Source organism: Anoplopoma fimbria, chromosome 17, assembly GCF_027596085.1.
Source record: "Anoplopoma fimbria isolate UVic2021 breed Golden Eagle Sablefish chromosome 17, Afim_UVic_2022, whole genome shotgun sequence".
Lineage (NCBI taxonomy): Eukaryota > Metazoa > Chordata > Actinopteri > Perciformes > Anoplopomatidae > Anoplopoma > Anoplopoma fimbria.
In genome coordinates, this window is record NC_072465.1 from 20,529,282 (window position 1) to 20,673,460 (window position 144,179).

The 144,179-nt window shown below is 39.2% G+C and overlaps 4 protein-coding genes across 6 annotated transcripts in view; 2 read left to right on the forward strand and 2 right to left on the reverse strand.

Annotated features, from left to right (window-relative positions):
* Positions 1-9,231: 9,231 nt before the first annotated feature.
* Positions 9,232-21,659, reverse strand: inka2 (inka box actin regulator 2). The gene is made up of 2 exons (XM_054617892.1): positions 21,588-21,659; positions 9,232-10,476 (listed from the first exon to the last, which is right to left on the reverse strand). Exons 1-2 carry the CDS (start codon positions 21,657-21,659, stop codon positions 9,232-9,234), a joined length of 1,317 nt encoding a protein of 438 aa, XP_054473867.1.
* Positions 21,660-30,510: 8,851 nt separating this feature from the next.
* On the reverse strand, positions 30,511-98,149 carry LOC129106218 (potassium voltage-gated channel subfamily D member 3-like). Of its 2 annotated transcripts, XM_054617576.1 has the most exons (7): positions 97,047-98,149; positions 45,642-45,804; positions 37,796-37,897; positions 33,384-33,476; positions 31,704-31,948; positions 30,594-30,748; positions 30,511-30,545 (listed from the first exon to the last, which is right to left on the reverse strand). In XM_054617576.1, the coding sequence occupies exons 1-7, from the start codon at positions 98,147-98,149 to the stop codon at positions 30,511-30,513; spliced, it is 1,896 nt and encodes a 631-aa protein (XP_054473551.1). The 2 variants fall into 2 exon arrangements, with proteins under 2 accessions (XP_054473551.1, XP_054473550.1); XM_054617575.1 differs by having other exon boundaries at positions 30,511-30,748.
* Positions 98,150-115,335: 17,186 nt separating this feature from the next.
* Positions 115,336-128,949, forward strand: LOC129105883 (CTTNBP2 N-terminal-like protein). 2 transcript variants are annotated; one of them, XM_054617150.1, is made up of 7 exons: positions 115,336-115,425; positions 119,036-119,140; positions 125,024-125,257; positions 126,271-126,378; positions 126,572-126,760; positions 126,871-127,041; positions 127,213-128,949. In XM_054617150.1, the coding sequence occupies exons 1-7, from the start codon at positions 115,387-115,389 to the stop codon at positions 128,131-128,133; spliced, it is 1,767 nt and encodes a 588-aa protein (XP_054473125.1). In that variant the 5' UTR covers positions 115,336-115,386; the 3' UTR covers positions 128,134-128,949. The 2 variants fall into 2 exon arrangements, with proteins under 2 accessions (XP_054473125.1, XP_054473126.1); XM_054617151.1 differs by lacking the exon at positions 115,336-115,425 and adding an exon at positions 116,138-116,174.
* A 7,916-nt stretch (positions 128,950-136,865) lies between these two features.
* The window catches only part of LOC129105346 (protein Wnt-2b-A-like), an 11,152-nt gene continuing 3,838 nt past the window's right edge, over positions 136,866-144,179 (forward strand). Inside the window, exons 1-4 of the mRNA XM_054616303.1 lie at positions 136,866-137,284; positions 139,938-140,158; positions 141,035-141,312; positions 143,023-143,287. Of these exons, the coding sequence (XP_054472278.1) occupies positions 137,121-137,284; positions 139,938-140,158; positions 141,035-141,312; positions 143,023-143,287 (928 nt within the window). The 5' untranslated portion in view covers positions 136,866-137,120. The remainder of the gene's footprint in view (positions 137,285-139,937; positions 140,159-141,034; positions 141,313-143,022; positions 143,288-144,179) is intronic.

Consider the following 144,179-nt stretch of genomic DNA (forward strand, 5'->3'; position numbering starts at 1 on the left):
CCTGTGAAAAGTAAACTCCAACCATACAACCTATTTGTTGATGCACTGAGAGAGACCTAGCAGCACTCTGCTTCAGCTTGGAAATACATTAACTTTCCTCCCACAGTATACATTTCTCATAATTTAAAAAAAAAAAAAGTATCTTGGCATCGAGACAGGCATGGAGGAAAATGTGGGGAAACAGCCGGGACAGATTGGTTAGCCAGGTTTAGAGAGACGGCTTCAAATGTCAGTGGATCAGTTTTTTGATTGTTGCTTTTATGATTCTGCTTTTTAGTGTGTGTAACGTTTTGTTACAACTTCTCTTTAATCTCTGTAACCTGCGCAGCACTTTTGGCCTCTGGCCAGGGCCTACAGTTGTAAATTAGCTTCTAGCTACATCTGGTAAAATGTATGTATTGTCCCTGCTAAATAAACAATAAATAAATAAATGAATACATTTATGAGATAACAGTTGAAAAGAGCAAACTCTGAAAACCTTCATATTTGAAAGAAATTGTCCCAATAATAGACGTATAAAATGTCAGTTGATGATGCCTTATGTTGAGTAACACTACACAGCGTTAAATAACTATCTGTGGGTGTGAGTCAGAACTGGAGATTTGTGTTAAATCTGGATTAATGATGACGAAGGGCCCCCATTGGCCCGCAGTTTATGATTTAATGAAAGTGGGGAAGAGGCCGACCCCCTGGGGCGATGTGAGTGTGTGTGCTATCCGTGTGTGTGTGTGTGTGTGTGTGAGTGTGCAGGAATGACAGAAATAGAGAGAGAGGAAGAAATGAAAAAAGCAAGGGGTGGAGGATGGAGGGTGTGTGTGTGTGTATGTGCGTGTTTGTATGTGTGTGTGTGTAGTCTGTCCTCTGGTTTTTAAGACAGTGTGAGTGCAAACAGCTACTTCATGAGGGCAACACCCTGCAGAGATAAGACCGGCTGAGTACAAGGCTCAATTATTTACTGTTTGAAAGGTTTAAGAGAATTGGTGGGGGATTAGTGGGGCTTCGTGAAAATTGATGCTGTGGTTGTTGAGAGGGTGACAAGTTTAAGCAACTGTTGGTGAGCCATTAGCAGAGGGTCACCTCTAATCTGAATGCATGTTGGTCACGTCGGTGGTGGCTCAGTCTTCCTCTCTGACTGGGGCGGCCGCCTAGGCAGCAGGAAACCAGCTCCTGTTTAATGATGACAAACTATCTGACGCTGATGAAGAGGGGAAATAAAAGCCCCATGCTGCGGCACTGCAGGCACTCCGATCTGAAGCATGCTCCGATGAGATGATCTCCTAAATTATCGCAGCGAAGCAGGCAGCGAATGGAACCATCACTTAACGATGTGTTGTGATGTTGTCAGTGTGGGTGGCAGCAGGCTTCAAGCTTCTTCTGTTGACAGAAATGGAATAAACAAAATCAAATTAATCGCAGTCTTTTCCAGAGTTGTCACTGCAGCGAATATGAATTAGATGGTTGCTGTGTTTTCTACTTATATAAGCATAATAAATAGGTTGTTAAGTGAAATCAACAGACAAAAACCTAAATTTATTCAATTTACAAATTAAATCCTTACAGTTTTTGAAACATATGCCAGTTAATATACTTATCATTTTAACTCTAGAATTGTATCTCTGAAGAGATGTTTAATCCTTTTTCTTTTTTAGCCCTGAATCCATCACTGATCATGATGAATTGTTGCTGAACTATCAGGATGAAACCCCACTTTTTATTTTTCTGCTGGAGAAGTGATTGAAATTATCAAAAATAGCTGCTTTTTTTTTTCTGTTGACCGCTCTACTCTACATGGTTTAAAATGTGGAAACAACACACTGTTACATTGCAGTAGATGATTGCATGTTCTCATGTGTCAGCGTTCCTCCCTCAGTCCAAAAATATGCAGATTAGGTTAATTGTCGACTCTAAATTGCCCGTAGGTGTGAATGTGAATGATTGTCTTTGTGTGGCAGCCCTGTGACAGTCCAGGGTGTACGTCTTGCCACTATAAGCTGGGATCATGACCCTCTAAGGACGGCGGTTACAAATAATAGATGGATGGATACATGGATGTTTGTAACGGTTTAGCCCGGCAGAGTTTTTTTAAACCATTCCCAGCGATCATGCCCTTGCAAAATAGATCGAAGGAGGGGAGGAGAATGGTGGCTGAAAAGGACGGCCAATGGCAGGTTTGTAGCCACAGTCTGCATCTGGTGAGTCAGACTAGACGTACTGTAATTGGGGCTGTCATTGTCCAAAGAAATCCTGTATGTTTCTGTAAACTAAACATTTTTTTGATTAAATCGACAGCTCTGTAAAACTTAGTTTCACCACAAAGAATCACAAGAAATCCCCACTTTAAATAGTATGTCTAGCAGAGGTGTGCTTATATATTTCTTGGAAATATGTAATTCACAATGACAATAGCATAAAAAAACAACTAATCAACAAAGATATCTTAGTCGATTCAGACCAAAATGACCGACTGATCGACTAAGGGAGCAGCCCAAAATGCAATAATTACGGCTCATGTAAGAGTTGTACAAATTTTTATGGTGGTTATAAAGGTGGAACAAATTAGAATGAAGAAGCTGACCCTGTGATTTTACTATTAACCTACCACCTGACATTACCTTTTAATGTGCAAACTAGTTCACCTTTAACCAGCATTACAGTACAGCTGCAACAAATTATTATTTTATGTTTGATTACTTTCTTAGTAATTTTTTTGATTAATCACATTTAGTCATTGTTTGAAATAGAAAGTGTGAAAAGTGTAGGTCAAAATAGAAAGTGATGTCTTTGGATTTTTTGTTTTGTCCGACCAACAATCCAAAGTGCTAACACACAATGAAACAGAGAAAAGCAGGAAATCCTCACATTTGACAAGCTGTAATCAGTGATTGTCATTATATCATTATGATTAGTAGATCATCGACATTTTACCAATTCATTTACTGTTTATCCACTAAACAACAAATTTAGTAACTGTTCCAGCTCTAGGATGAACCTCAACTCCAATCCATCAGTGTTTCTGACTTCACCCCCCAAGAAGATTACATGGTTGGGACACAGCAGGAGTCAGACAGCCGACAGCCCTGAAACAACAGCACTTCTTCCAATTTGTGGTAGAGTTGGAGCAACGTCAGACTGCATTTGTACAAATACACGTTGAATTCCTCGAATTCACAAAAGACTGGCAGGCAGGAGGGAGATCAAAGCGTGGAAACATTCCTGTGTATTAGGTTCACCTGTCAGAGCGACTACAGACATCAGTCATAGCTTCAGAGGAGGGTGGTCTGCAGGGAGCTTCATGTTGCAGTCTGACCAAAAAAATATATGGTGCTGCTTTCTGTCAGGTTGAAACATTCAGCTTGGCTGGGATCTATCTTTAAACACAAATGATATGTTCAGATACTTTTCCCACACATGTAGAACATTTAGAGAATAGTTTCAATGCATTTCATTATTGTTTTGATTGAGGGTCAACGGGTGCATTTCATCACAAACGGCAGTCCAGCAAGACAAACTGTAGAGCTTTTGTTAAACTACTCACATTAGTGCCTGTGCAATGTGCTGGTTTATCTGGCAACAACAGTGCCTGAGCACATTATAATATTAGAATATCAATACGTTAGCACTGTTATTCAATATAGTCCTTTTATTAACCTGCAGCCAAAAGTGATGTATTTATATTGCTTGTGTTATCCAACCAACAGTCCAAAATATGATATTTAACAGTCACACTGTAAGGCAAAGACAATCATCAAATTAACACATTTGAGAAGCTGGAACCAGGAAATGTTTGATATTTATGCTTGAGAAATGACTTAATGCATAGCAGGATGTAATGCATAACAGCGGTTCACAGTTCATTGCATTATACATCATTTTATCATCTTATTTTTATTATTTTTAATTGCATAATGCTGCATACATTTGCCTTAAATTGATCCCAGAATAATAGTCTTTATTATTTAGTGATATTGATTCCAGAGATATTTCCAAGTTCTAATGATGATATCTTTCAGTTTTATATAGTAGAGCATACCACAGTGTAAATGTACACACTACTTGTGTAGTATGTAGCCTACCTCTTAAAATCAGTGTTGAACACAATAGTGTGCAGTTCAGTTATATGTGCCATTAACACCTCAACAAGTTCATATGTGTACCAAGCGAGAAGAAGTTCAAAATCAACATCTGCACGAACAGCTGATGTTATCTCTTTTGTTGTTGTTGTTGTTGCATATCCTTATTAATCTACAAATTCAAATACATCATGTGCATATACTCCCTTATATCTTACATTCTTCCTCATTCATTTTACAGGTGTGCACATTGAACATGTTAAACTTCACATGTAAAAATGACTAAGAGCATATGTTCATGCGACGAACCTTTTTTGAAGCGTTATTAATGCATCTCTGGTGTAAAGCCGTCCCCCTTTCACTTTATTACAAGCCCGGGTTAATGATGTTTAATGCAACATGGTTTCATGTCTGTGAAGTTCCACTTCGCATGCATTAGTCGAACATGAGAGTGTGAGACTTATCGTGTGCGATACGCATTTCACCGCAAAGAGGCCAGATGTTAAATCCCAAATAATTCGTCCTAGATTTAACTCTTGCATTTATCTCTCTGCCAAATCTGTGTCTGCCTTGTGGCTTTAAGATGTAGTCTCTCATTTCCAAATAGTGAGGGTGTTTATGTGCTACTACAAATGACCTATGGTTTTTCTAGCTTTAGCATGTGTGAGTGTGTGTGTGTGTGTGTGTGAGTGTGTGTAGAGGTCTCATGTTTCCTGTGGGAACTCTTTGCAGAAAGCCGCACTGGGTGACGATTCTGGACTTTTAGATGCTGACGATAAGAAAAAGTGAAACGTGAGCGCATTCCTGAGGTCCAAGGTAGAGCTGTGTGGCTACACAGCTGAGGGCTTATTGAAAGATGAGCGCTTAGCAGGAAATTAGCCTACAGTGGGATCCAAAGGGGTCACAAAGGCATACATGCACAGACATAAATGCATACACTGCATTCCGTATTCACCTCCCCCAACTAAAGATAATCCCTTTTTTATATGATCATCACACGTCCCGTTATTATGTCCAGGCAATAAGTCACAGTTGACTGCTGAAACGTAACATGACCCCGTCTTTGTGTTGAGTCTTCGTTTGAATCTGAGCTCTGCAGAGTAAAGTTGTACAACTGTGCTGCACTCAGGCATTGCGTGCCCCAGATTTGGGGTGGGAGGGTTGTGAGGCTGTGAGAGAGCGACAGCTGACTAGCTGGGACCAGAGGAGGAGGAGGAGGAGGAGGAGGAGGGGAGGGAGGGAGGGAGGAAGGAGGGAGGAAAAAGGAGGGGGAGGAGGTGGTGGCGGTCAGACAGCAGTCAGCGTCCACTGCTGGGATCCCCAGGGAAACTGAGCCAGAAGAGAAGGGACCACAGTTGCAGCTGTTGTCCACACACACACACACACACACACACACACACACACACACACACACACACACACACACACACACACACACACACACACACACACACACACACACACACACACACACACACACACACACACACACACACACACACACACACAGATTATTCTTAGCTCTTTTTTTAATCTTGAATGCTCACTGACCTGTTCATGGAGTGTTATGTAAAGTTATAATGTGTTCCTGTGAGATGGTGTTAAAGCTGAGAGAGAAATGATCTGAACACAACTGGCAGCAGATAAACAATATTTTTATTGTTGGGAAAATGTTCACTTCACTTAATGTAGGATTCGGAATATGAATTTATAGTTATGGCTTTTCATTTGTGCATTTGGGCTGCTGTTACTTCCCATATTTAATATTGTTGTTTTGTGTAACAGGTGAATTATGTATTCTGTTAAATATCAGAAAATAATAAAACATTCTCTAATTGCTTGTTTACTTGGATCTTGTGAAAGTTTTTGCAATCTTTGCTTAATGATTGACTAATTTAATAGAAGAATCAGCATTAATCCACTTGTGATGTAGCTCAGTTAAAAATAGTGATGTTACAGTAACACCAGTTTCTACAAACCCTGCAAACTGCAACAGGGAAGCCATTGATTTGAACAAATCTTTGTTTTCGGCCTCCATATTTCAAGTTCAAGTTCATTTATTTATCTTTGACAGAGTTCGTCTCAAATGACTTTGCGCATAGAAAGAGAAGCCTACTTCTGTCCAATTAACAACCGCACAATACAATTAAGTTATATAGCATGCCAACTAGTCATGGGTGAAGAGAGATATTTAGTTTACGATTATGTAAAGCAGATAAAAGCAGAATAGAGAAAGATGTCACTTAAACGATTTAGTTATGATAAAAAAGATGTTGATTTTCCTATTGGTTGACTAATCAATTGATGGGTTAATTGTTTCAGCTCTAAAAGAGCCACAGGATATCATGCTATGGAGTTATCTCTACATTGAGGATCAGATATGTTTGAAAACAGGATCTCTGCAGTAGGTATTGCTTGCTTTTCTTGGACGAAGTGCTCAGGGACAGAGAGATGAACTGATTGATGTGGTTGGATGTGTATCTCATAAAAAGCATCTCAGGGATTGAGAGTCACGAAGAGCCCGGGATAAATAGTAAGGCTGCAGAGTTCATGTTGCTGTTGTTTATTTATTGAAGACCCTGATGGAGTTGTTGTACAGATTTAGAATCAATTTGCACAGGCAGTGAGTGACTTGCCGGCATTGGCCTCAGTGAACCTGTTAGTCATGCAGCCGCACTTTACTGTAAAAAAAAAAAAATCAGGCTGAGAGCTACGGCTGAAAGCAAAGCTGGCTGCTAGAGTCTGATATTTTACTTTATTTATTTCTTTTTTTTAATTGTTTTAATCAATTTTTCTTCTTTTGAATGCTATTTTGGATGCTAGATAATAAATATACAAGAGTAAATGTGGTAAAATGTTTTGGAATTTAAGAATATTTCAAAATGTATTTGCTGAAAAATGCTTTGTACGGTCAAAATATGTGATATTTGTGATTTCCATAAAACAATATGTTTAAAAAAATCCCAAATAATAATTAATAATATTGTGGTATTGATTTCAACCTTGCCGTTTGTCTAATGCTTGCTGTAAAGTATCAGCTCCACACTAATACAACTAACAGCAATAACAGACTCACCATTTGATACAGAAAAGTCAAGACACGGAAACATTTCTTCCTGAAAACAGATTTAATTTACAAAGAGTCACTGATGGTTTTACAGTGCACATGACACAGAATCACTACTGAAGGTTCGCAGAACCCTGATGAAAAATATCAACAACAATGCTGAAAATTACACTCAGACAACTGTAAATAGGAAGAAATAAATGTACATTTACATCCACATACTGTATGATAAGACATCTCAGACTGTGCCTCTTCTTAGCACAACTTTCTCAATAGAAACGTCTGTTTGTGTGTGTGTTGGACCATCCGAATGTACAGTATGTATTGACCTGAATACTGAGACAACACCATATGGATCGACTCGCCAAGACACTCAAAAGACCTAAGGCCTAATCCCTGCTGGCTAAATTGATTGGTCTGGGATCCCATTTAAAACTGAGTGAAATTAACAGTTGTTTTTTCATAATAGTAATAAGTTAGACTATTAGATTGTCCTTGCATAACAGTGGTCCTCTATAAAAACAAAGTATTTTAGGTCAGAGCGGGCAGTGTCATCTATTATCCTGAGGGAATCCTGATATTTATGTTAATTTGTGAAGGAAGCTGTAGTTTGTTTATCATCGTTATGATGCTGCTTAAAGTAAAAAAACCTACATTGAAACCGTTTATCATGATACAAGAGAGTAAATATTGCAAGATGAACTTATCAGTTTGTTGTTTAAATACATGCGTAGTGTTGTTGATAATGTAATGTTTCGGTGACTGATTTATTTGTGCAGAATTATGAAAACCATGCGATATGATTTTACAGTTAATGTTAGTTATTGCTGCAGATTAGTTGATGATGAATATGTACAATGTTCTGTACATTGATCCTGTATTATAGAGATTACGGGTCTTTACCTCCACTTTTAACTGTCTCATCAGTATTACAGCCCTGTGATGTATTCATCGCATATATATATATATATATGCACAGTATGTAACATATTCGTCATAATCCATTTCATGCTCAATGCTTCGGGATTAAACAAGTCGGTTTTGGATCTTCTTCGAGGCTGTGGCGAACAGGCTTTACATAACGGCCGGGTACCAGATGGCAGTCAGTCAGCCAGAACTCGTGGTTGGCTCTGCCATCTTTACCCCCTTGTCTCTCTGTGGACTGACAGTTGACCCAACATGTGCCATGTCTGCATGGCAGAGAAGAAAAACAGGCATTTCTAACATGACTACAAGCAAAACGTTGCTGTTAACTAGGGAGAAATCTCAAAGTTTAATGTGCAAGCTTTTGAACTAGACATGCACTGTATTGCTGTTACATCTTTATAGGAAACAAGACATGAGGCAAGACTTCTCTAAACTGTGTTTGAAACCCATTTAAATGTGGAAGTGTCTCATAGTTGACTCTTGTGTAATAATCATTCCCTGAGCAAGGTGAATGAGACGGGTTCAGTTAAACCTGAGTTTCCAAGGCGTCAAGGCCTGTTGGAAACAAAAGTGAGCTTATGAATGTATTTAGTGGCAGTGCGTTCAGTAACAGCTGTTTGTAGCATTGCTTATAAAAACGGCAACCATGCAATCCAACAGTTGGTGTTGCTATTCGTAGATGCAAAGAAGTGAGAGATGGAGTCTTGTCGCATAGCAGTGGAAAAGACTGTGGATTATTTAGTAAAGATCTGTAATGATGGAGACATTCTGAGAAAGATGTTTCAAAGTACCGTGTTTTAGGACCTCTAGAGAACCCAGTCATACATGCACACACACACACATAAGATGAAAGTTGAATAATACAAAACTTGCAGCATAAGTCTTCAAAAAATGTGTCAGTCGTACTCTGTTTTAGACACTCTGCAGCACACACTTACGCACACAGACACACACAACAAACAAGGTTTAGGCTTTTAGGATTGTCAGACAAAGTGTTGCCCTGATAATCTCGTTGTGGGTGTGAAGTTCATTTTTGGAAGATAACTGTATCCAAGCCTCTCGTTCAGTCATCCATTCAATCCCCCTCCAGCGAAGCCCAAATCCCTCCAGCACCTGTCATTCACTCAGTTTGGCATCACTGGCAGTCTGTTGGCCCGAGACTCACTGTCAGACCCACACAGCTGTGTTGTAGTCAAACAAGGGCTGCATTTTCTCCAGACCAGTCTCTGGCTGTCTCCTGTCTAAATAAATCCCAGCAAATGGCTGCTGGTGGACCAGGGGGAAGTGGTGTTGGTGGTTCCTCTCTGCTTCAGCTAGATGAGAACACGGCCGGCCTTTTCCCTGCTGTCCATTTGCCCAGAAGGGCAGGTAGAAGCTGCCTTTTGAACTTTTGGGAGCCACTTTCTTTGGCCTTTTGAAGAGGTCTCCCTCTTGCAGCTCGGGAGCCATCCAGCCGGGCCTCTCCTTGAGCAGCTTGTCCCGGTCGGGTCGGACGCTGCGCAGGAACTTCTTGAAGATGTTTGTGGTTAACGAGAACTTCCTGCAGATCTCCTGCGAGCGGCTGAGGCGGAGAGGGTGAGCCGGGGTGTCCGGTCTGTCCGCCCCTCCGTCCGCTATCCTCTCCTCTCTCCTCTTCCTCATCTCCTCTTCTTCCCCCTCTTCCCTCTCCACCTCGGGCAGGTCCAGCCAGTTGCCCACGAGGTCGGCAAAGACGTTGTCGCCCAGCACTAAGGGCTGACGGTTGCGGCTGCGACTCATGAGCGAAGAAGTCCAGTCGCTGGCATCATCTGCGCTGTCCTGGGAGTAGTCGCTGTCCAATGAAGGGCCTTCTCTGGAGAGGCTGTACAGGATCCCAGGCAGGTCCACCGCCTTAGCATGACGGGGAGCCTGTGGCTGAGTGTAGGGCTCCGGTGGAGGGTTTCCCACCATTGGTCCGTAGAAATCCACCTGCGGGGCACAGTATCCTGACCACCTCTTGGGTATAGACTCGAGGTCATTCTCGCTTCTTGCGCTTCGTGCGCTTCTTTCACTTTCCTCGCTCTCACTCTCGAGGCTGGACGCTGATGAAGACGAGGTTCCCAGGCTGCTTCTGTTTCGAGACAGGATCCTGTCATCTTGGCTGAAGGTGTTTCTGCTCTCCAGAGACGGCCTTGGACTCGGCCTCGGACTCGGCCTCGGACTCGGCTTTAGGCTCGGCCGGGGCTCCTCGTGCATGGTCTGATTAAAGCAGGAAGCCGCTGTAGATGATGCTTCAGGAGGCGCTGGATTTGGGAGACCTCGGTTAATGGCCCGACCTGAAACGTCAAGGTTTTCTAGCGCTGTCTGAACCTGAAGGAGCTTGAGTTCCTGTAGGGCTCCCATCATTGAATTCATCTGAGCGTGGAGGCCATCTCCGGCTTCTTTCATACAAAGCTGGAGGGTGACAGAGAGATAAAGAGATGATTAGAGACAAAAATATAAATGTCTAGTTCGTTTTAAAAACTAAAGACCTTGTGGAGGTCGTCAATTCATTCCTTTAGCTCCTCAGCCTCCTGCAGGACACATCTCATCCATCAAAGACTGATTTCCTCACTGTACCCCCTTTTGTTCATCATTCATCTCAGCACCAGCAAAAATCCAATTACACACCATCAACTGGCAGTAACAAAGGCATTAAATATATGTATTCATGAATAAATATCACAGTAATAACCCTGCTGTTTTTCTCTGTGTGGGTTAGACTCTTCTCTTGTGTGTTTCAGGCTGTGCACCTTGTTTAATTATGGGTCATGTGACCTAGTTTTGGATAACAGGCCAGGGTCCCATATGGCCTTGGTACAAGACGGGATCCAACCAACGACAGCTGTAAAACAGACTAGCTTTCCATTGTTTCCTCAGACTTATACTCTTTTCTATCTCCATTTTCCATCCATTTACTTTTAATCCATATTTGCTCTTTGCTCCGGGCTCTTTGTCTTCACTCTTACTTCCTTCTGTGCAGCAGTGATACACTCTGCTTTTATCCTCCTCCTCCTCCTCTCTTCTACTGCTCACTTCTGTTTCAGAGCCCATGTCATGTGATCCTAGTCTAATCGTCTTCTCCTAAAGGCAGACAGAACGCCCATCCTGACGTGTGTCTGAACTTGTAATCTTGAATCATTTGACCCAGACCTTTGAATCATTCTCTTGATATTACAACAGGTTTTTTCTTCCTCTAAGAACATGCTCACATTGGCAAATTAAAACCACTGATTAAAGACCTAACCTGCCAGGAGCCTCCTTTCTTTAAGAAAATAAAAAACATCTGAGGGAAGATAAGAGGAGAAATGCAAGGAGTTTTGAAAAACATGCCAGAGTTTGTGGGAAAAGGTTGGTTCGGAACACCTACTGTAGAAAACAGTGATCAACTCTTCTTATCCCTATAAACCAACTTGTTGCTTAAACTGCAACAACATAGATAACCGTCAACTAAACATTTGCAGCTTATTTCACCCAAAACAGTCCTCTCTCATAAGACTGTACAGCTACTTAAATTAGTACTAAAATATGGAATATCTGAAAATAAAAAAACAAGAATTTGCAGGAGTCATTCTATAAAATAAATACTATAAATCTTCAGAAATCAAAACCTACACCTTACCTTCTATAAACTGTCACAAAGCAGGAAGTGTAGATATCCCTGTCTGACTCTGTTGTTGTTAGACTTCACCTCTGCCAGCCTTTCACTGTCTCTCACCTTTCAAACCGATCTGTCTGACGGCCCCTATATGTATCTCTCTCCAATCGGGGGGACACCACTGGGCGTGTAAGCCAATCAGCGTTGCCCGTCTAGACCGTAATCCCCAAACGGTGGGGGGGGGGGGTCACTCAGGCGGAAACTGACTGACAATGAGAGGAGCAGGAGGGGAGGCTGTGAGTGAGAGGGATGGTGAGAGTCAGCAGCATGAGTAGGGATGGGAGGGGGTAGTGTGTGTGATGGGGAGGGATTCATCGCCATATGTTTAGATGTCGAAGGGAAAACTGTTGATGGATTTAATTATGGATGACACCATAAGAACACATGGGGGGGGTGTAATATCACCAGGCTGTGATACTTAATCTTGAGGGAGCAGAGACTGTGTCGACCCCCAGGGTGGGAAAAGTCTCTGCGTTGGACAACTGACAGTACAGCATCATAAACAAAGCAACTTATAAGCACCGTGAGAGAAGGAACTGTTGCAGTATGATACTTTTCTGGGAAAACAGACAAATGTAATTGCTTACAAAAATTATTGGTTTATATTTAGATTCAAGAGAAAAGCGAAAACCCCAAAACTTATTAAACTACAAATATGTATAAAATACATGTATTATAAAATCTAATACATTGAATTTTATAGTGAAATGTTGACTTTTCTTTGGAGATTGTAATGTTAGTTTGTCTGTCGGTTGGCCCGTCCAAGACTTTGGTTCAGACTAAAATATCTCAACAACCATTGTATGGAATGCCATTAAAGGTTGCACAGTCATTCAAGATCTCCAGAGGATGAAGTTTACGGACTTTGGTGATCCCCTGACTTTTCCTTTAGTACCTCTTAGAGGTTGACATTTGTGTTTTTTGGTGAAAAAACATTTATGCCCCTTTTGAAAATGATTGATTACCACTTAAGTAATCAAGCGCCATCTTCAGGTCTGTTTAATTTGTCCAATACTTTGGTTTATGACCAAACCTGCAAAACTAATGGAATGCACATGAGCCTCAGCTGTACTTAGCTGTGTGTTTAGTGCTAATTATAAAATGCTTACACGCTAAACTAAGAAGGACGTACACTGAGTTCTTAATCGCATACTTTTTCTTTTTACTTTTAGTAAATACTGCAGCTGCCCTTGCAATGAACATTGCACTATGCATTCAATCATAACACTGCATCTTGGACTTTGACCCTCTTGCTCATATAGGGTCAAAGTTCAGCTGCACAGAGGATCTTGGGGCAAAAAAGCCAGAAAAGCATGCTGGCTTGCAAACTGAAAAAATCTGTTTTTTCTGGCCCACTAAATGGTATGGTAGTATGGGTATTGGAACGCACAGATAGTTGGACATAGTCAACATTATGCCACTTATATTATATATAAAATATTATTCATTTTATAAATCATTAGACTATTATGCTGATTATTTAATTGACTATTATCATTTAATCTATAAAAGGGAATTGTTTAAAGCCAAAAGAATTATATAACACAGAGAAATATTTAATTTGCAAAGCTCGTACTAGAGAATATTTGTCCTTTGCCCTTGATACATTACTTAATTGTTCATCAGAATTGGTGTCAATTTATTTTCGGTTTATCGATTCTCACATGGTCTGAACCTTGACACTTATCCAATACCCTGCTACATTAACATTAAACCTCTGGGTTAAAACGCTCTGCTCCGCACTAACATATGGCTGAGTAGGTACACGGGGGCGTTAACAGCCTCTGAGATCGGATAATAAGCCTATCAATGCACATGCTGGGAACAAAAGCCTTTGAGCTTCCCGTTGCATCGCTAAATTAGGCAGCGAAGGTTCATGTAATTAGCACAATCAGGTTGTCTCTTGTCTTTGTGCCTTCCACATATGGCTGACTGCAGTAGCTGTAATTGGCTGTGTCCTGGGAGAGGCTGGTGGAGAGCACATAATTACGGTTTACTTTCCTCCACATCAAAGGTCAACAAGTCTGAAGACAAGATGACGTGCGGAATTATGTATTGTCGTTCCATCCTCAGAGGCAGACATGCGGCTTCAATGAAGTTTATGCAGGGATCAGCTGAAGGGATTACGGCACTCTGAGCTGCTGGTGAAATCTGGACCACTTAAATGTATCTGTTTTTGAAATATTATCCGCCGTCGGAAAGGGCCTCACCTGTTTGCACACGCTAACCAAAAACACCTTAATTCAACACTCACATGTGACATTCCCATTATCCCCCAAAAGGCAGACGTTCCCCTGGTTATTTAGTACACACTGAGTTGTTTACTGGCATTTCTATTCTGAGGCTACATTAATAATTCATATTGTGCCCTGCGGAACAAACAAAAGAACAGTAGTAGACAAAACCTTATTATTCCACCTTTACCGTACTAACTAACTCCAGGCACTCCACCTCTGCCATTTCAAGGCTGAACTTTGTGGCCCAAATATGTCAGCCTTTTCAACCTTCATTCTTCCATCTGCTTGGGATGCGAATAGTGACTTTGAAATAACATCCCGCGGCGGTTCCTAGTCTAAATGCGGATGTTGATGTCATGAGATGTGTCACTTCTACAATGTGTGAATCAACTCAGGACCTCATTAGGACAAAGAAGGATTCAGACCTGAAAGGACCTACACGAGCACCTTGAGGTCTTACCCAGAATAAAATGGTAAGACATAAAAAAAAGTCTGTCTAATCTAATTGAATAAGAGAACTGGGATGAAATTAGGGCTGCAGGAAATGTCTGCACTGCCCAGAAACACTGACATCAATTACCCAGTCTTGTTAAGTTTAGTTAAATCTTCTCTTTGAACTTAAGCCTCCAAACTACTTCAGCAATTTCAATTATGTGTCTCTCTGCGTGTGGTTCTAAAGATCATTTTTTTAAAAAGCAAACCAAGTGAAAACCAGCTGAATGGATGAAAGAAAGACAGACTGGATGTCCAGATTCTCCCCCTTCCTCCCCCACTCCTACTTCTTTGGCTGCAGCGATACCAGCCAACCAGACATAATTGGCAATTACAGACTAAATGCTTCAAAGTGTAAGAACAATGGCTGGCATTCTTGAATTAATGTTGAATAGAGGCTTATTATAAAGTTCTGGCTATTTTAATCTAAAAAAGAAAATTGATTGGTGCTTCTTTATTTAATGTTCTCACGTCAAGGGTCCATACCGGGGAGATGCTTTCATAAACCATTCAATATGCATGCAAGTGAATTAAGTACCACAAAGTATAAATAAATCAATGCTCCTCCTCTGCTGAGACAGAGCTCCCTTCCTTCATTGCATCTTTTAATATTACCTCCCTCAGTTATGAAGAGAAAAATACATTCACTGTGCAAACACACTGAGCTCACACATCCACACATGTCCAAACATGCCTGGCTTGAATGAAGTCAGTGTCTTTAATGAGGCATGCATGTGTGTGCTGGCATGTTGCGTTCTCTGGTATACATTAAGTGTATTGTTAGGCTAGAAATAAAAACACAAACCAGAACTCAAAAACAAAGCAGCGCTCTATTCCGGCTGTGAAATACGAGCTATTCACTGTTGTTGTTTATCTGTTATTGGCTGGAGGGGGGAGGAAATAGTGAAGCCAAGGTTATCGGACCGAAAAAGGTCTTCCTGTTTAGAAGGAGCTGGCCAGAAGCAGCAGCAGCTAGTGTACTCCACCCTCCCTCCACCTCCACCCCTAATTAAAAATGAATGGTGGGCTGTGTGGGTGAAGGACAGGAATGGGGTCTCTGTCCTGGGGGATACAGAGAGGGTCTCTGTGACTGAGCCGCTGGACACGCCACAAACCGCTGTGGACAGCCCCGATGTCGCAATCAAGAGGGCAATAAAGCTGTAGAGCATTCACTGAAATAAATAAATTACTGTGCACAGCGCACTGAATGCCTCTTTGACGAAAAAAAAAGGTTTCATGGTGACTCTGTTTGGACCAAATGTCCTCAGGGTCATGTTCAGGGGAGGAAGAAGTGTGAATAATGTTCAACAAAGAGTATGGGGTCACAAATACATTTAGTATGATGGCATGACAAATCGGATGTTAAGTATAGACCTCCACATTTGTTATATTTAATATGGTGATATGCTACGCTATCATGTCTCGCTATACGTATATAAAGAGTCCTCACACAAGCCAAGACTTTGAAGGATTAGTTCACCTAAATAAGAAAAATTTAAAATCTAACCTACTTCAGTGGTATCAAGCCTGGCAAATATTTTTTGAGTTTCATTAGAGCGGATTTTGAGATATTTGTCTCTCAGATTTATGCCCCCTACCAAAGTACAACTGAGGTAAATGGAATTACTTTGGTGGCTCTTATGGTCCTAAAAAATCAATTAACAAATTCAACAGCAACCACTCTTTTCAGAAACAGCTGCTGCAGTTACTCTGGATAATCGGAGACTGTACTCCCAAGAAAAATGACAGCACCTGTTGTCTGTGCAACTGCCTAGCTACAGCGTCTTTGTAAAACATACAAAGCCCCTTTAGTGGCTGCGTGCATCACTGTATGTCACCTAAATGACAAAGACACGGGAGGCCATTTCCAGCCTGTTACAATGTTGAGCCATTTTTGGTTTCTTTTAAACATGACCATAATCTTTAAATGTTATTGAAAGTTTTTTTTAAGATTCCCAAATCTCAATTTTGTGCCTTACGTTGAGTTATTTTAACCAAAAGCGCAATCTTTTACTCACCTTAACTAATTTATTTTTATGCCAAAACCTTCGCCATCATTCTAAACATTCTGGGATTGAGTTGGCTAATTCCTTATCAATGCTTAAATCTAACCAAACTTTAAGGGTCAGGGTCATACGTGTAATTTTTGTCAAGAACGCTTACATCATTACGTCATTTTTAAAAGCAAGGGTTGGATAGTCTTTAGACCTCACTGTGAACAAATTCCCTTTTCTAAACAGAGTTCTGTGGGTTAAACAATGAGAACACTGTTTCTGAAAACAGATGATGCTCATGCATTAGTTTAAAAATGTAACTTCAACTCTGTGAGCAACACAAATAACATTGCATAGCATCAAAAATTGGGAAGACATATATCCTTAAAGCTTGGCAAATAAAACCCAAACAGTTAGCAAAAGGTAAAAGGACATGGAGAATTGGGTGAACTGTCCCTTTTTTAAAAAGGAATCTCTTCAAACCAAATGTATCATTACTTCTCTGACTCCCTGACAGCCTGTTCAGAGACGGGAGGTGGTTTAACAACTTGTTTCCTGCCACAGCCCATTAAGGACATCACAAAAACATTACTGCTGTTGGAGACACAGGATGATTAGGGTCTGTATCATCATCTTTGGCAGTCAGAAGATATTTGGGAAAAGATCTGGGACCCAAATTTGTTGTCTTGGCTGAAAATCCTCAGTGGAACCAATAATTGTTGGATAGATCTTTGATAGCGCAGCCGTTGACGTCAGCACCTTGTATGTGGGCAGTGAAAGTGCACGACCAGCTCTTCAGCCCACAGTTGTATCATCAAGTGTGATGTTAATTTTGGAGAGACTCCAGATCTGGCCCCCTCTTAGTCTAAGATCAAAAGCTTTCATGATGAGTGGCATTATAATAATGCATCATTTAAAGCTCATTAAGTGAAGTGATTTATGGGGGGTGAATAGGCCTTCATAGGCTTTAATGCATTTTGTTATCAAACTCATACATACATTTGTTATGAACTATGGGAGTAAATGGGCCTCTTTAAAAGACTTAAAAGCTGCATGCATTAATATTGTTTTAATAAACAATGGATCAAATGACCATGTGTGATGTATTGATGAACCCACCGAGAATTAACACCCAAATCTGCAGTTTACCTGAGCTCAACAGAGCGATCTAGCATCTTTTCAGCTCATCGTTTACGGCATGCAATGTTACTGTTTGAATCACTACAACTGTGTTATTTAATATTATTATCTGAATGTGTCAATATGCATCTGTATGATCTCATTTCCACCACAACAACTTTATACTGTGATTATTTGTCAATATTTGTTTTAAACTTGTTATGCTGCCCCCAAGTGGCCAGAAAATCAATCATGGCTGCTTTGATACTTTCTACAACACATCTTCCATTTGAGTAGCAGAACAATTCCGAAAAATCCAATTTCTTTTGGCCAGACAAAGCAATAACCTGCGACAAAATGTAATTTGAAGGCCCCAAAGACACAGGAACATGAGAGAGCCCTATATTGACCTAAACATCAGTCAGAGCAATACCCATGAGAAATAATCCGCTTTTATTTCTTCAAAAGCATAGTGATGAAGCAGGTTACGTGCCCACAGTCTCACTTTTCTAAAGGCCATCTCACACACAATGATCACCAATGCAAAACCCCACAGCTGCCACTTAGAGCTAGGCCAATTTTAGCTGAGGGGAAGGAAGGGCCGGTTGGAGAGCAGGAGCCACGAGGGAGCCACCAAACAAACGAGCTTAGAGTTAAACCGCTACACTTCTTTGTTTTGTGTGCAGTTTTCTGATCCCACACCCTAAAGGTAACAAAGAACGTTCAACTTTGAGGCACACATGCTTTCCAGACTACACTATACACACTTTTTTTTCTCAGATTTCATGACCTCATGCTTGCTGGCTTTGGTTTTGAATTCCAAGCTGACAGATATTTTTTGAAAAAGTGCCTTAGGTGTGTGAGGGATAAAGGAGTATGATACATTATGAAATCAGCTTCAGCAGAGATGACACCAAAAGGTTTGACTTATGCTTTAGTGTCTGAAATGCAGGTGTGAGCCCTGCATTTAGACAAGATGACTCAAAGACATGTCAGCATCTGTATCCTCGACTTTAAGTAGGCAGGAAGGGCTTATGTTTTTTTTTGCATGACTCTTTGTCTGTGTTGTGAATAATGAGTCATGCATGAGCTTAAAAATATGTCATTGTTAGCATTATATCCTCAGGATTTTCTTTGGAGCCTTGCAGTGCTTTTTATAGGAACAAACGGGAGCTAACAGCCTGTTGACAAACTCTGTTTTTAGGCTGTACAAAGATGAAAAATGATGAAACACTTGAACTGACTTGAAAACTAATCTGTCAGCTTTGAGTTTTAGCATCACTGGCATGTTGGATGTGGTCAGCAGTAAGGACAAATAGCCCCAGACCTCGTCGGGTCAAGGGTCAAATGTTCAAGCGTGACCTGACACTACCCCACACAGACTGCCCCCCCGACCCCTGACACAGTTTTCACACTTTCGTATGACACTCTTCTTCTTTTAGAGATGTGGGCGCATTGGGTTTCAGGCTGTCTACTATGGAGAACGCTCTTCACAGTTGTTCAAGTTACGTGACTTTTACACGGGCTTTGAATGCCATGCTTACTGTTCAATAATGTTTCAGATACTTCCAACTGAACTACAAGGTGAACCTTCAAAGGACCATACAAGTGTTTTACTTCAAGTTCCAGTTCCCTATTTACATCATGAATACTTCACAAACTTTAAAATGCATGTTGGACAGTTTTCGGTCTTTGGAAGTATTTTTGCACCAGTTCCTGGAAGCCATTACTGTCCAAGCTTTTCCATTTTCATAAATCAATTAGCAGACTCTTGAAACCTGCTTCCAGGCTTTTGAATCTCTGCCCACACTGTTTCAAAGAGGTTTGTTGATGTGCTTATTAATGGCTTCCGGTTTTTAAGATGGGTTTTTAAGAATAAGGACATCATTTTCTTGTGAACTCCGGGAAATATAGAGACAGAAAAATGGCCGTAAAAAGATGACAAGCATGGATGAAATCGACACATTCATTTCTGATTGGGGCAAGGCTAGGGTTAAATATCAATGCCTCTCAAACAGAGATAGCTAACATAAACACAGTCACACAGAATAATAAAATGAAATGAAATGGCAATTCAGTCTGACCATCAGGGTCATTGAAACCTTAATCATGCAGTAAATCCACTGAACAACATGTCTGCATTAATAATTGTCAAACTTATTGTGGCATGAGTTATGTGGTGCAGTCAAATTAATCCTCAATTAAGCTGCATTATCACGATGATATATCTTTGACAAAATGAACTGAGGCTTGATAATAAGTGTGATGGATTACACAACTCAAGGACATCTCAACAGCCTTCTAACTGATTTCATAGAGATGAATGGAACTCAATGGTTTACTGACACTGAAAATGTCTTAAACACCCCAGCTTGGTTTCGAAAAAATGGTTATCTGTGATTAAAGATGTATTTGCTTTGTAGTAAATGAACTACAAAAAAATCTAAACAACTACGTCACAGTCTTTGAAGCGTAGTCCCAAGTGATATTGAAGAACCACTCGACTCTGCAGCAGGTGTTAGTCGCTTGTTAGATGTTTGTGATCTCTGCGTTGCAGATGGAGCTGGTTTACCGCTCTCAAGTCGGCACTGGATGAAGATCCGTCACAGTGGAAAGAAAAGTGACAACCTTGGCATAGACACCCCTCGTTTTTCTGAACAACAGATTGCATCCCACATGGTCCTTTGCAGGGGGATCCTGCCTCGGCTTTTTAACCGGCATCTGCTCTCTGTACTCCTGTTTCAACCCCGGCACGGCGAGACACTTTTCCTATTATGTTACCAAACCGCGATATGGCAGCCATAACACAACATGTCCTCCTGGCATCAACATCTACTCCCATAAAATCTCAAGTGCCACTTCACAGACGTGTGGCTAATTTTGAGAAGCAAACTCAAAGAAGTCACAGAGCGGATCATGTTGCAAAACACGCAGCCATGCGAGGCTTTACTGCGGGCTGGTGGCTGGATTGAAGGAAAAAAAAAAGAAATCTGTGCCTGCTTTGAAGATGATTCCAAATGAAATCTGTGCCAGTTAAGGCTCCTTTGAAAATGGGTCTACAGTGTGTCACTGCCAAATGATTTGGGTGTGAGGGTGCAGCTTACAGATTTTGCTTTCATATTTCAAGGACAGGGGTAAGAGATAGCTCTCTAAATGTGCCACCATCAAACACATTTGTTTATTATGGGACAGGAGATGTGAGCATATTAAATAAGGGAGACTCACAAATTAATTTAGGGCATTATAAAGTGATGGAACTCACTGTGACTGCCAATTTCACTCCCTTCATCACAGTAGGACTGCCAGCAGTTGTTTATTTCGAGATTAATCAATTCTTTGCTGTGTGTTTAAAATGTCTGTTTTCTTCAGTTCAGAGATCTTTAAATATCTTGTTTCGTTCAATCAACATTCCAAAATCCAGAGATATTCAGTTTACAATGATATTAAAAGCAGCAACTCTTGGCATTTCTGCTTTAAAAGCAATTATTATTTTTTATCAAAACAGTTGCTGGATGATGCTGTCGATCGATTAATCGACTATTCACTAATCAACCCAGCTTTCAGTACATTGCAACTCAGAATTAAATATACTACGAATCTTAAAACTATTTATTTTGGGATCCATCTGACTAAGTCCTCTCCTTGAGAGAAGAGGGGAAACTGTCTTGGTCTCATTAAGCTTAACACATCTGTCCCAGATGCGCGGTCAGAGAGCAGGAGGATCTGTACACATGCCTCTGCTGTGCTCAAAGCTTTAAGCCTACACAGATTAACGCGATTTGGAGAAAAAAAGGGAAATACGCATGCACCCCCAACTGAATCTAAAAAAAACTAGAATATAAAAGAGATCTGTCCGGACACATAACATGCGAAGAAAGCTCCTCATCTGATGATATTTTGAATATTTAGTTTTAAGAAAAAGACATTTATATTTCCTGTTGGCGCCAATTTGAACATTTAAAATGCTACATGTGCAATCTAAACATTATAAAGTAGAACCACATCATAACATAGGACGGAACATACCAGTTCTTGCTTCAGTCGCCTCAGACACGAATCCATGTTTTTGCATTCTGGTTTGGAGAGCTGTTGTTCCATTTTTTTTAAATTATTTTTTTTAATACAAAAATGTGACTAGAAACGCTTCGCCAGTCTCCTCTCCAGCATGACTATGAGAGCTTCCTGCTGAGCAAGGAAATTAAAAACAATGTGCAATTGGAGATGCGCTAAAACCCTGCTGAGGAATGCGCGCACGGCTCGTGACTCCAATCCTGTGATATAAAAAAACAAACTACTGATGACGAAAATGCGTTTACTCCAAAAATGTTAATGAGGTCCTCCTTGTGTCTGCATCAAGAGACTCGGTCCGTGTGTGTGCGTCTCAGTGGCCGCTGCTTGGCTTCTGTCAGCCTGTGTGTGTGTGTGTGTGTGTGTGTGTGTGTGTGTGTGTGTGTGTGTGAGTTGCTCAGCACGTTTTTTCCCCTCTGCTATTTTCCCATTCAAGAGGAGCGCCTACGTTGCCCATCCAATTCCTCCAATGAGCGAGCCTCTCAGGACAGACTAAATCTCATTCAAACTAGGATCCGTCCTTTATTAAGGATGAGTAGCCTGGATGTGTCCACTGCAGCCTGTGATGATTGCACAGAAATATGAGACTGAAACATCTGGAAATATTTGAATCAAGGTTAAGAGATTCGATAGTTCGGGCAACTGAAAGAGCATAAAAAGTTAAACATCTCCATACCATAATACTTCCCGACCAGTGGAGTTGATTCTGTAGCCACTGTTTCAGCTCATTGGACTTAAGGAGGACATTTAAGGAGGATGTGTCTAAAAAGAAACCATATGTGTCATGAAAGAGCCACAGGGCCAGTTTCCTGGCCACCTTCACTGTGGTCGGAGAGGAAACACCTAAGCCACAGGCTTTTGTTGCGTGACCCGGATATAATGCTTTGTTAGCAAAGGGAAGGAAGAATTACATAAGCACAGAACCCACCTGGACGTTGTTTGTCAATCCCTCACTCACAATATAGATTTGACATTTATGAAAGCAGCACATGAAGTAAACATTCAATGCATCTCATCCAACCTGAAGTTGTCGAGGAAACGTTATGAGGGCTCTTTTACCTTTTTATGATTGTGCTGCTGAAAAGAAAAGGACAACTACAATGTTTACATTTAGGAAAATGTAATTTATTTTGTTTGGTCCCTAGCATTGGTGAATTCATAGAAAAGCTCATTATGCCAAGCAATGGCTGGATATTGCTTTTTTTTAAATCTTGTTTAGGGTTTTGATAGGATCGCTTCAGATTGGAGTCAAAATGTTGCCAATTTAAGACTATTTTACTCAGGCAAAGTTATTTTATGCCTGACAACTTTAACTCTTTTAGAATATTAATCTAATGCTTGAACAAATTCAAAAGATACCCAGCTCTATAGTCCCAAAATAGATGAGGGAGACACTATAATGTCCAGCCAATAGGGCTTCATATAATGCATCTCTTTCAGGATGAAATCCAAATAAGTCTTGCTGACTGTTCTTCCGTGTCCAGCGAAGATGTTAGCTGACAGTCTGGAAAATTAGTGCCCTCTGACGTTCTTCTGTCATCTGGAAGTTTTCATGTCCTGATGTTTGTGATGCATCAGAGAGAGAGAGATAAACAGCAAGAGGGAGAAATAGATTCAACTCAGATTCCAAAAGCAATGAATAAATCATCCTTTCATAACTTAAACTTCTGATACAGAGGAAGAGACTTGCATGTTTTATTCGATAAGACTTTATTGTCATGTCAGTACTTTGAATATTTAAAGAGTTCTCTGCTGTGTTCATACTGCAGATGTCTAACTCTTTCTGTTTGTTCAGTGTCTTTTATGACTGCAGCTTCTTTCTCTGTTTGTTTTATTAATAAATCAAAGAGAGTGCTACTTCCCACCCTTTGAATTTTTAAACCAACCAACCTACATATTCTCTGAATATTGCTTTTACTAACACAGTCACTCATCTATTGCCTTCACTAACACATTCACTAAAACATTAGTAATCACAGATCCGTGCAGAAATTAAATGTCTTATTTGCAGAAATAAAATCAGAGCATCTGAGTGTGAAGACCCTGTACTCTTATCTTTATCAGTCAGGAGTGAGAGGAAGACTCCTGGGTCTAATTTAACTTTCACCAAGCTGATTTGTGATACTGAACAATTTCATCCCAAATGTGACCTCCAACCTGCAGCTGCTTCTCCTGCATTAGTCCACTTCCTCCCAGCTGTCAGCATGCACACTTACTGGATAAGGAAAGATCACTCATCACTGGAACACACAGTCAGTAAATGCAGCAACAACTGTTTAACTGCATCTGCTGACTTATATATACTATATATATAAATACAGTGCACTGTTGTATTATCATATTATTTACATATATATATATTATGACTTGTGCTGTATTTTTACCATAGATGTCATTCCAACTCACACGCTGCCGTTTTGGTTGTAAACAGTCATTGAAGAGATTAAACCTAAACTATGTTAGTTGAACAATTAATTTACTTGTTTTGTCCAAGAATGTAAGTATCCTCTGCTATGAATCCATTTGGTTGCTTTGTAAATATCCCAAACAAGAGTTTGGGTTGTAAAACTTAAAGAAATGGTTTACTTTGCCACCACTAGTGCAAGTGGGTCCACATGCTGCGTTTTGTAATATGGGATGATTGCCACTCCCATTTATTTTGACAAAATCAAACAACATAAGTTCCAATAGTTAGCTGACGGTTAGAAAGAGCCCTGTAGGGTTTTTAAAGAGTTTATATGCAATTTGCAATTGACAATCTTTTGGGAATAGTGATGCTGCCACCGTTTACGATATGTGCGAAGGCAATGCATGCCAATTGCTTTCGTTAAGCAAGCCTTTGAGCGTTAGATTAAATTCCAAATCCGGAATTTTCACTTAGTTATATGTGAATCCCAAATCAATCAGAAATTTTTTTTAAAGTCTTTTTAGTCACTCCCTCACAATATAGAGGGAGGGACTTAAAAGTATTTGTGACTTCAGGACTAGTCAACCAGTTTAAAGTTTATCTAAATTATGCATCAGGTCTATTAACCCTCTTACTGTATAAGTGAGAGCAGCTATCTCTTGGTTTTATGTCACTTCTCTGTACTGTAGTAGTGAGAATAATTGCATAGAAGTTGACATGCTTTCATGTTTTTAGATTAAAAAGAAACTAGACCAGGCACTGTGATGATGTAATGTTTTTCTATCAATGTAATAACATGCCATTCCCAAACTGTAAAATATGTACTAAACCACATCAGTCTCCTGAACTGTCTTGGTAATGTCTTTATATTATCATGTGACATAAAACAGCAACTGTTGGCATTTCCCACAAGGAGACTGAAAAAAGATAATAATGGGAAGAATAAGATGAATCCAATAACTTGAGTTATGACTTGATTACTCATATTATTATTATTACATCATCACTCAGATATATTAGATTCCCTATGAGGTGGCAGTAGGTCAGGGATAAAGTATGCAATGTAACAGGTTCTTAGAGTTTTACTAATATTAAATGAAATACTAGAGTTGATTAGTTGAATGGCAGAAAGTGAAGAGTCAATATTTTGGTGATTAATTAATTGTCGAGTGTTACGTTTAGGATGAAATGAGAGGAAATGTATTAAGAACATACTTTATATAATTCTCAATTCTTTATTGTTCTTCTCTTTTTCAATTATTTTCTATTCATAATTCAAGTGCACACTGTTTTACTTACAACTGTTGAAACATGATGCATTTGGGGTTAGGAAACCAGTAATGACATAATTAATAGAAGAAAAACAGCTAACAACTGTAACAAGAACTTAATCTTCTTTGCTGTGATTACATACATACATAAGTGGCTCTTATGAAAGGTGCTCTGTGCATATATAGGGCCACTATGTATTGATTATTGACCTTTGGAACAAACATTTTTTTATTTTTTATTTTTTACAGTTTGTCCCTTTTTAAGCAGACTTACTGGTCTGTCAAAGCTGTTAGTACACTGCCATCTAAAGGACAGAATGTGTCACCACAGGACTAATTGGTGTTAAAAGTAACTTTTACAGGGCACCAATGTCTTTTGTTCGAATCCGGCTGTGGGCCATAGTTGAATGTCATTCCAGAACCAACTAACCCCTCATTTCCTATCACATCTCTACAAACAAAGTTGTGTTTGCAATGAGTTACATCATTGTTTGGCAGCAGTTTGGTGAGCAGGGGAACAGGGCTTTTTACGACTGCTTCTTCTGTAATACGTTTTCATATAGTGACAGAAAGACAGTTATGAGTCCAACATCCTCACGTCACATTTCATTAATTATATATTTTTTCCTCTTCCTCTGATCTTATGAAATTTAGGCAATTTATTGGAACAGCAACTAATAAAGGTTATAGAAGTTAAGAGATATATAACAAACAGTATATCCTTTGAGCAGAAATTCAAAACAATCAAGAGAAATTGTATCTGATGCTTGCTTGAATAATGTCTCCCACAATGAAGCAGTTTTCTGAGGGAGGTTGGATGTGTGAGGTTTTATATCCCAACTGAATTAGTCATAGTCTGTTTGAGTCATCCAGTCCTTCTGCGTGAGGACATGAGCCAGACAACCACTAATGATGGTAAAAAGCTGTGAGAGGTCAGAGTTCCTTTTGTGGCAGGCAAAGAGCTGACAGTAACACCTGGTCGAATACATGAAAGTGGTATTTAAGAGGTGCGTCAGAAACATAACTTCCCTTGGACTTTGTACATCATATTATGTCAAGCATTCAGATGTTGTTTTTGCTGGGTGTTCTCCATCATTTATTTTGCTAAGCTTTGTGTTTACCTAACTAGTTTGGTCATAAACTGTTCATTAATCATTTTGTGGCTACAGTTTGGATTATTTTTTTTATATTGAAGATAATAATAAAAAGTTAGTATTGTATAAGTGTGGGGAGAGGTATTATGAATACACTATACATTTTGGATCAATCATTGAAATAAGATAATTGCAGTATATGCAGTGAGAAATTCCTTGCTCAAATTTGTATTTATGATATTAAACAAATAGTGTTATAACAGCTCATTATAAGTTGTCACACAAATCTGTACACATATTTTGTTTTCTGGGAGAGAAAGGGAACTCTGATGTATAACAGAAAGTAAACGTTAAAAATAGTAGTTCCTGAAACTGTTATTTTGTAAAAAAGTACTATTCCACTTTGATAGTGATTTAGACACATTGGTGTTGGATGTATAACTGAATAACTCCCCCATTAACAAAATGTTTGATTATGTAGATCTGTCAAATCCAGTAGTGATAGTAAAATAAATACCAGTGTATATCATTTTTGTTAAGTAAATAGTTCTCTGTAACTTCAACAAAAGATGAATTGTGTATTATGCTGCCATCTAGTGAGACATGTCCACAAGTGCAGATAGGAACATATAGCTGGGCTATGTAAAAGTTTTAATGGTATAATTTTTTATTGACTGGTTGCCTTATGTGCAGTAGTTAATGGAAGTACTAAGATACTATACTAAGGTAAAAGTATAAATACCATACTGTTAAAATACTCAATTACAAGTAAATGTCTTGTGTTGATAATGTAAATTAAGCAAAAGTATGTACGTGACTGTTATACTTTTATATATTGTATTTATTAAATAATTGTTACTTGGGTAATGTTGTAGGCAGGATTTTAAATTTAACAACAGAAGATGTCAGTGTGCAAACCATGTTTTCAACTCAAAGTACAGAGAAATACTGTCAAGTTGATAAACAATCCTCTGAACTCAATGATAATGTTTCACTGTGACACATAGGGAGTTTTTAAGTTTCAAACCTTCTCACATATTCACCATAGACACGCCCTTTAAGCAATCATTTTTTTACTCTGCTGAAATTCAAGTGTGTAAAAAAAGCCTCTCTTATGCTACAAGACTTGGCTAGCCGTGGTCGAAAAAAAGTTTCGACCACAAAAAGTTGATGTTTGAGACAATTCTGAGGTGGCCTCTTACATGTAGAGCTGTGTTAGGTCTATACCACTTTGAGATTCATCCATGTTCTCAGTAGAAGGAGATTCACCTTTTTATAGTTGGCTCTTCCATAGGCTTAATGCCATCAGCCATTTTTAGGTGACTGTGTCGGTATGGCTCAGTTTCTGGCTTGAAGGACCATTTGTTCTGGATTTAAAGTTATAACTGGAGCCACAAACCACCAAGAAATAAGGGTTACATTCACTTTTGCCTTTATTTATTCAGGAAATTATTTCAAGCTGATTTTTGATGATTTCCATGGTTCTAAACAAAGACAGAGGGAGAGATTACAAGATTAGTGTAAAGAATGAACAAAACTATCAAGGGAAAGCTGACTAAAGCTGTAATAGAAACTGGCTAATCTTAGGTTGAAATGGTACCTGCTGGCTGCTGTCCTGCTGTCGTAAAATGTCATAAAAAAGTCACAGTATAGCCTGTTGAAAAAAGTATAAAAAAAAGTTATAGTAGGTCAAAAAATTAATTTAAAATCATAGTGTAGCATTTGAAGAAAGTCATAGTTTAGCATGTCGAAACAAGTCATGAGAGTCATAGTATAGCATGTCAAAAAAGTAAAGTAAATTATGTTGAAAAAAGTCATCAAAAAAGTAATCATAAGTAATCATAGTAAAGTTAGTCGAAAAACGCCATAGTATACTATGTAAAAAAAAGTCATAAAGTCATACTAAAGCAGTCAAAAAAAGTTGTAAAAAAGTTGTGGTAGAGAATGTCTAAAAAAAATGTCATGAATAAAGTCATAGTAAAGAATGTTAAAAAAGGTTTTAAATTCATAATTTTTTTTTTTGCATTTTGGCTTCAAGTGTGCTACTATTTTCCTTGATACAAATATATATCCATTCACATGTTTTCATGATAGTGACAGGATCAGGAAGAAAGACGACACTCGATTGTTGTGGCAGATTTTAATTCTCATCTGACACTTTATAGCTGTTATAACAAATAAACTGACAGAATACTTAAACACAGCAAACAGACAGAAAAGCTCGGTTCAAAATGAATAAAAAGATAAGAAACAACACAAACAGCAATGCCAAGACTTTTAAAAAAGTGACCCACACAATGCCCTTTGAAGTCAAGTCCATCATATAATGACAACAAGTAATCATCATACAGCATGAGAGAAATGCTTTCTGTTATTGAAGCATGTTGGTAATCAATGATAAAAGCCCTACTGTGTAGATACTGTGTCAACCAAGGTCCAACTTGTAAACACAACAATAGAGCAGACGCTCGTTATTTTCAGCATTAACAGTGAGAGGAAAAATTATCTAAAGGGTTTTTAATATTTTTTTTATATAGCAGCATGAGTAGTACTACTACTTTCTTGTTCTCACAAAGGATGGAAAAGTGACCCTTTTGGCACACCTTGGTTATAAAACATGACAAAATACAGGAATGCAACACAAAGTTTACCAATACAGCCAAAACAATTTCACTTGGTGCTTTATGATCGACAAACACATAAAGTTTAATCGTAGCTTCCACTTTAGCAAAACAATAAAGACAAATTGCTTATTTCATACAAATAACAATTGCACACTTGGCAAATAGTCACAAACCATTCCAAACACCAGGCCTCCATCAACTTCAAATGAACAACAATGTGCAACAGGATATAATTGATATCTTAATGAAGGAGTAAGGACATAAACCAGAACAAATCATTTTAATCATATTTCAAAAATGTATTTTCAATGTTAGAATGCATCATTTCTGCCATCCTGTGACAATCTTTGGGATTATCATGATTGAGTTTATCATTTATTGCCTATTGTAAAACTTTTTCTTAAATGACCTTGGAAGTAGTTTGACAGAGCAATCCCAACTCAAGGTCCAAATGCCTTTTGGTGAGGCGTTCAACCTTATCTCATGGATGGAATATAACATTAATAAGGGTTTTCTTCAGTGTGTAATTACTTGAAAATAACAATTGTTGTTTTTTTGTCACCTTAGAATGGATTTACATACAGTACCAGTCAAAAGTTTGGACACACCTTCTCATTCAATGGTTTTTCTTTATTTTTATTTTTTTCTACATTGTAGATTAATATTGATGACATCCAAACTATGAAGGAACACATGTGGAATTATGTGGTAAACAAACAAATGCTCAACAAACCAGAATATGTTTTATATTTTACATTCTTCAAAGATTCTTCAAAGATTCTCACGCCTCAAGTCCATCTTCAGTCTGAAATTTAAACATGAAGCAACTAAAAAGCACAGTTTTGTTTGAGTCTTTGACACCATTAATAGATACAAATTTGAACAAAAAAACCTCACATTTCAGCAATATGATATTAGCAGTATTGTTTTTTTTTTTTCAAAATTCTTAAGACAAACAACACTTAACACAAACAAATCCAATCAAATTCAAGTAAACACAGTCAACACTTTTTTTCATCTGCCTTCAAACAAATTTGAAGTCGACAAAATATCCTCCATCCACTATTTCACTGTGAATTCACTTTAAACGAAGTGTGAATTTGTGGTACATCGAAAAGCCTGTGCTGATGTACGGATTTGCTAATTGCGCAATGTCTTTGTTTCTTTTCCACAATACTGCTGTAAAAACGTCGGTACTGCTGTCAGAAACTATTAGAAATGCAGCGACTCTGTCCGTATCTAGAGTACATACACGACATGACGAGTGTGTGGCTCTCGGTTCACATATCTAAAATCTTCTACCTCAGTATTTGCTCCATATCATCTGTCTTCTCTAAAACTCCTCTGCAATACAGCGCTCCTCCTGTTGACACTGTGACATGGGACACGTTGGGTCCGTAAAGGTAGTGTAACCTGTTTCGCCTCCTCCTCCTCATCCTCCTCCTCCTCCTCCTCCTCCTCATCTTACATCCGTCAGCCAGTGAGTCACAGAGCAGAGACTTTGATGATGTTGGTACCAGCTGAGCTTGTTGTGGTCTGGATGCTTGGAGCTGCAGGGTGACCCGAGCCATGGGGCGGCCTCCTCTGTTGGGGCCTGCGGAGGCTATCGCCATCAGGTGTCAAAGCCGGGGGGCTTGGGAGGCTGATGATCGCTGTGGTGAACCGGCTGCCTTTGCTGTTGAGCCTGCCGCTTTCATCCATTTTGCGGTTGAGGTTTGAACGACTGGAGAAAGAGGAAAAATACAATTTCATAATGTTCATATACGCAGATGATCTGCAAAGTGCATGGAGTAATGTTTAAGATTACGCTGTCTACAAGGTGAAGCATAAAACATAACAGGCAGACTATACCATGAACACATCACATTTGAACCATCAACAAATAATAATAACAAAAGATATTTGCTATTGCTGCATAATATGTAGCCTAGATGTACCTATATGATATTAAAGTAAATCACTTTGCGTGCAATCTTTCATCTATTTATTTATCCGTTTGTTGTAGTTTTGTAGTATATACAGTACCAGTCAAAAGTTTGCACACCTTCTTATTCAATGGTTTTTCTTTATTTTTATTTTTATTTTTTTCTACATTGTAGATTAATATTGAAGACATCCAAACTATGAAGCAACACATATGGAATTATGTGGTAAACAAACAAATGCTCAACAAACCAGAATATGTTTTATTTTTAGATTCTTCAAAGTAGTTGAATTGAAGGTGTGTCCAAACTTTGACTGGTACTGTATGTATATATATATATATATATATATATATATATATATATATATATATATAGATATATATACAAGTTCTTATATTTGAAAAGTAAATAGTTGGTATTTATGGTAGTTCAGGCATTATATCATTCGATAATAAGTCTAATTTAATTAGAAAATTGAAAGGGTATGAGACATTTGTTTTTACCCTTTAAAATTGTAATTTCGTCAAAATTAGTGCAAAATATTTTCTTACTCCACCTGTCTAGTTGTTAAACCCCCATAGTTGTATTTAGTTTTACACCTGAACTGCCCCTTTAAGGGGACATATTATGGGCAGCTTAATGGTAAACTATTTTACTCTCATAAAGTTGGCAGAATTCAGCTAACAGCCTGTATACAAAGCCTCCGTCTCCCCTTTGATGCTGCGGTGTTTTTCTGCTGTACTCTACTTTTACCTGGCGGTGTGTGACGGTGGATCACCACACTGTATGTGGATAGCACTCAGCTCCTGCAGGGGGCCCTGGTGTGTTGGGATGGGATGGCTGGAGGGCAGAGGAGAGTTTCTCTTTACCCTACGGCCACAGCAGGTACCCACAGAGCTGTCGTTGCTGGATATAGAGGCGCTGCGTGACGGGTAGGACTGTGGCGCTGACTCTAAACAGTTCTGCTCGTACATCTGCTCGTCCACAAACATATGAGCCTGGAGAGAAGAAACAGGATGGTGGTTTAAATACACATGGAGGTAGTGGTGCAGGGAGAAGAAAACAGAACGTGAAGTAAATAAAGAACAGACTCATGGGACCTAAGTGATATATGATGTATTTTGATAAATAAATACACACAAAAAAAGATAATTTATACTGATTATAATAATAAACTAGTGGTACATTCACAAACTCACTTAGTATATTTGCAGAATGGATTTGCAGTGGATCCAGGGCCACTGTTCCATACAAAGTTATGTTTTTTGACACCAAAACCTTTTGCAAAGCAGCAAAGTTCTACTCTTTAAAGGGTACAGTGAGTCACAGAACATCCAAATCCTTTCCACAATGTCCAAATCACTGTGTGCAGAAAGGATCAACCACTACTTACACTAAATGTCTAGTGAAAAGTGTCAAACTGGTATTTAAACACTGTGAAGCATTTTTGCCAATAATTTGTTTCTTGCTTCCAACTCATGTTAAAGCACAGATTTGACAAGAGGGAAAACATCACTGTCATGGAAACAGACAACTTTGACAGCAATAAAAGTCCCCGGAGAGTCTTTAAGATGTGCTCTGGGGGATTTAGGAGCTACAGGGTAAGTCTGTGTCAAGTACAAGCTTCTGATAAAGCAACTTTGGGGATTGGTATAAAACCTTACATGACAAGCAAAAATATGATCAAGGATCTTTTAATGACACTGACAAGAGCAACATGTTTTGTGCATTGGGTCTAAGGGTTAAATATACCCCCACACTGTTTGATTAAATATGGCATATGGATGTGTAAAATATGACTACCTCTGACAAACAATACAGGTTCATATGCCAAAAGAATATAACAATGTTATAATTCATTGAGGAAATAATCTGTAGATTAATCCATAATGAAAATAATCCTAAATAGCAGATACAAAATAGTTCAAATTAGCTCCATACAAACCAACTACAAATCAAATATAAAATGCTGCTTCTATATTATTGCACGAGTAATAATACTGATATAATACATGATAGTATAACTGTCACATGAGCCATTTTGTGCATGGAGCACTTTTAATAGTTTAAGTACATTTTCCTGATTATACTCACAACATTTTACCTAAGTAACATTTTCAATGCAGTATTTTTAGTCTGGTATTGGTACTTTTACTTAAATAAAAGGAGCCGAGTACTTCCTTTACAACTAGCAGTTCTATACCACAAACTTATTATAATTTTTTTCTGATTACATGTTTATGTTGCAGTTGCCAGAACCTCTAACCCCAAAGTAACGTACATGTTGTTTGCAGCTTTTATGTCTTTTACACTCTAAACATATTATTTTCATGATTCAATACTAATATGACAAATAACACATCATTTCAACCTTATAAATGTAGGTGGTAGATTTTTGGAGTCAAAGATAGAGAAGTGTTCCAGTGTACCTACAGTGGTTTTCTCCAGACAGTTCAGTAGGTGGTGGTGTTGGCTCTCTAACAGAGAGGTGGACTTAGTCAGCTTCTGCTCATCCTCTTCTGTATCCTTAGTAAGCCACACACACAAACACACACAATTGATGAATGTTGACAAATTACATTGTTGGTGTATTCTTGTCATTGTCACTCATTAAAGCCTCTCCCTCTGTGCATAGAATTAACTTCGTCATCAGTAATGAAAAGTCAGACGTGGCTCTTTCGTTCTGCTTCGTGTCTTCAATTTTATTCTGGACTACTTTGGGTTGTGCTTGTTGATTTCACTCTCATTTCCTTTATCAGCCGTTAGCCAACAATTCCAGTTGTTTGCTTTCAAATAACGTCCTAGCCAATTAGTTACAAAGTGGACCACATTTCTGCTTGGTGTGAATTGATTAAATGATTCTTTGTTTATAATTAATTATCTCTATTTTGCATCTTTTGGCCGTTAACACTGTCATTGCCTCTTGTTTGGTTCCTAGTATAAGTAGGATGCAAATGAACTCCCCCTTTCAACCCGTTTATTGAACAAATAGAAGTCTTAAACTGTGTTGATGCCAGCTCTCTTACTTAATTATCTACCTAGGTACCACTGGAGGCATCATGTGATGCTCCAGGCAGCTGAACAGTTATTGATGTATGAAGCTACAGAAAGTGGAAAAACACAAGAGCTGACAATAACAGACACAAAAACTTCTGGAGAAATGTTTTTGGTATTCCCCCAAACGAGACTTGGTTCCAAAGCTCTGGCTCAAATATAGCTTAGTCTCAAAGTAATCACAATTGCCAAAAAACATGAAAACTGAAAACAAATTAATTCCCTCCCTACTGCGCACATTGTTACTCAAAGGATTTGGGTGGGTGGCGATCCAGCCCAAGGACTCTCATTCAGACTCATCCAGACACATGAACAATACAGTGACGTGGGCACGATGAAACTACGCCTTCTGATGTCTCAATGTGTGGATCTGCCTTGTGGCAGATGCCCTATCAAATATACAGCTAAAGACTGATAACTGCGTCAAGTATCAAGGTTATTTTCATGTAACAAAAGATGCCGACTTGATCCATCCATCTGGAATGTGACTTGGATTGTGTTAATCTCACTGAGGAAGTCTATTAAGGTCTTGTCTTATATCTTAAGTGAAGAGGGGAAGTCAGTTTGCTCAACTACTGATGGAGAATGACTGGCTCTTTAATATCTCCTAATGTTGTGAATAGAAGAAGGTGTTATGGATAACATTTGTTATGGTATAAGTAGTCCTATACCTCATTATAGATATAAATTGAGACACATTTCTGAAAATTAAAGCTTATATTAATCATTATTACCAGATGGGACTGCCTCTTTTTGGTTCAGCCAGCAAATTAAATACTTTACAAATCAAGGTACGTCATCAAATAGCTTGCAGGACTGTATATCATGCATGACCATCTCCCAGAGCTTGGTGATTTCAGTCACATATCAGCTATTTTCTAAATGTTATATGTCTTGTCTTGACGTAAATGGAGGAGAGCTTTCTTCATTGTGATAAATGGTGCTTCTTTTTCCCAGCTTTAAGATGATTTCCTACCGTCCACTGAGTTTGTACTTTCTAAAAGTTAATTTAATTGGCAGATCCTGGACTGAATGTCAGACTGTGATCTGTAGCATGCGTATGTGATTCCTAGATCAGTGTTATTCATCATATAGATCTTGAATAAATGTAAATGTGCAATGCAAAATCCCATATTGGCATGAGTCAGTCCTGCTTATTGATTTGCAGCACTATCTACAATGACACACAATAGAAAACAATTCAAGAGCCATAATTTGGTAAATGAGTTTACAACAATCAATTATTGTTGGGTGATATGAACATATATGCCATGATAATACAAATTTGGTCATACAGTGCCATGTCATACTGTGGTACTGTGGGCACATCTCTGGGTGTATTTAGAACCTTGTGTGACAATGTTGAAAATTCAAAGATTGGATTGTTTTAGTTGTCTTTGAGAACAACACCTTGTGGTTGTATTCCACCAATCAATGAAGTTGCTGTTTACTTCTATGTCTGTCCTAAAATGTCATCACTTCATCATTTTACCCTATTAAACATTTGTGTAAAATTGTCATAATAAGCTTTGAATTCTTGTGTTATGGCCATAAAAGTTTTTTTGTGAGGTCACAGCTGCCTTGGACCATTTTAATCAGTTAATCCTTGAGATCAGGTAGACGTTTGTGCCAAATTTGAAAGAATTCCTTAAAGGCGTTCCTGAGATATCCCTTTCAAGGGAATGGACCAGACATATGCATGTAGAGACTGTTGCTGGTGCGGAGGCATACAAATCTGCCATATGGGCAGTGATTTGGCTTTAACCACTGGGGCATATCGGAACTAATTCTGTCACTCTAAAAAATATGTAAATTAAAAAGCACCTAAAGGGATAAGCTGTACGGTCTTTCCATAGAAGTTATAATAAAATTTGACAGGATTATCAATAAATCACCCTCTATGATAATGAGCCTGTGATTTGGGTAACAAATAAATGGCTTGTCAGAAAATTAAAAAGCCTCTGGGCGAAACTGAAAAAGAACCAGCAGACCAGAACCTCTAATCTAACTATAGGTTGTGAGAGAAGCAGTCATTCTGTCATATATCTGCATTCACTCCCAGCCCAGACCGATGCAGCGATACTGACTGACTGACAGCAGTGACACCACCGTAATTTGATGCGGCAGGACTGTGGCAGCCTCATCACACACATGCAGAGGGATGTGGGTCGCTCAGCACTCACAGATGGCATTTATATGATAATTCTAACCACTTCCAGACACCCATGAGCTTTCACACTGGACTCGATTAGATCCAAATGCATTTTAGTAACCATCTGCAAGGAGGGGAGTGTGTCACTGAAAGCACAGAGTGATGGACTGGATGGGAGGGATATAGGCAATTTGCTCATACATTACTAAACGCATTTTTATAAATAAGAAGGATTGAGTAAAAGTGGAGAAGAACATGGTGGTGAATGCTTACTTTAGAAAGTAGACAGTTGGTTGATGTCTGCAAGTGGAGATAAAGAGAAGTACATGTAAATTAAATCAAATAAAATAGTTGTTTGTTAAACACACTTATTTGCTTGAAAAGAGTTAGAAGAGAAGATCAATACTTCGTGTCTGTGTGTTAAGTTCAGTATGGAGCTAGATACAGGAGATAAATATCATAGTTTGTCCAGAGTTAAAAAAATACCCCAAAATTAATCGAGGCTAGCTGTTTCTACCCGTTTCCAGTCCGTAAACTAAACTTAGTTTAATGCCTGGCTTTGGTCCTGTACAAGGGCTGGGTGATTTGGAAAAAGTATTGAATTGTGATTATTTTTAACTTAGATAGCAAATGCGATTTGATGGACAATTTTGGGGGAAATTGGTCAATTTTTGCTTTAATATAAAAAGATATTATAAAGTGTTTTTTTGTGAGGATGTCTGCCTATCAAAGATATTTTCTGTAAGTCCAAAGAGCCAGATATTACATAATACATTTCATTTGCCAAGTGGTCAGAAACATGACTTTACATAAATTCTAATGTTGCTCTGTGTCTGCTAGAAGTGTATATATGCAGCTGTTTGCTCACAACTTCATCAACAGTTGTGTTTACAACTTGTTTCAACTGACCCTGAGTCGCCACAAAAATTGCAGGCTTAAGGTATGGTGATGACAGAGGACAAGAACATATCAACACTGCAGTAGTCTATACTGTAACCATAGGGGAGGAAAGACAAAAACATTTTGTGCCTTTTGAGGGAACAGGATTTAGGGTGTTTAAGTAATCTGCTGCCTCACTGTTCACTGCTGCATCTTTTGGTATTGCACTAAACATCTAATTGTCACAGAGAGGAAAAAGAAAAACTTAAACAACCTCTGCTGTCTGACTTTGCCTGTCTTACAGACATGGATTCAATAAAGTCTAGGACTGAAAAAACACCAAGAAAAGCACTTTGTGTGATTACACCAATAACGCCCATTGGGAGATTATTGGGATAACTCCTCTGCTATCACCCCTGCCCTGTATAACAACCAGAATGTTATGACTCCAACTTCTGCTGCTCTTTTATAGCCTCTAAATGACTTCTAAATTGTCCTTTGCTTTATTGCAATAGTAATTGTTTATCACTTTGTGTGTGTGTGGATGTTTGTGTACTGCAGATGTGAAGTAGCTGCTCCCAAGCTATTGAGTTCCAGTGAACTAAAATAATTAGTAGAGGGGTGTTTGACAAGGAACAATATGATTAATCTCACATACTGACATATCAGGTCATTTTTTATATTAAATTACTTCACGGTAATCATCGCGCCCACTTGGCTGTTGATGGTTGTCAGTGTTCAGGTCAGAGGTGGTTCTCACCGTCAGCTCCATCAGTTCGTTGAGCAGTCCGTTGCGTTTGCTGTGGAGGAAGGCGTTGGCGCTGCCGGACTTGGATATTCTTATCCTGGCCAGTCTGGCTTTCTGGGCGTGGGAAGAAGAAGAGATCACAGCATCAGACAGGGTGAGTCCCAGAAGATGACTAATGCAGTATTTAATGGTGAAGAACTGCCAACTCATCAACCGAGCTCTGTAGTAATTGAGAACAGTGTAAATGTATGAGAACAGAACTCTATAAATACTACTCCTCAACATACTTTACAGGGTAAAAAGCATGTGGACTGGAATCAGTGGCAACTATTTGAATTATATTATTATATCACAAGTCACATATTGTATATACCATATTAACATTCTCTGGTTCCAACTTTTACAATGTAAATAGTTGCTACTTTTCATTGTCTTATGGTTAAGGAGACTAAATATATTTTGCTGTAAGACTGTCGCACAAATCCCTACGTTTGAAGATGTCACCTTGGGAATTATAAAACAATGGACTATTTCTTATATTGTTTGACGTATCTTAAATTAAACAAATAATTGAGAAATTGTCAAAGAGAAAAGAAATAAAGAAAATAATTGTCAAAAAAAGGTTTTATGTGTTGAACATCAAACGTAGATTTTGCTGAAACCAAAGCGGATGAATTTAAAATAAATATTTAATATTGTTCTTATGGCAGTTGTTTTTTTAATTGAATTGAATTCTAAATTGCGGTTCATTTCTATCCACTCCAGAAAGTCCAACAACCACTTAATGGAAGCTAATGAGGATCCAAACAAACAACAAAGAATCCCCTTTGAAGCTGCAACAGAGAATAACATTTCAGTTTGATCCTTTGAATGTTGGGTAATGAAGATTTAACCTTAACCACAAACCATCAGAAAAAAAAACAATAATTAAAAATCAAAGCAAATTAATCCACCTGCTGATGTAGTCTATCAGCTACTGAGTTACAACTAACGGACGATTTATTGCATTAGCGGTGATTCTGCCCATAAGAGGCTAATGAGTTTACGACAAAGCACCTGTCTGCTGAATATAGAAATTGTGTTAAATTTCATAGCCTGTTTCCCAGTTCCTCTTTGTCTACAATGAGGCACAGCAAAAAGATAACTAGATAACACCTCCAACAGAGAGATGTGATTACTGAACAGAGCGAGGGAAGCAGAGAGAGCCTAACCGGAAATCGGATTGGGGATTTCTTAAAATGAAGAGGATATTAGGACTCGATATATATATATACGATATACGGTTGCCTCAAGTGCTTCTGGACACGTACGGTGAGAGATTTCTTTAACCTTGTCCTGCTGCTCTCTCTCTCTCTCTCCCTGATAAATGCATTTCAGAAACAGGAGACAGGAGGAGCAATATCTGTTTCCCAGACATAAATCAGAAGTAATTCTATTACTTCAGAAATTGTCCGTCAGACTGTAGATACCTGCAAAGGTGTGAGGAATGCCGTAGACTCAGATGTAATGATTATGATTGTGTTGGTACGTGCACAGTATGTGAAATGGAGAGAAAGAGGAGGGAAAAAAAGAGACAGCTGTTAACTTTTCTTTCTACGCAGCTTCAGCTAAAGTGTGAATGAATTTGAAAGGGAAAGCGCTGTTGTTGGCTGCCGGCTTTTCTTATTGATCAAAAGCTCGACTTGACACAAGAAAAGAAAAAAAATATGAAAGAATAACTGTGATTCTATTGATGTGGTGATGAGTAGTTCATCTTCTCTGATGGTCTATGGAGCCCAAATGGTTGTCTAAGGAATCTTTACTCTGAGTTGATGAAATTCAGACTCTTTTGAGAGTCCAGAGATGTGAGAAAGTCAAGTTTTAAGTCTTAAGTCTCATACCAAACAAGTCCAGGTCCATGTCATCGTCAAGTCTCATGTTAAGATTTAAAGGATATGGCTGGTGTTGAATATTTTTATTTTCTGTCAAAACAGTAACAATGGGTTAGTTTTTTGTTCTCAATGCTTAAGCCCTCTCTAGCCTTGCTGTAGCTCTTACCTACAAGTCTATACGTTCCAACTGAAGAGGTCAATTATTTTTAAGGGATATTCAAGTGATTTTGTATTGCATTTCAATAAAATTCAGCAGAATCTAAAATGTTCCTACTTTTATTCTCAAATGTGGGTTTAGCTCCAAATATCCTTTGATCATACATTTCCCATTTTGCAACCAATATCATCTTTAAGATATACAGGCTTTGTATCATAAATGTGAAGTCACCCCGCCCAAACTAAATGACATCAGTGTTTTCTCAGACCTTAAAAAATTCCCCCCATTGCTAAAAGACATGATGCAACTTCAGTGGTTGATTAGGTGAGTAATCTGACATGTATGTGTAAATCTGGTTGAGTCCCCTTTTAAAATAGGGGAAGAAAATGCTAAATCATTTCTTTAAACAGCTGGAAACTATTTTTTATTGTTACTCAAAAAGGAGTAAAGTGCAGCACCTATGGATTAATATACATTTGCTGCGCTAGTGAGTATTAACGGCAGCAGGATGGTGACTAAAATAAACTACAGTGCCCATGATCATAGAAATAAAGGAACATTTCACAAAGTGCAACTATGTGTCCCATTGATGTGTTTCTTGGCAACAATTGAGGTTGATGAGGAAGTTTTTCATGGCTGGAGAACTTCTTAGAGGTAAATTATAGTCTGTTCAGAGACGGGCCTAATGGATCTCCTCGACACTCTGTTCAAAGCCCAGTGATGATGGATTTTTTTGTGATTTTACCCTATTTTTCATCCGTGGTCTTGGTTGACTGAGAAAATCAAGCCTACTTGCTCCAGCATTAACACCCTCAGTCCAACAGTCAGACAGCGAGACTACAGCGGTCCAGGGAAAAAGGCATGAAATGTTCAGCTCGAAGACAAGTGAGCCTTGAAACTGCTGGATAGAGACCGTTTCCTTTTTTTCTTCACTCCTTTACCCCAATCAGCCTCTCTCCCTCAAACGTTCTCCCTTTGTTTTCTCTGACCGTCTCCTTTGTGTTCTCTTCCTGCCTTTTACTTCATGTCCAACCTTCTTCTCCCTTTCCTCATTTGCTCCTGTCATCCTGTTTTGCCCTTACGTCTCCGGTCTTTTTTTATGTTCTTCGACATCCTGCCATCTCTCAGTGCAGCTCCACTTGACTTCTCTTTCCCATTACTGGTGTGACCTCAGTCCATTTACTGCCTCGACGTCCATGACACTCTGATGGCGACTACGCTGCACCACTTTGTTGTGCAGTGATAAAAAAAACCTGTCTTCCACTTCTTCCGGGGAAGTTTTCTTTTTGAAAACCTCTGGGAATTAGGCACATTAGTATCAGGGGTTGTTTCACAGACTAGTCATGCCATCTGTGGGTGACTGAACGTGAAGAGGAGACACTGCACTACACACTGAGGCCCACACTACACAGTAGTTAGTAAGGAACGACTATCATTAAATCCAATTTAGATTCTCTACTTTCTATTTTCTGACTGTGAAGCTACAATGGGTACATGAAAAGACCTTTTCGTAGAGTCAAATCCCCAGATGACTACATAATTGTAATGGGAGCCTGGAGCAGCCTGTTGTAGAGAAAAATGAAGACGAGTGAGATCTAGAGAGGAAGGTAAGACCAGGAGAGATTGAGTAATAGAGGGAGGGAGAGCGAAGAGGGTTAATATAAAAAAAATCCTTTCCTACTATTCCTCCTTCTCTTTCTGTTCACAAACTCATACTATCGGGGAAAACATGTGGCACATGTGGCTATAAAAGCGGTTTTATGTGAATTGGTAAATAAAATTGCTCACAGGTGCACGGTAAATGTGTTGGTGGCTTGCTAACCTTTATGGCCACAGTTATGGGCATAAATACAAGATAAGAACACACAATTACACAAACCAATCCGGCAAAGCAGCTCCTGCAAGCTGATGTCCAGGTTTCCAAAGTAACAACGAAATGTACTTTCCTGAGGTGGTAAATCATTCTCACTGTGTAAGAAGATTACAGAGAATCTAGAGAATAAGATGGGCCTTTCTGTAGTTTTAACTGCTTGTGTATTGTAGATTTAATGTATTTTTATGCATGAAAGAATTCTGTGGCATAGACAAAGTTTACCTCTATTGATGTAAAAAAAAATCTATCCATCTGTCTGGTCTGTCTGTCTGTCTGGTCTGTCTGTCCGTCAGTCAGTCAGTCAGTGTAAATGCTAAGAAATTATAAAAAGCAATTATAGTTCACAGTTATTTAATATACTTTGGAAACGGCAGTTGAGAAAACAATCTTGCAATAAGGTCGATCCTGTAACTGTTCAGTAGCTTTCAATTATATATGTTATAATTTTTACAGTTTTTCTGATCTCTGTCAGAAATTCTTCACCATGTTGGCTTAAAAGCTGTTGCTGCTGTTCAAAGGTCAAAAATGTACTTTGAATTTCAGCATCTAAAAGCAGCTATATCTCTAAAGCGTCTGGCTTATTTATTTTTTACAAGCTGTATTTTTTTACAGCTCGCAACTTTACCATTCTGGTTCACTCTCACCGCTCTTATCTGTGTTTTTTGGGGCATAAACAGGGCTTTTCTTTTACTGAAAGTAAATGCTAGTTTCTAAGTAAATGCTATAGTCTGACCTGCTCATCTGTTCATTTCACCGATTCAAAGAAGAATACCAGGTATTAGTGCTAGTCTATATTAGTTAGTTTGCAAGACATCAGGCCAGAGTCGGTCTTAAACATTCATTTCTGCTCCCCCTTGACTGCAGCAAAGAAACGCTGCATTAAAATGTACTTTCTTTTTAATTTTCGTTTAACATCTAAATAATGTTTTTATGAGTTCATTTCTCATTTAAAGTGGATTATGTATCCCAGTGTTTCTCTTCACTAATGTAATGGGGCAGATAAACTGAGAGGAGACACTAAATCTAAAATAACTTCATTAGGACGAGTTTTACTGAGAAGTTTTACTTTCCCGTCGTGGTTTTAAACATGTTTTACAAACACTGTCAAAAATGAGGGGAATTTAAACATATCCTTCGGGGGAAATCTTAAGGTCCATATAAAACAATAGTGTTTACACAATTTCAGAGTGCTTAATTACCAACAGAAATTCTGCTAGAGTGAATTTTACAACGTTGTTTGTTTCTGTTAAAGTATAAACTCAAGAAATTAATCTATATTTGAATATTAGAACATCTGTGTGGCTGATTGATCAGCAATGAAATAATGTTCTACAAGGTTATGAAATGTTTGGTAGAAAATGAGTCACAAAAAAAACTTTATGAGATATTGTTCAGACAGATGTCTGTCCTCCAAGCACTTTTGGTCTCTCCTGCTGTCAGTAGCTGTTGCTAGGCAACAGTTCATTCATGCCCACATACAAACATCGATATTAAAAAAATATTCAATAGTCAATGTAGAGGTTATAAGTAAACGTTGTAAAAGCCTTATGGAACAATGTATGTAGAAATCTTATTTGCCCACATTTTGTGGTCCTTTCCTATTTTGAAAATGTATTGGAAAAATATTTTTACAGAAACCCTCTATATTTTGAAATATGACCTCAAAATGAATCATTAATTTCATTAGGAAAAAAAATTGGATGCAGAAATCATTGAGCACTATGAAGATAAAGTTTATACAATTGCGCAACCTGCTGGGGGGCGGATGAGGGAGGTCGAGGAGTGATGGAACAAGTGAGAGAAAGAGCTGTGAAGGATATGAACTATATTGTGTACAGTTATGTTGTGGCTAAATGAGACGACTAATCGTAATCACGCAGAACACTAGCCGGCCTTTAGGTTTGTTGTGGTAAAGTGAAGTCTTGCAGCAGTGTAGTTTGTTTACAGCCTAACATGAGCTTTTTGTGAAGGTTATCATGCTGACTTTTTTTCAGTTTATTTTCTTCAATAAGGAAACGCACTCTCTATTAACTCTATTAATTCTTATATAATTAAAATAACCTCTTCAGTGTGTTTTTTGTATTGGTGGTGTCCATTTTAGTTTTTCTCTTTTGTATTTACCTTGGTTGTGTCATAATCATGCCTCACATATTCGAAAATAAAGTAATTGTTAATTATATATAAAGACATTTTATTATATATTATATTATTATTTGCAGTGGGAGTAACAACATTTTGACTTGTTTTTTTGGTGATTACCTAACTTAAATAAAAAAAGTTTCATACCTCAAAAGTGGGACGTTTCATTGGCTTACATTTACGGTTTAGTAAAATGGTTTTAGTGAACTATCCACCATTTCCATACATTACTATCATGGCTATTTTTTCTTGTTTCTTTTTCTTTAACTCAATCTACTTTGCCCTCTTTTATCTTATTTATTTCTATTTTTTGCTGATTCAAAGCAATATATTAATGAGAAAAACAGACACATAGGATTTTCATATCGCTATGGATTCAAACCAGACTTTTCCCTCCTCAATTAGCTATCAGCAGCTGCTCTCTAACTTAATAGCTCTCTTATCTAGCCCCTCAGAAAGGTCAAGTCCACTGGGTGAGTGTAGTGAGTGGATAGCGAACATTTAGTACTTGGATTTAAAGTGTGCATGTGAGAAAGAGAACGATAGGGAGTGTGTGCATGTGTGGAAAGACGTTGAATAATGTAGGTCTGAAGGGCGAAAAAATGTCCTTTGTGTGTACGCGATGGTTTTGAAAAACCTTTTTTTTTTTTTTTTTTTCATAAAATGTGTCATCTGTCCTTCTGTTATTTTAACTGAATATTTGTATAAAAAAAAATAAAAAAATAAAAAAAAAGACCTTCAAAAGGTTTTTCAGGTTAGTATCAAATGACCCAGCACTTTTATTCAACACGTCAACCTGCCATTCATGCTCCCTCCATAACCTGATAATATCTAATAATCCTGTGGCCTTTTGAAAATCAAAAGCTTGATTCCCCAGAGTCTTTGTGCTCGCCTGGCTGGTTTCCATGGATCGTGGTTATATCATTATTATTATAAGTCACATTACTATTCCCTATACTGTTCCTGCTCGTACATTTATTATTATTCAACTATGTCCTTTGCTGTGTTATTATTAGTAGTCTTACTTTTCCCATCATTATTCTGCTTACTACTCTTATTATATGAATCATTTATGTCACATGCATTGAATGTGTTGTAACTCTGTTATGTTGTTCATTCTGTACAGGTGACATACACTCACCGGCCACTTTATTAGGCACGCCTGTTCAATTGCTTGTTAACACAAATAGCTAATCAGCCAATCACATAGCAGCAAATCAATGCATTTAGGCATCTAGACGTGGTGAAGACGACTTGCTGAAGTTCAAACCGAGCATCAGAATGGGGAAGAAAGGGGATTTAAGTGGCTTTGAACGTGGCATGGTTGTTGGTGCCAGACGGGCTGGTCTGAGTATTTCAAAAACTGCTGATCTACTGGGATTTTCACACACAATCATCTCTAGGGTTTACAGAGAATGGTTTACAGAGAATGTTGATGTCAGAGGTCAGAGGAGAATGGGCAGAGTGGTTCGAGATGATAGAAAGGCAACAGTAACTCAAATAACCACTCGTTACAACCAAGGTATGCAGAATACCATCTCTGAACACACAACACGTCATAGGTTTCTTCCTTTTTTTCTCCCTGTTAAAGGTTTTTTTAAGGGAGTTTTTCCTGTGCCGATGTGAGGGTCCCGGGACAGAGGATACCCAAACCCAAAGGTAAATTTGTAATTTGTGATTTTTGGCCATACAAAATAAATTGAATTGAATTGAACTCCCCCTTTTTGTTGATGTGCAAACACATGTATTTAACCCACACATAACCCTCAAATGTGGCTGTTGGAGCAGAGGGGATGATATGAAGACACTGACTTTTACCTTCTGAGCACGGCGTTTGTCTGCTCTCTGGTTCTGGTGGTAGATGCGACTGAAGTTAGAGACAATAACTGGAACGGGCAGAGCGATCACCAGCACGCCGCTCAAGGAGCAGATGGAGCCAAAGATCTTCCCGGCGATCGTCTTTGGCACCATGTCTCCGTACCTAGAAATGAGACGGATGAGGTTAGACAAAGTGCTGAAATATATACAAAGCCTTGACTGGATAGACAAGGTATGTTTCCATCTACATGTTTTTATGGCCATTTTCAATTTCGGCATGGAAATACTTGAGCGGAAATACAAAAGAAAAAGTCGTTGCATGTAAGATTAGGCAGAAAAGCTGGCTTGAATGTGTTTTGACAACAATAGCACTGCACTGTCAGACACTTGAGCTGTCAGTGAGGATGCAAAGTAGTCAATTTCAATGTACTGCTTACTATAAAGTTAAACCTGCATTAAGTGATTTTTTTGGGGCCGTTTGGTGGCACATTTTAAATCCTGTTGTTCTCAGCTTCTTTCGGGCGTCCGATAATTCGATTACACAGGTGACTGGCTGCTCTAACAGGTGGACAGAGCCACAGAGATAGGACCACTGCTATCTTTGCAGCTCAGACTGGGCATAACAAAACCATGCCAGTGGGATCCAGGGCCAGGAAGAAGCCAAGGTTGACACGTTGGCCAAAGCTGTGGGCCATGGTGGTGTTAAGTGGAACAAATTGATTTTTAAATACAGACTTCCAGGATGAGCTTGTAAGCAGGTGGGAAATGACACTGAAATCGTGTCCTGGAGAGGCCGCTGACATCAAGTAGTGTGATGTGAAACAATGGGAAACAATGTTTGCTGGTGCTTGATCTGCACCATCTTGAGGGAAAAGACAGAGTAATTAGATTAGCATTTTACCTAGGTTGAGCGCTTTGGGGCTGGTTCGGCTGTAATTCCGTTATTTCCTCCTTTCAAAAAAGTGGTGAAAAACACCAGGAGCAAATGTCAGGAGTTGAGTTTTCATTAAAACCAAATTATGAATGGTGTGCTAACTGCATGCCGAATTAGTCAGAGCACAGAAGGCAAAATTGCCTCCTAAGTTACCATATCACCAGTTGCTGATGAGCAACTACTTTTGAAAACTGAGTTCAGCTCACTCCACATAAAACACATCGCGGCCATCACTTCCAACAAATTCTACAGACAACAATTAGGGCAAAACAGCATCACCGATGTGTTTTAGCCACATATTATCATGTCCTAGCTTAGCTAAAACCCCAAAAACGAAGAATCTGTCGGCATGTTAGTGAGTTATTTGAAAACAGTAGATTACTGACAATGTTATCTTCTTCATTTCACCTTTCTCTGCTCTGCTCCACTGTGTGTGTGTGTGTGTGTGTGTGTGTGTGTGTGTGTGTGTGTGTGTGTGTGTGTGTGTGTGTGTGTGTGTGTGTGTGTGTGTGTGTGTGTGTGTGAGGAAAGGCTAAGCACCACACTTGGTGAAACACAAGAGCAGAGGATGTTAATGATGATTATTGACTAATGTGTGAAATCTTTGCAGAGGCACTAATAATTCTGCAGCGGCACACCTGAATATCAACCTGAACGACCAGGTGGTTTGTTACACACGACCATCTAAGAAGCCGTCTTTGGGAATAGTTTGGAAAAGGACCGGCACTTTCAGAACACATGGGTAGGCGATTGGATGAAACATTTGTCCATCAACCTTAATTCAAACTGAATTGGGATTAGACCAAAAACATATTTTCCATTGAGAAAAGACTTCAGTGGCATTCTTTGCTCTTCCAATAAAAAAATACTGATGCATCCACGCTAATCTCTTCAGGAGCCGCTACTGTGTTTTGAACAACAGTAACTTCTGTTTCTTCTCGCACACACCTGAACCACGTCTGTAGCTGCCCGAAGCTCCTCACAGGAGGCTGATTGGTCTGTGCGCTGGCTTACGGGACACAACGCATTATTTGAAACCTGAGAAGATGGATTTTCTGTGTGATGTTTGATCTTGCAATTCTGCCATGCAGGGTAGCCTCAAAGACTGAGCAAAATGAGTGAATATTCTGCATAAGACACTGTTCTTGAAACCACAGTCCTCGACAGACCATTTTCCTCAAGGGCCACTTTAAAAAACTGATCGAGCATGGTGGTTTGATTTTGATCCTCAAAGTTTCTGTAAAACACTTGCTCTTGTTCAGAGGGCTCTTTTTTCCTCTTTGTCTCCGGCTGTTTGGCCTCATTGGCTCCTCTGAATTTCCTCTCCACTGCGTTCTCGACACAACGAGTCTCTTGACAGGTAAGCCCCATGCACTGTTGACCACTGTGTCTCCTGAGGGCCGCTCTCTGCCCAGGCGTGGGTGGTTGCTTTTCAGACTGTTGTTTTTTTTTTTTTTTGGGAGGGAGGGGCCCAAAGCTCCCACTCTTCATGCTGAAAAGCACTTTAATCGCTAGACTTACCTCCTGCTTACTACCCACAAACTGAAGAGCTTGGGGATTATCACAAACCCAGCCTTCTGCTCTGCCTGAACAAGTATGTACAAGAGGAAAGAACGTGATATTGCTCAAATCCTTTCTGAAATTTACTTTTTCTTACAAAGTAGAGAGGAACACAAATGATGCAGACCACAATAATGACAAATTGTTGAACAGACTATACATTGAAACTGACATTTTTTTTTCTATCTATGATGGAAAACAATTAAATAATCGAAATAGTCCAACTAAAATTACACTTAAATCTTCAAGTTTGAAACTTCCAAATTCGTTGGATCTCGGAGTTATCAATCATGTTTGCAGTAATAGAAGAATATATCCTTGTTTCTCTTAATACACCAAACACCTTTTTTTCCTTACTAAAACCTTTTCTTATGTTGTTTGAAAACTCATAGCAGGCAGGCTGATTTGAACTGCAAGCACAGAAGGCAGAGTCAGAAATATGACGGATTATTAACAAGCGATGGAAATTTGACCACAGGGCTTGTAGTTATTGTTGCCGAGTCCTGCTCCTGGCTGCCAGACAAACAGACAAATTATTTCACAGTTCTCTCTGCTAACTGTCTGTCAGCCGAGGAGAGATGACATTCCATTGGCTGTTACTTTGACTGCTTTGTTGTAATAATGGGACACTTCATACCTGCTATGATGTGTTAAACATCATTAGAACTGCAATACAGTGGAATATGCAAAACTTTGCTCTTTGCAGTGATTTAGTTCACAACAGGGAGTCATAATTAAATGAAATGGATGGACAGCAAAACACTTAAATGATGAATAGTTAGTTGTTATTGCTTTTATTCAGGCAGAAAAGGAGGTCATTTTGAAGCTGGCCTTTCATTCACAGCAACCAGTATCTCTCATTATAAAATGTGAATTTAAATAGCTGATGATTTGTGTTGATCATCTGCCTCTGCCTGAACATTTACGCCATTCGACAAGATGCTGCATCAAGTATAAAGCAAGGCCACATTCTTGGTAGGTTACTTTGTGTTGTGAACACAGTATTTCTGCTTTTTAGCTGGCAATCATTGGGATGAAAGATAAAATAGCTGCTGCAACGATTACTCTCCAGAGTTGTTCATAGTATTACAAATGTTGTAGTGCATCTGTCAATACTTTCAAGTTAAAACTAACGAGTAGATGTTGTTAAACTGAATTAATATATAAAATATAAAGTACTAAATAATTAGATGAAAATTAATAATGTGTATAAGAGTGAAAATATAACAAAATTATGCAATTGATTACAACAGTGTAAACAGAGTAAGTTTGCAAAAGAAAAGAAAAGCATTAAATAAATGATGCATTTGAATCAACTCCCCAACCCCCTTCTACCCTCCTACTTCCGTCACCCTTACTAGGACCACACCAATATTCTTATTATGGACTCTCTGGTGCCAAAAATGAACACTTGACTCATCTGTTTCTATAGATTTACTCATCTCCTCCATTCTTTTTTATTATTTTTGTGCCATGGCCTTTACGACTGTTCTCTATGTGGTACAGGTAATTGTGAGCCAAGCCAGGCTTCTTACTACACCAATGTGGTTTTTTTTAATCTATTTGTAGCATTCTATAGTGTTCTGTGAGACATTTCGGCTAATCCCATGCCTGTATTTTGCATAAACAGATCTATAAATTTGCATCAATTTCACACAGCAGTGGGCAGCTGCAGTATGAAATGTCAAGAGTACGAAACTTCCGCTTATTCAAATATTGGATTAATTAGGGAGTCAATGAGTTTATGTATAAATAATGCAAAACACTTAAGGTCAGGAAGGTGCTTGTCTCCCAGATAGGCAAATTTAGTGAAAGTATGGTTTGCCTCGATGACAGGATAAGAACTGTTAACATTTCCGAATCAATACACTGATATGTGCTACCATGAGAAACAGGCAAGTGTAGAGTAAATTAAGTAAATAATGAATTATTCAGGAAAAGCCTGAAAGAGTAGTTAAACTATGCAACAAGGCACGAAACACAGCAGTGGGGCTATTTAGGCGGTAAATGGTCTTCTACGGGGATTCATTACTTTGCTTTTCCCATCTGCCACAGTTTCAAAAAGAGACCTAAGCGAGCGGAATAATATCAATTGTGAGAGCATTTATTCAGTCATGTGATTTATCCTTTCCAATCTCTTGCTTTTTATTTTGCTCTTCATTAAAAGAAACTCAGCTGTAGCTTCCGTAACACAGGAAAGGAACAGCGTGCTCTTAAAAAGATCTGTGAGGAGCTGCAAATAAAACACAATTGGGCTCGAGGTGCTGCATCAAGAAGGACCAAAGCAATCATTCTGGCTCAATAATGTTACTTTGTTACAGCTGTGATGAAGAACATTAAAAACTGTTCACGAGAGCAGCTTAAGGACAAAACTATTTTTTTTAATCATAGAGGGGTCAGTGTTATTCTTGCTCTGACAGGTGAAGAGCTCACACTGTATTTTGTCATTTGTATTAATTTCCTGAAGATTGATCACCTATGGGACCTGAAAATGCTCAGAAAAACCTTAATTGATTGATCAGAGGGACTGTTCACATAAGTCATCAATCAACACACAAACACACATAAAAAAAGGGTTTTGGTGTCTATAGCTCATTTTGAAATTTTTAATTATATAAAAGCTCAAAGTTAGGCATTATTGAGTGCAAGCCTGCTATGAGTGACAGATGGTGGCCATCTCAGTTAGCTAGCTGCTAGCTTATTCTTCAGGCCCACCTCTTTGGCCATTCTTAGAGTATCTTCTGTGTCGTCATTGCGATGGTGACATGGTGACAGCCGGAGCCAACAACTTTGAGCTTCACAACCGCTCTTCAGAAACCAATAGGTGAAGTTATGTGGACTACTTCGATTTTTAAACAGTCTTTATGCTCAGTGCTTTATTTACAGCTGTGTGCTCCGAAACTCTAGGGGGCGTACTAATAAAGTATTCTTTGAAAAAGCAAAAAGATAATGAGTGTAAACAAAAGAACTCCTTACACCAAACATCATCTTCTTAATGCAGATGAGGGAGTTTAATGAACTGTAATCTCATTTTCTAAATCAAATATTCATGGACACACTTAATTGCCTTTCCCTAAAGAAAGGAGTCAAGGATTTGGATCAACAAATGTATTATAATGAAACAAAGGTTGAAAGGTTAACTATACTACAAGTCATTTGATTAGGCTGGCAAAATATAGATTGCAGAAATATGGATCATGTAGATTTTTAAGATATAATTGACCGTCAATAAAACAAAGCTTAAATCCAAATGTCCTTTGTCATACTGGTGTTGTGAGAACTAAGATATACGTATTTGCTATAATGAGGTTTAATTAATCTGGAAAAGGTCATTTAATTGTTTTTTTATTCATCAACAGTATAAACATCATATGAAAATTTAGGTGAGATACATGCACATGAAAAATTTAGAAAGTATTGAAAATAGCCATTTGCTCAACAATGAATGATCCATTCATGACTTTAAAGGATTAACTTAAACACATTCATAAAAATCTTCTGAAGATGTTGTAAGCAGCAAAATCCTGATTGCTTTTTTTATTTCATCACTGCAGGTTAAATAGGAGATCTCTTTGCAGGATGTTTACATAATCAGCCTTGAATCTAAATGCCTCTGCTGGTGTTGTACTAGAATCATTGTTGGATAATCCCATCATAAATACAAGCACAGAATTAGTTTGAGTGCTTTGCAAAGTGGATTGGAATTCTTCATTCTCCAAAACAAAGATTCAATGAGCGGACATTTGCAACCGTTTTTACCAAACAGAAACAATCAAAACATTTCAAAAATTATTAATTAAATTTAGGGCTGGGTTTTGTTAATAAAATGATGATAGCATTACCAATATCAGTACCCTTACAGTAATACTGATACCAATACAGAACTTTATTTGATATATTTTTATTCCTCTACTTTATTTGATACCTGTCATGTTAATGGAAGCATTCAGTAAAATGCCATCACCAAAACCTCATTTATAGTACTTTACAGTATAGCCATACTTTTGAGCATTTTGGTATTTGGGCATACACTTCCCTTTCCCTGCAAGTAAAGCAGCGTTCAAAGGTCCCTCACCTCCCTGCAGAACCATTGTGGTCTTGTTTGGTGCTCTTATGACTTTTTTAGAGCCAACACAGAAACCAATCTGCTCTACCAAACCTCAACAAAGGCAACATGGCCTGATCATCTTTCCAGGGGGACTGCAAGGTTACACAACCTACAGAATTGATATTTACACACAATCTCACCCTCTGTTTTCTGAGGTTAACTGATGGCCAAAGGATGATGTATGAGAGAGCAACAGCTGCCTGATAGCAATAAATGAAAACAGTGAATAAACTTAACCTTTATTTACCCCAGGTCAGGTTTTACACAAGCATGCATTGCTTTTTTCAGTGCTTTATATTCATTAGTGAGAATGAAACTTAATGTTGTGAACACAAAGACAAACACCACATTGTTGATTTCACACGGGACATGAACAGCGGTCTTCTGGGTGAAAGCCCAGTGTTTGTTTGTCCTACCCATCCTCCCCTCAGTCCCGTCTTTATACTAAGTCACCTAACTCCCGGAGCATTTGCTCTGAGCGTCTAATATTAACTTGGATGGGTTTACATTTTAGTTACTTGCAAGTCTGGTGCGTCTTCAACTGATGCTTAAAGGCCCCTTGTGCTTGTGTATTAGACGCAGCGGTGCAAGACAAAGTGTCGCTATTTGAAGCCCTGGGAAGCTAAACAGGCTGAGTGTAGTCATGCTGCCCAGTACAGCCACTAGCCTCTTCTCTGTGAGTCTTTTTTTCCTTTAGTTTTTTCTTTGCTGGGTTAAAGATTTAAAACGGTCCTTGTCTGACATAACCTGAAATGCGTTACAGGTATGTGAGCGTAACATAGATCATTGTTTATTTGAATGTGCCGATTGAGATACGGAGAAGACTGAATGTCAGCAAAGTAGACCTACAGATATGGCACTTTGGGGTAAAAGGGGGCCTCATGCAAGTACCAGTCATACAGGAAAACAATGTCCCATGTGTATAATTGTCCTTTTTGTTTGTTCGCCTTCTTTCTGTCTTGTCTTGTCCTGTTATGTCCTGACTGTCATGGCTTACTGTTTTATATGATTAAAGAAAAAAAAATGGAAACATTTGTGTGCATGGATTTGTTCTTTGATTTGATTTAAGAGTACTCGTCATATTCGCCAATTACAAATGTTCTCTTAGGTATGAACGACGTACACACGTGGTCCAGGTGGAGTCATACGTCTGCTAGGGGGAAACACTTGTTTGACTTACTTAATTTGGAGTTAAAAACAGAATGAAAACAGTTTACTGATTCATCAATGTTCTTTTTTATAGATGTTTATGGTAGAAGTATTTTTAGCATGGCAAGGATTCAGAAGTTTGTCACAATCCAACAGCTGCCTCATGGTCTTTGAGCAAGTCTTCACTCCACCGACAGTCATCCTGGAATGTGTTCTGTCGTCTTTCTACCGCCTCCATTTTAGTCGTGGGCCGTTTTGCTTTAGCAAGACATTTTTGGCATCTTATCAAACTATTCTGTCTTAATTCTGTCACCATACAGCTCTGGGGTAACACAGTCTCGACAGCTGTAGAAACATTTTCACAATTTTTTCACAACCTTTAATACATCCACTGACACTGCTAAATTAGTTATGATTTCATCTGGTGACCTCCAGCAAAAGGATTTTTGTTTTTTGTTCTGCTGCAGAATGACATTTTTATATTTGGGTGAAATTTCTATTAATTAATTTTGCCCACAAAAGCATATGAATAGGTAGCCTCACATAGTCATTTTAGGGCTAATATTGCAAATAATCACATATCATGTACAAGTACCTGCTTATAAACAGGAGGTATTTCCAGTTGCTGAAAAAGTGCTTCGATCTTTTATGAGTACAAGTACCAATCAAAGAAAGTAAAAATACTGCACAATGAGAAAAATGTATTGCATTCAAGCTGTTATTTCAGTAAAAGTAGAAGTATAGATAAGTGTTAACAGTAAAAGTACTTATCTTGCAGAAAAATGTCCCTTTGACTTTAATCTAATTCCCAAACGGATCGGGCCCGTACAAAAGGTCATAAATACATTTTGAGAGGGTTATGAGATGATTGATAGGAGGAAAAAAAGAAAAACTTCTGCTAGACAAAATTTGTAATCCTTCTTTAGACTTTTTTTGTGATATATTGGATATTTGAACTCGTTATTTAAAAAAGTTTAGAGAGGAAATATCTCTAAACAAATTATAGATATTTGAGGACAAGGTGCCCCAACTACACTTACTTTTTGTAAGGGGTCACAAGCCAAAAAGATTGGAAAAATGCGATTGTTGAAAATGTGCTGTATGAGCTTATCATATGTGTTAAATCTCCATTTCCCCTCCATCCTTTGGATTATTACTAGTAACCTGTCTTTTGCTTCTGTTTATCAAGGCAGCAAGCTTCATCCCAGATTTCCTCTCTTTGCTGTCAGACAGAAGTAATGAAGCATAGTGTCCTGAGGATATAACAGGAAATACATATTTGCTTTTTGTATTTTGCTTGACTGCAGAGATCTAGCAGCGTTTGCAGGTAAAAGAAGCGCTGGTGCAGCAGAACATTCAGGAACAATTTTGTATCAGTACTGAGCCAGGCAACACAACCAGTATTGACTTTTTTTTATTGTGGTAAAAAGACTTCAATGAAACATTAAGCCTGCTAAACCTTAACAGCAAGTTAATTGCAAACACAGCTATAAAATACAGCATTGTTCTATAGGCTTCAGTCTTATTGCTGGTCAACAGAGGATTTACAGTGTTGTATTATATGACTGCAGTGAATGGCAGACAGAATTATCCGGGCTGAATAAGTAACATTTCTGCATGCTTGGAATGTTTCAAAATGATGAAATACTGAGTAAAAAATTACCAAATGTTTGCAAAGCCTCAGTAAGCGTGTTAATCGGGAACTGAATATTTGAGAGAAACTTTCTGTATAAAACATCTTCACCTTGTAGATGAATCAGACCCATTGTTAGTGGTCTCCTTTGTACCTTTTCATCTAATTCAAATGCAAACTGCAGCATCATTACCCAGTTTACTTGGCTCAATAGACGTAGAGTTGATAGCCTATATTATCCATGTATACTAGGTATACATATCTATGTATCCCAGATTATTATGAGTGTAAAGACTAGAATTAAACATATTTGTGTTACTGTGAAACAAACTGCTGTTTTTGTACTGTTCAAACTATTTTTCTTTAATATTTACTTCAAAAAACTAATAATACATTATATCAAGTGGACTGGGGTTTTGCCATGATCATTCTTGAGTACAGTTCATACACACAGAAGCGCTTTACACCTTAAATGTCCTTATAGTCAGGAAGTATATACCAGTGCTAGGTTTTTGCAAACTCTACCTTCTTTTTGTTGTGTCTGACACAAGAATATGTGAAATCTGGTGAGTCTAATGTTGAACAAGGGGAGTCATAATTTCAGCCAAATATTTAACCCCCAACTAATTTGTTTTTTTCATGTCTGCTTGAGGTTCTGCTTCTCCTTCTCCTGGCCTTAATCTACATCACCAGGGCTATCCAGTGGAAGGAGCTCTTGATCAATGGTTTGCAGATTTCCTCAACCATGATGTGAAGGATTGCATCACAATTAATAGTGATTCTGGGGAATTGGCTTGCATGTGATGTATTGGGGTCAAGGAAATGAAAATGTGGTAATTAATAAGCATGAAGGGCTGTCCTGTCATTCCCTCCCTAATGGGCTAACTGGTAATTTTGTTATTGAGCTCTGTCACCGGAGAACTCTGCACTGACTGTGCAGGAACCAGATTTAATTGACATAATACCAATGGACACTTGGATATGACATGCCAACCCACTTTCCTACAAATTGCTTTGATATTTAAGTATTCTGCATTAGCAATTGCGTTTTGAAGGGAAAGCCAAATGCAAGTCAAAATGCCTGTGAGTGTGACATAGCTTAATCAACTCTGTCTCTGTTTATGTGATTGCATGGATCATTTGTCATATTAAGGACAATTCCAAACCGGCTGTGTGGAGAGGAAATGGACAATAAAACAAAAAACGACCAGGGTAGAAGCAAGGGGACTAGATAATTAAGAAAAAAAGTATATACATTTTGAAGTTCAGCCTCACAAATAACATTTGGGTCATGCAGAAGGCCAAAGCATTTTCTACACTTTTATTTGAATGCTTTTTCATGATGGTTTTACAATCAGGCTAAACCCATAGTATGCATCAGTCAATTAACATACATGACTGAGGACCTACGGCCATTCTTGCGGCTCTGTGAGACTGCAGATAGGCATAGATACACTTTAAATTAAAGTAGACTAAATATGTGACAAAAGAAAAGGTGCATGTTTAACTACAGTTATTACTATTCAACCTGAGAGGGACAGTAATCCATTGAATAGTTGCCTTGACATTTCATAAAAAAACTAAATATGTCAACCTTATGATTATGATAAAGTCAGGAGATTTTGGTATGGAAGAGTTAGTCATGCATTCACTTAGGAATGTTTGGAGGCAAGGTGTTTCTGTACTGTTGGCCATGATTAACTCCAGGAGCTCCCTTTCGCTACATTCGGTCTCTATGATTGGTTTTATCTTTCACTTTGGCCTTTTCTGAGACAATTTGAAGACTTGAAGCCAACAACCTCCCAATTCACTCGTAGACAGGCTGCAATGATACTCTTCAAAAGAACACCCTCTTATCTACTGCCTTTGGGTCTCAAGGCAAAACTTTGTTGTGGCATTTCTATAGCCTAAATTTCAATTATCAGGCTTCTCTTTTTCAAATACTATTCTTGTGCCACTACCAGACTGCCACTGTAGCCGCATTAAAACAAGATAAACACAACACAGAGAACTCAAAGGGTAGAGAAGTATTGGCAGAAAAATTAAAAAAAGAGAGTCAGAGAGTAGGGACCTGTTATCCACCACAGATGGTCAACCAGACGCATCTGATCACAAGCGAGTAAGACATGGTTCACTGGTTTAAAGCCAGCTTTCTGGAGAAGACTCTCCAAACAGCTGCTCAATTACATTTCCGCTTCAAATTACAAGATTCTGAACAACAACCAAGGACATTTAAGGGCTGATTCAACAAACCTAAACGGAGGATTAAAAAAATGAAAGTTCTACTATTGCTTGTCTATTGTGATAGTATAGGCAAAATATAGGCAAAAGATAGGCACATGGGAGGTTTGCCGTTTTTATTTCCCTTGTCCATGAGTGCTGCAGGGATGACATATTATTTTAGGCCAACCCCTGAACTTAGCATCGCACTGGTTGCTATGACAAAAAACCAATGAGATTTTTTCCCATTGAGTTTGGGTTATTGCAGTAAGCTTTGGAATAAGCTCTGCAAACAAACGTTCATGATTCTGATTGTTCAGCAAGATAATCTTCACAAATGAACCCAATTTCTATGATTTTTGAAGTGTGAATGGAATCGGCAGCAGTAAAAGCTAATGTTAGGTTATAAACAAACTCATCCATGGTCACAAAAGCATGGAGATATACAAAGAGAATTTAAAGGCAAATTAGTCGGCTTGGCTTAACCACACACCTTACTTTAGGGATCTAACCAAAAACCCATTAAAAAAAAACACTGACTTCGAGACGAGGGAATCAGAAGTGCAAAAAAGCTGACTAATTCCTGGGTTTTAGGACTGCTGTTGCCGTATATGGAGGAGCAAGAAAATCCCTGTGAGATGTGAACAAGCATGTTAGCTGATTGAAAACCCACAATGCTGCAAAAGAAACGTGTGTGTGCCCAAATGAGATGGATAGTGGCTTTACAGAAAATTCGACATCTGGTTTAGTGAGCCAAAAGTGTTTTGTTGGAGAGGTGTAAATTATTGTTACTATTACTGATAGCAACATGAAGCAGCATCTGCACAAAGCTTTGGTTTCACAAAACCCACTCAATACATAGTGAGACACAATACAACAAACAGTGTTTATTTTACAGCTGATTAGACCTCTAGTTGGATGACAAGATTGCTAGCAGAGAGCAACTGTTGTTTAAATTTACATTTCTACTGTCCAATCACATACCTTAATTAACCGCCTTCCCACGTGTCTACCTTCTCTCACGGTATATCCCTCCTCACGTCCAACCCCCAATCAGCTGTCTCTCTATCAGGCTCCATTAGAGAGCGTGAGATGAGAAAATAAATGAAAAAGCTTTCTTTGGGATCTTTTTAAAAAGCCTCCTAAGTAGGTTACAGGAGAAAGTAGGCTAACAGGAAGGCTCAGGAGACCCAAGGAGCTACTGTTGTATCACTCAAGAGGAGTGGCATCCCACTTCAGGAGTCCGCATGAGGCGACAAATACAAATGTGGTATTTGTGATGCAGCGTAATTGGCCTCCAATGTATTCTGGAGCACAGTTGCTAAATATTAACTTGCTAAATATTAAAATAGAATAATTCTCTCTAAAGGTCAATTTAAGAGAAATACCCTTGAATAGAATCTATTTTTGTTTTTACTTTGTCAGCCTTTACCGCTAAAAGACACTTTTACACACGGTATTCCAACAAGTGGGCGAAGCCAATGCTTATAAATATTTTGAATCTTTTTTGTGTATTTAAAAAGAAACATCTCTCAAATTCACAGCATTTAATTCCTGCTGTGGCTAATTTCTCCAATTTAATTTCCTCATTATATAAGAGGAAGTAATCCTCATAATTAAATTATAATTAGGCATGAAATTTGTAATAGATAATTGTATTTCTGTGTGGGGCAGCAGATGCATGGTGTTATGTAGCAGGATTGCATGATAAATGCAATTTTCCTCATCAGTAACCCATAGCTTTCTCATTATTTGATTAGCATCTACCCAGGATGTAAATAAGGGGATTTTAGAAAAAATACTAATTGTAAGTAATGAATGTGTTCTGTATCACTATAATCTTATATGCCTTGTGAAGTTACAGTGCTGTTCACCTGCTTTTGTTATTATTATGCATACTCCTGCTCTGTCTCTTTATTTGTTTGAGTGGAACAAAGGCTTGGGTTGTATGACTGCTTCTTCAGAATATGAAAATTGGCCTTGAATATCCAAGCCGGCAGAAATCTTAAATGAAAGAACAAAAACTGGGGCTTCATTTTTTTTGACAGTACAGATACAGTCAAGAAATATGCAAAGAAAAATAGATGGGTAAGACATGCAATGAAGAGACAAAGAGACCACCACGACAAAGCTCCCCTGACCTTAATGTAGTAGTCATTTTGAACCAAACCAAAATGTCCGCCTTCCCTAACAAAGTACTTATTTCAACACAAACCATCACCTGTTTCACAACCTGACCAAGTTGTTTTTGTCCATTAAACAGCAAACCTTGACAATAGCGTTGCCATTTCATTAAACCAATTTATTTTTCAACAGTGATTTGTAACAGTTTTGAATGGCACAGACAAATCATGCTGTTCTGCTGATGATTGGAGGCAACAAATATTTCACAGCCAAAATCAAACTAAGGTAGACTCCTTTAACTAGGCCACCATATGCCCGAAAAAAACTAATGCTTTAAATTGGGAAAACAAATGATGTGCTCTGCCTATCACTGATTTCTTGTATAATGCATCTACCATCACCCACCATGTAACGGAAAGTAATGGAAGTATAAACAAAGATTCAACAACAGCATACAGACTTTACTTTATTAGGTAAAGTAGTAGCATTGAACATTTTGATACTACCTAAATGTTTAATATGTTTAACATCGGATTCAAGTGGAACTAAAAATCAACTGATATAAAAAAGACTAAATGTTTTGGAGTCCAAATGAAGTTAAACTTCGAGATCTTATGTAAATTAAATCTCCAAACTTGTTTAAGACAGTTGAGAAAAATTTGGCACATTTTCAAGAGAGAAGTATCACAGACCTTTTGTTATTATACTGTGCTGTACATGTTTAATTTGAAAGCCATGAATCTAGATGTTAATGACATTGTAACAATTCCTAAAACAATGCTGGTAAAAGTGCTAAATCACTATGACAATTTATTTTTTCTATCCATGACTGAAACTACACATCTTGCCAGAAGCAGAAATGTGGGAGAGGTTAACTGTTTGATCACCCTGTTTCCATCTACTCCGTCTCTCTACTATCTGTCTTTTAATGTTATAAATGTGGGATGAGGTATGACGAATCCTATGTTGAGAGACAATTGTTCAGATTGTGCCGTGACCAAGCAAAAATCTTAAGTCTTAGTAAAGTTGGCATTAGACAGAAGCACATTTGAACAAGTAAACGTTCATTTAACTAAAGTTTATAAAGCTATCAATCCAGATAAGACGAAAGTGCTGACAGCCTGGATTTAGCAACAGGATTGTTTAGGAAGCCTCAGTTTCTCTGTACTAGGCACCTAAAAAAAAGAGGTCCTTTAACAAGTTAACATAATTAAAGTCTAGAGAACAAGATAGGATCTAATTAAATGATAAAAGTACAAGTTGTTCAGTTGTTTTTTTTCATGAGGGACAAAACTAATGAGAGAACAGAAAGTCCACAAAGAAACCAGAGCATCATGCTTGAAGAGCTCAAACAATGGTGGCTCTATCAACAAAACAGAATGATTCCTTCTTCTTAAAACTCTTTTTGGGCACTGTTCCACTGGATTAAAACCAAAAACCAACACACTCGCTTGAAAGATTTGTTGTTGGAAAAAAAGAAGAAAACAGCTGGCCTTTGGGTCCACTTATGCAGTGAGAAAAGGGAAGAAGAGGAAATAAATTAATTTTTTTACGGCATGAACGCAAAATATCACTAAGAGATTTAGAGTCCACAAGGTCAAGAATGCATAAAAAAATATTGCTGGGAATTTCATCATAAAGTAAACCAAAAGCATTCTTTCTGAGATGTATTTCAGTGATTTTTTATTTATTTTAAGAAAAACTGATTTGAACACCACAAAAGAGAAATGTCAAATATTTTTCCAACACAGTCATGAATAACGTGTATGGATGTGATATCAAAAACAAGTGGTTGAAAGATATTCAGATATCAGTATATTGTACTCCTTAATGAGATGTTTGGGCTTTGCATGTGCGTATTTTAGCCAGGGTACAATTCTTTTTTTTTTCATCACTGTGGCTTAATAAAGACATATGGAGTACCCAACCATGAGCATCCATTCAGCTCATTCACAACAGTAATGACTTTCTCTCCTCTGATGTTCCTAATTAAGGCATGAAGATTATTTTCCCCTTGTTGGTTCAGTAAATGGTGCACACGGGCTGATTGAATTCCCACCAAGATGAAAAAAACCCCGAAACAACATAAGACAGGGCATCCACTCCTTGCATAGCTCTTTTGAACATGAAGACAAATGCGCTAACAAAATCAGTATTAGCAAAAAAGAACAACAACAAAAAGATATTTCCTCTTAGACATACTGAATATGAAACTCATTTCACCTCTGTGGTGTGTAAAAGAGAGTTTTCTTCTTTTCTAATAATATATTGTATTCTATGAGATACATGGTGCAGCAAAGCCCTCATTTACAGACTTTCAATCTGGAGTAGCAGATAAAGAAGTAATGTATCCGTGCCTCATCAGTTTCAGAAACCTGTATTTTGCCACATTATTATCTCCGCCTAGAGAACCACGTGATTGCTCACGTGTGTCTGTGAGTGAGTGTGCACCTCTCTGTCTGTCCATGGCTAATCTTGCCCACTGCGGCAGCAAACTGCATAATATTCAGGGCACTCATTTATAGCTGCATGCTCGAGGATCCCTCATGGTTGCAGATATTCACACTTTCTTAAAATACCTTTATATTCTGTTTGATACTTCCATTGATTGATTCCTGACTCCTCAATCACTACTTTTAACCGCAAGGGGCCGGAAGTGAGACACAGCTGAGTACATTGCCGAACCTCAGCTGTTGCTCTGCGGCCAGAGATACAGTTGTTCCATGTGTTTTTATTGAGCATCAACCTTGCATCTAGCCTAAATAAACGCTTAAAGTTGTGAATATGCCCTTGAGACGGAACTGAGACACTCACCTGACTAGAGCATGTGCAGTCATCTGCATAGATTCAAATGAGAGCAAATATGTTTTGTGAGAGGTGCGAATGAAAAAAATGTCTGATACACTTGTGGTCTTAACGCTGGGTTAAACAATTATTGTGCGCTGTCTAAAACTATACAGCAGTGGTCGTTGCAGACACACTAGACGGAGACCTGCACTCTACCGAATGCCCCTTTCTAGTATTTCCTATATTTTTATTCTGCATACATTTTAGTTCAGAAACAACTTGCATGCTTACAAAGGATGTACAAACTGGTATACAGGGCATTTAATAACAATAATATTTGTAAATGTTGTGTAGAATTAGCTGAATGTTTTGTTTGTGTGTGAGGATAAAGGAGAATGGGAAGCAGTAGATGCCTGGGTTGTCCCCACAGGATTTTGTCTCTTTGAACAGGTGTTTGCTGTGAAACCTTGGGGTGTCAGCCCTTCAGCTTAAAGGTGGTCCATATGCCACTCAGACAGGAGTGGCTTACTTCCTCTCATGGCTGTAAAATATGGGTGAATGTGATGATGGATGGTCTGGCAAAAGTCTGTCACTGGGTGCATGTAGCAGTCGGGCAGAAAAGTACAGCCAGGGTTGACAATTTATTACCCAGTAAAAACTAATGCAGTATAGAACAACAACCTGCTTTTTTTTCCCGCCTTGATAAATGTTATAATGTTCCATTTTTGATGAAAAGGTTTTAGAGAGGTGTCTGTTGAGTCACAATTTGGGTAAATTTAGAGGCTTTAGTTTGTGGTGTTATTGAATTGTATTATTTTATACTGTGTTTATAATATTTTGTCCACCCCACGTAGGGTAGACATATTATGATACCATTTTAAAGTTGTTTTACTGTCCAAATTAATTACTCTTGTCAAGTAAAATCGAACAAATGTGGTTGCTGAAATATTTATTTAAAAAATATGTATCGTTTTGGTGCATGTAATGCATAACAATTATTGCTTTGAACATTTGTTTGATTGTTGATATGTTATTTGAATAAATTTGGCATATCATATAATATTGTGATAAGTATTTTAACCATATCGCCCAGCCCTTCTTCTGTATTACTGATGCTCTCTATAATTTAACTAAATATCTGTGTGAAATTTCACGCATTCTATCTTCTTTTAGTGTGGATCATGCTGTTTTTGTTCAGAAGTGGAAAAACACGTCACTAGTGTAAGGATGAACACAACGCTCAATCTTTACCACAGCTTTCATTGCAGATGGTGTAGGTTAATCTTGTCTGATGCCGGAAATCTGATCTGATAAATTGCAAATAACAATGTGGACAGACAGTCATAAAGGCTAAGAAAAAAACAAATTGCATTTTCCAGCATTTGGAGCCCATTCTCAGACGGCTTTAACTGTAATGAAACATTTAAATTTATCAGATTAGACCATCTGCAATTCAATATCTGCATCTTAACACTAAGAAATAAGGAGTGATTTTCATGACGCCAGTTTGAGCAGTGTAATATTTCACAGATAGGCTACTCAACTGAACCTGCACAGATGAGGTCAGTTGGCAGTGATAGCAGCAGACATTTCAAATCAGTAAAAAAAGCATTAGCCAGTCAAATGCGAGGCAGAACAATTGCACCCCAGACAAGTATTTTGTTATGATGTCAGTTTTAGGTGAACGTTCAGGTAATTCCAACACTATTACCATCTGTTTGTGCTTGTCTCTCTGTGTTCTAGGCCTTTAAACAAACAACATTTACTCCTGCCGTTTCCCTGGGCAAACATCTGCTCAGCTGCGATAGGTTTTAAATATTAGGCAGAAAAGCTTCCCCAAGCTACCTGGAAGTGGCAGAATAAATTAAATTGACATTTTCCATTGGCGATGATGATTCTTCGCCAGCAAAAAAAACATTGTTTATTTTCTTGTGTTATTTGCATACTAGTTGATTCCTTTTTTTTCAGCTATATGCTGGTAGTTTGCATCCAACAACTAACCTGTAAAGGAATGAACACAAAATAAAATTGGTCTTAAAGGTTTCCTGCTGGTCCCTCGGATTTTCACCATTTCTCTTGACTTTCTTGTATTTAATTCAATCACTGTCTTCCTATGAGTCCCTCCAACTGCAAGCAGAAGTGTGAGCAAAATGTAGTACCAATGTGAGCTACCCAACAAGAAAAGTAGATTTAAATTTGATCCTGTTCATGTGTTGAATAAAAATGGCTTCATGCCTCGTTTTGCTTAAGGCCTATATCTTTCTATTAATATCAATACTATATTATATACTGTATGTAATATGCTATTACTGCTAACATGCTTACCATTTGTACCAACATGTTGTTAGCATGCTAATTGCTGTGATAATTATAGTCATGTGAACATGCTAACATACTAAGGCTAACCATGTCAATATGCACTGTTTTAAATGTTATGTATTAAATATAAGGGGGTTAACATGCATACAGTTACCATGCTTACTCTGCTATTAGCCCATTAACAGCAGTTAGAGTTACATGGTAACTGTATGCATGTAAACATGCTAATATTTAGTACATATAGTTTAACATACATGCAGTATATATTGACATGTTAAGAATGTTGGCTATAAATCATACAGGTTAACTCTCTTTTAGAAAAATGCAAAAAGATTGATTTTATTTATTTCCATCTGGACCAGTAAGCTCTGCCATTTCTCCTCTACTCTCCCCGCTGTGAGTCACACAGTTGGTTTAGAGACCTGCGTTAAACTTGGACAGTCTGGTTTGTTACAAAGACTATCACAAAGACCATCACACATGTTTTTCATGGAGCTTCACAACATTTACATATTCCACCTCAGTGCAAAAACAAAACTGCAGGTCATTACAAGTGTGCTGTAATCGACACAAATAAGGTTTTCACATAGCAGCTCTAAGACGGGCACTTCCTGAATACTTATGGTATTTATCACTGCATGAATTAGCCTAGCAGCTAGCAGACGTTTCCTTAAGCACGTTTTATTTCAGGCCAACATTGTTGAATGAGAGAAGCTAATATCGTAGCAAGCACGACAATTAAGCGAGCTGTTGAGGGCTGCCTCTGCTGCACACACACAGAGTTCAAAGCCTCGCATTCTGTGAAACACAGAGATCGGATCTCGATTTCTCTAAGAATCAAGATATATCCACAACTCTACAGAATTTACACAGATAAAGACATGGTAACATTCCAGTCAATAAAAAAAATGTTGCGATAAAGTGGAATGCCACAGACAAAAAGTAAACACACTAACTGACATTTATTTAATACTTGGTGGAAAAACTTTAGTTTGCAATGACATTTCCAAGATGCTTCCTGTACAAATAGACTAATCACTCAGTTTTCAGGTGGGATTTTGGCCCATTCTTCCACATAGACCATCTTTGGCCTTAAACTTGTGTTCCAGGGGCTCACTGGTGAATCAAAGTCAAAAGTCAAACTTAACATCTGCACCATCACCTAATAACTTCCATTTAAAGCACTCACAGGAACAGCAGTGCTGGCCACTCAGTGTTTATTCTTTGCTGTGGTAATGATGGTCCCTGGGTGGAAATTAGAGAGTGAAAACCCACAAACTCTATAGCTTCCACCAAGTCACTCAAATATGGATACATTGAAACTCTTGAAGGCAGCCTGCTAGCTAATAGCTCTATAGTTCTGATATAATTGTGAGGAGAAATAACAAAAATAAACCCTTCTTTTTCAGTTGGCACCCTACCAGGCTCCTGTTTTGAAGTGTGACAGCGAACTCCATGACAAGTTGGGAACTGGAGGGCATTGCAGGTGATGCTTTATGAAGAGATAGGGCTGAAAGAAAAATTTGAGTACAAGACTGGATTTGATCAAAACGCTTCCTCAAACGATGAAGGCATGAGGAGATGAGATGATAGGAATAACTAGCCAGGCAAGAGAAAAGTGGAACTTCTACGAATCTCAATGTATAACAGACAAAGGGAAAAGGTTGCATGTGTGTATGTATGGCTCTGCCCAACTGCAAAGAATAAAACAAAAGTAAACAAATATCACACACATTTCAGCACAGCAGTCAGAAATAAACTGTTATCGACCCCTCCCATCATCCAGGGGGTGGGGTTGGTGAGAGAGAATAGAACATGTTTCAGCTATTTGGAGCCCTCCACCCACTGCGCCCCACAGCAGGGGAGTCTATAGCCCAACTTACCCCCCAGTCCCACTCAGACTTTGAGGCTTCACCTCATGACCTTTCAAACTGACCTCAACCTTTTGCAACCAGCAGAAAAAGCATGAGAGGACCAGCTCCCTGCTTCTCTGCCTTTTCACAAAGCCTCTATCAGTAAAAACCTTTTTCAGTGCAGTCAATAAAAGCAGGGGGTTTGTCCTGGTCAGAATGTACTCTGTGTTAACACCACAAAAACAGACTAAACAAAGCTAAGATTCGACATGTACAGCCATGCTAGCAGCTCTGGGAGACTGTTCTTAGGAACAGCGGTGTTTTGAGCTAAAGTTTAAGTTTAGTATATTCATGAGAAGGGACAGTCCAAATGAATAAATGCACATGGTATAAAAAATGCAAGAATTAGCCAAAAGGCAATTTTTTGGAGAGGTTTCAGTGCACTATGGTTGGCTTGTGACCAGTAGCGGTTTGAGTGGTGGGAAGACTAAAAAGACGCTATACAAGTACAATTCCATTTACCTTTACTCTGTAAACTGATTTCTAGTGAATCAGAAATTTGCAAGATCAAACTGGAACCTTTGACAGGTTTCATTAACATGTGAGTTAAAGGAGAGGTTGGAGTCAATTAAAACCCCAAGATATTTGAACTCACTCAGTCCTGCAACCTTGTCTAGGTGCAATGCATGTCTGCACAAAGGTTTACAGCCATCTGTTCAGTAATTGTTGAGATATTTCAGCCTGAAACAAAGTGGTCGGCCGACCAACCGTCATCGTCCATAGACTATTAGCGCAATTGTTGGTTCAAGTTTATCAACTGATACATTTTCCTGTTAAATGAAGGCTTTCAAAAGAGGATAATTGCCTTTCTACAAACACACATACACAGAGAGACCCTATCCGCCAGTGGTACTGACACAATGAAACAAAGGGCTTAGCATTGTTGTAACACAGACAATGGCAGCCAATAAAAGCATCTGAACTTCAAGTTTGTTCCCTTGTGCTCTAGTGAGAGGCAAGCAGCTAGCAGTGAAATCAAATAACTCAGTCAACCTTTGCCACCACTCACGGGTACTGAGTGCAATTCACCTAGAACAAGGCCCTGTAATTTACAAATCTCCTTTGTTTAGCTGTCTGGGGGCGTCTTTGGTGTCCAGCTGTCAGTGACTGAAAGAGACGTTTGTTTACTGCAATCACACAGAGCGAGCAGAAGCACTGCAGATTCCACAAATTACATCGAGCCACTTAGCTGCACCTCTCTCTCTCCATTGGGCAGGTGAAAACCTCAGCAACTGCGATCAAGGCTCTAGTGGATGCAGAGGATGAGGAATGAAAGGCTTATTTGTTATTGTATACACTGGGAAACAGAAATTGGTCAAAGGACACACAGAGGAGGTAGAAGTCAAAAGGGGAAACAATCTTTCCACTTTTTTCCCACCTGAATATCTCTGTCAGAATTCAAGTCATTTTTTTCTGTTAATACAAAGATGTGATAAAAAATATTGACTTTCTGAAATTGTTCTTTCTACATCATCTCTATTTTCCAGGGTGAATTCAAAAGGTCCAAACTCCACCTTATTCTACATACAAAAAATACACAAAGCTCTTTTTTATAAAATAATGGAAAACAAGTTCAAGAGACAAAATCTTGTTTATGTAATTTAGCACTGAACTATACAGGTAGAGAGGTTGAAGTCTGCGGTACTTTGGGACCATGCCCATCGTCACAGGTGGTGATGTAGCCTTGCATGGCAGTGTTTTCTGAAGTGTGATGCAGCGTGTGTTGCAGTGGCAGCTGATGACCTAAAGTATTGGGGCTAACATGGGTTTCCGATTTTCATTATTTTTATTCTGTAAAACTTTGAATCGTGAAAGGTGAGAAGTGCTAGATGAATACAATTATTATTATTATTAGTACACCAGTTGGCTACTTATCCCTACCTTCTTAAGTTTAAACGAAAAAAATAAGCAATAAGAGATTTGTTGATTTAGCCTTGTATTTTCTGTACTATAAGAGCTAACAGGAAGCATTATTCCCCATTGTTCCTCACCAAGTATTGATTGGCACTATTCTATAGCCAGCAACTTCAGATTGGATATTCTATAGTATTATCCAGAAGCTCAGAAAAGATTGAATGACAGGTACACCCACACTGGTCATTTTCCATTTCGGATCTCAGTTCATACCTAATGTACAAGCTTCTACATTTCCCTGACATTTGGCTTTTTTTGCTATAAATACATTTATATTGTGGTTGCCCGGGTTTGGCTATTGGGTGAAGCAGAACATTATTTTTAATAGTCTTTACAGAGCAGCCTCACACATGGGGCAAAAAACACTGATTTAAAATGTTGGAGTTCAGCTTGACATATACATTATTCAAAAGCTGGGCATAACTTCCACTAGCTTGAAGCATACAGTATATTCTGCATCAGATTACACAGCATATGTTAGACTGTTATAGTATCTTTTTCATTTTAAGCCATTAGGTGATTGGACACATTGGTCTTTATTGTCTAAAGTATTTGCAGCTCTGCTTAGATAATAACTACATGAACGCAGAACTATAAACTTAACTTCTTATAATCATGTGGAGTTTTTGATAAGTCAAGGCACTAGGTCTAAGCAGTCACAGGCGACTGCACATTGAAACTCAGACCACATTGAACTAATGTGGACTCAAGAGTTCACGGAGGTCTCTGGAGGACCACTGAGCAGTGTGATGAGGCACTCATCTGGCTCAGCCTCTGCCTACAGCCCAGGGGACCCAAGCCTTGTGTTAGCACCATGATAGCGTATGTACACCACAGAGTTAAAATCACATTAACAGATGGCCTATTTGGCTGCAGCACTTTAATTAACACCAATGAGGCTTCCAGTTTCCATTGAGTTTTTTTTATGTCCTATCATCACTCCATGAACTAAATTTCAATATCTTTTGATGTCACATGGAAGGTTATTTTGCAGCTGCTTATGACCGATTCAAAATATGGCCCCTGAGATTGTATTTCTCTCTTTGACCTGATGGAATTGAGGATGAGCTTTGATTGGCTGCAACTGCACAGCCATGTCATAATGAAATTTAGGGCACATATGGCATGTTATTATTTCATTTCTTACTGTTGGAAAGAGGGCAGAGGGACAATTGCGTTGCCAAAAGCAAAGCATATTAGTGCAGTACTATGTACTTAGCTATACATGCTTCATTTTGTATCAAAATCCTCATCATAGCAATAACACATTGTTTCTAAAATCACATTTAAAACAAAATGTCCAATGTTATCATGAACAAATTATTTAAAGATTATAAAAATAAATTTGAGGATAAAAATTCTAACAGATTATACAACATTTTTCAGACAGTCACTGATATTACATTTTCCGTTCAAAGCATTGGATATTCAACAATGCCGCAGACATTAAACTGCATATCAAAACTAATAACAAAAAAGTCTCCCCCAACTTAATGTGGTGATAGTTTTGAAATATATTAGACTTCCTGTGATGAGGGGAAAACAGCTAATTAATTGAATTGGTTGTACTGTATGCTAGTGTAAATACCAGTGGTCCACAGTGATCTATTATGAGTTGGTAAAGTGGATTGTGAGGGTGAAAGTTGCGGTCATAAGGTGAGACCCACCAACTTCCATTCTTTTTCTTTTAGTGAGGAGCCTGGTTGTACTCTGCTGCTCCCAGAGACCAAGAGGAGGCTAGCTAACTCCACAACTACAACATTTAAGTATAACCTGGAGGAAACAACCAAGCCTGGCCTGAAAACAACTTCTTCTACTGTTAATAATCTTCAGCAAAGCAATTGTTCTATTTGCCCCATCATTGTTATTATTGGGCTAATTAACTTTGTTGTGTTGTTAAAAAAAAATAAAAACAGTCATTAGTTTTATGCCCTGATTACACGTTATTTCTTTTTTAATTTCATTAGGTTTTAAACCTATTTTTTGTGAAAGAAAATTGAATTAATGTTACGTTTGTCTGAAATGTGAACCCCTACTGCTATTCACAACAGTAAATAATTATATCCTGACACAAACATTCAATTAACCACAGTATATTCACTCTCAAACCAAATGAAACAACGGCGCAGCAGTAAACCACACACACACATATTTAGCTAAGCCCTGATGGTCTCAGCTCATCTACGGGAGTCTTTGCATTCAACACAACACAACTGCCTGAAGGTCACAGAATGAATTCATTCTGTTGGCATTAACAACCTTTGGTGCTCTTTAGGATCTCAGCCAATGTGGCATCTTAAAAATTGGTGATGCCTGGCTATGGTCCTATTTTGTGTTTATGTTGTGAGGTTGGGGCATTAGTTACAGGGCTGTGCTGTTGATATATGATTAAATTAATACATCTATACCATCTAATTGTATTGGCACTCTGCAACGAACAACAATATTAGTGAGCAAACATGTTATTGATGAGGTTATGATAGCTGCATACAGGACGCAACCTGTTTGGGTGTGGGTGAACATCAATCAATGATGTCGACACACGGAATCATTATCATTAAAGCCCTTTTCCAGATCACCGTTTTAATGTTATGACATCAGGCATTGTGAAGTTTAACTCCTCCCTAATGTGGAATCACATTAGCAGTTCATTACGTAGAGTAAATACTCAAGGCTCAAGGGAACATTAGCTCTATGCTTGATCCCTACATCACATATTGAATGGTCTGTAGTGGACACAAATACTGCCATGATCACTTAAATCTACAGCTGAGGCCGTTAACTTCACTGCTGTTTGCTTGCTTGTTTGAAAACGGGTAGTTTCATGAAGGATTGAATGTCAGATCTAATGCGTTTCTGAGCATCTGCTGGAGCTTCTTTATCTCTTCGTCTGTTTGCTATGGGAGCCTATTGCACCACTGGCTCATCGTGATGATATTATTTGAGAGCAAATCGGGTCTAATTGCAGAATTATGAGTAAAAGGAGTGGGAGAGAAGGAGGGAGGGAGGGAGGGGGATGGACAGAGCGACAGCCTATGTGTGAAGAGTTGGAGTTAGTGAGCTCAACGAGTTCATTTGAAATCCTGAAACATTCATCGTGCTCGAGTGGTCATCTTGTGGCTCACTTATAAAAAGGTCTAGGCCATCATCATCAAGCACTTAACCATAGAGCACCAGATACTGTAGATGTGGTGTACTGAATCAAATGAGACGGCGCAGTGAAGGACATAAAGCATATGAAAGCTTAGAGTGATACTCTGGTAATAAACAACAGGTGTGGCCCTTCTGAAGTGGCCTGGATGTTGCAACCACAGAGTGCTCTGAATTTGTGCTATAAAGAATTATAGTGGATGAATAAATGTAATAAACATCCCTGTTATATATATTTTGGTATGAAATATGTGAGAGAATGAATGATGATACAGTCACTGCATCTGATTTATCATTGCTGAAGACCACTCAGTGTGAAAAGAAAAAATGCATTTCCAAGCAAATATCAATTAAACTTTGATAAGGTGATTTAATTTGATTTTTTTTTTTTTTTTTTAATGAATTGGAAGAAGTCTGTATGATGCACTCACAGAAATGATAAATTCACAAATGAGCTCCCAATTTTGTTATATTTCAGTGATGGTTTCAAGTGTTAGCCCTCAAGTTGTTCTATGAGATTTAGCACTCCTCTTGCATGATGAATACAACTGTCCTTACAACCCATGTTCAAGGTTTAGTAGCAGAAAACGTATTACTTTACCCTCTAGATGAACTGCTGCTGGGCTCATTTACAATTGTAGTCTTGATAAAACCTCTGCTGCTAAATTGAACAATTTGCATTGACAAAACTTTGCACCCCTGACAGTAATTTGCGTCAGGCTTGCTAAATATCCCCGAGTCTCATGGACGGCTATCAATGCAAGAAAACTGCACAAAGAGAAGCCATTAGTGTTTCCTCCTGGTGTAATTAATGGTGGAACAGTGTGAAGAGAAAAGAGGACTCATTTTGCAGCTCACTCTTGGTGAGTTTCTGTCAGCATTATTTGCTTGATACATGGACAGACAGAAGACAGACACCCCAATAAGTACTTTCTTAAATTGTTAGCCTTAAAGCGACCATGTTCATAAAGCAAAATATAGAAATGCTTGGATGTAATACTTGCGGGCAGATTTTCCAGATAATTGCCATTTTATTGTTAAAAATGGATGTATTTATTTTTGTAACAGTGATACTGTATCCGAGCCAAGGCCTCGCAGCCACAAGGTTTTCCAGGACGTGCACCAAACAAGACAGCCTGTCTATTGTGTTGAGGACAGTAGAGGAACACATTGCTGACAGCTCAAGGCAAGCGAGCATTGTGCTGCCGCTTCGTCAGGAGAGACAATGACAGAAGAGAAAAGGAGAGTAAAGGCCATTCGTCTCCATGGTGACTCCTCACTCTGAAGAACTGCCCTGGTCTTCCAGTCTGACTTGGTGCTAACAAGATATTTCTTAACAAAAAGATAGTCAACCCCTCAAAATGATGATCTCGGATAATAACTGTACTCTTTAAAGCCTCATGCCATGATCAACAGTACGAGCGTCAAAGCAACAGGCTACGAGTCATTTCAATGGAGGCCAGTGAAATGAAGCTACAAACGCGGTGAAGTGACAACCGATAAGGCTGTCAATAGGGATGGTTATTAAGATTTTGTTTTTGGTCTGATATATATTGGCTTTTAGTATTTTTAAAGGATTTGAGGTAGCTAGCTAATTATGTCCTTATACGACATCCTAAGTGTTGGCCTTGGAAGTAATGCACTAGGTTACTGCTGCTATGTACTAGATAACTACAGAGCCAATCATGCTAACGTTAGCGAATGACATTAGACCAGACAAAAACATTGTTTAATCAATTCATTACAATGTTCTTAATTATTTTAGTTGTGAAAAGGTGAGCACACACACAAATTTCAGGATATCTTATAAACATTTTAGAAACTTCTGAAATTGCTGAAGAGAAAATTGGGTTTGAAATGTAATTTTTCTATTTGTTATGAAGTAAAAAAGCAATGAAAAAAAAGATTTCTACAGTGTTGTGGTGTTTTTGGAAGCAAAAATCACCATACAAGAAAGATGTGTGCGTATGTTTTGCACAATGATTGCAATGAACTGAAGTAAACAGTTCATATCTGTGTGGCATTCATCATTGCAAATCAGTTATCATATATTTATGGTGTTGAACATTATCCTCAAAGACACAGTTGTGGAAACAATTTCCAAAGAGATATACGACAATGGTAATGCACACAGCAGGTATATGCAATCGCAGTCAAATTGCATAGTGATTCAGATTTGGCCTTCACTCTAGAGAAGAAAAGTGTGAGATGGCTGTGAAAGAATGCAGTTTGCGTATTCATGCTGAGGTGTCCTTGAGCGAGACACCTAACCCCCAGTTGCTCCCCGGGCGCTTCTTAGCAGCCCACTGCTCCTCCAGGATGGGTCAAATGCAGAGAATTGTAATTTCCCCATTGTGGGACTAATAAAGGATTGATTATTATTATTATTATTATTATTATTATTATTATTATTATTATTATTATTATTATTATTATTATTATTATTATTATTATTATTATTATTATTCTTTGAATGTTTGAATTAATTTTTTTCTCTTCGACTATGGCGTTTCTGACACACAACATATCACCACCAGCTGCAGTAGAGTTTGTCACAGCAACAAGACCTTATATAAAGAAAAGCTGAACTTTCATTGTGCTATTTCATGATTCAACCTTAGGGAATTTGCAAGTTAATTTATCGTAGGATTGTGAACAAAGACGTGTGGGGACAGGAGAAATACATTATCAGAGCATTAGTCATGACCGTTCCTTTCTTTGAAAGCACTGCACTTCTCCCAAGATGAAAGTAATGTCCTTGTGCACAGGGTCTTTTTTTTTGTTCATGTACATGAACACCTTGGATAAAGGGACCTTGGGAAGAAATAAAACATTTGGTTACCTTATCACTCTGTTCCTAGGGAATCATTGCCCAGTGAAAGAAATGGTTCAGTGGTGGTATCAGTATTTCAGTGGTGAAGTTCAAAGAGAGCCAGCAGCTGCCTGTAGGGATGGTTTGACTAATGTGCACACTGACAGCTTGTGTATTTAGTTTTTGTTCCCTATTCTTTAAATCCTATATGCCATCTCTGTTCGAAATGCATACAAAACCGTCCTCAAATAAGTATTTCCCATAAATAAGATTAAGGTAGTACTGATTCTATAGATAAAGAAATATGCTTTGTTTTTTTAGCCATGCTAGTGGTGTGGCTCTATTAATTGAAATAGTTATCTGTGAGTCCATCTAAGATTGATCCAACAAAAAAAAGAAAGATATCTCAGCAATCATTAGATTCATGGTTCCCTGAAGATGAATCCTACTGAATTTGGCGATTTGGGATCGTTCTTTGAAGTGGATGCAACATCAGGCTCGACTTAAACACAATGTGTTCAAGTCTTGCTTTCCTAACTTTGTAAAAACAAAATATAAAAATAAATAAATACGTAGATGTAAATGTAACTGAGTCAGTATTGGACTGATATCAGATATCGTTATTGGTAGATCCCCACACTTTTTATATCACTCCATCATCAGGTCAGAATTTCTATTTGTCATATATTAGCTTATGACCAAAAACCTGCAAAGCAAAAAAAATGACATTCTGTAAGTGGTGTCAATGCTCATTATGATATTAGCATGCTAACATGCCAAACTACGATTTTGAACATGGTAAGCATTATACCTTCAATACGTTCCAATATTGATATTGGACTGATACTGACTCAATTAGCTTGAACGGTTATCTGTGATGTATTCAATTAAATTCAATGTTTACGGTTGATTACACGTGCGCATAGTTCGTCATGCATCAACAGCACGCAGGTACAGTGCATGGTTGAGGGAGCTAAGAGCAAACATGACAGCTGTTTGATGGTATTTAACTGGTGCATAGTCCTACCACTCCCAGGATAAAGCAAACTGCAAAATTATGTTTTAACATTTTTTTGGTACATTGTACTAAGAACTACATAGCCTCATTCAAGTTACATTAACATTTGAGACTTAAGTGAGTAAGTAACAAATGTGAGGAATGGGTTGAAAGTTAATATCTCTGAGAGGACAATGCACACAATGCTTCAAGATAAGGATCATATGTTACAATAAACTGTATTGCCACAACAATCTTTCAATCGTAAAATCTAATTTATCAGCAGTATTAAAAGAGCTTTATGTCCCCATAGCTGAAGGAATCACTCAGGAAATGATAGTGCGTCTGAAAACCCTATGTTTATGTAATTGAATTCTGTCAGCCCAACAGATTTGTCATTATAGCATCAGCTAAATATAGAGGTGAGTGAAGCACTCATGTAACCTCATAAAAAGGATGTCAAGGATTTCCAGGATGAAGGAGCAAAGCCGCTGAGGAGAACAGGATGAGGAGGAGGGAGATATTTCCAGAAACAAGAAAAATAAATCTTCACAGGTCACTATTTCAACAGGTGGGGCGCTTTGAATGATGCATAGCAAACAGTAGAAAAGGGTAGAATTTTTTAAATGACTACAAGACATGAACTTGCCTACCAACTATTCAAGAAAATCCAGAGGCCTATCAGATCATCATTTCATTGCAAAATCATCATCCTATCTCAGAGGGGTAAAGTATTTTATACTCTCTGAGGGTGTAGTTTTACCTTTATTTGTCCAATATAGGCCAATACTTAGTGATAATTGACTTCTGTGTGTGTTTTGTTTATCAAGCAGACACACCAGCCTGTAAGCACAGTTGGTGAGAAATCTGAGGCACACTTTGTCTGCTATCAGTGAAGTGCACAGATGTCCTTTATGCATATGCATTTAAGAGAAGGTCTTTACAAATAACACAAGATGATATTATAAGTGCTGTCAATCACACATTTTACTAGATTGATTAATGTTCAGAGTCAGCAAATTTCAGTTTTGCATGAAAACCCCTGGATGGAAATGACATTTCTTTAATCTGTATTCTATAGACTTTCGAATGACAGCAGACACACAATGCCAAATAGAAGTGAGCTGCACTAAATTATAGTTCAAATGCAAAATGCATCATGTAGAAAAATAAATCTTATACTACTTCGAGCTGAATGCTAATGTCAGCGTGGTAACATGCTCATGGTAGCATGCTCATAATGATGATAATGCTAATGTTCAACAGGTACAACATGTTCACCATCTTAGTTCAGCGTGTTAGAATTCTATGATGAAAAAAGTCTACTGTGAGTCTGTTAGAATATTAATACTTTTGCTGGTATTTGGTCTTAAACCAAAATATTGGAAACATTTCAAGTTTGACCTACTGGTGGCACCAGTGGAAAAGTCAGGGGATCGCAGATTTCATTAGGATTCATCCTCTTGGCACCATGGATATCTGTATCAAATTTCAAAGCAATCCATACAGCCGTTGCTAAGACATTTCACAAAAAAAAAAAAAAAAAGAATGTCAACTTGCTTGATGGCACTATGGGTAAAGTCAGGGGATCATCAAAGTCAGGAGGATTCATCCTCTGGGGATCATAAATGTCTGTACAAAATGTCATGGCAATCCATCTGAGATATTTCAGTCTGAACCAAAGTGATGGAGCGACTGACATTGCCATCCCTGGAGCCATGCATGACTAAAATAAAACACTTCCGTGATGCATTTAATACTTGCAGTCAAATAGAAATATGATTCTACGAATGCACCTTAGGTATGCGGCGGGATAACAAATCAGATTAACTGAACTGTTGTGGTCTGTGTGATGTACAGTAACATGTGGCAATCACAAAAATCATGTCTACAGGAGGTCTGCAATATCAATAGGCATTCAGTGTAACTATGACTGAAATCTTACGGAGTTTAGCCTTATTGTGAAGGACAAAAAAAAAACATTAAACTTTTAAAACTCAAAACTTTATTTGATGCTTTTTCATAAGACTGACTGACATCTGCCATCACGATTATTACACCTCAGTAAACCTCAGTTCCATCCTCTTACCCTTGTCTTAAATTATTAAAACAAAAAAAAGGTTCAGATACAACAAGCAAAGATGAGCCCTCCTGAGGACAGAAACACAAGAAATCAATGGCGGCAATCACTGTTAGATGTGAGGTGACAGCTGTGCGGAAAAACAAATCTATACAATCTCCTGAAGACTTTTATGAAGAATTGACAAACAGTAATGTGATTTGAAGAATAAATGGAAGTAATACAGGCTTCCTCACACAGTGTCATGATCAGCAGCGGGGCACTCTGTGTACTCTGTGAGCGCTTTATATTTGACCCTTTGCCATTAGATTATCACCCAAAAAGCAACTGATATTCTTTCTTCTTTATGGACCACTTACAACACCTGTGGTGTCCAAACAAGAAAAAAATCATGATGAAAGAGAAAAAGTGCTTTTTAAATTCGAACCTCTGAAGATAAACAGCTGACCTTACATCAGCATCAAAAACATCTCAAACAGAAGCAGATAAGCAATACTTATTCTACAACAGCACACACACACACTACTAAACAAATCTCACTACAAGAAAACCAAAGATGAACTTCTGAACTTCTGAACACGTGTTGAACAGTGAATCAGAAAGGATGGCTCTCTAAAAAACTGCTGCAAAGGGATATTCAATTTTTTTAATCCCAAAAATATTCAAGAGCACCCTAAGGTCCTCTGGACTTATTACATGTGAAACACTTGGCCATTCTTTCAAATTTAACACTAAATTTAAATTGTTTTTTTCTGCTCTCTAAACAAAACAACCTCAGTTACAGTTTGTATAGAAGTAGAGAGGTGGTATTATCTGAGCTAAACATTACTTATTATTTGAAAATGTACATAATTGTTTGTCATATCTCTTGGTTAAATCCTTTCTCCTTAACAAAATAATGTTAGCATTGTTATGGCATCACTCCACAATAGGGTGATGTTTATCCAAAATGATAAAATATTAAGTAGCTAATGACCATATATAAAGTCAGTATAAAGCATAAAAAGAAAGTATAAAAAAATAACAGCCAAACAGAAGTCCATCAGCGTCACGTGATGTGTGAAAACCTGTTATATTTTATTGTTGGCTTCTAATATTCTAATTAATGCACTGGACAGTCATGGCACATGATTATTCTGTTGCTCACAGGAGAACCAATCTGCCGGCCCAAGCTGCTATTTATTATGAACTGCTCAGAAATGCATGGAGCTCTTTTAAATCCCAACTTGATATGCACTTCACTTGGTCAATTTACTCCTCCAGTTGGTTTGTCATTATCTCCTATCGGCCGCACAATTATATTTTAATGTCTTCGAAAAGCTTGTTGTAATTTCTGTGGATTGTCTTATTTTCCTATTTTTTCCAATTGATACAGACACTAAATGTTTCTTCAAATGGCAACCAGAATCAAATTAGCAGGGCTGAGACTCTAGCTGCTTTAAGTAGAGATAGCGATTCTATTGCATTTAGCAGTAGCGCTAATCATTTAGCAACGGGGCTGCGCGGCTGTATGCAGGGGAAACATCAGAGGCATAAAACTGCAACTGATTAAATGTGTACTGTAGTCAACAAATATCTTTGGGATGGTTATAAGTCAACAGAAGAGACAACAGAAAAGCAAAAAAGTGTGAGAATTTGGAAGTGAACAGCTCTCATGGAACAGTATTTTTAGATTGCCACAAGTAAACCCAAGTTCAACCCAGTGTGGGAATTCAGCAGACGAGTAATAAGGTGTCTCATAGTAAAGCATAAAACATTTTCCTGCAATAAAGATACGCCATTGGGTTTCATCTTAGGTCCGTCCTGGGACAAACTCTGACCGCCTGTGGAGATTCAATTTCCTTCTAGCTACAATCTTTTCAGCCTTTCAGCTTGACACTTAATAAACTCAATATTTAATAAAGTAACGAGGCAGAATTCAATTGAAGTCATTCAATACTTGTCAAAAGTTTGGTCTTCAGAGGAATTCAAGCATGTGGACATCACTATACATCCCCTCCCGAAGCTCTATTCATTCTTTTGTATATCTCTAGACGTCACAAGGGCCAACAACAAGCTCAAGTCATTATCTAACTGACAAAAGAGACAGAAAAGGTAACAGTAAAAGACACTTACAATTATGCATACCATGAGAGTGTTTACCACTCTGAAGTGGTCATGCTTCTTCAGAAGTGCTTGGATGGTCGTATAGCTTTTTGAGAGGATGGTGATCAAACAGATCACACAAAGTTTAAACTGCTTCAAACTCATTTTAATCACTACATTATATTTCTTAATACAGTAAATCAGACGACAGCATGGAGCTACTGTTGGGGCAACACATCAGCAACAAGCAACTAAAAGGCATGACAGTCGAAACTTTATTATCTGTGAAGAAGATAAAACATTAAGGATGAATAAATGAATAAATTAAAAGCAATATAAATGTTCCTTCAAATTATGGTGCATCTGAGCAGGGCTCCACAACAATATGGCACCTAAGCCTAAATATGGTACGTTTGGATATAATGTCACACGACGTGCCTTCAGTATATGCAGAGGATAATAAAAAATGCAATGAACATTATGCATCTCTTATTTATGACATAATAACATGGATGTGCCGATAAAGATGTGGTCACCTGTTGTATTGATTGACTGTGAGAAGAGTTTTCATCCATAACTCTCATAATGGGAGCCATGCTTGCTCTTTGTGTGTTTATGAATTAACAATTTTTTTGACCAGGCTCAAATGAAAACATCTCTAATAAATTCAGTCTTCAAACACAGCATCAAAAGCAGCATAAATCCATAAAGATTATTGGAAAAAAAAATCATTGGACATGAATAAAAGGACTTCCAGATGTTGAACTTCAGGGAGTATGGATGATTAAACACTGCGATATTGAATGCCTTGTGTATAATAATGAAAACTTTCTGTGGAAATAGCAGCTTCTCAACCTTAAGACTTTAATTTATTGTAAGGGTGCAGGAACACGGACTGAACATTACTCACACATTAAATTAAAAGCTAAAACTAAAAGAAAGTATAATGTGTCATTTTCAAAAGGATATTTGTCAAATTCTGCAAAGTTTGTCTAATCTGTGAAGGTTTTCAGCTACTGTAGATAGAATACATTTAAGCAATTTAATTCTGAGACCAATGGTTAAAATGAATACTGTTACTTATCAATTTAATTTGGCACATGTTTATACTCGGTATGTCTCTATCTTTATGGTGAACAAAACGTAAAAAGGAATACAATCTTTAGCTCTTATAGTTGCTAAACAGGAATGTTCAGCTTCTCTCACTGTTTTTCTATTCAGTACTAACGGTTGGCTTCTACAGCACCTGATCTCAAAACACAAAAGCAACAGTGAAGAAAGTAGCCGTGCTCATGTGAGGATAACAAGCATTGGTGAAGCTTCTTAATCTGCGAATACACAGAGAGGTCAACATACTAGCTCAGAGTTTTCAACATAATTGGCATCCAGAAGTGTTGATTAACTGTAAATGTGTCATGTTGACGTGGCCGAGGAAGGGGCTGCAGGCCCGTTTGATGGAGGACAAAAACTCTGTATGGAGATTTTCAGGGAGGCATTGGGTCTGTTCGAATGGCAATCAGTGAAATTCTAGTGGTGCAATTTTTGTTATCGATGCAGTGCACGAAAATACTTGGCAACACTGTCAACAGAATTTTTTCAGTGAATGACGGCAGCCCAAACTAATATAATCATGGACTGTTTGATTCCTGACACCATGCCTTCAGACATTAATGTCTACACTGCAAAAGTAAATTGTAATCTCACAGCACCCTGCTTTAGAAATAGTGGGAAAAAAACATGTTCATAAAACTAAAGAGGTTGATTTACCATTTGAAAAAATGGAATAATGCCAATCAGCCACCAATGGTGCAAGAAAAATATATGAATAAAATGTCAAGTGATTGCACTGTAAAAAATTGTTCAAAAATTCATCAACATAATATTTAGAATCGCACACTGTCTTATTCAGTTGAAGGCTACATGGGACTAAATAAATCCAAATGTCTCCATGATATGCTTTTACAGTTAGAATGATAGTTTTGTGCTATAGTACACATTTAACCAGTTGCAGTTCTATCCCTCCGATGTTTCCCCTGCATACAGCTGTGCAGCCCCGTTGCTAAATGATTAGCGCCGCTGCTAAATGCAATAGAATCGCTATCTCTACTTAAAGCAACCAGAGTCAGGTAGCGGAAATTGACATTGGACAGTCAAAGGCGTTGCTAACATTTACATTCTGTGGAGGAGAGACAGGAGAAGTGAAGATAACATTGTTGGTACCGGTAATGAACAGACTTGGTCGTGAACGACAGGCTTAAGAATTAATTTTTTTGTGTTTTTTGGATGAGCTAGACCAGATAATAATCCGTTAAAACAGATCGGTGATGCTGTTATTCCCTTATTGTTCTTTGTTAAATTTGCTGGAAGAGATGTGATGTAGCACCGGTGCATTTTATTTGGAGTGAGCACTGCGCCAGACTCCTGCCTTTTAAATGCTACATTGCTTGTCAGCAACCAGTCATATGGTAACTTTAAAGCAATTTGGTCTTGTTTGCTATGATTAATTTGGCAGGCAGTTAACACACCAGTCATGATTTTGTTTTAATGACATTCAGCTCCTGGCATTTGCTCCTGCTGTTCTTTATCCCTGTTTTTGGAAGAAGGAAATAATAGGAGTAACAGCTTTAAAATTGAAGTATTTTCTTTTTAAATTGTGTGCTGTGTGATTGATGATCTAAGTGAAGAGTGGTTCAATTGGATAAGTAACAAATATTTAAGTAGAGTTTAGATAAACTATAAAGTGTCAAATTTGAGAACATAATTCAGGGTTTTGTAACCTTGTAGGGCTTTTTATTGAATTAGGGAAATTAGTTGTACTGATCAGCTACTTGCAACAGTGACTTGTAATAATCTTAAAAACCAACGTGAAAAAGACTTGTAATAAGAATATGGATTGTGATTCTGCAACTTTAGTTAGATAACTACTGCTCATATACTAGTACATAGCCACGACCAAATCCTCAGCTGAACCACACAAAGAAAATTGCAGTACTTATTTGTAAACTAACACTATTCAAACGTTAGCTCTGGATTTGGTCAAACAAGCTGTAATTCAGTTCACGTACTGTCCCAAATATTGCATTCAAGGTAACCAGGTGTTTCTGGAGTCATCAGGTACAACAGCAACACAAGAGACACATCTGCTTTGTTCCTCAGTACCTTTTCCCTTGTCAGTGTTATTCAAGGACAGAGGTTGTTGTACATTGTAAAGCCCTCCGGGAATAAATTGTGATTTGTGATGTTGCGCTGTACAAATAAAATTGTAAGTGACTGTTGAAAAAGCAGCGTCATTGTTCCCTCCAAATTGGCTCAAAAAGGCTGCTATATGTCTTTTTTTTTTTTTTTTAACAGAGCGCAGCTGGAGGCATCAAACTCAAATTCAGGTCAGTCAGTCGGGCAGTCATCTTACACTGCTTCATGGCAACTGTAAATGAGGGCAGCTACTGAGTCCAAAAGCTTGCTTAAGACGTTAATTGTTACAAATTTAGCACAATACAGTCCAGCTTATAAAAGTGCATGTTTAAACAGTGCAAGTTGTTATATTTATAATCAGATTCATGAAAGAGTTCACCCATTAATGCCTTCTTATATTAGATATAGTAGTATGTTGGTTTTACTGGGAGAGAGAAGTCACTTTTCAGCATTAAGGGCAATCATTATACAACGCTCTACCATGTGTCAACATTGACGTCATTTGGTGCCCACACATCATAACATCTGTTTAGCTTGGGTAAGACATAGTCTACATCGCCATATTTTTGCGTACCAAAAGTACTTGTTTTCATTTAATGTATCTATAGAGAACTTGATTTGAGATAGCCGTTACTGGGCAGGTACTGAGTATCTCAGTGATTACACCCAAACATGTTGCACAAATATGGTCAACAACATGCAGATTAATTTAGCATGAAAACATGTAAGTAATTCATTTTGATATCCTGTTTATGAAATTTGCAATTTTCTAAGTTTGACATGAATCTAAGCTGTTACAGAGTAGGGATTTCTTGTGCTGCTTCACCTCCAGGCGGCTCACAAGTGAAGCCAATGCAGAAGGTTCTTGGAAACTTGAATTCTCTCAACTGGCCAGTAGTGATTGACTCCTCTTGTTGCAGAAAAGAAGTCTGATCGTATGGAAGTCTATGAGGAAAAAGACCCTGCTTCACACATTATTTATTAGTTCAGTAAACAGGATAAACATGAGTTTATGGTCTCAATAGCTTGCCTGAAATCTTCAAATCTTCTTCAATACAGGAAAATGTTCTTTTAGTAAATTATGGTCCCATTTAGAGTCAAATAGACCATAAAGCGGAGTATGCTTTAGGGCGGGGTTACTGTGATTGACAGGTCCCTGCCACTAACGGAGCTGTATACAGCGTCTATACGTCAATCCTCCGCAGTGGCAAAATTGTTACTTCCATTCACTGGTTGCAAAAAGCTAAGATGGCAAGGGCCAAATCGCCGAACTCAAGGCTTCAAAAGGGCGATCCACAACAAATGGGTGATGTCACGATGACTACGTCAACTTTTCATTTACAGTCTATGCTTCACCTCCTTCCAACAAACATAAAATGAATAGTTTTAAACAATCATAACTCCAACAACATTGATGAAGTTGTTGTTTTTTATACCGCAATTGGCTTTGGTTAACAGCCTCTAATTAGGGTCTAATTATGACATGATAACATCAGAACATTGTTTTGTTTTATGATGCTAGCCTAATGCAAAATTAACACTTATAATTACTTTTATTGCTACAAACAGCAGCTTAAGTCAGACAAACGAACAGAGTGACCTTTGTGTTGTTTGTCATTCCCTGACGATGACAGAATGTAAATATGTAATATATGGATGCACTGTGTGCCTTCATTATAACAAACTCACAAATGTTGATAGCTTTTGCCGTCCAATCAGAAAACTCATTCTTGTTAATGTATCTCATCTCTTGCTTCATGAATGTTTGAATGAAACATAGCCACATCATCACTTTCAGTTGTGCTATTGGAGGGAATGCCTGATTCAAATAAATGTAAGAATACCTACACTTTACTTTCTTTTTAACATCTGAGGAACTCTGGCTGCATATAAATTGATATTTAAAGGCGAAGTGAAAAGGAAGGTATGAGACTATATCCTGGAGCTGCATCAAGACTGTAATGGAAAACATAAACATACTGGTATTATTTATAATGTCAGGTATAGGCATATGGGGCCCTCAGGCTAGATAGGAAGAGGACACACACTAACACACACACACACACACACACACACACACACACACACACACACACACACACACACACACACACACACACACACACACACACACACACACACACACAGGCAGAGCAACATACACTTACATGTCATTTTGTCAATCAGTTTGGAATTTGCTCAGACAAAACAGAACAATCCAAAGTTTCTTTATTTCTCTCACTGTTATATGCACTTTATATTTTTTCCACTACGGTCAATTTAACCTTGAGTTCCACTCGTCGTATGCATCATCCTTCACAGCACACTGAAGGTTATTAGTACATTTTCTTTACCTTTCTCCGAGCTAAACCCTTGCCAGCTGTGTAGCGAGATAAGGGCCAAGTATCTAAAAATAACCAACTCATTCGGGGTACAGAGCATGCCGTGTCATTCAAGGTTCTCTTTTGTGCCTCAATACAAACATCTTGTGATAGCATGTTGGAAACTGTATGATTAACATCACGTCTTCTGTCCTCCTAGCTGGCTTCCTTCCTTTTCTTTTCAATTTGACGTTCACTCTCTTCCTTTTCACCTTCCTCCTACTACTTGCTTTTCTTTCTTCATTCTTCTCTATCTCCTCTAATTTCCTCCCACCATCACATTTTAAAGACATGTTTATGTCGCATAACATGTTATATTACGCTTATGTACTTCTTACTTTCCCTTAACTTACATGCAAGGTCCTTTCCCTTCACTTCTCCTAACCTTGTCGATGTTAGAGTTCCCCGTTCAATCACACGAACGCACCGCCGCACACTCATCCAAGCCTTATCCTTCCAAGTCCACTCTGCTAACAGGCTGCTGGCTTAGGGTGACATCAAACACATGAGACTTAGGAAAAATGTTACGGACAACTTCAGATATCTGTTAAGCAGGCAACCAAACCGCTTTTACTTTATGTTACCAAACAAGACAACTTCAAAAGCAGAATGCTAAAAAAGTGCTTAATGTATAAATTTGTGTTTCCTTAAAATACAATTTCCTGTTGTTTCTTTTATCACAAAAATGTTGGCATCCACCGTCAAACCAGAAGCTGCGTCTCTGTGTTTGATGTAGAAAGCAAGAAGAAAGATGAAAGACGGTAACAGCTCTTGATTACAGAATAAAGACTTCTGCAAGTAAACTGACATGAAACAAAATCCAACCCAGTTGCAAAGAAATATATACAGGCTACTAGCAATCTCACCAATAGTTTGTTGAAATGACAGAATCACAATTAAAAGGACCACTAAGTGATTTGTTAGGCTAAAAGAGAAAAGATGCTTTAACAGGTTTATAGCTTTAATAAAAACAAAGAACATGTTGACTGCTATTCAGAGGATGTGAAAAGTACATTTGCCCATAAAGCTGCTGATTTTTATTAATTAGCCTGCAGTAGGTTCAGTGTTTTGCGATCCAAAGTCAAGTATTAAAAAAACAATGGTTATACCTTGCTGGCAAAAGGAAAGTCCTAAACAATTGGAGCTAAAAAGAGAAAAACGAGATGAAAGAAAGAAAAAATTGGAGTCCAGTGACGGCAGAAAGCAAGAGTTGGATCACTCTGAAGGTGGATGAAGGTTTGTTCAGTGATGCTTGAATTGCTTGTTTTCAGATGAATGTGACATGAAAGAATTCACTAAATTAATTAAAAAACTGATGGTGCGATACAGCAACCGTTTCAGAGGGTAAGGAAAAAACTTCAGAGAAGATTCCTCTGGGAAATCAGTTAGTGTACAAGATAAGTTGCAATTTAATCATTACTATAAATACCACAGTAAGTTTAAACCTGAACTATAATATTTCTTCGTATTATCAATAGATAAATGACTATGTGTTATGTTTAACGTGTCACAATTAGTGACACACCCTTTAGAGTCAACAGTTTCTTCAGTTCAAGGAACATTTGTTGGTGTCTTAAGCTCATTGTTTTGGTTTTATGGCCCACAACTTCTCTTTTTTGATTCAGTCTTACTGTTCTCATCATCTCATCAGCCACAGCAGGCAGCTGTATTCAGCAAAAATCCAGTGTACGTTACCTGCCAAGCACCAAACAAAAGACAAATAAAGTTAACGACTAGCTTGTGAACAAAGTGAAGCATTTAAGAGCTATGGTGCTCGATGTTTCTCTCAGGAGTTGGTGGTGACCAAAACAGAGCATAAAGGAGCGAGAACATCAGACTTGCATTCATCAGGTGGCTAGAAACACAACTGAAAATGAATGCTAAGGTCGCTTCATATCTGCTGGATATGTAAATAGGCAACTGTTTGCCAACATGTTCACCATAACAACTTTGAAGATTTAATGTAAATTTGTATTTTTGCAGCTTATTCTGCTGCAAACAAGCTGTGAAAAAAATGAATTACTATTGCTTCATGTAAGATTTAGATTGAATAATACCTACTGCATCCATCTATAATGAGGTTCAGTTATGAGGTGAGCAACCACATCGGAACCACATCGGAAGGCAAAAGTTCATACCTGATCTTTTTTGAAAAGGGGATTACTGCAGACATTTTGAGACAGACACTGTCTCCAAGAAGATTCATAGTGTTGCACTTAATTATACCAGTAAAAAAGTAATAGAAATAGTTGTTAAGAAAGAGTGTGAATGTCAGATTGTCATCTTTGGAAAGTTACAGGAACTGTCAGAAACGGAAGTCCCTAATCTGACATTGGTATGACGTGAGGGGAGGCAGTTTCAAAAGCTATCTAACCATCCGACATGCAGCTCTGACGGAGAATAATGGTGCACTTAAAGCATGAACATTTGTCTATATTTTAGCTGTGTATGTATTAAAGGCTCCATAAGATGTTATGGAATTAGACTTCATGTTGTAATGCTCTTACGTAGTTGTTTTAATGTGTGTGTGGTATTTCATTGACCATTGTAAATCAACACCTCCCCTACACATCTTGAGAAATGACTTTATCTCTATACAAAGAAGATGATACCACTTTTGTGGTGCACTAAGGATTACTTTTTTTACCGAAATACTACTAATGGTAGTTTGATATTTTTTGTGCTGCTATCCGAGCTACTGCTTGGGTGTGTATGTGGGACTGCAACTCCTGTGCCTACATCATGGTTCATGTAGTGGAACCTGATTTGATAATTAGGTTTTTGTGCACATGTTGTGCTGCTGCTCAGCCTTAAAAAGGTAACAGTAGCCAGTACTGAGGCAGGTTACAATAAAGACACAGAGTTGCAGTCTTTTCAGCCAGTTCCTCTCGTTTGCTGCATTCAAACTAGAGGTCAGTTTATGAATGTGCATGTGTGTATACCAGTGTGGGTGAGAGCAAAGGATACACAGGTATAAAAGCTTTGGTCATTTTACCACAACGGTGAGAGAGAGAGGACGTAAAAAAGAGAGAAGAACCAAGGTTGTTAGCTTTCAAGACAGCACTATCTTTTGCAAGTTTAATTCTTTTTAAATGAGTTTAGGTGTTAAATGAACCTCTGTTGGAGCTAAATTAAATTCCACAGCTATCATTAGAAAGGATTCTATTAAAGAGCCTTGTGTTGGGAAATTGGCTCCAAGACCAAATTGGCCAGATAAAGGCAGGAATATTTCTAATTTCCTACAAGCTGCGCTTGTTTTGACCCCAGGGGTTCAGCAAGGCAGCAAAATAGCCCATTAATTCTATCTGAAAGCATGCTGCCAAAGAAAACCACCACAATATGCAACCTCTGATGATTTGTGAAATGTGTGTGAAAGAACATTCCCACTTACAAACTATGCAGCTCGACATCCCAGTTCTGTTTCAGCGTGCCGCATAGATCTTGAATTATTAACAAAACAATGTATGCCATTCTAGAATTAATAGGCCAAAATGCCTCGCTTCTGTTACCAATTATCCATTATTAACTGTAAACACAATAAATCCAGCACACAAATACTAGGAAAATGGGAAATAATTTGCATATCAAGCAAATCAAAAGGCAAACACGCATCAATCCAATTTTCTATCACTCTATGGAGATATACCACATTTGAATCAAAAAAAAGGCAAAGGATACTTTAGATACTACACGTACGCTTAAAACTAAAATACTCAAACAGACTGTTGATTAACTCCCAACAAGAGATGCTTTGTTCAACCCAGTGTTAATTAATCCCTTTATGCAGAGCGGCGTGCCGAGCTAGGACTGGAGTTAAGAATACCTTTCATCAGAACCAGAGGCCCGAGATTATTGCTTCCTTTGTTGTCACCAAACTTATTGCTAAATACTTTCTTATTGGAGTTTCACAGTGCCAAGAGGATCAATGGTCAAGTTAGACAATTAACCTTATATCCTAAAATACTGACGAGGAACACAAACTTCATGACACAAAACTGAGCTAATCAATAGTTTAAAGATACCAGTTTCCAAAAGTTTAAACTTAACAGCAGCAATGATTCTTTGACTAACGATTGAATAATTCCCACTGATTATTGAACAGTATTTATTTCTTGAAATGCCCATCGCTAATACACAAGATGAGATAAAGTCGTGTGAAAATGTTTCTACTGCCTCTATGTGGATATACAGTGGGTACGGAAAGTATTCAGACCCCTTTAAATTTTTCACTCTTTGTTTCATTGCAGCCATTTGCTAAAATTAATGTACACTCAGCAACCCATCTTGACAGAAAAAAACAGAAATGTAGAAATTTTTGCAAATTTATTAAAAAAGAAAAACTGAAATATCACATGGTCATAAGTATTCAGACCCTTTGCTGTGACACTCATATTTAACTCACATTCTTCTGATCCTCCTTGAGATGGTTCTACTTCATTGGAGTCCAGCTGTGTTTAATTTAACTGATTGGACTTGATTAGGAAAGGCACACACCTGTCTATATAAGACCTTACAGCTCACAGTGCATGTCAGAACAAATGAGAATCATGAGGTCGAAGGAACTGCCCAAGGAGCTCAGAGACAGAATTGTGGCAAGGCACAGATCTGGCCAAGGTTACAAAAGAATTTCTGCAGCACTCAAGGTTCCTAAGAGCACAGTGGCCTCCATAATCCTTAAATGGAAGAAGTATGGGATGACCAGAACTCTTCCTAGACCTGGCCGTCCAGCCAAACTGAGCAATCGTGGGAGAAGAGCCTTGGCGAGAGAGGTAAAGAAGAACCCAAAGATCACTGTGGCTGAGCTCCAGAGATGCAGTAGGGAGATGGGAGAAAGTTCCACAAAGTCAACTATCACTGCAGCCCTCCACCAGTCGGGGCTTTATGGCAGAGTGGCCCGACGGAAGCCTCTCCTCAGTGCAAGACATATGAAAGCCCGCATAGAGTTTGCCAAAAAACACATGGAGGACTCCCAAACTATGAGAAATAAGATTCTCTGGTCTGATGAGACCAAGATTGAACTTTTTGGCGTTAATTCTAAGCGGTATGTGTGGAGAAAACCAGGCACTGCTCATCACCTGCCCAATACAATCCCAACAGTGAAACATGGTGGTGGCAGCATCATGCTATGGGGGTGTTTTTCAGCTGCAGGGACAGGACGACTGGTTGCAATTGAAGGAAAGATGAATGCGGCCAAGTACAGAGATATCCTGGAAGAAAACCTCCTCCAGAGTGCTCAGGACCTCAGACTGGGACAAGGTTCACCTTCCAACAAGACAATGACCCGAAGCACACAGCTAAAATAACAAAGGAGTGGCTTCGGAACAAGTCTGTGACCATTCTTGACTGGCCCAGCCAGAGCCCTGACCTAAACCCAATTGAGCATCTCTGGAGAGACCTGAAAATGGCTGTCCACCAACGTTCACCATCCAACCTGACAGAACTGGAGAGGATCTGCAAGGAAGAATGGCAGAGGATCCCCAAATCCTCTCTGTACTGAAAAATTTAAAGGGGTCTGAATACTTTCCGTACCCACTGTACATTTAAATGTGTTTAAGCGCATATGTTGGGCTTAAATGGTTTGTAAACTCGCAGAAAATGAAACCACAATAATTTTGATAATTGATTTACCAATTTAAATGCCAAACATTCACAGCTTGTCAAACTTTTGTTGCTATTCTTTCTGTTTCGCTATGCTTGGTTTTGGAGTGTTTAAATAAAACAAGCCATTTGACAGTCACTTTGGGCTCTGTGAACTTGTGATGCATTTTTCACTGTTTTGACCATTTTGTTGAACATTGATTTAATGGTCAGCTGAAACCTAAACCAGCAGGACAATGTCCTTCCAAAACTCCAAACAAATTAATACAACATCAACACTCTACTTCCTGCTTTGCTTCAGATAGACAAGAGTCAAGAAAACAAAAGGCCACTTGTCACACTGCTTAAATGGCTGATGCTGCAGTTTTTCTTAGCAAGGTGTCTTATGAGTGTCTGCATACAGAAATGTGTTGACACATACAGTATATGACACTGCTTAAATGGCCCCCAGTTTTTCTTAGCAAGGGCAGATTTTCATACAGACCCTTGTGGCTAGTTTAATGGATTCACTGAAAAATGTATCTCTAGATTACTTGATTGCAAAAATAATAATTTGTTGCAGCATGGCATACAGTATACGGATGTATGACTGTGAGTGTAGTTCATGAGTGTCGACACTGTAACAGACCTGGAGCAAGAGTCAAAAAATACAGTTTCATTAGGCCCTCCTCACTTCACATCCCTAATTCCTTCTGGTTTCGAGCAGCCCTGCTCCACAGAGTTCCTATGAACCCAAAGCATAACTTGTCTGACCTCCCTCTATCTGCCTCTGGCCCCTAGGCCAAGTCCACATAGACTAATAGAGATGTTGAGCAGAGAACGCAGAGGGGGGCGAGCTAAAAGTCTCTCTGAAGAAAGAAGCAGATTATATATAGCCACTGATTAAGGCAGAGATGGGAACATGACCTACATGCATAACAACATTTTCTCTCACTTTCTACAGAACAAGCCTCCGTCCAGGACCAGGACTCTACAACTGGGAGAATCACTCTAATTATAACATTAGAGTCAGATTTCAATGCACACCTCATTAATATTTCTCTTATTATTGGGTTAATAATGTTTTTTTAGAGGCGTGGGAGACTTGGGAGAGCTGGAGGAAGGCCAGCCAGCCTTCCAGTGCACCTGTCCTGCAGGTAAAATACGTCCAATGAGCCTGTATCGTGTATCAGATTATAGTTAAAACAGATAACTCCCTTTCACACACAGAGCCTGTTCTCAAAATAGCTGTTCCTCTGGGAGACTCATGGGGGGACGAGGGGAGTAATAGAAGGGAGAGCAAGAAAGAGAGGGGGGGAGAGAGGGCTTTTTCCTTCCTCATCAATCTTTTGGATCCCGTCCCGCTGATGCCAATGACGGCGTATCCGGCCGGCTCCGGCAGGCAGCCGCAGGGAGCGCACCTCGCTGAGATTCAATCCAGATTATTTTATCAGCCACCTGAGGTTGATTTAACACCCCTGTTGCTGGACAGTGAAAGCGGCTGATTATACAGCCAGTCGGTCCCTTTCCCCCCCTCATCTCCCTCAGCTCCAGCCCATTACTGCTGCGCTGCGCTGTCTGGGCTCATGCAGACATGGAGGGGACGCAGTGAAGCAGAACAAAAAGGCGAGACAAGATCAAAAGGAAATAACTATGTACGTGTGTGAATGAATCGGTATTTCAATGTGTGTATGTGCTCTTTGGGACATATAGATACACATGATCAAAATGTTGACAGGCTTGATTTTGAATTTCACAGTGTAGCAGGATGTCTTCTCAGCTGTGTATATATTTTCAAAGTCCTACTGGCATTAAAATAAATGTTTTCAGGCCTATATACCTTTCACCCAGAGTTATTAATGGGTGTGTTGGTCTGTGAATATGTGTGTTTCTGCCGGAGGCCACATTTGGACACACATTATGGACTACACAGCCATTCAGTGGGGGGAGCGTTTTCTAACTACCTTGTTGAGGAGTTGGAGGTGTGCAGCCTGTCGCCTGTAACTCTTCATCCAACAGCTCACTGCGGCTGTTTCTTCTTGTTCTGCTACTCTCTGCTATATATAAACCTGATCCACCGTCCAAATTGCCCAAAACGTTGACGTCTGGTCTTGTAAATGCATTTTTGATAATGGTCCATGGTAACAAATATACTGCATTTCCTGTGACCAAAAAAATAAAAGCCAACACGTTTCACAAGCTGAATGCAGACTATGCATACTGTACCAACTGAATGCAGAGTGTATATAGTAAATGTGGCTTGATGTCATGAAAATCAACAATAAAACAACACTAACATGCTCATATGAACATAGTGTTACATTACATTACATTACAGTCATTTAGCAGACGCTTTTATCCAAAGCGACTTACAATCAGTAGTATATTACATATCATTCACCCATTCACACTGATGACAGGCTACCATGCAAGGTGCCACCATCAGACTCTAACTAACATTCATTCACAGTCCACACCGATGGCAAGCCTTCGGGAGCAACTTGGGGTTAAGTGTCTTGCCCAAGGACACATCGACTGCCGAAGCCGGGTATCGAACCACCGACCCTCTGATTGGAGAACTACCTTGCTCTCCACTACGCCACAGCCGCCCCGACGACTGTGGCGTCGGGGCGGCTGTGGCGTAGTGGAGAGCAAGGTAGTGTTATTGGTTGCAATAATTATTCCTGCTCTGATTGCATTATGGGAAGTGTTGGATCCAGTGTTTGCTACACTCGGCCTGGGGACTTTAAGTCGAAATATCTCGACCTATGCTGCATCAATATAGATTATTATTTTTTGAAAGGAATATTAAATACTAAACTAAATACTGATACTAAATTGGTTGAGTACCTCTTTAAGTTGGGTTATGCAAAGGTTAAAGTAACATTTGGTGATGTATCAGCTTTGATTTGGGTTACAATGATGGACAGACAATCTAAAGTGTTCCACAGTAAATGCGTATGTATGCGTAATATATGTGTGTTTGTTGTGAAATGCTTTGGATTTGCTGAAAAATTATATTCAAAAAAATGATGTGAGCCAAAAAACATATTTCAGTATGTTGTGTACATCAATAACACATCTGATGAAAGCTTGCAGGTTTTGATAATATAGAAAAAATGATTTATAGATGAACACTGGGATTGTTTAATGCACTGCAGTGTAGGTGGCTTCGTATGTGCATTGACAGATGGTTTAGCCGTGACCTCATCACCTGAGCATATGTCCCTTCAGCAGGTGAACAGATCGACGGGCGACAGGCGGGAGGGAAAGCAGAGCCTCATGAGGAGCAGCTGGCTTTTCACTTGCAGTTGCGATTACGCACAGATTAGCCTCTCTTACTGCACTATTAAAGAGGAGGTTGGGTGGGGGGGTGGGGGGGCACATACTGTACTAAGCAACAGTATTTCAATATATTTTATTTTTCACCTGCTTGCTTTTGTTTTTCTTTGTGTGGGTTGGAGTTCCACATATCAAAGACTGTACTGTACACGTTTGTTTTTTACCTCTACATATTTATTTGTTTGTGGGGGGGGGCATGATTTATTGTTGTTTTGATCAAACAGCATCTGCAAACAGATGGATACTGTTCAGGTCATAATCAGATTGTCAGCATAGAAAACAAAGCCTCCAATCACCAAATGAAAAATGATACCCTTTTATTTTCAAGTGTCAATTTAAAATATCCCCATTGATTTTTGTGTGTATAAAATCCGGAACATTCTGAACTCTCCTTTTGTCTATCGGCATGTTGTAACACATATTCATGCACCTTATCAAATATCTAAAATCCAAAAAAGATTCTAAGAGAAAACACAATACTGTATGTTCAGACTTTCTGTGCGCTCCTCTTCCAGACATTGTGACCACATTTCTTTGAATCCCACTTTAGCGTTTCCAACAAAGCTAGACCTTTGTTGCTGTATAGAGAGGACATGTTGAATTTGAACACTCATATTCTGATTGTGTGAGCCTTGGACATGCATCAGTTGATAGTTTTCCTGATAGTGAATGACCCGCCTGGTTAGCTATGAGCATCACCATTGTCGGAGCTGTAGATGGACTCTCTGTGCTGCTGCCTATTGTATGTCGGACATAATGGCTCCACACTCAAACACATTGTTCAGGGTTCACAATTTACATAATGCTTTCACCTTGGCATTTCTATCCTTTTGTGTGTCTGATACAAAAGATCCTCTTATAGCACTTACAATACACGCACACACACACATACACAAATACTGTAGAACAGGTTAGCTCAGGCATCCTTTTAAGCCCTCATGCTCCAGAGAGACAAATAAAAGCTGTTCTGGTCCGGAGATCCATGCTTGACTTTTTATTTGGTCTCCATTTCAAGACGACATTTTGACACATCGATCATAAAGCAAAGAGCATTTTTAAGTCTGCCAGCCAGACATGTCACTCACAACAGGGACACCAAACATACTTAAAAAAACAAAAAAAGCCACAAGGTCGCATCATTGGGTATCTTGTTATGGGTCAAATGTGGTGCAGCATGACAGCTCACACATATACCTGTCTAGTGTTTCTTAGTCTCTGAGCAGATCCCTGTCGGTAATGAAAGCAGCAGAGAGCTTTTGACACAATATTAACAGGTTTTAAAGCTCTCTGTCAGCAGACGTTTAAGGAGAGATATATCTGTTAAGTAAATTGTAGATCCTCATTAATAGTTAAAAGGATAGGTTAACATCTTAAAGTTATAATCCTTAACATTTCAGTTCTTGTAAGCTTCTAAAATCCAGCACAGGACTGGCTTCATTACTGATGGTGAAAAGAATTAGAGAGATACAGAATATAAATGTATTGAATGGCTACTGCAGAAAAAGTAACAACCATAAATATAATATAAAAAATGGGGCGTGATTTTATGCAAATCTTATTTTTACCTTTACAACAATACTAACATGGAATCATTAGATGCCATAACTGCTGTCCAGAGCCCTCCTTAGCACAATATCGGAGTAAGTAATGGAGTTAGAAAAATTAAGTGAGCATCTTCCAAAGCTACAGACGTTTTGGAGCGAAATACTGTTTTTGTGTTTCCACATACAGTGTTTCCTTGCTTAGCAGCAGAAGTGGGAAAACAAATAGAAAAAAAGAGCTGAAATGATTGGTTGATATTATTGATTAGTTGCATGAAAGAATCGAACGGATAAACAATGAATTATTTAAGTCACTCATCAAGGAAAAAAGCTGAAATTCACAGCTTCCCAAACACTGCTTTTCTCTCTCTATATTTCTTAAAATTTTAAATTGAATATCTTTGGACTTTTCTTAGTTACTTGTTATGGTGAACCCCCATCTTTATTCTTGTGTCAAGTTATTTTATTCCAAAAGACAGTTTTGTTTTCTATATACAGCATTACCTACAAAAAAGACTTTTAGGAAATCATAACTTTTCTTCCACTGTGCCTTCATAATACTTCACTCAGCCAAACTTCGAGAACACTTTGAAGTTCACCCTGCCGTTCATGGCACCGAGCCCCAGCAAGCTTGTGTGAAAGAATAAGAGCAGAGGGGAATCATAATAAAAGTGACGGAGGAGATCTCATGGGACACCTCGCCTCCAGGCAAACAGCAGAGACATCCGACTTTATAATGCAGTTAAATTAATTCCTCACAAGGCATTTCCACGCTGAACGCCTGTGCCATGAAATATGGTGCTTCTGGTGTGGCCCCAATTATGAGAACCGAAATGCAGTACAACAGCTATTATTTTCTCTGTAAAACAATCAAACTGAAACACTGTTCACACAAAGATAATGAGGAGTTGTGTCATCTAAATGTCACAAGGGTGCAGAGGTGGAAACATGATAAAGATTTATTAGTTTATTGGATAATTATAAAAACGCTGGCCAATACTAATTGTTTCCAACACCAATTCAATTATATTATAATGGTTTAGCCCATGATCTGTGTCTTAGGTCAAACTACATGTTGTGCATCATCAAACATTGAAAGGGGAAATGAATTCTAAAGCCAAAAATAAAGAAAGAAAGAAAAGAAATTGAGTCCTAAGTGTTAACACAAATCTGTGTAGTATCTGGGTATCTTTTAACACTCAGATGTGTTGTATGTTTTCAACCACTGTCTCCTAATTTGGCGAGCTCTAAGTGAGGCAAACAAAATGCCACGAGTGATGGTGCTGGTAGATAAATGCCACACTTCCCACAATTACTCAAACTGGCAGCATCAAATAAGCTGCAGTGTACCGAAATATGGGGGCAGGCTGTGTTAATGCTAATTTGAAATTCAAAGTGTTTTTCATAAATTATTCAATTTTCAAAAAATAAATCCACAAAAATGCATCCAGTGCAACTATTAGCATAATAAAACATTGTTTTAGTTCTGTAACAAATACAAATACAGTATAGCAGAATGTGATACAAGACTCTTACAGTGTTAACATGTGTATGCATTTACCTGTGTGACACATGTCTATTACTCACCCAAGTGTCGTCATGGTGACAATAGTGTACCAGAAGGAAGCTGGGATGCTGGTAAACTTGCTGGAGCTGGAGCCCTTCTCTGCGTAGAACATGACTGTGGCGAAGATGATGATGGCCATGGTGAGCGAGAAGAGCAGGAAGCCCAGCTCCGACGCACAACTCTTGAGCGTGTAACCCAGGATCCGCAGGCCCTGCGAGTGGCGGGAGAACTTGAAGATGCGAAACACTCGGAAAACGCGCAGCGTCACGAAGGCGCCGCTCACGTCCTCGTTGTTGGTCATCACCAGGCCGATGTAGTACGGCAAGATGGCCACCACGTCGATGATGCTCATCACCGAGCGCATGAAACGGTAGCGGCTGGGTGCGGCGAACAGGCGCATTAGGTACTCCACTGTGAATATCATGACGCAGGCGGTGTCCATGCAGAAGAACGCCACCGTGTAGCGTTCGCCGCATGGCATGTCTCTCTGGTTGGCGGTGGAACCACAGGGCACCGTCTCCACCACGTTAGTGAGGACAGAGATGGCGATGAAGAAACCGGTGACGTAGTAGAAGACCAGGGCCATGGTGGAGGTGTGGGGGTTCTCAAAGGCACGCCACATGGTCTCCCTGAAGTTCATGTGGGGCAGCTTCATGTCCTTGTTCTCCTCCTGATCATCCTGAAGCCGCTCTAAATTCTCCCGCTTTCTGTCCTTGTACTCTTCGTAGCAGCAGTCGCCGATGATCTCAGGGATGATGCCGAAAAAGATCAACTCCTCATCGTAGGCGGAGATGCACTGTTGGCGGGGGTAGTGGAGCTTCCCTGTCCGGTAGAAGTTGAGGATGCTTCTGAAGGCATCGGGGTCCCGGTCAAAGAAGTACTCCTTGATCTCGTCATTGTAAAAGAAGTCTTTTTCAGAGCTGCCCAGCAGGGTGTCGGGATAGCGGTCCAGAGTGGTTCTCCAGGTCTGAAAGCGACGGCCGCTGACATTGAGGATTATCAGCTCGTCCTTTCTCTTACTGTTGTCCATTGGTGCAACGGGCATGGGGCAGTTGGCAACGGGCATCCAGCCAATGGCTGCTGCCCTGGCAAAAGGGAGCCACGCTGCTACTCCTGTCGCCATGGTGAAGCAGAGTCTTAACAGAAGTCCTCCTCACCTTCAGAGTTGACTCTCCTCAAAAATCAACTGACATCTGAGGGATGAATCGCAACAAAAAGAGAGGAAACATAAAGCTGAAACACAGCAGCACACTAGATGATAAACCAAATTCTCGGTGTTTGCCGTCATGGCACTGAAAGAAGCAACATGTGACGCTTGTGACATTTTGAGTTCCAAATGAGTTTTTCCTCTCTATTAAATTTCCAGTCACTCTCCCCTGCTTTCAGTCCAAATCCACCCAAAATGTCATCCAATCTCTAGGACAAAGCTGAGATATGGCAACAACCAAAGCACAAATGCCGGGAAAACCAGACAGGCGGATAAAGCTGAAGTCTATAGTCTCTGTTTGGTTCTGTTCAGGTTTTAACACACTCCCTCAACATAAGGATTCATACTTTATTATATCATTTATATATAACCCATTATTTAGGAATAGGGTTAAAGCTTCCAACTGTTACCTTTCATTCTGACTGATACCAGTTTGTTGAGTTGCATTTGTGAACCAGACGACTTCTGTTTTGGACCTGAGCCCACATTTGCTACAGATCTGAATAACTACAGTTAAATGTGCAGGGAAGACCATCTGGCTTATCAGTAAAGACACAAGCACAGATCGTATCTGTCCTGAGCAGCATCACTGACTGACCGACATGTAGACACGCTGACTGTCAGAGATTGAAACAGACCTGTTGCATCGGACTAGGGAAGCAAATTGATCTGAAATATTAGACATTCAAATAAACCAATATCACTTCAATTACATAAAGTAAGTTGCCTCTTTATACATATCTTTAAAATAAAAAAAACTGTGCAGCATATGTTTGGTACGGCTAAACTGACAAAATACTTTTATCCATCCACACTGACTAACTTCACCACGAAATGAATGAGTTCACCTTACAGAGGCTTATTTTTTAACGCACCTCAACATATTCTTAGATGTTAATAGAGTGAATGGAGCAAACACATAAAGACACTCACCGATATAAAAAAAACAAAAAAAAAACAACGGAAGGGGGGAATACAATCCCAACTCTTCAAAAACAAAACCAGACTTTCTGCAAAAGAACCAGTCCTCAGTTTAGCAGGTGAGAGAGGGATGAAGCAGAAAGCAGCACCTCTCCTCGTCGGGCTGCAGACTCCGGCGGCACCGAGCAGATGATGGAGGTGATGGAGCAGAATGAGCCAGTCTGTTGGACCACCACACTCAGGAGATGTGTTTTTCACGTCCTCTAAAAGGTTTGTTTTTACATCCTGGCTTCTTTGTTTTTCAGTGTTTGGAAAAGTGAAATGTGATGGAGAGGAGCAGCGCGCTTCTTCTTTTCTCCAGGACGAAGTGTACAATGTGCGTCTCCCTCACTGTGCCAGCAGCGTGTCATCAGCCCTCCTTCTCTCTGCCTCACTTTACCATCGTAACGTAACAGACTCACCTTGTCACTTTGGCTACTTTCAATACTGAGGCGATGCATTGCTCACTAAAGCAGAAAATACCGCTGGGGTTGTAAGGGTGGAGTCAGTTATTAACGGAGATTAAAAAAGGTCCTTAGTAGAGTAAACTCACTGTGGTTGACTGCATTGTGATTTAAGCACCAAAAGGTAGCAGAGTTACTGTCCTATCTTGTGAACCAGAAGGTTTTAACATGACTGGATTAAACCTTTTGAGGGGCGAAGGGCAAAAATGAGCTGCTTGGCCCCCCAATAACCCCCCCATTCCTACTATTTTGTTAAACATGTAGTTTTAGGGCTAGAGTACCTCATTGGTTAGAATATTAGAGAACCATGATTGTTAAAAGAAATCTCCTCTTTTCACCAAGATAGATAGTCCTCATTGTCCAAGAAAGAAAATTTGTTTTCACAAGCTGCACTGGTTCATGTCTCACAAGAAAAGCATACAACATAAAGGTCATACCAACCTGTTTTTACTCCAAATGCATCAAATACAGCAGCTTGGTCAGTGCTCCTCGGCGTCTCTCTACGGCGCACAGAGGGACCCTTTAGTTTGTGTATGTGACTAACAAGGCTTCCAACTAACTCCAATGTAAATACACCTGCGTCCACATTACACCCTTAGAGCAACTGATGTAGTATAAAGTGTGATATTGAAGCCAAATTAATCCATACCAACTTGTCCAGAGTTTGAGCTCTGCTGCAACACTGCAATTAGTAGGAGATTCTTTTTCAACTTTTTTTGTATAAACAGCTAGCCATAAAGTCTCTTATGTAAGTATAAAGTATTGGTATTAAGCCAGAACAAAAAAACACCGTCCTCCATAATTTCTCTCAAACAGGCCTTCATCATCAAACTCGAGATGGCGTCAAAGGAGTTCCTATAGAGCCTCGTCATCAGAGAGGGAGAAGCAACAAGCCCCAGTGGCTCTCCCTCCTATCTCACACTTCAATCCCAGGCAGCATGGTCTGTACAGAGCCACCTCAGGGGAGTGCTGGGGCCGGATGAGGAGGGTCTTTGAAAGGATGGCCTTGTGTGTGGCCGTTGGAGGAGAGAGGGAGGCAAAGCGAGAGAAAGAAAGAGAGAGAGAGAAAGTGAGACTGTGTGGCCTGGGTGTTAAGACAGATAGGCTATTGATGAACTCCAGTACATTCACATGTTCAGATGAAGTTCTGGCACATCGCGTAAAATATTCATGAACTGAGTCTTTGAACATTTTTTAAGTTGCAGGGAGTCTCACACAAAGAGGCTTGCTTTTGTTTCATCTGTGGTCTTTCAGCACTGTGGACTCTAAGAATGAAAATATGTTTAGGTATGTATTTTCCTTCAACAGTGTACAGTGTTTTCTGTGTAGTGTAACTCTTTCTCTTTCAGTGAGCACTGAATACACTTGAAGAGTAGAACAACAGACACCATATCATTAAAGAAGAAATCTGAAGACACAAAGTCAAACTATAAAGAAATCTTTAGTAACATCACTGCCAAGAAATATTAGCGTATAAAGCTGAAAGTAAGATGATATGATATGGATTTTTGACGCTCATTGTCTTCAGCAGAGTCGCCGGCTCATTTACCCCTCTCTTCGTACTTTTTGTAACATTTTCAAACCTCTGGGGTGGCAGCTGAACTTTAGAGAAGAGCACTTACGTGCAATTTTTCATAATACTTTGCATGAGATGGTGACAGAAGTAGCTTCAAATACACCAAAAAAATATATTAAATATATTTTGAGAGAATCAATGCAAAAAGAAAATTAGAAAGACAGACCAAAATGCATTCCATAGAGGGATGCTAATATGCAAATAACATTTTTTTTTATTCCATGTCTTTTGAGGCAATGTTGTTTATTGCAGCATATTCTAATATCTTAAAGTTAAGATGAAATAAAAATAATTGTATATGACATCCTATATTGTGCACCTATCTAACAATATATGCAAAAATATATACAAAAAATCAATTTTGTAATATTTATATCAAAATTCAATCATATTTTCCTCCTGTAAAAAAAATTACGTGTGCCCACATAAACTAGTACCAACCAATTTCAACCAACAAAGGATTTGACTTAAATCCCTCTTGTAACTGTAAACAGCCCCAATACTTTGTACATTTGGGAAATACGTCACAGTATAGAAGCTAAAGATGCTTTAACTTCTGTTTCCCTGGGACTTAAAGTCCTTGATAATCCACCAGTGGGGTTTTCACAGAAATTTGCCAACTTTATTTCAAACTATATTTCCTAAAGTTTAAGGAAAACAAAAAATGTGTCAGTGCTCATTTACATAAAATAATTTTGTGGATGGTTTTTCAGTACATTTAAGTACATTGTTGAGACTTATTAAGCTGAAATTATCATTGACAGAATGAAAAAAATAATATGTTCTATCATAAATCATCCAAATATGCTATCCTCTGATAAGGCTAAATGTAATCTATGCATAGCTTTGGCGTTTAGAATGCAGCTATACTCAATCACTGTTTATCATGTATTCAAATCTTACACAGCGATTGGTGTCTGTATTTCTGTAATAGTTCATCATCCAATCTCTGTTGACCAGAGCCAAAGCAACAGCTGAGACTTTAAGGTGATTTTCATTTGGCGGTTCTGCAGCTGGGGTCGCTGCATGCTGATTGGATGAAAGCCACATTTTATGAATTATAGCCCTCTACACAAAGACCAACTCCATGAGAGCACAGAACTTGACACAGACTTCATCTGCTGCCATTTATGTGAGCTGTTTATCATTTTGACTGAGGCACTTGAATAAGATTAGATCTCTACAATAAGATCTTATATTTAGATGTTTGATCATCATTATGTCAGAAAGTTATTATGTCAGGGTTATTTCTATGTTAGGCCTCCCATCATTCATGGTTCTCATGGTGTGTTTTTTCTCTGCACTTCAGTTGTGACATTCAGTCCAGAAGGAAAAAAACTTAAAGTGATGGTTCAGAAGGTCGTCCAATAATCAGAAGATGGGCCGTTCGATCTGGAGTCTATATGTCGAAGTGTCCTTGTGCAAGATTTGAACCCCAAATTTTGAGTGTGAATGTTTTTTGCTCCTGATGAGTAGGTGGCACCTAGCCTCTTCCACCAGTGTTAGAATATATGTGTGTGTGAATGCTGTTGTAAAGCGCTTTGGATGGTCTCTAAGACAAGAAAAGGGCGATATAAATGCAGTCCATTTAACATTTATAGGTAAAAATATAAATGAAAAGATCCATACCCTTGAGTGCACAACAAACAGGGTCACACTGACTTTTACAAACTATCATCTTCTCTTCACCTTCAGACTCTTAATAAAAATTAAGTGAATGGATATTGATGCCTCTTGCTGCATGGTACCTTTGCTGTAGCTGTGAACTACCATCTTTCATGAGCAGGTGACACTGACATTTTTATTGAGTGAAGTCTCATAGAAGAAAGATAGAAAGCTTTTATGGTCATTGTACAAAGTACAGAAAATCAGCATTCAATGTCACTTGAATCAGCATTGGCTGCAGCTGAGATTGATAATTAAATACATTTTATTTAATTATCTCTGCTTGAGGCTAGGGACTTCAGGGCTACATTTGCATAAAACACCCACTGACCAAAAGAATGCAAGGATATTTTTGTTTCTTTTTTTTAATTTAAACTCTCCATTGTTAGTCCAACAATGTTATAGATTGCGATGCTAAATCGTTGTTGTACTGAATTTAACATAACAGTGAACCCCCACTAAACTGACTTTTCTTACATAACTTAAAATCCCTTTTCATGCTAAAAAGAAAACCAAAAACCTCCTATAGTTCCATAATTTACTGTGTATCATCTCACTCTGCATCAAACAGCCCTCACTGTGCGACCCATGATGACTGCAAATGGTTGAGTATGCTGTAATCTTCCTGCCAAGCCTCGCTCTTTTGAACATTTATCATGAGTGGGACTATTTTAAATACAGAATGTTTTAAGTCCCTCTTTATCTGGTGAGAATCAGTCTACAGGTTTTATCTATTACCCATTCAATACTGCAATTCAAGATAGATACAGTGGACATTCAATGGGGAATGTCACTTCTTTGTTAATCATAGAATGTGATGCTTCCCATTTTAAAATCATATAGATAGAACGATAGAGATAAAAATAGATTTAAATAGATATAGCTAATATATAGAGAGATAGAGATGGAAATGGCGGTCAAGAACATAAAGTAACGGTAATGAGCTGGACATGGGCCACAGGTGTCCTCTGTACAATACAGAGCATGAACAGCTGGAGAAATGGGCCTAAGAGGCTACAAGAATAATAACAAAAGAGAGAGCTAATAGAAAGACGTTGGTGTCTGAATGGAGACTGAATGCAAGCATGAAAACCAGTGTGTCTCTTGAAGAGAGAAAAGCAAGCCAGGCCCATCAGTCTGACAGACTAGACCCAAAGAGATAGTGTGGGTAGGTGTGGATTAATGAGTTCAGATGAAAGCCAGAATACATTGATTGTGTTTGAGTAGTCATATTATGACTCACTTACAAAACGCCCTGGGTTCATTATCCAAACCACAAACCACACTGCAGTGTAAAATGCATGGATCCCGTTGATCCATCCTGTAGCAGCGATGCAAAGAAAATGTACAAAGACAGAGATAAAAGGCGGCTTGACTGCAGTGTTCACCAACAACATCAGTCTGGTGGCTGAGCAAAGCAGCTGCTCATGGAAGCCCACCACTTAGAGAGAAATGATTTTGACTCTGGGAACCTCTTAAGCTGCAGAGCTGCAGAGCAAATAAACACCACACGAAAGCCTATGTGAAATTCATAAGAAAACACAGACAGTCGGGAGTAGAAAGAGGAAAAATACACAAACTGACAAGTCTTACTGAAATGATGAATAGAAAGCAGAGTTTTTCATTTGTCAACATTAAAGAGAAAATTTTCAAAAACTCATTAAATTTGTCAACATTAAATTGATCCAGATTAAAATGCATTTAAAGGGCACCGCATACAAAAATATATAAATGAGTGACCTAAATGTTCCCCACAGTGTCCCGCGACGAATACAAATATATTTTATTGAGCTGTCATAATCACACAGTGCTCAAAATAATTGAATTGTATCACTTGAAGGACAAAGTCAAATTTGCATCTGAAAAAAATGTTTAGGGTTAAATGTGTGAAGAGTTTGTCATAATGATCTGGCTCTGACGTGATGATTTCACTTTTTTGTTACATGTGGTGATACCTTGTAGTTTACAATGAAAAAAATGAGGGGATATCATTTATTTATATATATTATATATCATTACCCTTCAGAATATAGCAAAGTTATCATAGTTCAGTGTTTTAATTAAAACTCTAATGAGCGCAGTGAATGGTCCAAGGATTCCAAGGCTGATTTATGACACGGCAATGAATTACATACAGTAATGAATATTTTCAATTATAAAGGTCCTGGCTGACAAAATCATCCACCTCAATGGGTTCAAATGTGACAAACGTCATCCTGTAACATCTTAGATGGGATCTGATGTCAGAGCCATAAGTGTTTTCTGTTTGATTTTTTTAATGCTTACATTATTTACAGTTGTACGCCCTTGCAAATGACAATGCAATGCTAATAGAAGCCAATTGAAAAAACACAAGGACGTAAAAGCCCAACCGGGTCTCTCCTGTCTTGACCTAGTTACTGTATAATGGTTTGCATCATTATCTGCAACACACTTATTCAGAGACATCAAAGCATTAAACAGATGCATGACAGACACTAGGTTGTCCTCTGAGGGACGCAGGCTGAACAAGCTTGAGGAAATCAACAACGACATCTAAATGAATTATATTGAGCTGAAAGAATGAGTTGATTAACTGATTGGTTGAATGACTGAAATTTAATTTGCAACAATTCTAATAATAACAACACATGCTCACTCCCAACTCGTATGACATCTCTGCTTAATTAGTGGCCCTACACTTTGAACAATGACGCTACAGGTCTCCCATAGCGTCAGTTTTGCTCATGTAAGTTCCCTCTTGTTTTATAATAAACTTTTGCAGGGCTACAGACTAACTTTCCAACTTTCTCATTGGTCGCTAGTGTGGCTAAAGGTTCTCTGGTTACAGTCTCTCTCTTTTGTGATGAACTGCATCATCTGAAATATTGTGTTTTTTAGATTAGTACTGGGCTGCACGGTGGTGTAGTGGTTAGCACTGTCGCCTCACAGCAAGAGGGGCCAGGGTTCAATTCCCGGGCCAGACAACCTTCTGTGTGGAGTTTGCATGTTCTCCCCGTGTCAGCGTGGGTTCTCTCCGGGTTCTCTGGCTTCCTCCCACAGTCCAAAGACATGCAGCTTAGGTTGATTGATGACTCTGAAATTGCCCGTAGGTGTGAATGTGCGCGTGAGTGGTTGTCTGTCTATATATGTCTGCCCTGCGACCTCTCCAGGGTGTACCCTGCCTTCGCCCATTGACAGCTGGGATCGGCTCCAGCACCCCCGCGACCCTTAACTGGATAAGCGGTTACGGAAGATGGATGGATGGAGATTAATACTGTTGTTAGATAGAGAAAACTAGAAATTAATAGTAAGGATGTTACCTTGAGCTACTGTATAGAAAGCCTATGGCCTTTTCCTCATTGTTTTAGCACATTTTAAAGACAAAACTGTGAAAATAATTGAGATTACTTGGTTTACCTAAGTAGATTACCTAATATTATATTGGTGGTTGCACTAGGAGCTGATGCGTAAAAGGAAAAACATTATATAATATCATAGGAAGTATTATGCACAATGACATACAAGTGGACATTTAGAATTTTAAAAGACAATCTTTACTACAGAAGGTCTGGGATGCTGAGGGTTCAAATAAAAGTAGAGAGTGTCTATGTGTGTGTGTGTGTGTGTGTGTGTGTGTGTGTGTGTGTGTGTGTGTGTGTGTGTGTGTGTGTGTGTGTGTGTGTGTGTGTGTGTGTGTGTGTGTTGTGTGTGTGTTTGTGGAGGGGATACAAAAATGAAAGGACATGAAAATCAAAGAAACTGGTACAGTAGGTACTGTGCCTGAACATTGTGGCAAATCAGTGACGGGTCACACACACAAGGAGATGTAAGGTACAATGCTGTGATGACATTTAGGTGATATTTTCAGGGACAAAGTTCATTTTAACTTAAAAGCTACATGCACTCTCAGGACCTGATGGGCTTTAAAAGTCACAAACACAAAAACAATTCAAACCAGATACTTTGATGAGCAAAGTAAGGGTTTCAGACAGTCTATTCAACATGTAGAGTAAGTTGTTATATTTCTGTCACTGATGGGAGTGGTTTATTCAATGGACTATATTTAAAAGACTTTGCTCTGTCAAAGACTCACAGCTTTAATGGACATTTATGTGCAATTATTCTTTAAAAGGCAGTCAATTCATACACATGCACACACATGCACATGCACACACACACAAACAGAGTCTATCATTATATTGTTGTTATTTCTCACAAAAACAATAACACACTTTACATTCCTCTCTCTAGGGGTATTTTGCCTTCTGTATGAATTGGTAATCCTAAAACTGAGTTGATAATATCATTACATCCAATTTTCTTTGGCTATTATTATACCTCATTTATAAAAGCTCTGTCACTAACCTTATTCTCAGGCTTTAATTTCCAACTCAATTAGATTAGAGTGAAGTATGACTGAGTACTTCAAATTTTTGGGCAGCGGGATTCAGACATTTTCGGCTGTGTCCAATTTCCTCCCTGGCGTGGTACTGTATGTGTGTGATGTGGTGGAATACCTTATCTAAATACCTACATCCGTTTGGCAGTTCTGTTTAAGATTTGGGCTTTTTAACGCCTCGTCTTATCCTTCCACTGCTGTGACGCCTGAATTCTTTTAAACTCAATTCAAATCTGTTCTAAAACTTTTTTCTCCTCTTTCTTAAAGTTTCTCTTAGTAGCTTTGCCAAATGCTGCACTCTGCAATTTCTCCATCATCTCAGAGTTTTCCAATGTTCCTTTCTTAACTGATGAAAATGAAAGAATGTGGTGCTTATTCTGGAGATTTTTGCCACAGTGACAAATTGTGGCCTTTTTTTTCCAAGACTGAAAAACGGCACTGCACAAAGAATACCCAAAGCCAGCGAGACGCACACACAAACAATCTACTTCAACTGGCCTGATTGGGCCTTTGAAATCAATCTGTCTGGTGAGTGATGATGACAAAGCTGGAGGTAAACACTGCGGCGTATGAGCGGTCACAGCCTGCGTTTTCACATCAGAGCGCGAATTACCTTTCTCACCTGCAAAGTCTAATGGTGTTTACTCGAGTCCAGCTGCAGATCAGCTTGATTGTGTTGAGCACACGGACATTGATGAGTTCAAAACAAGAGTAGCAAACTTACGACATTTGTCCATGGAGAGATTGTTCTGTCTCACAAAACCAATATCTTCTATTCAGTGTTTGCCAATTGCTGCTCGTCTTCCTGTAAACAGTTACTGAAGAAAATTGTTTCAAACCAATCATTGATATCTTGGAGTATTTTGCTCAGATTTTGGTTTTCTTACAGGAATACACAGTCAACCCCCTCAAACAGATACAGAGGAGGGTGGAAAGATGCTCTGAAAGCCCTCACTGTTTGTCTCGGATTCAATAGAACCACCATCTCAACATAAAAGTAAAAAGCGTTCAGCTTTTTGAACATAACTGTTACAACACCCTGCCACGCTTTGTCTTATGCAGCACCTCCAGCTCTTCAAAAAGCAATCCGTCCCTGACTATTAATTAGTTACAGCCAATATTGGTGAGAAGGAAAGCCAAAAGGGACTACTGCATGTGTTTTATGATCACTGCGGTGATTAACATGCACATTAAAGAGAACACTCTAATCAAAGTACTTTTGGTTTTAGAGTTTGTCTTCTTATTATTTCATGGGGAAACTAAAGAAAACAAAATCAATACTTACTGATACTGTAGAGGTAATAACACTAACTCTTTATATAATATTCCACTGTAAACTGGGCAATTCTTCACCTAAACATGCAGGAACTGACCATTCAAACAAAAAAGGTTTCAGCTTATGCAAAACATAAATGCTGTGAGGTTTTTCCTCACTGCCTGGAAGCCCGTCCTGAAGCCTTTAAAAGCAGACATTAGCAGCTCTCTCACTTATCTAATTTAGGTTTGTACTCAAGAAACCCAATGTGTTAGCTGAGATAGAGCTACGTTTGCCAGACACATCAGTTTTTCCTCATCCTAAACAATATGAATATTAAGGAGTATTAATACCAGCATTAAACATTTAAATCAGTCGTAGTAGCATTGCTGACCAGCTCATTAATCAGCTAGCTCGCTACAGTAAAGTTGATGAAATCTACCAGCAATTTCACCAATTCAGCCTAAATCAAAGGTGTTGGGTAGAAATCGCAGTAGCAAATTTCAAACGGTCAAATACTGTGTTCACAAGCTAAAGAGACGGATAGATAGGTTGTGGAAGTCGGTGTGGTAAATAGCCATGTCACCTGATATCACAGACCAGCAATTAACGTTTGCATTTGAATGAACTTGAACCACATTTTTTCCCCTAACCTTAACCTTTTGTAATCGCCACGTGCAAATATTGCAGAAAGCAATAGTTTGAAAATATAACTGTGATTGTCCGGATTTTGCAGAATTGCCCAAAATAAACATTTCTTTGCAGTTCTGTAGTTTTGTAGTTCTTTGCAGACAGCTGCCAAGTGACGAGTGTTGAAGATGGACTGAATTCTTCTTCAACTTTACATCAACAGCCAATACTGAATGGACCCAGTCAATTCTGGTGGTGCTAATTTTTCATTTTTTAAAGACTTTATATAAAAAAAAGGGCGGAATATCTTATCAACTGTTTCTTTTAATCCTCTCAAGCTCTGCAGATAAATGCTTAAATATGCTTTGTAAAGCAGGAGAGAAAATGATAAATGGCCTCACTTGAGTCCTTATAGCTTTGATATTTCTAAGAAGTAGATAATCTAATTCAGTTTTATAACAGCGTTCATATCAGGCATGCACATCCATGCGCTCTTCTTTGAATTATTATATTGAATCTGTTGGAGATCATTTTCCATCAGTCACGAACAGAGTCTTCTTTAAAAGAATAAAACAATTGTCTTCAAAACCCCGTCATTAAAATTCACACTGCATACTGTACTTGTTACCGAGGAGCAGACACAAAGAATTAGACTTTTGGAGAGTACTAGGAGCCATTATGTGATTAAATTACCATTCATAATTTTGCTATCTGGTGCTTTTAGCCTGGATGGTTGCCTGGATAAACAGGCCGCCTCTTCCAACAGAGATATGCGTGTTCAGTATTGTGCCATTATTTATTCAAATAGCGTTTTTTGGATGGTACTTTGAGCATTATTTGGGAGCAGGAGAGAGACATGATATCTTCAGACTGCCACAATGGCCTTTTATGTTTATGCCTTTGATGATTTCATTAGTTGTCTGCATGTGTGGTATTGATCATGTTATATTGCCAGCTGTAGGAAAGAAACTTCTGACTCTGTCTTTGAGTCAGGAAGAGATTGGGTCAAGTATTGAAGTGAAGTATTGAGTCCAACAAACTCGCAAAGAAAGGATCCTTTTATATTTCTTTGTCGACATCACAAAGGACTCAATAAGTCACATTTCAAGGTTTTGACTCGACTTAGGTTGAGGAGTATTTAAGTTTAAGATGGCAATAGTTTCCCATTGTAAATTACATATTAAATCAAACTGTACCACAAAACTGTCAAACTCGGCTGATGTATTTCTCCCTGCATAGTTTACAAAAACAACTCACCTTCAGGGAAATGAGCTGAGGTGTATTCAGCTCAGACAGGGTCATAAAACTCTCCAGGCGCCATAATGATCAACAAATTTTAGGTTTATAACTCAACTCATTAGCCTTGATAAGAAAGAGTGCTGTGGACCTCCACTGTGATAGGTTTGGTTTGTTTAGTTAGGAAGATAGACTTTTGTCAAGAAAGTTGATTCACTCTCCAGACTTCCATTTGTTTGGTAAGCCAGGGGATTTTTAGTAGGCTCCATATTTGTAAGCTAATACGTAAGTGGGCTATAGTTCCGCTAAGCTCGGAGACTTCTTATCGTCTCAATCATAAACTAGATTGGTTATGTCTTTTTCAGTTAATCCTAGGGTCCAATCAATGCCTTTCATCAAAGCATTGTAAGCAAGCAACTTGCCTAGAGTGCATATAGAGTGAATACATGAATAGCAAAGTCACTGTTAGATATTAAATTCCACATCCAGCTGCTGCCACATGTTTAGAAAACCAATATATTGGTAACAGTGACACTGTCTGCTACTTAGAGACCCATTACCACTCTGGAGATATGCAAATAACTGATCGGGACTGCTTCAAGGTCAAGCACTCAGGCAATTTACATTTAACATGGCCTTTGGCAAAACAAATCAATTTCCCAACCTTAACATCTTTCACGGCTCCACATGCAATGAGGTGAGCACAGTGGCCATGTGTGTATTACTGACAGACGGACTCACTTGGGGGTATTGAGAGGTTACATCTTCCCACACTCTCGAATGCATCCACTGTGCTGGGAATCAGATGCCAAAGGAAAAAAAGTGACAGATATGGAGCAATAGATGAATAACTAAAACCCCCACAGAACTCGGTGCCAGGCAACAGATGCTGATAACTGCCTCAGATTAGGTCCTAGATTGTCGTCGGCTCCTGCCAAGACTCCGATGCTATATTTACCACTTTCTCTCTCCATCCGTCCTCTGATCCTGTCTGTGCCACCATGGTGTGTCATCTCCACATTATGTTTGGCATCTACGATGGAGCGCCAGGTGTGAAGCTCAGATGAAATATTCCTTCTGAATGCCAAAAAATTTTCACTTAAGCAGGGAATGATACGGCACAAGTAGGAGAGATTGAACTTGTGTAGTATATCCATTCAAAGCTTGATTGGGGCCCCAGGTGTTGCTGGTTAAATATGGCTTTTACAGCTTTTAAAAAAGGAACTTTTGAAACACTTTCTTTTGATGGAACCTTGAACAGTTTTCACACAGCTGAAGAGGCCACATCTGAGCTTATTGTGACCTTTTGCAGAGATAGTCTTCATCATTCAAGCAGCTATTTTGAAAGTCAAAGTGTCCATTTTTTTCATGATGCTCCATCCGTGCTGAGCTAAATGTGATTTCTCCCATTTTGACTTGGATTTAGGAATTCACTGAAAGCCGGTACATCTTTGGAAAAATGAGCTATGAACTTGACAAAAGCACCCCAGTCAGCGATTATGTCAGCAGAGATGAGAAAGAGAGTGTGGGGGAAGATTGGTGTAAAAGAAAGTACAAAAGAATAAGAAGTTCTGCTGACACAACAACATTTTTGACTTGTAGGACTTTCTTTTGAACATGATTTGTAGGACTGCAGGGTTTCAGCATTAAATGACTTCATTATAAATATTAACAATGGCAACGAATTGTGAGAAATCTACAAAAAAGTGGTGGAGAAAGTATTCAGTATCCACTAATCAAGCAATTATGCAATAAAAAAATTCTGCATTGAAGGTGAAGGTCCTGCATTAAAAATATAACTTTAATAAAATGATGAAAGTATTCTAAATAAAATGTATCCAAGGATTCAAAATAACAAAAATAATTACACTATTATTATAGCTGATGTATTCATGCTTAATTAGCATTTTCCTGAGGTATTTTTTCAAGGTGGAGATAGTTTTAAGTATTTTATATGCTGTTGAGATATTGGATTTGAAGTGAATAATATTTTATAAACTGATATATAGTTTGTATGCAACATTTTAAATCAAATAAATGAAGTGGAGTTATATTTCCCTTTGGATTGTAGAGTAGAAATACAGGTTTCAAAGGGCTCTTCTGAAAGGGCTGAGGTTCTACACAACACTATTGAAGAAAGGGCTCTTTGATGGTTCTTAGTAAGAGTGAGGGTAAGACTGAGCTGCCTGGCAGAATTGAAATCCACTGAACCACCGTCAAAGTAAATGCTGACGAAGAATAATTTTCATGAAATCTCCACCCAAAAAACCTTGATTGGGAACCATGAGTGTTGAGGGTGGGTTGGAACACATAAACCCAGTCCAGAGGAGCATTTCAGCCCAAAACCTTTCACAGATTGTTCTAGGTTTAACACTCTATCAAGTTCTACTATGAGGTTAGCACCTTTATTCATAAGAACAAGAAGTATAAAGTAAGATGAAATAGAAATACTCAATACAGGAAAAATAACCTCAAATTTGGACTAAACAGAAGAGTAAAATGTAACATTTCCCGACTGTATTTATCAAACTACACCAATATTTGATATCCTTGATGATTCCAAGATCTTTTTGCCAATTCCATTCTCTACCAACCTCAAAAGAAAATTCTGGTTTTACAAAACTGAAAAAAACATTTCTAAATTGAACAGCCTTAAAGCATTGACCTATGTGCCCACCTTTTTGGGAAAATGTAACAAAGCAAATCGTGTGGCAAAAGCAGATGAGGACACACGACAGAGACTCTGAGGACAGAGATCTCCACAGCAGCCAGTCAGCAGGCTGAACAGAGCAGCTTAATTGAAGAGCCTGAAATAGAGACTCTTTATTAGGGCTGGAGATTCTTCCTGCACCAGCAGCCTATCAGGAGCAACAATTCTGTGACTTTCCTCTCTGTATACCCTCAAGACAGCATTAAAAAAAAGGGACACGTTTATCAAATGGCACAAATATGCTGCATAGCAGGAAGTCTCTCTGTTGTGCAAACTGTGCCAATTTAGCGCTGACACAAGGGGGTATGTCTTGTAACTTCAAGCAAAATTGCTGTCAAACACACCAACGTGCACTCATTTTTTACTCTCTTTCAACAGCAAGTTTGCAGTACATTATATTACATTTTAAAATCACTGTTGAGTATTTGGCTGATGATCATATCTGACGTGACTAACGAATACATAAGTAGAATAAGCTTTATTGCCAAGATTACATGCAAACGGTAAAAGTAAAATACTGACCATTATGCTCAGCCATGGTGAAAAGTGTGGTTTCTGTAACTTTGACTTGAGTTGTGTGAGCATTGCACTCTACTGGCAGCTCTTATGTATTACAGGCACTGACGGCCTTGCATTTTCAGGTCTACAACACAGTGATTACCTAATTTTGATTTTTGTCACATGGCATCTGGAACTCTGTGCGGCTCACAAAAACAACAACAACCACAGCAACACAGCTGTATCCCCAAAAATAGAGTTAGACCTCAACAGTTAACGTTGTGTTATTCCTGAGTGCTGCTAATGAGAGACAGAGGTTGCGAGAAGACAGTTCCTGTGATTTCAGAAACACAGGGTATGATACCGTAATACCTCCAGCTGTTCGAGTTCTGTTTTCTGTCAGTGCTTTTAGTTTGAAGCCGGTTGATGTATTAGCTCCATCGACAGTCTGTAAACCTTTTGATTTCCCAGGTGAACTCAGAAATCCACTGACATTTCTCCGACAGCACACAGACTTCTTGCAGCTCTGCACAATAGGCTACTCTGACACCTGCAGTGACTATGCCACCAGATGGCAGTTAATACTGTAATCCCACAAATCCAGGAATCAATGCGAGGGATGCTTTCGCTGGAATAATTAATATTGTTGGAATAATTCATATAAGTAGTCAACAGATGGTTTGTATGCTGATATTTATAACATTAGATGCAGAAATCATTGTCTCTGAGAGAAAAAGATACTTGTGGAGTTGTGTTTTTACGCTGTGTCATGCTTCAAATGTCTGCATAACAGACAGCCTTTTATTTACTTTTTTCTTTGTCAGTGCATGGTCATGTCTCATATTGCATTGAATCTGTCTGATTACTTTGTATTTTCAGATATTTTACAGTCATATATTTTTTTAATCCATCCAACAGCTATTTTTACAAGTTACTTAAGATGCCCAAAGCTTGATTAAATTCTGATATGTGGTGCATTGTTGTAGATTCAACAACCTTAATGTACATAAAGGTAGTTAAAAGTGACAAGGGAACAATATTAATATGCTGTTTACACATTAATGCGCAATTATGTAATTCATTAAAAAATTGAAATAAGCTGTTATTATTATGTTAAATAATACTTTTAATGCCAATCCAAGTATATTTTACTACCAATAGGCTACTTAAGTGAAAGCATTCACAATGATACTTAGGTAAAAGTATTTTTTTTATTACTATTTTTACTTAAATAAAGATGTGAGTAGTCCTATAAACTACAAACGTTATAATATAAACCTCCACCCTATTAATGTAATTGTCAACAGTTGCGCTATTATGGAAATGTTACATAGGAAAATCATTATAAGAGATAATGAGAACAGTACAATACTTTTAAAAAAGTGCTAAAAAGTCCCTTTAAAGAGCATATGTAGGACCACAAACAAACCAAATGTCATGTTTTAACATTTCGTCCCGCAAAATACCTTTAAAGTCAATAAAATAGCATGCTGAACCCCTTAACCTGCCCATAAGAAATTCCTTTAAAAAGAGGCAGGCACTCAAGAAACGCCAAACAAAGAAATCCAACCAAAATCCAAGAGGTGGGACGTCAGTGTCCCCGCCCCTTTTTCTCAGAAGCTCTAATTTCATTGGTCAGCGCACCGAGTTCCGCCTCGTCTATTGGCTAGCTGCGCTGTCCGTTTAAAACCAGTGCTTGGCCGCTTACTGTTCCGCTGCGTTGGGCTCACAGGACTGCAAATCAAGTGAAACAAATCTCCTGACAGGAGAAAAAGTTCATGCTGGAGTTTTTAAAGACCTCAGAAGGCCTCATGAAGGTAAGAAGACCTGCAAAATAAACTTTTATATGTCCACAGTGTGACTTTGGAGACGATAAGCTGGCGCGTAACACCGCGTTTGGCCACTTTTGATCCAAAGGAAAAGAAGAAGGGGGAAAAAAAGATACAATTTAACTCTTAGTAGTCAAAGCTACATGCCGAGCCATTAGGACTGCACCTCCTCAAGATGCAATGATGTGCTTTGTTCTTGTGAAGTACACTTAAGATGCATCCTTAAAAAGAAAAGCATCGATTGCGCAGACAGTGACATGTCCTCTCCTTCATCCAGACCTCTGCTGATGACTATGTGGTCTTCATGAGAGTGCTGATTGAATTCATTTAACGCCACAGTGTCTCCAGTAGGTAAATAACGCTTATTTACTCAGCAGAGTCAACACTCCTAGTTTCATTTATTCCTTTTTTAATAGTTTTTTTTTTCTTTTTTTTCTGCATCAAAAGCCAGTAAGCAGCAAGCAGACTGAGTTAGTCAGTAAGTGGCCTACTCATAAAATCAGGTTGGCTTCTAAATCCAATTTAGCATCCAGACATACTGCATCTGGTCAGCCATCCTGATCACCACAACACAGAAATTGAGCAGAGCATCGGGCTGTTTACTTCCCCTCAGTTGACCCTCATTTTGTGGGCCAAAGACATTTCACAGTCTGTGACACATATATTCATGCAAACATTGTTTTTACCCCTCCTCCCTTTCCGGTGCAGCCAGCTGAAAGATGATGTGATGACATGTGGTCTGTGTATATTTAAGATTATTCTGATTGTAATCTGGATTATTGTACACATTGTTAGTAATAACTTTTGATTCAACTCGGGCAGTTGATTTTAGAAAACTGTCCCCAGAGTAAGAAAAGTAGATTTTTCTTTTAATGGACTTTGATATGCTTTTAAATGAAGAAGGTTCATTTTCCACTTGTACTGTATAGTCTCAAGCAGCCACTCACAAACCGAGGGCCTCTCTGTTTTGGAGCGGAGCATATGTTTTTGCAGTAGAAGCTTGCAATGTGTTTTTAATGAGTTTACAGTGTTGCAGTCGAGGCACATGGCTAACCAGGCTTAAAACAAACACGGATAAAAAAGGATTACAGACACAGGCCTTTCGTCATCGGAAGTGGAGCTACCGTGTGGGAATATTCGTATTTCCCATGCTGTCGCTCAGTGTTTGTGTACCCTCATGATTACCCACTCTAACTAGGGGGTGGGGAGAGATTAGGTGAAATAATATTAAAATAATGAGGATCTAAACAAGCGTGATGACACATGTTGGCTCCCTCTGGGCCAGACGTTTCTCATGTCACAGACTCCTCGCACAGTGATTACAGCGCCCTGTGAAATTAGCGAGCAAGCCCGTAAAAAGCAGACACCAAGTGAGGTGTGTATGCTGTAGTTTAATTAGCATTTTACCCATGTGGTTAAGCCGCAGACCGTGAGTGCTGGTGAAGGCAGAACTAGAAAACACTGTGTGCCTTCTTTGTGAGAGGACGCTGCTGTGGGGATTAAGTCTGTAGCACTGTAGGTGGAGTTCATCAGGATTGTGGCTCCTTCCTCTTTTCATTTCTGCATACTGCTCTGCACAAGTGTCACTGTATATATTTAAGTGCTGGTAACATGCTCTTTGCTGTTCGTCTTTCTGATGCTATTGAAGATGCCTGGGTGATATTGTAGCTGGCAGCTCGGATGTGAAAGGCCGGTGGCTCCTCTCTCTGTCATTATGCAGCCAGAGCTCCAGGAGAGCAGCCCCCCCACCCCTCCCTCTGAGTGACTTCATGATGTGGAAAGTTGTGGTGACCACAGAGTGCTCAGAGGAGAGCATGGGCCTCTTGAGTGAATACTAGCTCAGGTGTGGATCACTGTATTAACAGCAGTGGGTGAGATTTTTTTTTTTAAATGCTTCGGCCGCATTTTAGAAGGAATATTTTTGTGATTCAAGATGGACTACAGGCTACTTCGGTTATTAAGCAGTCAACCAGTGCAGCGTGGATCTATCCGATACCAGTAGGACAGTAAGGGGTTGCCAGGTTGCTACTGGCAATCACTTTGAGAAATTGGCAACCAATTCTTGGCCCTTTTGGTTGCCATCAGTGGCAACCACTTTTTGACATATAGAAAAGAATGACAGCAGACGGCTAAACATGCACCCCAAAATAAATGTAATTCCAAATATTTGTTGCATTGTTGTTATAGCCAGACAATGCTGCATGTGACGCTGCATGTGCGTTGTTGTGTTTACTGGAGTGCACACAGGCAACCACCATAGAGATGATGGCGGTGAAGCAATAAAGTTGTTTTACTGTCTAGTGAAAAGCTTGACTTACCCGTGAAAATCACAAGCGAATGTGCAAATTCATTCAGCTGACAAAGAACAAAATGAATGTTAACGAACAAGTTTGTTAAGTCTTAAGAGGTGAAGTATCTCTGAGCTGGATGGAAAATTCTACAGCAAAGCATGTACAGCATACACATGACATGCATCCATGTAATCTTTTCATTTTTAATCGGATTTAATGACATCCTTATCACTCAAAACAGAAGGTGATTAAATATGGCAATCACGTTTTCAGTTATGGCAACCACTTTTTTAAAGTTAGCGTTGCTACACGTCCCACATGATGATCTGCAAAAGGATGTTTAGTGTAATAACATCAACAGCTTTGATCTTATTTCAAAGAGGGGGCCCCGCATACGTTCTCTCGGCCAGAGTGCGGTTGGATGTTTGAGGTGAGGACACCGCGGGGCTTGTCAGCAGAACCAACACAGCTGTGAGATTAGAGTGCAGAGACACTACAAAGAGACCACATCACGTTTCCAATACAAAACAACCAACTGTCACGGGACCCATTATGAATGAATGTGCAGTGGGGAAACACAAAACAGAGCGATATTATTTTCAACACTGACCCTTAAAGTTCTGCGCTTTAAGTGTTGGAGACAGATGATAGAACAGCTTGGATGCTGGAAGCTGACTAACTGTCTCTTGTTTGATATGTGATCCATCTGTTTCATCTCCATGTTTTTGTCTCCACATTGTGCTGAAATATCCAAAACCTACAAGGACAATAAAATGATTGATTTTTAAGGAATGTAGTTAAATTTTTCTTTCCGCAAAATCCTCACTTTTAGCTTGAGCTACACTGCACACCTTGCCCACTTAAATAGGTGTGCTCTTCAGTGCACCTCTGAAATGCACCAACATTAGGCTGTCTAGTTTCTTTTCACGCAGGAGAAAAATGTGACTACATATTTTGTACGCTAGTTCTGTGCTGCGAAATTATCCTCTCCCAAGATAATTACTACATATCCACATAAAGCTCATAAATCAGTGGGCTGGATCAGATAGATAAATGTTGGTCTGGATGTCTGGTTTGGGGGAATTTGCAAACAGTTTACATTCATGTGTTTGTATATAGTTTTCAGTGTACCCAAAAATGGAGTTGAAAAAGATTCTAGTAGAATCAATTAAGTACAGGTTAAGTAGTTCTTCTTATAGATTAGAATCATAAAAACTGCCAAACATGTCAGTTTGCATCAATTTAAGAAATCAAATCTAAATAAATGAGTCAACCAAGTTCTTCTCTTTGATCTTGTGCCCTCACAGTCCAAGCTGAATATGGATAGTTTGACCAAGCCGGAGCTGCTGATGCTTTTCAGCATTCTGGAAGGAGAGCTGGAGGCGCGGGACCTGGTCATTGATGCCTTAAAGGTACATATCAACAGAGCTGGTAACATCATCACAACATCTGAGTTACTCTCTGCACAACATCTGCTTTTTTCCCCATGACAAACACTTACGAGAAACCTCTCAACCACTGCAGTAGAATATTGCCACAACATTGCTTGTTATCTCTTCAGTTTGCATGGACAGCCTTTTACGTTGGTCACTTCATGGGCAACATAATGAAAAGGCTGTCATGCTGTTTGATGTACAAAATTGATTGACAGCAGAAAAACAAGCCTATAGGAGGTTGGCCTGCAGAAACCTACATGGGCTGGTTATGGATGCCTGTGAAGATATGTTTGTAATGGATAGCTAGCGGTATGGATGGCTGTAACGGGTCATGCGTTTGGTTTTTGTGTGATTGGACCCAAGCTACCTCTGTCAACAAAATGAAGAGAAAAAAAATCAGCTAAAATAATTAACATCTAATCTAAGTAATCCTCTTGATGGTACTCATTTCCTGTGAAAGAAAGAAGTTCTTTGTATGGACACGACAAAGCCCTGTGTCTGTGAAGCTGATATTCCTCTGGATCTAAACAATTTGCTCGCAGCACATTACTGTCTGGGCCTTGGTAGTAGACAGTACACACACACACACACACACACACACACACACACACACACACACACACACACACACACACACACACACACACACACACACACACACACACACACACACACACACACACACACACACACACACACACACACAGAGTTCGACACAGATCAGCTAGTTTCAGCCCCAGGACGTCTTACTTTGGCATTAGGTCTAATGCGGCATTTCAATTAAAGGATTATCAGGCTATTTTCCCACACGTTGTCCTTCAGGCCCACATTCTCAAGCTTTCAGTGGCATTTTATTTGGATGTCCTTAATGAGGTTTTGTCATTAAAAGAGCTGTAAACTTACTTCAGTAACACTGAGTCCAGTTGACGCTGTTAAAAAAGAAATAGAAATTCACAAAAATAAGGTAAGCATTGAACAAGCAACTTAATTCCTGCTAAAAGATGACCCTTCCTCTCTGAGACGGATTTTCTGCAGACTTTATTTACACCATTAATATTTGACCTTTTATAACCGTTATTCTTGGAATACTATTCACTTTCCTGGTTGTGAAATGCACCATTGAAAAAAAAAAAAAAAAAAAAACTGGAGAGACAGCCAGCGAACTAGAGAGCTGCTGAATGTTCATGTGTTGTGTCTAGACCACATTCCTACATCTCTCCTGGGATCTGGCCATCTAAGGCTAGAGGACTAACAGCTCGCTGGGTGCCTGATGACTCAATGTGAGCGAGAGTAGGAGTGAACAAATAAACATTGGCCTTAACTGGAGCTTGAGGGGGAATATGGCTGTGCTTCTTTCATGGCTCCAACGGCACTAACTGTTAACCCATTCAGGTCTGGGACTGGATCAATGCCGCAGTGTTGACTGTTATTGAGCTTTAAATTTAAAAAGGGTATAATCACTGACCTGTAGGAAATGAATCACAGGGAGTAAGTGGAGACTGATCTTTTTAAGATGAACTGATCTCTTCTCTGCAGAACAGCATACGTTTTTATTTTGCAAAGGTGAAACACATTTACTGGTGATCAATGTGGAATCTTGGGTCTTGTCCTCACATGACAGCCGATGGTTATCAGTGAAACATCACCGCATGATTATTTAGTTTTTAGTAGTTTAGTTAGTTGTTTTTGTCGGTCCATCACTGTGGCACGGACTGAAACTCAAAATCGCAACAGTTTTTGGATGGATTTTCATGACATTAATGGTGCCCAGAGGATGAAATGGTCATCCCATGACCTCTCATCTAGTGCACACCAGCAGGTTTTTCACTTTTCCAGTGAAGTATTTCAGCAGTCACTCCACGGATTGGCACACATCTTTTCTTACTTTTAATCATGGTCCTAAGAGGATGAATCCCAATGTCTTCCGTTTTAATGTCAAATGTTTTATTACCCAATACCTGCAAACCTAATGGCAGGGTGCCCATTAAACTGGCTAAACTGATGTTAGCATTTAGCTAAATGTACGGTTGTGTCTAAGTACAGATTTACTTCGTTCCATCAATAGGATGAACCTACAGTAATAACAGAAGTAGGTCCAGTCATGTTGTCCATGTCAGTCTTAACTGATGTGTCACCACTATACTGAATGTCATGTGAGACATGTGTGTTTAGCTCAACCACAAATCACCACGGTCGGAACACCACTGTTCCTACTCTTCATGCTTTTAGCTCATCCGCTTAAAAGAACGGGAACTGACACATTTAAATGTGTCAGTCTCCATTCTTTGTGTTTTAAACATCTAACGGTTCCATCAGTGATTTTCTACAGGATGTAGTGTAAGTACAGGAAGTGAGGTTAATGATGTGGTTTTTCTTAGGTCCTCTTTATTTAATTATGCAGAACTATCAGTGGCATTCTAGTTATCCGCTGCATTTTTCCCTTTGTGACTCACTTCAGCAGCTGCTCACGCTGTGGCTTTCAAAAGGAAGTAAGACTCTGGCAATGCTCGAGTTTGGCCCACAAAGCTCTGCAGAGATCCAGTTGTCCTGTTTCTTTCAGAAGGGAATAAAAGTCTTTACTTTAAGTTCAAACGGGACTCAAATATGGAAATGAGCCCTTTAATTAACTGTCGGGTTCACATGGTGCGGTTGACTGGAGCTTCCAAATGGACATACTTAAATTAAATTTACTGTGTGTGTTCTTTTTTTTTAATGGGACAGCACCGAAACGGGGAAAAAAACAGCCTTGTTAGCTTCGAGATGCATCAGCTGATTTGATTCAGTGTCAGTTACGGCTTCCACAATCATGTGCTTATGATGGGTTGCATTCTTCAGACACCCGTTTCCTTTTTCCATTTACATACATGAGCACTCCAGGGTAAGAAGTTCATATATCACCTTCTCCTCAGAATTATACAGATCTTTTCACCGGCATTGCACAACTGAAAGAGTCCAGGCACGTGTCAGCAAAAGATAAGCTGCAGTGGAACAGTGCGGCCATTGCACAAAAACTTCCCAAGCAAAAAGCACACAATATACCAAAAAAACTATAGCCAACAGAGAAAAGCATGAATTATGGAGGCAGACTGTGATGCATAGCAGCCATGCACTGAACGTTTCTCGGTACTGCTCATGTACAGCATGATGTAATGACTAAGCTCTGGTAGATTTGGGTGTTAAGTATTAAATGATGTGAGGAATGCGTTTCCTGTAATCCCTCCTTTTCGCTTCCTCCACCCACTCTGCAGCAGTGGAGGACTGATGCAGAGGAAAAAACAGCCTCTCTTTGTGTGGTGGAAGTCTCTCTGTGCATTGATTGACTGGGAAGAGCGCTGAGACAGACACTGAGTCTGTGTTTATGAGGGAACTTTTGTGCAACAGGGGTCCTGTGAATTAGGAAAAAAAAGAAATTGCACTTAAAGGCAAATTATCCAGTTATGCAAATGGGTGCAGAATGACTATGAACTTTTCTAAATGTGTGCAGGGAAAGGGGTTTTTGTGTCTTTCAAAATGTTTCCGCTTGTATAAACAATGGCTTGCAAAATTAAGAGTTTTATTCTTTTAGTATTGCACGCAATGAAAGTCAGACTGAATGTATCCTCGAGCAACGTAGGTGTCAGGACTGGAAACCTGATCTAAGCACATTTAGTCTTTAACCGTAAAATGACACATCAGAGCAGACAGTCGTAGACGGGAACAGGGATGGGCTGCCAGGCAAGTCTGCAGAACATTTATCTTCCTTTTTTAGAAAAAAAGCATAGGACAATTGATTGACAGTGTAAAATATCAAATGCATTTTTATATGTATGCTTTGCCAGACGAGGACTAAGCGCCACAGTCAGAACATATTCTACATTGTGCTGTGTGGTCACCGGCTTTAGACAGCGCCCTATTTGAGAGGCATTTTAGAATTCCCCTGGGCATCCTGTGTTTTCCTGTTTCACCCCTCCATGTTGTTTGATCCGCCTTCACACGGTCCTCAGCAGTCCGGATCAAATAACAGCGGAAAAGCCTCGCAGCCTTGCCCTCCTCTCTTTGTGCCAGAGGAGCTAATATCGTTGAAGATGACAATCACAAAGCCTGTGATCTGTTGTGGAATATTGCTTGAACTTTTTCTGTCTGCAGCCATCAATCATAACTCCCCGTATTTTTCATGCTGGTTAACCGACTCCTGTTGCTGAACATAAATCTGTATTTGTACGTTGAATGTCAGTCATGTCAGAATGTCTTGATGCACTGCGACAAATGTTAGACTTTGGAATCAATTATACGCAGTCAGCCGAAATGATTTGTAAATTGAGATGCACTGATCTGATAAATACCTCATTAAGCAGACCAGGTGTCAGCCATGATGCGACTCATCCACATAACAACCAGCTTCTTTGTCAACGTCTTTTAGAAAATGTATGTTTCCTGGATCGCTTACAGGCCTTCAGTCACAGCAGGTTGCAGACTTTTATGCCACCGCAGTCCCTCATGTCAATTTACATAAAAAATGTTTTCAATAAAAAAAAAAAAAAGGTCCACACTGTAAGGTATACAGATTTTAAATTTGGTTAAAAGACAATAACTACTGGTATTGGAGCAGTATTCTTTATTATTAGCTGATCCTGTGAGATGAGGTATGATGAGAAAACTATGAATCGGTGGAGGTAGTCGTAGTTCTATGCCAGTTAATAGCCGTTTGGAGGGATTATGTTATATGTTATGGTTTACCTTTGTGCTTAGCTGTAACACCCAAACACACAGTCGGCAGTTAAATGCTCCTCAAGTACAGTGAATCGGCTGAATATTGGTCTGCAGGCCTCGCTACACTTTTAACTTCTCAGTTAATCTCGGTATCAGTCGTCAGGAGCTCTGTCCTCACCCTGCCAGAGAGGATACCGTTCTCTCTAATCTTTTGATCCTCTTTTGTTGAAACCTCACTAAGACACATTGCCAGTCCGGCTGTAGCCTCCTCCTCCTCCTCCTCCTCCTCCCCCCTCTCCCTCACTTCACGGCAGGCCCGGAGGCATCTGCTGAACCTGAAATGTCTTGCTGCCATTATCCTTCCTTTGTCACGAGTTAAACAGAGAACAGGTCCGCCTTGGCCAAGGCCCAGTCCAGAGCAGCTGTCTTGCTAAAGATAGACAGACACACACCATCTGTTGCTTCTTCCTCCTGCTTTATCTTGCACGTTTCTGCGTTTCTGCATTTCTGCATTTCCTCTCTCTCTCTTCCCCTTCCTTTATCTACAGATCCTTCAACACTCTAGTTTCAGAGATGCTGATCATGGTTTGAGGAACACAGTATTCTTTTTCCGCTTTCAATGCGCGGAAATAACACAAGCATGGTTTCGATGTCATTTTGTTTGGCCTGAATGCTAAAATTAAGAATCCATTGTATAGAAACTTTAATTTCAGGCACTTGAAAGTACAACTGAGGCTGACAGGAATGTAATTAGTTTTGCAGGAAAGTATTCCGCTAGCGCCTGATAACAAATGTTATGGAAATCCATCAAATACTTATAATTGGATGAGTGAAAACTTTGAGCTGCTGGTGGCACTAAAGGTAAAGTCAAGGTATCACCAAACTAATAAGGATTAAACATCAGTGAAATATGAATATATCTCCCAAAATTCATGGCGTTGCCACAGATAGTTTCATGCAAATATTTCAGTCTGGATCGAAGAAAATGTAATCCGTTTTTCAAACAAGGACATTGCTGCAAAAGAGAACAAGCCGAGCAATTCCATGCATGCAACATTTCCTACCACATAACCTTCAGACCCCAAACATACTTTACTAACTAGTTAATCTATCAACGCCCCTCTCAGTGCTCCGTCTCACTCCTCTCCTCTCCTCTTCTCATCTCTTTAGGCCCAGCGTAAAGAGCTGTTCATCCAGGAGCGCTACAGCAGGTACAACCTCAGCGACCCCTTCCTGGCCCTGCAGAGAGACAGTGAGGCCGTCGGGGACCAGAACAAGGACCAGGGATGTTCCTCCTCCACCTCCAACCCGCTGGTGGTTCTCAAACTGGTGGTGAGCCACTGCAGGAGGATGCAGGAGAAGATGTTGGCCCAGCTGGCTGCAGCAGAGAGCAGGCACAGAAGGGTGGGTGTGGATGTGTGGTTCTTAATTAGGGGAGGCAGAAATGAGCTAGTTCCTTATGCAGTTTTAAAAAAGAAAATCAATAGTGTAACATAAAAGATAAAAGCTGGCCTCAGTGGTGGAAATTACTGTAAAAAATAAATAAATAAGAGGATTTCTTTTCTTAAAGTGCGCAAAGTGTACACAAAACTAATGGGATTAGATAATCCCTTTTCATGAAAACCTTTTGTTTCCATTTTGTTGTTTTAGCGAGCTATAGAGCTGATGGTTTTTCTTTCGTTTCAGGTCAGCTTAAGGTTATACACTAATATTTAAAGACCGTAACACAACACGTCACTGCCTTCTGATTTCATTATGAGTTAAAATATGCAAGGACAATATGCTGTACTTGTGTTTGCACAAAATTCCTGTTAGTTTCATCCCTCCCTCCATCCATTATCTACAACAGTTTATCCTATTCAGGGTCACTTTAAACTTAAAACTTTGCTGTGCTTGCTGACGGCAAAAATACCATGGATTATTGACCCATGTCTGCTTTAATATTAAGTAATTGAGATAATAATATATAAGTATTTGAATGCACAGACCAGGAAATTGCATTTCGAGGCAGAAGGTAAACCCTTATATCTTGAAATGTAGTAAAAAGTATCAAAAAGTCATTTAGACATTTTATTGTTTTGGTATACATATTGACTTTACTGTTTACTTTTGAAAATAATGATTCCCATTTCATCTTTTGGAGCTGTACAAAGAAAGACACACTCCATCATCGTAGGCTTTGTAAAACCACAGCGTAATGACTATACTTTCCTCTACAGGCAGCCTGAACATGGTACTCATTGGATGAGCTGAATTATGAAGCCGTTTAGCTCAACTGCCGTCAGCATTTTTTGCTTACAATGTAGTGATCATATTGCTTTAAAATAACTGTTATTTGCAATAACATCAAAGCAGACCAAACACATGTGAGACAACTTCACTCCTGACTCTCTGTCTCCCCGCTGTGTTTGCTTCAGGTCATTGCAGATCTGGAGGAGGAAAAGAGGAGGCACGCTGAAGACACAGCAGAGGGAGATGATGTCACTTACATTCTGGAGAAAGAGAGGGAGCGCTTACAACAACAGGTGAATTTTTAATTAAAAGTGACACAGACTGCACTGTAAATGTTTGTCTTAAAGTCTATTGGTGATTGGTGGAATATTAAAAGAATTGTCGTCAAAAGCCTTTCAAGTAAACTGAACCATCCGCAGCGTCTAAAGCAAAACAATGTTTCTCTGCTAAGTTCGATTATTGAGTGTCTGGTCTCTGTCTTTGTAGCTGGAGTTTGAGCGGAGCCAAGTCCGTCGGTTGGAAAAAGAACAGCGGCGGATTACTGACCAGCTGGAAGAAGAACGGGCTCAGCACAAACAGCTCTCCTGCGCTCTGGCCAAAGAGTGCAAGTGGGCAAGTTCCAGGGCTCTGGAGGAGGGTCACCGGATCACCGAGCTGAGCTGTAAACTTGACAAGGTATTAACATTTTGAATTTCCCTTTGTTGCAATTGTTTTGTTGTTGTTACAAATGTTGTGGCTGGATATATTTTGTGCACTCCGGTTGAACAGACTTATTCCTCACGCAGGAGAAGGAGGCTTGTCAGGCCCTGAGGAACGAGTTGGAGGACGAGAGGAGGAGAACCCTGAGGATGGAGGCGAGGGTGGAGGAGCAGCTGGCCGAGTTTGACACCGAGCGAGAGCAGCTCCGCTCGCGCTTGAGGAAGGAGGAGGCTCATTGCTGTCAGCTGCAACAACAGGTGTGCACACTTGAAACACATTAATCATGTAGGTGCCAGTAGATGCACATCTTTATTACTAGAACTACTTCAGGTTATTTAATCTAATCTTAGTGCGACAGGAAAATTAGCATGCATTTGCAGCCAAATTTCTGCTTGAAATTAATCTTTTTTTAACCATTTTGTGATCAGGTAGAGGAGCTGAAGGTGACGCTGGAGGAGGTGAACATGATGAGAGATGTAAAGGAGGCAGTTCCAGCTCCAGGAGACGCAGAAGGACTCGAGTGGGCCACAAAGGTTCCTCCGGGAAAGACATCGGTGGACGCGATGACAGTCGAGGACATTGAGGAAGACAGCAACCTGCAACCTGTTCAGTCACAAGTCAACGGCCACCACTGTCCAAACAACGGCCTCTCAGATAACATCTGTGCACAGAACGGGAATGAAAACTCTCAAATTCCTCAGACCTCATTCTCCCCCTCCACTCTCCCTCCCTCCTCCCCCTGCTCCTCTCCTGTCCTAGCCAAACGCCCACCAGGCAGCCCCAGTCCTGGCAGCTACCCGTCTCCCTACCAGGCCGGCATCAACCAGCGCTTCCACGCCGCTCGCCACAAGTTCCAGGGTACCGCCGACCCAGAGCCTCAGGCCCCGCAGCCTGCGCCTCCCCTCTCGCCAAAGGACGTCTCCCCCGTGACCGGCGGTTCCCCCATCGAAGCCAACCCGGTCAAGCAGATGGCCCGGAGCACAGTCACTCAAGTCCTGTCTCGCTTCACCACCGTGCAGCAGAGCGCCACGCCGAAGCTCGCAGCAACAAACAATTCACCCTTCGGCACGGACTACCGCAGCCTGGCGGCGCCCTTGTCTCCGGTCATCGGGAGGGCAGCGGGGGGGCTTCCGCAGGGGATCAGATCACCCACAATCCCCAGGGCGGACAGGGGCAACCCTCCACCCATCCCGCCGAAGAAGCCCGGTCTGGCACAGGCCCCTCCCTCCCCGGCCACAGTGCCCAGGTCTGCCAGCCACTACTCCGACAGCCCCCTGTCAGGCAGCTGTGGCCTCACCTCCAGCCAGGAGGCAGTCAAAGAACTGGACATGGTGGTTTCTTCTAATTAGTAGTCATCTGATTTGTTCAGAGATTTGTCAGGTGCCACTCTGCTTGTGACACGATGGTTTAATCCACATCTGATAATTATGATTGTTGAGATATTGTTTTGTACATGACAGGATTTATATCCTATGCTTATTGAACAGAGGTCCCTTTAAACACTGTTACAGTTGTATTTATTCTATTTTTGTATGCGCTGAAGCTCTATTTTAGGTAGTGGGTTAAAGGGCTGGTACTAATGAAGAGTTCTACATGGTAGTTTTCAAATGTGCCAATACTGAATGTTGGGCACACCGTACTATTACAGTAAGTATTTTTTATGGTGTCATATTTCCAAAGAATACAAATCAGTTTATCATCTGAAAAGGTTAATATTTTATCACTAGTATGTTGCTTTTTATTAAAACAAATCCTATAATCTTCAGACCAAATGTAACAAGTAGTCCTTGGATCAGTGTGTTACAATGTATATCTCATGTACGTAGTTGTCTTTTTTATAAGAAATGTACAGTTAATTTTATAAATGTTCCTTAGTTATTAATGTATAATAGTTTAACAACAGATAACCCTATAAATGCTGTATTTAGCTTTGATCATGTATTACTGTAATTTGCAGTTATGATAATCTTAAAGGCTCAGATTATATGCACCATTGAATAATAATAATATTTTCTTTAAGAGTAGTGATTATGAATGTCATGCTTTAGTCATTTATAAGAAATCATAAAATACTCCATTTTATAGTCAACCATGATTGATTATTTCTGCTTTTTCAGATCCTTTACAGTCCTGTAAATGCTGGAAAGTGAAACATGAAATAAACTAATCCCAAAGATTGTCACATATTTGCTATTTATTTGTACTCTCATAGAAATGATATGTTGGTGAAAATCTCTTTTTTTTAATCTGCCAATTATTTTCTTGATTAATTGATATGTTGTTTGGTCTTTAAAATGTCACATATGAAAAAAACAAAACATGTATCTTCACATTTGGGAAACAGGGACTTAGTTTGGGATATTTTATTGAAAAATTACTATAACAATAAATAGATCAACAGAATGGTTGCCAATACATTTTCAGTTGATTATTGATAAATGGACTAAACGTTGCAGCTCTAATTTAGTGGAATACATGAAAATAACTTAATCTGTATTGTATTTCACACTAATACCTAGTCAGTTCAACTAACAACCAAGCATTAGTAAATGTTATGATAACCATAAATAGTAGAACATTTTGGCCTGCCTAAAAAAATATGATTTATATTTACCTTCAATAAATAATGATAAAGTTACTACATGAGAGTTTTGGCAAAGAAAGAACAGCAACTAATAGTCAATTCATTTCTTACTAATGACAAATACATTTCATTAGAAATTGCCTTTCAATATAGCATCTTCAAATATTGCTTAAAATAACTGGCGACACTGATTTGCTTATATCTTCATGTTGAAAACTCCACTAAAGTAATATTCTTCAGTAGTATATAAAGGTTAGTGTTTTAGGCCTGTACATCCAAAGAGTGTCCTCTGGAGGTCAGTATTTGATAAGTAGCAGTACAGGACAGTGGGCTGGGAATCCATGAATTAGTACTCCTTGGATATTCGACAGACGGTTTTCTTTCATATATACAATAAACCGTGTGTTTTTATGGTAAATTATATTTAGTAGATTGTATCAATGTGCACTTAATCTGTTAGCACCATGAAAGATAGCTGTAAAAATGCAGCGTGGATGTATTTGTGATTCAACATTTCTGAAAATGACAGGTATGTTAGTATGTAGAATTAACATACAATACAATATTATGTTTTTTAATTGGTAAATCTAATTTCAGTGGAGATGCTTTCAAGATTAAAAACACTGCATACAAGACAAAATATGGAGTCAGTACTGTATTGTTGGATTTATTCTCTTATCCTAAAGGACACTCAATTGTATATACTGTGTATGTATTTCTGTTTATGTGGTGTCTTATGGGTATTTGCTTGCTGAAAAGAAGAAACTTTTGCTCCTGTTTGGTTGCGAAGATAAAGTTATGAAACCCTTAAGTGGACTCAACTGTTTGTTAATTCCCTCCCTGTGTTGCTTCAACTATAAACAAAGCTCTCTTGGTATGTCGGTTAAGTGATGCATCTTATGAGAAACTGGGCGGTGGTGATGAGGTTGTAATTGTGTACACAGATAATACTCAACTAAATCTCCTCTCTGTTAAATAATGCCACAGTATATAGTGACTCTGTCTCTCACTCACTTTCTCACAGACCCTCTCAGTCAGTGTGGTCTGACATCACGACCAGCAGATGCATGTAGAGCTCACTCTGACTGGGCTCTCCGTCAGACTGAATCCCCCACCTGGTTGTTGGGGAAGGGTTGGCTGGTTAACGGGACGGGTCACCTCTTCTCTGCTCGGTTCACCTAATTAACATTCCAGTGTGGGACTGCAGCAGGGCCGCATCCCGAAAAAAAAAAAAAAAAAAAAATCCAGCACAGGCACGCCTGGTCCTCCACCAAAGCCCCATCTTTCTCAACCTCCATAAACACAGGCTCAGGTTGATGAGCTGTGAGGGGCCACGTCCTCGCCGCCGTCACTGCCGGCATGGCTGCTCACTCCGCTCTGCTGCTGTCCTCAACCTGGACATAATCCACGAAATTGAGCAAAATACATAATAGTCTATATTTTAATACATTTTGGTGATTGGTGTGAAAAAACCTAATAGTCAATGATAGCTTGTACAGCACACGTTCCTTTTTATGAGTAGAGCTTATGTAGCTTATCCAAAATGTGGATATTTTACATAGCAGCACTGACCAGAAATGTATTTGTACGCATTGATATTCAAATTGTGACACAGGCTTAGTGCTGCATGCCTTGGATAAAAAATGATGCCTTCTAAAAAACGTTTATTCAAGCGACGGGGTCATGACTCAAAATGGATCTTGGCTTTCCTCATGTTAGGATTCCACACGACAAGAGGGGTAATAATAAAAAAATTGTGCAACTTCTTTTGCCCTCTCACATACCTTCTAATAAATCTCAGAGTAGTGGATTATAAATCTTTTTAATTGCGTTGGGGAATCCTGTTTTTCTTGGAGAACAACTTTTTCTGATGCAGATTTGTTACATCCTTTTTTTCCCCCGTACGGTTTTGTGAGATGTGCTTGTGATACGGCACTACATATATAAATAAATTAACATGAACTTGAAAAGTGTCGCTATAGCCGCCACATGTCCCTCCTGGGCAGTGAGTGCTGTACTTTATGACTGTGGTGCACAAAAGCAGACTTACAATAACACACACAATGTGACATAGCTGCAGTGTCATGTTGTGTGAATGAGATGACATAACTGAGGTCAAGGATGAAGAGCGTAACCTGTCAAGAGTTAAACCACAAATTTACAACCGTCTCATTTCAGAGCTGTGGCACAAAATACAGCCCGTCAAGCCATCCATTTTCTTGTCTGTATCAGTGATGACTGCTGTCACTGCAATCGTCCCAAATCAAAGTCATAATCTCTGTCATCTGAGCCCTCATCTTTGCTGTGGCTTGTCGTGGTCCGATCTCTTTCTTATCCTCTTGCTCTCTTTTTTCTAGTCTCCCTGTCGTCCCCTCTTCTCCGTCCAAAATTAGCCCAAGGCCCTGAGACGGGCCTAGAATAGGAGCCCGGTTCCCCCCCACACTGAGCCTCTTTAAGACCACAGCTGGAGCTGGCTCAAAGCGAGACAGACGGAGAGGGAGAGCTGGATGACAAGTGTTATCGCCGCCATCACCTGCTCCCTGTAAAGCAATTTGTTATGGAGTTGTCACTGTAAAAATCCATAGCTTGTCCTAGGGTAAAGAAAGACAGGGTCACATGTAATGAGGATCAGAGTGTCGCTCCAAATCTAGATATGACATAACGGAAGGACAAACAGCTGGGATGTGATGTGTGTGTGTGTGTGTGTGTGTGTGCATGTGTGTGTGTGTGTTTGTCTATGTGTGCCATGTAGAATAAGAGTGGAAAATGCCAAGTTACAGAAAGGACACATGCAGGCTTGAAGCCTACAAACCATTACCGTATTTTCCGCACTATAAGGCGCACTTAAAAGCCTTTAATTTTCTCAAAAAACGACAGTGCGCCTTATAATCCGGAGCGCCTTATATATGGATTAATTCTGGTTGTGCTTACTGACCTCGAAGCGGTTTTGTGTGGTACACGGCGCTCTGTCAACATGTTTTAGTAGACTTAGTAAACTACAAAGCCGCACCGCTTGCAGCATTACGGCCACCGTAGTCAGGAGCGTCGCGGAGTAATACATACTGTGCTTCACCATAATATTACAGTGTGTGTGTATAAGGACCCAACATGGCTCCGGTCAAGAGACACGCTGACGACGCGGACTGAACACTCAAGGCTGTCAGTCACGCAGGAGAACATGGGAATAGAGCAGCTGCGAGAGAATGTGTTTTATATGTATGAACAAATGTCTCAATAAAGTTATTGAATTTAAAAAAAAAAAAAAAATCTACCCAGCATGCAATGCGCGGTGATCGCCGGTGAACGAACCTATTTCCATCCGGGTGCTCCGGTCACCGGGATTCTACCGGGACGGCTCCTCTAGCTCCCGGACGGCTCAACCTCCTCTAGCTCTGCTAACCTCCTCTAGCTCTGCTAGCTAGAGGGGGGTTGAGCAGTCCACCGGTACCGGTACCGTGAAAACACCGGTACACCGGCACACCGGTATACAGGAGGATGAGCCGTCCAGTGAAACATCCGTGAAAACATCACGACATTACGTCACTGCACCACTACTGTGACAAACACGAAACATTAAATAAAGAAAATAAAACATTAAATAAAGAGAATAAAACATTAAATAAAGAAAATGAAACATTAAATAAAGAGAATAAAACATTAAATAAAGAGAATAAAACATTAAATAAAGAAACTAAAACATTAAATAAAGATAATGAAACATTAAATAAAAGAATAAAACATTAAATAAAGATATTAAAACATTAAATAAAGAGAATAAAACATTAAATAAAGAGAATGTAAAGATAATGAAACATTAAATAAAGAAAATAAAACATTAAATAAAGAGAATAAAACATTAAATAAAGATAATGAAACATTAAAAAGAAAATAAAACATTAAATAAAGATAATAGATGATATTGCAGCCTTCGTGGCATCAACTTAAGATCTTAAAAATAAGAACTTGAAAATTTAAATATATACCCTATTTTCCGCACTATAAGGCGCACTTAAAAGCCTTTAATTTTCTCAAAAAACGACAGTGCGCCTTATAATCCGGAGCGCCTTATATATGGATTAATTCTGGTTGTGCTTACTGACCTCGAAGCGATTTTGTGTGGTACACGGCGCTCTGTCAACATGTTTTAGTAGACTTAGTAAACTACAAAGCCGCACCGCTTGCAGCATTACGGCCACCGTAGTCAGGAGCGTCGCGGAGTAATACATACTGTGCTTCACCATAATATTACAGTGTGTGTGTATAAGGACCCAACATGGCTCCGGTCAAGAGACACGCTTACGACGCGGACTTCAAACTCAAGGCTGTCAGTCACGCAGTAGAACATGGGAATAGAGCAGCTGCGAGAGAATTCAACGTTAATGAATCAATGATACGGAAGTGGAGGAAGTTTGACTGACTGACTGTTTTGTTTTGCTTAATGCGCCTTATAGTCCGGTGCGCCTTATATATGAAAAAAGATCGAAAATAGACCATTCATTGACAGTGCGCCTTATAATCCAGTGCGCCCTATAGTGCGGAAAATACGGTAATCTATTTTGTAGAGTACACAAAGAAATGTTTATTTTTTTAGGATTTCCTTATAAAGAATAAGTGTAATTGGGAAATCCGTACAGATGACAGTTTGCATTCACAAACACACTCTTCCATTCACCATCTATGCTGGGGTATTTTTAGGCGGCCACATTGTTACTGACCTTTACGTAGGTCTCTAACTAACACCCCTGGATATGCGCTAATTAAAATGACCTCACACTCTCACATACTGTACGCACACACAGTGTCTCATCAGCGTCCTTCTCTACCTGCTGGACACACACACACACACACACACACACACACACACACACACACACACACACACACACACACACACACACACACACACACACACACAGATCTGCTGAGTGACTCACTGAGGTCTCAGGGATACAGGCCTAGAAGTGTCCTTGAGACGGGTTATATGTTTCCAGTGTTGGCTCGATGAGACAAACCTGTTTCTGGATCGGGACTGTTGATATGAGTTGAACTGCGAACATGCAGTCTGGTGGCATAACATGAGAGGTTCAAGTGCTTGGAAGTAGACGTCGGGGGGGTATTCACTCTGCCCACACCAAGTCATAAAGTATTATTCATTTTAGGAAAAGGACTATATTGGGACCCATACCAAACTTGGAGAAATCAGCCATTACTTCATATGTCAGATATACAGTAAGCCATGTCAAAAGTCCATCGCTATGTAAATGTAAGATGCTACTACTACTGCATGTGGAGTTGTATATTTAAACCAGTGATAGGGCAACTGTGGCTCAGTGGTAGAGCAGAGGCGTCCTTAATTCAGACGATTGGCGGTTCGATCCCTTGCTCCACTAGTCCATGTCGATGTGTCCTTAGGAAAGACACTTTCAAATTGCTCCCTCAAGCTGTGCCTGTGGTGTAAATGATAAGTTAGAGTCCTGATGGACAGGAGGCACCATGCATGGTAGCCCCTGCCATCAGTGTATGAATGTGTGTGAATGGGTGAATGGTGAGTACAGTCCATTTACCCTTACAACTGACAAATCTGGTTTTAGACACAAATAACTTACAGGGACAATGTATTATCTACACCCTTTTCCAACCGCAAAATGAACTGAAAGAAATGTACATTACATACTGTATGTGTTTTGGGTCAAATATTTGCTTTGTGCTTTGTGCTTTCAATATACTGTATCTTCCAGTCTGTTGTGATACACTGTAACAGACTGTAGGTTCAGGGTACATCGTTTCAGTATCAACATTGCGATATGAACGTGCACAACGATCACATAGCAAAAGCTCAAACACTTCAACTTTTTGCAGTTTGATACAAAAGGAAAGCTTCCACAGTTCTAATTTTCTATGACTAATCCAGTGTTTCCCATGAATTACCTTCAGTCAAGGCCCACCACAGTTTCATAATGTATATTTTACACTTCACAACAATGGGTGTCTGTCCGCACAGTGTGCCAAAGGGATTGAACTCTGCTTGTCGTATCTTTGAGTTTTGCCTCTTGCGTGTATGTGAACTCCTCTTTCCAGAACTTTGTGGTAGAGAGGAGGTTGTGTGGTTTAAGTTTTACCTGTTTAAGGGGCACCTGGAAGTTGCTTGTTGTCTTCTTTATATTTTTGACAGTTAACAGTTTTTTTTACCAAATAGTTTTATTCTGTTTCTTCATAGCTTAATTTTGCTATCATCGTTCCTGTCTTTTCTATTGCATTCCTCCCCGTTCTGGAAGAACAATCTCTCCTCAGTTGGGCAGTTTTTTATTCTCCAAACAGAGGGTCTTATGATAGGTGGTATTGTACGGATTGTAAAATTCTTTGAGGAAAATGTATTTTAGCCAATGAAACCTTTGGGCAACTTTTCAGGAAACAAGTTAGATTTTTGGACTGCAATCTGCACGTATTTACAATTGTGAAAGTGACTTTGAAAGGGTTTCTTAAGCCAAAAATCAAGACATCACTATGAAACAATGTCTAAAATCCCCCTTTGGCAGGATTACCTATCTCTATGGAGACACTCAGTTCCTATTTAATGATGTGTCAAAGCACAAAAGCTTGACCCCTAATAGCTGAAGGTTCCTTCTACACCAATGACACAAACGGACATCAAGAACGACCCGCCTACCTAATTACATTTATTGGAAACACCAATGTTTGGTCTATTTTTTTCATTCGTATCAATACCATTAATAATCTCTGTGAATAGATTATTTGTTTGACATGGATGTCAGAGGAGGCTCTTTGGTTCAGCTGCACAACTTCCAAACATGAAGTGTGTTATGCACAGTCCTAAACGGTTCTCAATATTCCTATTAGAGAACTACTCATATAATAAAACAAACTGCCCAAAAATATTCCATAGAAAATATTGCACAATTGTTTTATAGGCAATGACATGATAGTGGAGTGCAGACACGTATTCAAGGAATACCATTGTGCAAGGCTGTGTTGTAATGGTTGTTCTGAAGTGGCAACAAGTTGGATGCGTTGCTCTGCAGAGATCCCAGGCAGGATTACTTTCCATCAAACTAAATATATACATCTCCTGCCCCTGCTGTCTGTCGGTCTACATACCGCTATTTGTCATTTTCAGACAAAGGGGGGGTGGGGTGGGGTGGAGGTAGAGGGTGGAGGGAGGGAGGGGGGGGTCACAGACAGCTGACTCACCGGAGCGGAGAGCTGCGAGTCACGGTGCGCATCTTCATTCCGCGGCTGCACCAGGAAAAAGGTGCGCGTAATGTGTGTTCCCATCCACGGAGACGGTTCTTCCACTTGACTCGTATCTGATTAAAAAAAAAAAAAAAAAAACGACTTTGCCGCTGAGTTACAGCATTGGATTTTCTTTTTTTTTTTTTTTGCCCCCCCCCCCCCCACCACCACCACCACCCCCGCAGCTTTAATGGTATTAAAGTCAGTGCGCAAAAAAACTGAAGAGGAAAAAGGTGAATTTATTGCTGAGACAAAAGACTGTTGGAGACATCTGAGACGGAGCGGAGGACTTATTCATGCTCACAATCACCGACGCTGCTGAAGATTATGGATACAGACAGAACATCTACATTGCGTTATTAAATACTGACTGGTGGAGGTTTAAAGCACTTTCCTTCCATGTGAAGCTCTTTAAGTTCCCAGATGATGGACGGCAGACAAGCGTCAAGGACTCTCACACCTGATTGTGCAGCTTTTGCCAACACATGAAAAAGAAGAAACATGTTTGGTCTGATGAAATCTCGGAGCTTACCATACAGCAGCAGGGCTATGGGGATCAGAAATGGGACAAAAAACAGACATCACTCCAAACCCATCTCGAAAATTTACTTCGTTTTTATCCTGCTCCTGCTCATTTTCACACCGAGGGTGGATTCGTCGTGGTGGTGAGTGAGATCTTTGAAGTGCGTCTGATGACATAGAGATCCGTTTTTAATTACAATCATAATGTATTGTTATTAGATAGAAATCTCTAAAAACTAATAGCCTAAGTGAAGTTATAGAAAACGTTTATAGGAAAGGGTTCTGATGCAAACAAACCAAAAATGTTTTACAGTTTACTCTCAAGTTTACCATTTACTCATATGTTTTTGTTTCTGTCAGGTATAAAGATGGAAAACTATCCTGTTAAAAACGCAAAAAAAAAGGGTTAAACGTTATTTTTCTTTGACAAACATGATCTTAAACTTTCATCTTGATAAATGCACTCGTTTGATTTTTTTTTTTTTTGTTGCCAAAAAAAATAAGAAGCATTCAGTAAAAAATATTTATTAATTAAACATTTTTAATACACCTCTGCATGGGAATTTGTTCTTGTTTTTTTTGTTTGTGTTTTTATAAACATCAATGCAAAGTGAAATATTTGGCACAGTGATGTGTGTCTAGGTTTATGAAGATTAATGGTGTTGGGTGGGGGGTGGGGGGATCTCCCCTATCCATCCATCTTGCCCAGAGCAAGTGGCAGGTGCTGGCGCTGGTGCATGAATAAATGCCCCTTGATGATAATTCTCTTGAGGTTTTAAATGCTCAGAGGTGAATAAACCCCACAGAGGAGTGTAAGCACCCCCTTATCCCACCCACCTCAAAAACTTGGTCTCATGTGTCGGCCACACTTACAGAAATTGTATTTGATGTGTTGCCTACTTTATATTTAACCAACCACAGAGAAGCAGTTCTAATTCTACATTTTCTTCCTTCATGTGCAGCCCTGCACCCCGTAACAATTAGCCTCTGTTTTACAGATGGACTTAGATTAAAAAATGCACCCTTTGTAAATAATGATGTGAATGGTAATTTCCCAAGAGAGCCAAAAGCATATGTTATCCTATTTTCCATTGTGCAATAATCCCTTATGCAAATACACTATGAAAAAGAAACCTGTGATTAAATCATTGAGAACTTCCAGAGAAGAGTTTCACGGAGCAGGGGGAGTCTTGGAAGCTTTGTGTCGAGATGATTAATACTTATTTAATCCTGGTTTGTATTGTTAGGGCCTATCTTTAACCATTGCGATAATTTAGATGAGCACCATGTGTCTTGCTGCACAGGAACGCACTTTCCTCTCGCTTTCTATGTGTGTGTCCTCTCGGAGACAGTCAGGGGTCTTTTGGCACAGCCAGTATGTACAACACACAATAAACACAAGTAGTGCTTCTGCTCTGCTTTTACTGCTTGGGCAGATAGTCGCAGTTTAGAACGGGACCGGGGGAAACAGCCATAACGGGAGTGGAAAATGCCTGCTACGTCCGTTCCTGTCTCGGTGGCCAGGCGACACAAATGTGGCTGCGATTAGGGACTATAATGATATCCGGATGGAGAGTGGAGCGTTCAGGCTTAGGGAGGGTGGGGGGGTAGGAGAGGGGGGTGTGGGGGGCTGTGCCTGCATATGGTTGATCTGCAAGGCTGGGAGGGAAAGGCCTGAGCGGTCACTTGCACTGTAGATGACTGTCCTCATGTCCTGTTGATAAGAGAGCCCCCCCCCAGTGTCACAATACCACCAGCATGTGATCCGCCCTTTTAAGAGTTGCTACAAAAGTACAGGATTATGTCTGAATGGAGCAGGAAGCAACAGCCCGTCACAAGAAAAGAGATGCTTTTCACTGAACGGGAGGAATTTATTAATCTCTTCTACGTCCTGAATATCTGAGTCTCAAGAAGACAAGGGGGTTTGGATGTGAAGAAATGTAGGCACGCTAGCAGGAGTCCAATCGATGGTCTCGATATGAAGGACAAGTTCAAGATTTTGGAAAATAACTTTATTCGCTTTCTTGCCGAGAGTTTGATGAAAAGATATTTCCCTTTCTTGACTGTACGCTAATTATGAAGCTACAAACAGCAGTCGGCTAACATAGCTTAGCATAAAGACCGGAAACAGCTAGCCTGTTATTCCAAAAATAACAAAAAATCCACTTCATCCCTGCATCTCTCTAACATATAGTATCTTGTTTCTTTTCTACAAATAAACACTACAAAAAGTGTAAAAAAGGGAAGTTGCCGCTTTAAGGAGGGTTGGGGGGGGCTAATGTTTCTGATTATTTCTTTGTGGTTTGGAGGGACCAGTTCCTCAAAGTTGGGACCAGTTCCTCAAAGTTGGAGTTATCAGGAATTTATTCCCCCGGTATGTCAAAAGAACTACAAAACGCTGGCTGCAAAATTGCCATCGCTGTTGTAATACTTAAAAAATATATAATATTAACACTAATTAAAATATTAACACTAATTTTAAAAAAAAAGTTACACCTTGCTTGTGTTTACTTGTTATGAACCACTAAAAATGTATAGCACAGCAAAAGCAGCTAATTTAGGCTATTTAAATGAATGAAAACCCCAAAATCCCATTCTACCGACACTGCGTGAATGCTGAGATAACCCTGATGATATCATTATGGGTTACTTTCTCAGACTTGGCACACTTCCTCCATAGGGACAATACGCTGGATCACTTTGCACAGGCTAAGGGGCCCAAAGAGTGAATAAACATTATATGATAAATTGGTGGAGTGCCCCTTTAACTTATCATGATCAATACTGCGTCTACAGGTACATCGGAGCGCTGGGTGCTCGGGTGATCTGCGACAACATTCCCGGCCTGGTGAACAAGCAGCGGCAGCTGTGCCAGCGGCACCCGGACCTGATGCAGTCCATCGGAGAGGGGGCCAAGGAGTGGATCAAAGAGTGCCAGCATCAGTTCAGACACCACCGCTGGAACTGCAGCACGCTGGACCGGGACCACACCGTGTTTGGCAGGGTGATGCTGCGAAGTGAGTCTGCACATGTGTGACCCGGGGTTTCTATCTGTGTGGCTCCTTGTGCGTGCTGCGTGACAGTGGTTGTTTATGTCAGAGACACTCGAGTTAATCATCCTCGTAAATGCCTCTGCTGTTACCAGATAAGCAGAGAATTAATAGGTGTTCTATTAAATCAACTTTGTCCTAGAATACAAACACAAAGCGAAAGTGTTGATTTTTTTTCACCTTCTCTGGTATGAGGGGAGATTGGGAAAGTGGATGTTCTCCAAAAACAAGTAGCAGATCGAGAGATCCACACTGGTGATGTATAAACAGTAATAGGAGATGTAAATATTTGGGTAGATGTCTCTGGCAGCCAGACAAAGCTCTACTCCCTGACATATCGCCTGTGTTCTGCTTCATTGCGTGAGCAGGAATGAGAGCAGGAGGTGGGTGGGAAAAGCCAGACCAAATAACCCCCAAAATCTCCTCTCGTCTGAAATGAAAACACAGCGCAGTGACTGAGAAAGCTGCCATCTGTGCAAAATAAAAGGTGAAAGGAGAGTGGGGTTGACTGTGATGTTATAGCTGACATGTTTTTACCTCTGTCTGGACCATCCACCATCAATCCACCATAAATGGAATGATTTCTGTGCTCCTGCTGTCAGGAATAAACTGGAGAAATACTTCTTTACTGAGCAGTAACACAGTGAACTTGGGGACTAATAAAGCAGCTTAAATCTTGTCAAAGAAAGCAACAAAACCGGTTGCGGCATGGTTTCTGTTACTGTGTACAACACTGTGAAATGAAAACTGTCTGTAAGAAAAACTGCAATCATATTCCATTGAAATGAACACACTATTTTCTGAATGATTTAATTACAACGCCTCTCTTTCCTGTTCACCCAGGCAGCCGTGAGGCAGCGTTCGTGTACGCCATCTCTTCAGCAGGTGTGGTCTACGCCATCACCACGGCCTGCAGTCAGGGGGAGCTAAAGATCTGCAACTGTGATGGCCAAAAGCGAGGGCGAGCAAGCGACGACAGGGGCAATTTCGACTGGGGCGGATGCAGCGACAACATCAACTACGGCATCAAGTTTGCCAAGGCGTTCGTGGACGCTCGAGAGAGGATGGTGAAAGACGCTCGGGCGCTGATGAACCTGCATAACAACCGGTGTGGACGGATGGTGAGCAGAAGGGGTTAAACTGGGATTTGTCATGTAGTTTTGGTAGGAGAATTGATTTTGATAAAACAGGTTGTGTTTTGAGGCCTTTAGCTCCTTAAAACATTCAGAGTGCATGTCTTAACCATAAACTATGATATATTATTGGGGATTATACTACCCAGCAGATTGCCATCATCACCAGCTGCAACATTTAAGTGATACATGAATGCATCAATGATTATATTCCAGTAATATAATACATATTATTCTGCATAATGAGCACTTTTGGTAGCCTACTTTAATTAGCCTATATGTTGATGCTAATACTTTTCTACTTTACATTACATTACATTACAGTCATTTAGCAGATGCTTTTATCCAAAGCGACTTACAATCAGTAGTATATTACATATCATTCACCCATTCACACACTGATGACAGGCTACCATGCAAGGTGCCACCATCAGACTCTAACTAACATTCACGCAACATCCAGTCCACACCGATGGCAAGCCTTCGGGAGCAACTTGGGGTTAAGTGTCTTGCCCAAGGACACATCGACTGCCGAAGCCGGGTATCGAACCACCGACCCTCTGATTGGAGAACTACCTTGCTCTGCCACTACGCCACAGCCACCCCTCACATACTTCTAGTTGAGTTATATTTTGAATGCTTGTAACAGAGTATTTTTCACTGTAGTACTGCAACTTTTACTTAAAAATAGATCTGAGTACTTCTTCCCACATCGTATATTAGCATTAGTTTAGTCACTCAAACACAATTTTCAGATACAGTTCATTGGTGTACAGACTGTAGTGCGTGCTCCGTTTACCTCTGCATCATCTGCTGCTGCTTTCTTTCACTCTCCACTGACAGTTGTGATGCGCACTAAGTTTTCACCGATTGTAAAATGAGTTGTTTTGTAACTCTAAGTAATTTATTGTTTTGCAACGCTGTAATTTCTCCTCTACTCTTCCCTCTGTGAGTCACTCAGCGCTGACTGTAAATCCCCCCCCGCACACACAGTGTTTTTAAGAGACCTGCAATTACTACCACAGTCTGTGTTATGAAGACTAGAGCAGACAAGATGTTTTTTGTTGAGCTTCACAGCATTTATAATCGGAGCTACGCTCAAAATATTTCGGGCTTCCACCCTAGCAAAATTATTTTGAAACGCCAACATAGAAGAACAAAGGCCTATGTGCTATGTGTACAATTTACCTTTCTATATTGAACACTATACAATTTTGGGAGAAAAGTAGGCTTGAGTGATATGACCGTGTTTATTTTGAGATTTCTCTATACAGTTTCTTTAGAGTATTCCTTTAGCCATCCCTTTAAAACTGGGGTTTGTTGAAGACCATTGTAGGCAATTTTGCAAACCAAACTTTAAAAAAATAAATATATATATACATACATACATACATACATACATACATACATACATACATACATACATACATACATACATACATACATACATACATACATACATACATACATACATACATACTTCACAACACAGGCAACAGCATACATTCTGAATAGGCCTTCAGTGGTAGATTTAGTTTCAGGGTCAACACAAACAAGCCAGACTGTTTTAAAAGGCCTCTGGAGGAAGATAACTTAAAGTAAACTCCAGTCGGACTGAAGCAGAGCTGATCACACCTACATCATGCCATGAGCAACATCATAGGCTTAACACCCTGTCACCTTTGACCTCCGCTCTAGGCAGTGAAGCGCTTTATGAAGCTGGAGTGCAAGTGTCACGGGGTCAGTGGCTCCTGTTCTCTGAGGACCTGCTGGCTGGCGATGTCTGACTTCAGGCGAACGGGAGACTACCTCCGCAAGAAGTACAACACAGCCATCGAGGTGACCATGAACCAGGACGGGACGGGCTTCATGGTGGCGGACAAGGACTTCAAGGGAAGCACCAAGAACGAGTTGGTGTATGTCGAGAACTCACCAGATTACTGTCTCACGGACCGCTCAGCAGGTGAGTGAATAAATGAAGAATTAGGTTTTGTCATTGAGGAGCATGATTATGACTATTTTTTTAAATAAAAATTAAATTCAAATTTTTCTTATTAGTATTGGTACTTGCTCATGAAAAGAGAGGGGGCGAAAGACTGTAAGACCATGGTGGCTGTACATTTCCAAAATGATACACTTCTCTAAACTAAGTGCTCTTATTCACTTTCAAATCAAGCTCATTTTTAAAAACGGCCAGTTGACTCAAATCATTTGAGATATTTGAGAGCTTAGAAATCCAATAAATATGTATTTACATAAAAACACAACATAAACAAACATTCTTGGATTAAATTGAATTTGTTTTGTAAGAATTGTTACAAAGATATGTATTGAGCCGAACACTTCAAAGTCAAGAAATAAACTTGTCAGTGCTCTGGTGGATAAACTACGTTACCGTTTCTTAATTTCTTTTTTTGTCCTTTTTTCGGACAAAATGTATGGATAAGCCAATATATCACTAAAGACAGTGGCCTGGCCAATGGATTGCTCAGGCTCTACTTTTTTCCGCCATCATCCCAATACAAAATATGTCATCAGCATTTGGTTTATAGCCCTTAAAGCACCATAGTTTATCTGATAAAGTCAACGGCAATCTCTCTTAGCTGAGATAACGTCTCGGGTACAGGACCTTGCTATGAACAGCTTTCATTTAAAACTATTGTTTGAGGTAGAGATGATCCGAATCACAATCCTAAAGATCGTATCGGGGCGTATTGGCTTCAATTAAACTGATCATAAAGACTGGATTGAGATATCCAAAGTATGTGGACTAATTCATGATTAAGAAATATATATATTTTAGCCAGGTCAGCGAAACCGTCAATCTATATTCTGAGATTCAGTGATGCATTTCT

Excerpts from the sequence above, each read along its gene's own strand:
- inka2 (XM_054617892.1), bottom strand. The coding sequence starts at position 21,659 with ATGGAACAACAGCTCTCCAAACCAGAATGCAAAAACATGGATTCGTGT. Across the intron at positions 10,477-21,587 it reads GGCGACTGAAGCAAGAACTG|CTTTGTATGAAAGAAGCCGG; the intron begins GTATGTTCCGTC and ends GTCACCCTCCAG.
- LOC129106218 (XM_054617575.1), bottom strand. The coding sequence starts at position 98,149 with ATGGCGACAGGAGTAGCAGCGTGGCTCCCTTTTGCCAGGGCAGCAGCC. Across the intron at positions 37,898-45,641 it reads ACAAACGCCGTGCTCAGAAG|AAAGCCAGACTGGCCAGGAT; the intron begins GTAAAAGTCAGT and ends TCCCACGCCCAG. Across the intron at positions 33,477-37,795 it reads ACGAACTGATGGAGCTGACG|GATACAGAAGAGGATGAGCA; the intron begins GTGAGAACCACC and ends TGGCTTACTAAG.
- LOC129105883 (XM_054617150.1), top strand. The coding sequence starts at position 115,387 with ATGCTGGAGTTTTTAAAGACCTCAGAAGGCCTCATGAAG. Across the intron at positions 126,379-126,571 it reads GGGAGCGCTTACAACAACAG|CTGGAGTTTGAGCGGAGCCA; the intron begins GTGAATTTTTAA and ends CTGTCTTTGTAG. Across the intron at positions 127,042-127,212 it reads GCTGTCAGCTGCAACAACAG|GTAGAGGAGCTGAAGGTGAC; the intron begins GTGTGCACACTT and ends TTTTGTGATCAG.